Source organism: Mytilus trossulus, chromosome 6, assembly GCF_036588685.1.
Source record: "Mytilus trossulus isolate FHL-02 chromosome 6, PNRI_Mtr1.1.1.hap1, whole genome shotgun sequence".
In the NCBI taxonomy this organism is placed as follows: domain Eukaryota; kingdom Metazoa; phylum Mollusca; class Bivalvia; order Mytilida; family Mytilidae; genus Mytilus; species Mytilus trossulus.
The window spans coordinates 51,901,852-52,046,030 of NC_086378.1; the positions used below are offsets into that span (position 1 = coordinate 51,901,852).

At 32.3% G+C, this 144,179-nt stretch overlaps 3 protein-coding genes across 12 annotated transcripts; 1 reads left to right on the top strand and 2 right to left on the bottom strand.

The window, feature by feature from the left end:
• The first annotated feature begins 3,330 nt into the window (after positions 1 to 3,330).
• On the top strand, positions 3,331 to 31,984 carry LOC134721503 (beta-1,4-galactosyltransferase galt-1-like). 8 transcript variants are annotated; one of them, XM_063584573.1, is made up of 3 exons: positions 3,331 to 3,412; positions 13,093 to 13,446; positions 30,925 to 31,984. In XM_063584573.1, the coding sequence occupies exons 2-3, from the start codon at positions 13,178 to 13,180 to the stop codon at positions 31,868 to 31,870; spliced, it is 1,215 nt and encodes a 404-aa protein (XP_063440643.1). In that variant the 5' UTR covers positions 3,331 to 3,412; positions 13,093 to 13,177; the 3' UTR covers positions 31,871 to 31,984. The 8 variants fall into 8 exon arrangements, with proteins under 8 accessions (XP_063440643.1, XP_063440639.1, XP_063440642.1 ...); XM_063584569.1 differs by having other exon boundaries at positions 3,396 to 3,412; positions 12,762 to 13,446; XM_063584572.1 differs by lacking the exon at positions 3,331 to 3,412 and adding an exon at positions 3,425 to 3,453.
• Positions 31,985 to 38,717: 6,733 nt separating this feature from the next.
• LOC134721504 (formin-J-like) lies at positions 38,718 to 83,783 on the bottom strand. 3 transcript variants are annotated; one of them, XM_063584574.1, is made up of 17 exons: positions 83,574 to 83,783; positions 79,480 to 79,604; positions 55,482 to 56,412; positions 53,797 to 53,964; positions 51,119 to 51,191; positions 49,745 to 49,823; positions 48,885 to 49,012; positions 47,536 to 47,615; positions 47,160 to 47,276; positions 46,368 to 46,416; positions 45,899 to 46,028; positions 44,392 to 44,520; positions 43,850 to 43,918; positions 43,377 to 43,458; positions 42,766 to 42,860; positions 41,816 to 41,944; positions 38,718 to 41,089 (listed from the first exon to the last, which is right to left on the bottom strand). In XM_063584574.1, exons 3-17 carry the CDS (start codon positions 56,410 to 56,412, stop codon positions 38,819 to 38,821), a joined length of 4,530 nt encoding a protein of 1,509 aa, XP_063440644.1. In that variant the 5' UTR covers positions 79,480 to 79,604; positions 83,574 to 83,783; the 3' UTR covers positions 38,718 to 38,818. The 3 variants fall into 3 exon arrangements, with proteins under 3 accessions (XP_063440644.1, XP_063440645.1, XP_063440646.1); XM_063584575.1 differs by having other exon boundaries at positions 79,480 to 79,599; positions 83,574 to 83,764; XM_063584576.1 differs by lacking the exon at positions 83,574 to 83,783 and adding an exon at positions 81,873 to 81,965.
• A 22,781-nt stretch (positions 83,784 to 106,564) lies between these two features.
• On the bottom strand, positions 106,565 to 109,649 carry LOC134722792 (uncharacterized). The gene is made up of 3 exons (XM_063586419.1): positions 109,550 to 109,649; positions 106,674 to 107,489; positions 106,565 to 106,593 (listed from the first exon to the last, which is right to left on the bottom strand). Exons 1-3 carry the CDS (start codon positions 109,608 to 109,610, stop codon positions 106,565 to 106,567), a joined length of 906 nt encoding a protein of 301 aa, XP_063442489.1. The 5' UTR covers positions 109,611 to 109,649.
• Positions 109,650 to 144,179: the final 34,530 nt, after the last annotated feature.

Below are 144,179 nucleotides of genomic sequence, written 5' to 3' on the forward strand. Positions count from 1 at the left end.
GACGCTATATATTAAGTATTCCTTCCGTATCATTTCTGGGAACTGAAATAAATCTTAAAAGGCAATATATGTTCATCAGGCAATCGATAAACATGAAGGAAAACGTTTTAAGTTGTATATGCGACCGAAGCGCTTTTTCTGGATCTACCTTCATCAGGAACGTCAAAAAGGCGAATAATGCTATTTGGTTAACTGCATGCGAGTTGGTCATTTTTCACTGGTACTTCTAAATGTTGGGCACTGGGAACACAAGATAGCTTTGAATTATTTATCTCAAACACTAACCTTATACATGTATAAGAGATTTAAATCAACGTAGTTGATTCCGGATTAAATAGGTTTAATTATATTTTTTTTTGATAGATGCACAACCTTAAAATTTCAGGATACTGTTATCCCATGTGATGTCTAATATGTTTCATAAAAAAAAAACGACTTCTTCTTTTCATTATTTATTTTGTTATTAAGAATGTTTTGATATATTTCATGCTATTTATTTATAACTAAGAATAGTTCTTATCAGAGCCGTGTTTACATCAGTGTTTACAGGTACCCCTCTTGTCGCCCCTTTATATTTTTGATATTTTAAGCAAACATTTAAAAAATCAAACTATCAAAAAGTGAAATTATCAAAATTGCACGTTATGTTTAGTATTTTAAAAGTTTGATCAAGTTTCTTAACTATCAAATTTATAAACGATATTTAGAATTTTGATATTTTAATAATTTGGTTAAAATTTCAAAATTTCAAAACTTTAACACAATTTGAAATTTTGATATTTTAAAACTTGGATCAAAATTCCAAAAATCTAAAATTTCAAAACTTTTTAAAACTTTGATTTGATAAGTGTTACACGGACCGTTATACAATTGTCGAATGCAAACCAGTTTACGAACGCAGCTTTCATTGGTTTAAACAATAAGACAAACGAATGTTTATTAACGCGTATATAATGATTTCATACGCGTATATTAACACAAATAACGCGTATATTAACGCGTATATTAACGCGTATATTTATGCAAATAACGCGTATATTAACGCGTATATGATAAATAAATTGGAATAAAGTATACACGTGTTTATTTTAACAATATACGCGTATAAAACGATAATATACGCGTTGAAAACCACAATATACGCGTTGAAAACCACAATATACGCGTTGAAAACCACAATATACGCGTATATATACGCGTTGAAAATTATATACGCGTATATAATCGCGCAAATGACATGAACGGCCACTCATACTCTCGATCCATCTTGTACTGTTATGGTGAAGTATCATATGTTTTTCTGGGAACAGTATAATATATCTATTATGTATGTTCCTGTATACATGTAGGTGTTTTTGTTTTCCTATTCCATTTAACCATATCATTATCTATAAATAATTTTTAATTGAAGTCAGTCATACACATGTACCATTGACCATATTATACGGTATAGATGGATTAAACATATTTCGCCTGCAGTTCAATTACATGTACCTGTAATATAATAATAAGTCAGTATTTCAAAGATTATCTAAATCAATGAAATATAATTAACGGTTTGTCTAGTTGTAATTGTATTTAATTGATTAAAAGCACGATCAAGTTTAACAATGATAAATTACGTAATAGAAACGGGAAAAAATAAGAATAAACTTGTTCAAAACTCACACGTTTACATTGCACAAACATGATTTTTTTTCGCGAAACAAAACTACAAGACTTAGTACTACATGAACTAGCCGGTGTAATATTAAATCGGATTAAACAGATTTCATCTTATCCATTATAGAGAATGAATTTTTAAGTTAATTTAAGTCGTATAAAACTTCTAATTAAAAAAAAACAACATTGCACATGTTTATATACATTTTACTTGGATGGCTAAGATTTACTCTAAAGTTGAACATGATCTGTTTTAAAAGAAATGATTTCTGTTATCAAAATCTGCATAAATATACCGATATTGATTTATTGACTTGAAGTCTTCCCAGGCACACATTCGCCGATATTTCCCCGTATGCAGTGGCCTTAACAACGAGACCTCTCGTTATAACTTCGACAAACAAACAAACAATAGTACACATGACACAACATAGAAAACTAAAAAATAAACAACACGAACCCCACCAAAAACTAGGGGTGATCTCAGGTGCTCTGGAAGGATAAGCAGAGCCGGCTTCACATGTGGCACCCGTCGTGTTGCACTAATCAGGCAAATAGTCCAACTCGGTAGGTCACATTCACGAAAGGGAAGGTGATTGTAGTCACGACGCAAGGAACACATCCGACATCATCTGCGAAACGGTTATTCCATAACGGTCAGCCAACCCGTGATGGCGTCCGTAAAATTTGCCAAGGAATGATTTCAACTTCACCATTTGGAACTCTTGATTTAATAGCTTCCTTGTGAGCAGCAACCATCTATCAAGAAAATCATGATAGGAAGGTGCAAGTACGGGAATATCGTATCAATTGGGAGGTATATACCCCCGTATGCAGGTGCTGCAGGAATGTTGCTACTTAGAAATGGAAAGTTCACAATTGGAAAGCTGAAATCATCTCTTTTGTCGTAAAGTTTTGTTTTCAACCGACCCCACTGTCAATCTGTAGATGCAAGTCAAGATATGAGGCCGATTTAACTGTATCTGTAGAATCCTTTATCTCTAGTTCGATGGGATAGATGCGTTCCACATAGTCACCAAATTTTGAATTATTTAGTGAAAGAACATCATCTATATAGCGGATAGTAGAGTTAAAGGCTATTGCTAACTTCTTATCTTTATTTCTAAGAAGTTCCTGCATATAAATGCCACGTTCCGGTAAACTAAGAAAAGTTAATTAGCTTGCGATCAACAACCACCAAATGAAATATTATTTGTCAATAATATGTTATAGATGTAAAAAAAATAAATAAAAAAAATAATATAAAAAAAACATGCAAGACTTAGTTTGGTATATTTGCATGCATTGGTTCAATATTTTCATAAACATTATGGTATATTTGCATGCATTGATTGGTTCAATATTTTCATAAACAATATGGTGCATCATAATATGGCCGTATTTTTACCACACAATTTACTCTTGAGCACAGACAAACCTGTGCACCTGGGGAAGATTTAAGGCATGACAGGAACTAGATTATAAAATTACAAATCGATTTTATGGTGAAGAAAATTATAAACTTTTCTGGATTTGCTATTCATATGTTTTCATTCCGAAAAAATGGGCAAAAACTAAGTTTGGAAATTCAAACAGGTTTTAGAAACTCCTCTCCTGTAATAATAAATGTTGTGAGTAGTGTTAATTTCTGAAAACAAGAGACGATTAAACTGGGTAATTGAGTGGACCGTATCAAATAAAACTCATGTATTTGTTTATTTTCCCATCTTCTGGTGACAACAAAATCAGGGTAAGTTTTTAGTTATCTGAAACAAACATGCAACTTTTAAGGTAGGATACTACTTCGTCAAAATCTCCCCATTACGCTAGTTCATTTTCACAATCGTAGAAATGGAAGCCATTGTAGAGATGACGCGCTGCCAATTTTGCTCTTGAAAACCAATAAATTTATCACCATTACATTATAAAATATGTCAGTTGTAATTTAAAAGACAAATATATTTATACTAGCTAATAAGCATCAGTTAATCTTGTCTGCATTGATTCAACTTAAAACTATTGTCTGACCGGTTTTCAGGTGGAATTTTCGAAAATTCTTAAACATTAAAAACAAATCTTATTCAAATATTTCATGGCAGTGCAGACTAAAAATGTTCAGTGGTTTAAGATCATAAACCCTAGTTATCACAAACACATTTTTTTTCTCGAAGATATGCATTTTCGTCATTCAACTTAAGGTTCATGTGGACCCTATGGCTAAAATGGCCGTATTTTCACCTCAAAATTTTCTCGAGTACAGGCAAACCTGTGCATCTGGAAAAGTTTTAATGCATAGCATGCCCTAGATAAATAAAATTCAAATGCATTGTATGATTTAGAAAATTCATAACTTAACTGGATTTTGCCGTACACTATTTTTCGTCTCTGCAGAAGATGATAAAATTAACAAACAGTTCGAGTTTACCTTGATATGGTCCACTCAGGTACACAGTTTAAATAGCCAATTATTGTCAGGTATCTATTGTCCATCTAATGCCCATGTCAATTAAAAATGCTCACTTTAGTTTTTACCTGTGGGGAAGTTCTCAAACCTGTTTCCCAACTTAGTTTATTTTGGCACCTTCCGGAGGAATGAAAAAAAGTGCACGGCAAAATCCTGGTAAGTTTTTATTTTTCTAAAACATACTTAAAATTCATTAATCTAGGGCATGCTATGCCTGATTTTTTTTTTTACAGATACGCAGGTTTGTCAGTTCTCAGAGTATATTTTGAGGTGAAAATACGGCCATTTTAGCCAAAGGGTCCACATGAACCTTAAAAGACAGCCGTCAAGGACTTTAAGTAAAAAAATAATAGCTATTCGAACACACCTGCTCTGTTTTTGTGATTCATTATGATTAGATAGGTATTTCACTTGACCCATATGATTCATCTTTTCGTACTGTGATTTTTTAATGTTATAAAGTCAACCTGCAGCTTTGATATATAAAACTTTTAGAATCTGAAGCGATATGATATATCAAATACTCTTTCTTTGTTCGTTTTAAAGACAAAATATACTAATAAAAAATACCCTAACATAAAAAGGTGCACTCGATTTCTCTTTTCGATACAATTGTTACCCATTTTTAGCTCACCTGGCGTAAAAGGCCAAGTGAGCTTTTCCCATCACTTGGCGTCCGGCGTCCGTCGTCGTCGTCGTCGGCGGCGTCGTCGTCGTCGTCCTGCGTCCGTCGTCGTTAACTTTTACAAAAATCTTCTCCTCTGAAACTACTAAGCCAAATTAAACCAAACTTGGCCACAATTATCATTAATGTATCTAGTTTAAAGTTTGTGTTTAATTACCCAGCCAAGATGGCCGCCATGGCTAAAAATAGAACATGGGGTAAAATGCAGTTTCAGGCTTATAACTCAAAAACCAAAGCATTTAGAGCAAATCTGACATGGAGTAAAATTGTTTATCAGGTCAAGATCTATCTGCCCTGAAATTTTCAGATGAATCAGACAACCTATTGTTGGGTTGCTGCCCCTAAATTGGTAATTTTAAGGAAAGTTTACTGTTTTTGGTTATTATCTTGCATATTATTATAGATGGAGATAAACTGTAAACAGCAATAATGTTCAGCAAAGTAAGATTTACAAATAAGTCAACATGACCAAAATGGTCAGTTGACCCCTTTAGGAGTTATTGCCCTTTATAGTCATTTTTTAAGCATTTTTCGTAAATATCCATGATCTTTTACAAAAATCTTCTCCTCTGATACTACCGGGCCAAATTAATCCAAACTTGTCCACAATCATCATTGATGTATCTAGTTTAAAGTTTGTGTTTAATTAACCGGCCAATCATCCAAGATGGCCGCCATGGCTAAAAATAGAACATATGGATAAAATGCAGTTTTTGGCTTATTACTCAAAAACCAAAGCATTTAGAGCAAATGTGACGTGAGTAAAATTGTTTATCAGGTCAAGATCTATCTGCCCTGAAATTTTCAGATGAACCAGACAACCCATTGTTGGGTTGCTGCCCCTAAATTGGTAATTTTATGGAAATTTTACTGTTTTTGGTTATTATCTTGAATATTATTATAGATGGAGATAAACTGTAAACAGCAATAATGTTCAGCAAAGTAAGATTTACAAATAAGTCAACATGACCAAAATGGTCAATTGACCCCTTTAGGAGTTATTGCCCTTTATAGTCATTTTTTAAGCATTTTTCGTAAATATCCATGATCTTTTACAAAAATCTTCTCCTCTGATACTACCGGGCCAAATTAATCCAAACTTGTCCACAATCATCATTGATGTATCTAGTTTAAAGTTTGTGTTTAATTAACCGGCCAATCATCCACGATGGCCGCCATGGCTAATAATAGAACATATGGATAAAATGCAGTTTTTGGCTTATTACTCAAAAACCAAAGCATTTAGAGCAAATGTGACGTGAGTAAAATTGTTTATCAGGTCAAGATCTATCTGCCATGAAATTTTCAGATGAACCAGACAACCCATTGTTGGGTTGCTGCCCCTAAATTGGTAATTTTATGGAAATTTTACTGTTTTTGGTTATTATCTTGAATATTATTATAGATGGAGATAAACTGTAAACAGCAATAATGTTCAGCAAAGTAAGATTTACAAATAAGTCAACATGACCAAAATGGTCAGTTGACCCCTTTAGGAGTAATTGCCCTTTATAGTAAATTTTTAAGCATTTTTCGTAAATATCCATGATCTTTTACAAAAATCTTCTCCTCTGATACTGCAGGGCCAAATTAATCCAAACTTGTCCACAATCATCATTGATGTATCTAGTTTAAAATTTGTGTTTAATTACCCGGCCAACCATCCAAGATGGCCGCCATGGCTCAAAATAGAACAGAGGGGTAAAATGCAGTTTTTGGCTTATAACTCAAAAACCAAAGCATCTAGAGCAAATCTGTTATGGGTTAAATTGTTTATCAGGTCAAGATCTATCTGCCCTGAAATTTTCAGATGAATGGGACAACTCGTTGTTATGGTGCTGCCCCTAAATTGGTAATTTTAAGGAAATTTTGCTGTTTTGGGTTATTATCTTGAATATTATTATAGATAGAGTTAAACTGTGAACAGCAATAATGTGCAGCAATTTAAGACTCAAAAATAAGTCAAAGTGACCAAAATGGTCAATTGACCCCCTAAGAAGTTATTGTCCTATATAATCAATTTTTAACAATTTTCATAAAATTTGTAAAGGAATAGGTCCTGTAAGACCCCTTTTTTGGCCCCAAAATACAGCAGTTTTACAAAATTGTTAAAATGTAAACGTAAAAATTGGATAGTAGAATGGTTCTGCTGCATAAATATGAACTGTTTTTCACAATAAAATGCACATATATTGGATACTAGCACCATTAAGTCATGCTAAATTACTAAATTCTTCACAATTCCAGCATTTTAGTTAAATTTAAGACACTTTCCGTGTAAAACGAAAGTGGCCGCATTCGTGTTCATCCAAAATATTGAAATGGAAGTTGCATTTAATGATAATACATAACATATGTTAAGATTGAGGATGAACACGGATGCGGCCACTTTTGTTTGTGACAAAAACCATCTGAAAAGTGACATTTTTTCGCATATTTGGTAGTTGTTTCATATTTGAGCTTGAATCGGTTCGATTTTAATGACTAAATAAGTTCAAATCTTTCACATAAATTTATTGAATCATATGCAATAGACACTTTTAAAAGTGTTTAAAAAGTGGTCAAAATATTTCGTCAGATGAAACTGAAATTTGAGGCCAAAATCGGTCCTTACCGGACCTACTCCTTTTTACTAACATTTTCAACTGAAACTACACGGACAAGCTCATTATAGATAGAGATAATTGTAAGCAGCAAGAATGTTCAGTAAAGTAAGATGTGCAAACACATCACAATCACCTAAACACAATTTTGTCATGAACTGTCTGCTTCCTTTGTTTAATTCACATATACCAAGGTGAGCGACACAGGCTCTTTAGAGCCTCTAGTTTTATATTTTTTCCTGAGTCACATAATCGAAGGGCAGACACGGAAATTACTGAATTTTAAAATAGATTTATAATACGTCCGTGGTAAAAAAAAAAAAAATCGGAGGTTATAGTAATACATTGTCTACATCCAACTTGATAGATGCACATGTCGTCGACTTGATATCTAATTGTTCTGCATTACTATGTTATAAATAAATTGAAAATTTATGCAAATGGTGTTTTTAAAATAAAACACTTCGTAATTGAGAAGAAAATTGTCGTTTTATTTGTTTCTAATAACTTTTAAAATGTTTGTTACCATAGTAAACATTACAGTAAGCATTTATCACCTTCTCTAACAAAGAGCTTCGATTCTTTGGCTCTATTTCAACTGGGTGTCCGTCTGTTTTATATATGTTTATTTAGGTCCTGCCATGTCTAAAACTTTTCCAGATGCCTTAATGTATCTGTACTAAAAGTTAAATTTATGGTGTTAACACCGCCATATTTACTAAAAAACCAAGAAACTCTTTTCATAGGACTTAAATGATAATTTTTAAAAGAATTAATTCAATTTTCGATGTCACCACAAAGGTTTATTTTTTTATTTGTTTCATTGGATGAGCAAATCAGGTCAACTTTATGATCCGAATGTCATTGTTGTCATAATTATAATATTAAGTTTATAGAATTTTCAATTTATTGTACTCGAAATTCGAGGATATTTGATGAAGTTTGTTTCAGAGAACTTTAATTTCGCTATGAAACGAGAGGAAAATCTACATCACAAACAAGATTTTTTGTTCATTGTTGAAAAGGTCGTACGGTGACCTATAGTTGTTAATTTCTGTCATTTTGGTCTCTTGTGGAGAGTTGTCTCATTGGCAATCATACCACATCTTCTTTTTTTAAATTCAGGAGACAAACTGACATCCAAAAGAAATAGAAAAACAAAATCTCAATGAAATCGATCTTGTTAACTCTGTCCTTATGTTTGAAATGATTTTATGCTTTGAAAATGATTGGTTCATTCATTTATTAATGCATTGATTCACCGATTCGTGCACTGGTTGATTGATTGGTAGATTCGTATTTTCGTTCGACCATTCGTTTATTGCAGTAGGAAGAATTTTCTTAAAGACATAAAGATATTTACACAATGGGTATCCATTTACAATTTTCGTTATCTTTACAATCTATTTCCTGAAAAAAATAATGTTATCTCTGTTTCCTTGTTGATGTACACATTTAGATGAACCAATGAATCATACATGTAAATATACTAACTAAGACACACATACCAATGTATATATATTTGATACCAAACTTCCCTTTTTTTAACATTTATGTCGTTATGTACACTTTTCCGGCTTACTATACATATATATTTTAATTATTGTGCGCAGAACGTTTCTCATAACGATCCAGCGCCCTTGTATAAGAATGATCTTTGTTAGTGTCTACTTATTTTGTATAAAATATAGATATAAACAAAGAATTGGGATATAAAAAGTTTTTAATATCAAGTAAGTGTCAAACTTCTATCTAGAATTTTCAAAGAGATAAATAATGAAATGGGATGTTGACATGACCTCAAAATAGTTGATATTTTATATTGACATATTTATATTTATTTTTTCAATACAAATTAAAAAAAAAAAACCCTAGTGTATCAAAACCCTTGAAATATTGTTATTGTTTACAAAGTAGGAGGTTCAACTCATTTAGCGAATAGTTTAAATGCTAATACTTACTTTACTTACTTACAACTCCCGTTAGCGTAGCGCCATGTGTCGCATAGGGCGCGAATGCGTTCTTCCATTTCGCGTTTCTGTAATTTTAATTTTTTTTTACAAGGATTAGGATGTTGGCCTATCGCTCAATCCCCAACCTGGAGAACCAGAGAGTTTCTTTCCTATAGATCCATTGCCGACCAAGGCTGACGAGTCAAATCTACCCGGTATTTTATATCAGAGTTTTCTTCTCCTATATGAATTGCCTTTCAAGGCTGACGACTTTTATCTAGCCGGCTATTAACCCAAATGCTAATACCAAGGAACATTAATATATAGAAAAATTGCTAAATAACTATTTTATACAAAAGTACTGCATTTTTTCAATGACTTTTTTGTCTATTTTAATAATTAATCTTAATAAATTATATTCAAATTGAAACTGTAAACAACAATCTTAATAACAAAAATAAAATCCGAAAAGAATCTTGACACACAGTTAAAATGACCTTGATTCTCAATTTTTAATGTGTTTAAATATTATATAATACATAAAATTATATTGGGATAAACGTGCATAAAGGTATTTAATATTAACATACATTTACCAAGTAAAGTCATTACATTTTTTCTTCAGTCTGATCAGATAAGGAGACTTGTCAAACAGGATGTTACTTATTTGAACAACAACATTTAAGGAACGACATAAAAATATCAATGAAGGATAAAAAACTTAATTCAAATAGTTTGGAAGGGGGATGCAAAACTGCTGCAAGGTTTGTTTGATTGATATTGACTTAATATTATCAGATTATCACATTTCGTTTTTCATATCGCATGTATTATCAGCCCTAGGTTCAATATCAGCCCAAGAGCCGCATGGCTCGAGGGCTGATATTGACCGAGGGCTGATAATACATGCGATATGAAAAATGACATGCCATGATCTTTTTATCATATGCTTCAACCATGGAGAAAAATAACTGATTTGTATATTGATCCTTTTACGTGGTTCTGTAATAGAAGTTTAAAGATTGAAAAGTTCACGGACGTCGGACCCCAAATTTAGTACATTCGATATGAAATTTTTCTATCATTTGCCTCAACAGAGAAGCAACGCATTTAAATATGGACGAATCGACAAAAAGAAACAAAAAATAACAATACACATAATGAAGACTGTTAGGCAACTTTTTAAAGTAAGTTAAACTTTCTAAATTATGTTTGAAACTTTTTAAATAAACAATGCATTTATTTAATAATTTTTTTTTTTTTTTTTTTATTATTATTTCACAAAATATACTTTCCAGTATCCAAATGATTGTATTGCACACTACTTTGTAATAGTTTTCACTGAAAACGTAGCATTGAGGTGTATTTTCCGGAATTTGCCGAGTATCATCGGAATGCCATGTGATTACGTTACGGAAAGGCATGTGATAACAATCGAAGTATGTGATAAACTTTTCATATCAGAATCAGAATCAGAATAATTTATTACAGTGTCACATACCAATATAAAACACAATAAATACATATAATTACATAATATGCATATCAGCCCGCTAAGGACCAATTCGAAAAATATGGAAATTACGTTAATCTAATGGTATTATCATACAGTAAAAATCATATGTTATTTAGTCTAAGTATATGATAAATATCCTTATTGGACAATCAATTTTTCCCAAATTAAGTTGAGAAGGTGAAAGGGGTGTCAGTGAAAAAACTATATGAATTATTTTTCTTTGTCCTAGTACATTTACCTTTTGGTGTCGTCATTAAAGGGGTACTAGCTATGTGATATATAATTAAACAAATCTAAAATATGATGTTTTGTTTGTTCAATCATTAATGAAAGTGAAAAAGTCAAATATTGTTCAATTTTGTCAAAATAACCTACGGAACATTAATGATGAATTATTCACTTGTAAGTGAATAATTCGAACTCATTTAATCTGTATTCACGTGAACTTCAATTTTAACCACTTACATGTAACTAGAGATGGATATCGCATGAATTTTCCGTGTTAAGTTATTTAAAGGAAAAGACTGATTCGATCCACAAAAAAACGTTCTTATACAGGTAAAAACGATGATAAATACATATGTTTAATCTATAATATGAAATAAGACAGATCCAGAAAAATCGCATTGCACGAGTTTCTTAATCTATTCATATCTTTACTTATGTTTTTATCGCTTATATGGTCATCGGAGTTGTTCTCACTATAGTTAATTAGATGGGGTTAAGACTAAAACGCACACGAAATAAAGCAACATGCTATCGAGATCATGACCTATCAACTGTTTATTTAAGACTTTCAATAGTTTGGTTAAATGTTTTAAACTGTTACAAATCAAATATCAAAATTTAAGTCAAATCGGTGAACATGGAATTTGGCAGCTAGTGCCCCTTAAAAGTCACATGAAACTTCAAATTTAAAAATAAAGTTGAACATGTTTTATATACTTATATTTCAAAATCTGTGAACGTGATTTTTTTCTATAAGAAAATCTTCTATTTTATCTAAATCTTCATAAATGTACCGATGTTGAATTGTTGACTTCCCAGACACTAATTCGCCGATATTTTCCCCTCATGCAGTGATCTTAAATTAGACTACGAGAACTCTCGTTATAACAGGAAAATAGAAATTACAGAAATAGAAAGAACAAATTCAACACAACAAAACAATTACAAGTGATAATGAATAAAACAAATAAGATTTAACACATGGAAAATATAAAAACCCAAATGGTCTGGCTATTTTAAATCACTTGACTATCACGCTTTCCATGTGATCATTCTAATGTGTAACCCCAGTCAAGCATGTTTGAGATGGTGTCATACTTCGGTTCTCGATTGCAGTTTAACAATTTAAAAACAGTTTTTATGAATACACGTAATACCACTACAATCATGACAATAGAGTTATAAAAATTTGTAAAATAAGGAAATATTTTTATATTTAAACCTGAAACTTGACTGACCTACACATTCACGTTTAACTTAGCAGAACAATCGCAACAGTGTTGATCTACGGGTGTTTAACGACCCGTAACTCGGTCAACAATACTTAAACAATACTATATTAAGAAACGAAATAGGACTTGCATGTCATAGGAATTTAAATGTATAAACAATATACTAACTTGGATTATTGGTATTATGGATTACAACGAACATGGGCGACAACGGTAATACCATTTCATTATTAAAGGTAAATGTTTTTAAACACACCCGACGTAACCAGAGTACATGTACAGGAATACTAATTGGGACAACATACGTTTCAGACCGAAAACTAGGCAATCGAAACTGATTAATTAGATCTATGACAGAGAGCAATTATGACACTATATATTCATGGAATCTAAACATGTTATGTATTTATAATTTATAGGAATTGTGATGGAACTCTAAAATCAATACTAATACAACAATCATTCAATGCATGTTTAGACGAACTTTACCTGGTGTTGTAGTACTATTGCGTGGATTACAACATATATAAATATATCTATATTGAAAACTGGAACTAATTCTTGGAAAAACACTACTGGTAACACTTTGGATTACCTCACTTTGGGACTATCATTGGTACATATTTGTGTTCTAGTTTGTAGTCAGAGACCTTTTTGCACTTGAAGTATGTATTTAGATCGTCGAAAAGATTAAAACATGAAAAAATCAACATGGAGGTTGTTCATCTGTGCCTTTTGTTTCTACTTCAGTTTTACATTTCTTTTATGGTCGACAGAACTTCATCAGACGGATTTCTCTAACAAACCACAAGTTCATAACGAAAAACATGTGATCATGGTTGGAAAACCGAATAATTCTACGACAAATGAGAGCTTAATCGAAGAACCCGAACATTACTGGAGAAACGTTACTACGATTCCACAAAAAGCCTTTTACTATTCAGCATATGCACACGCATCAAATATCATCAGATTGTTCGGGACAATCGAGAAAGGTCTGAAAGATGGATTAGAGTGTTGTTTCTTTACGAACAGAGGAGATAGTGTTGCTGAAAAAAATATTGGAGCTCATTACACTGTGTTACCTGAACATAAAGGACTGAGGTAGGTTTCTTATAGTATTGCTTACAAATTCAGACGTTTCTGTTTTGATAAAGTCCCCTATCCGCAAAGAGTATGTACACTAACTACTTTTAACTTATATGATTTTATTTAATGATAAACTAAGGAAGTATAACAATCTTGTACGTAGCTCTTTGAAAACGGGTGTGCAAATTAACCTTCGTTCTTTAAATTTGAATTTGCACAAATATCCAGTAATACTGAAAAATATATAAGCGTAAGTAATATTGAAACTTTTAATGTGGCGGAGCAGAACATGACTTTATTTTTTATCCTCTTTGATTTATTATTTAGATCTGAACTTATAACACAACACTTCATATAACATATCTTTATTTCCCAACAGACAATATTAAATTGGTATACAGAGATACATACAATAAATATTTCATAATGTATATACGTACAGACAGAGACATATATAATATATGTCTCTGGTACAAACATACAAAAGTTAAACATATATACTAAATAATATGCAAGTACATGAGCTACCCAGGAGAGCCTACATGCATATTGGCAACGTAGTTTTATAAATTTGCACAATAACAGATCAGAAAGATTTTTACTATTCATTAATTCATTAAGTTCTGATAACTGGGAAGTACGAGATGAATTAGTAAGTAAGTAAGTAAATTATTTATTATAGTGACATGTGTAAATTATGTACAGATTATAAACATATAATATATGATAAATATTGATATTTCTGCCCAATGAAACTTAAATAAAATTAAATAATTATATAAGAATTATATCACGTTCTAATCTTTAGTTGACGTAAGTTAATTTCAAAAATATTTAGACATACAAGTATTTGTAAACAAAAAGTTAAGCTTTAAATATTAAAAAAAAAAGTGTTATACAGCAACTGACGTCTTCTATGAAATGCACAAACTATATATTTTGCTAATTTTCTTATATGGAAAGTAATTTAAAAGTTCAATTTTTCAGCATGATTCAAATCTGTGAAGTTTTCAAATTTACCGAAACAGTTAATGGGACATTTAATATACAATGGGCAACCAAACATAAAATAGAACTCGGTTTCAGTTTCTAATTTTTACAGAATATACAGTTTCTTTTTTTCTAGACTTTCGTTGAGTATCTACCAGTTGCACTTAGTGTTACCGCTCAATTTTACTCAAGTTCAAATTAACGTAATTTTTGGTTGCAAAGACTGTATTAAAGTTCCTATACATGTATGTTCGTAATTTTGAAACGTTTTGGACGGAATTTCCTCCAGATATCTGAATACAGACGAGCAATGTTGGTTTCAACCAACGATAAGTCGACATCTGATTTCAGTTCTTAGAAATGTCCTAGTTCAAGCTGGTCTAGTGTGTCCTTTACTTCACTACACCAATTACTTTTACAGCGATCATAGTCAATATTCAATGCTAATTTGGTGATGCGGTTGTTGTCAAATCGAATGAGTCTATTCCAGTATCTCACCATATGGACCCAACGCCGATACTGACTCGGGATCCAGCCGATATCTCCGTGTATAGCAAGTACTGTATGGGTGCAAATCTGTGGACTCCTAAATAATAGCCCTGTTCTGAATATATTGTCTATTGACTGATATTTTCGGTATCCCCATACACCAGACGAGTAATCAAGTATAGGAACAATACAATAGTTGAATAATTTATATACAAAGCCTTTAATATTATGGATTTTAGCAATTATATTCCAAAGTGCTCGTCCGCCACTTTTAGCAAGAAGATCCACATTGATTTCGACAAAAAACTGCCGTTGTAGCTAAATTTTATTCCTAAGTAAGTAAGTAAGTAAGCAGATTATTTATAATAGTGGCTTGTAATTAAGGTTAAGTGTGTCAATTAACATAGTTTAACATAATTTATACATACTCCCGACCCGATGGGTCTATAAGTAACCTAAATTTTAAATATTAAAGTTCAGATCTGATTTGTCGAATTAACTAGCAAACTATTTAAACACACCGATATATTTCGGGGATGGCAAATTTTTTTAAACTTTGAACTCGAGCTCTGTTTCGGTCGACATGCTCACAATTGAAAAATCAAGTGTTAACCACAAACCATGATTGACCTGATTACACAAACTTTCGGTTCTATTTGTTTAAAGTTTTCCGTATGACTATACACTAAATTAAGTAGTGTCACTATTATACATAACACGGAAGATTTGTGCATTCATTAGAAATAAAAGAACTATTATACATACATATTTCAAATTCTATTTTTTTTTTGGAATTGTATGTTATTTCTTTTTACATTTTCAACGAAAGACTACATTTTTTAACTAAATAATTCATGACAGTTTCCCTATTGAAAACCTCTAATGGTATATTAAATCAGTGTTCAGTCAGGCTGAGGGACGCACGGGCGGATGAAGCCAATTTAAAAAGGGGTTCTCAACACAGGATAAAAGGGGGGACCAACTACATGTCCCCATTCAAAAGCATTGATCGGCCAAAAAAAGGGGGATTCCAACCCCTGGACCCCCACCGGATCCACAACATTGTCTAATGACTAAATAACGTGAAAAATATAAGACTATGATCAGCTTGTTGGCAAGCTAACAATGGCTAGTTAATAAATCAAAACACGTAAAATATTAAACACCACAGAATGGTATAATATAACTAGCAAATACAAAATATGAACCCGACTATGTTTGAGCTCTTGTGTTTAAGAAAGTTCGAAATTTAAAACCAGGAGCCAGTTATACATCAAGTAGAAATAGTACGATCAAGAGCAATAAGACCCAGACATTCAACACAGACTTTTAGTGTGATGTCATGTGCTCTGGGAGGGTAAGACGACCTTGAGGGGGTTTTATCGACTGCTTAAATTGTGTTGCTATGGCGACAGGCCCAGGCCCCGACCGTTTCATATACGTAGTAATTTTTATGCATGAAACGTGTGATAAATGTTTCCATAGTCAAAATATTTTTCAGTGTCCTTTAAAAAATGCATCATAATTTAAGTATTTGTCGTTTGCTAAAAAAAGATATGATCCAAAATTGAACCAAAAAGAAAAAGTAAAATCTTCGTGGTATATAGACGAAATTGTTTTAACTGTTAAATAATATAAGATCTTATAGATATCATACACTAACATACAGTACCAGTTTATAGTTTATGTCAAACCGGATTTTGTACACCAGGATGAACCCATTATGGTAACAATACAATTTGTAAATACTTGAGTTGTGCAAAAAATCTTTTTCATTCAATCTACTTATCTGTGTTGTGTATTTTATCAGTTAAAATATAATAATATGATTACAAAGAACATGCAGTAAAAAAATGATTATATAATATACAGTTAACTCTAGATGTCTCGAACTCGGTTAACTCGAAATTACACCAAACACATGATTTGTTCAATGTATTAGAACTTGATTTTTTTTACTAAAATTTCAATAACAGCTTTTATTATATGAACTATTTTGTTGCCATAAAAGACATACAATGTAGCTGTTTGTTTTCTCGTCCGTTTGGTCTTCGTTAGATTTTTAGTTGCCTCGTTTGCAATCATATGAAATCTCCTTATTTATATAGAGATAGAGTTACTGAGTCCTGCATAGCAGCCCATTATCTTCAAATACGTTTTTTTGTAAAGACAATTCACTTTTTCAATGACTCATCTTTTCGGATTTAGTTATTCAATTTCTAAATACAACGGTCCTTTTGTCTTTCAAACAAATTCAACAGTCAAATGTATTATAACTCCGACTTACAAATTTGTTCAGCAATTAAAAGGGACTGTCAACCATTGGTATATATCTACATATTTTTGAAATTTCCAAACAAATTTCTTGTATTTTCTGCAATACTCAAAATTGTCGAACATCATTATATTGAGGTCTTCGATGTGATTATTATTTAGATATCGACGGCAAGACTTTAACCCAAAATATATTATATATTGCATGTCAATTAGCAATCAAGTGGCTAGATTGTAGCAACTTATTTATTTGAAGCAATAAAATTTATATAATCTTGAAAGTTATAACAGTTTTACTACGTTTGTGATTTCAGGGGTCAACTCGAATAAAGGCTCTTATCATACGTCCTCAAGATTTACGTAATTTTAAATTTAAAATTTAAAGTGCAACTACAACCCATCCAGGTATTACACAAGAAAGTCAAGTTTGTTAGAAGTTTTTGGACCCCCCCCCCCTTTTAAGAAAAACCTAAACCCAAACAAACAAACAAAAACAAAAATCAAAAGTAACTTGACCAATGGCATTTGATTTTTAATGTTCAAGGACTTTTGGCATTGTCTAGGTATACACATTTCCATTCACCATTTTATACACACGAGGAAGTAGCGCACACTTTAACAGATTTAATAAAGCACTAGTTATTCCTTCAAAACCCTTGCTATTAGCTTTTTTGTGTATATTTATTTTATTATTTATTATACAGTATTTATAACAGCGCATTATATAATATGTTAATTACCATAAGCGCTTTAAAATATTTCGATATACATATATAAGTATTAACAATGAAATATAAAAGCCCATGATTAAAACTTTTAAAACAAACTATCTCTTTTTAGTGCATCTCAAATCATCTCTTTTTATGCATTTCAAATCAGTCCAACTAAAAGCTTCCCGTAAAAAAGGGAAATGAGAAAAAAGAATTTGAAGAAATTTGCACGCAGTCTTTTTAAGAATCGATACTTGTAAAAAAAATTAACATGCAATGACAGATGTTAATTAATATTCAAGAGGCTTACAAATTATTGAAAACTTGTTTCTTGTCTACCGGAAAGTTTTACGTGTAACTTATTAACAAAATATAGTATATTTAGTAAGAATATATTATGATATATAAAGATGAATTTTGTTTAAAAGTTGACAGTCAAGGCTTTGTAATCCGCATACACTACTAATCCGCGTCCTAATTCATTCCTTAACGTACATATATATAAACAACGTGAATGTAAAATGACGACATGAGGGAGAGAAAGAAGTTTACAGTGCTCTTTATCTCAATTTATTTTGTTGGTTTGTTTAGAATATGGAAAACAATACATAATTTGCATGAAAAGGGTGGTGACACTTTAGGAAATTCTTCCGGATCTCGTGTTCATTTCGATGCAAATAGCCAATATGTACACGTTTCGTCACAAATACATGAAACAAGACTAATTTCACACACGAAATTACAAGATTCACACATTCATTTTAAAACTGACGAAACATCGAGATATGCAGTAGAGACTAATTTGCAATATTGGAGATCGGTTGATAATACTAATGTGAAATTTTATTATTATTCTGCCTATGGCGATGTGACGAATTTAAAAGTACGTATAGTCGGATCTTTAAGTACTTACATTAAGGAACACATAAACTGTTGTATCTACACTTCTAAATCACCAGTATCAAACTTTACTAAAGTAAGGGCAGAATATAATTTAATACCCGAAGGAAAAGGACTAAGGTACGTCAAATATATAATATTGAAAATGTTATACGTATAGTTTTCTTTAAATATAAATGTATGATACTATAGGATACGTATAATAATTAATTGTCTTGCTGTCAATGAGTCAATGGCAATGCATAATTTAGCAACAAGTTTATGGTTTGTCCAGTTTCTATAATAAACAATTGACTTTAACTGTACACCTACATTTTTTTGTACATGGATGTTCTTTTTCATGATATAAAAATAAGAAGATGTGGTATGATTGCCAATGTAAATGAGACACGTCTACACAAGAGACGGTCAAATGGCATAGACATTAACAATATTTAGTTGTTTTTTTGTTAATTATGCCCCATGCACCTACGATAGTAGAGGGGCATAGTGTTTTCTGCTCAGTGCGTCCGTCTGTTCGTCGTACCGTTCGTTCGTCCGTCCGTCTGTTTCGCTTCAGGTTAAAGTTTTTGGTCAAGATAGTTTTTGATAAAGTTGAAGTCCAATCAACTTCAAACTTAGCACACATAATCACTATGATAGGATCTTTCTAATTTTATTGAAAAATTAGATTTTTGACCTCAATTTCACGGTTCACTGAACATAGAAAATGATAGTGCAAGTTTCAGGTTAAAGGTTTTGGTCACGGTAGTGTTTGATGAAGTTGAAGTTCAATCAACTTAAAACTTGTTATAGATCTATGTTCCCTATGATATGATCTTTCTAATTTAAATGCCAAATTAGATTTTTTAGATTTGACATATTTCTTTGTCATTGAAGATTTTCCTAAAGATACAATTGTTATAAACCAGATGTTTTGCTCATATAAAGAAAACTCCTTTGTAGTGATGCTTTTTTATATTTATTGTTGATGCACGTTTTATTTTATTAACTAAAGAAGACCTCAATCCTAACATATGTTGTCCTTCTCTTTTGTGTATTTCGCAACAAATTTTGTCTATTTTGCATCTTGATGGTTTCTGTTGATAGTTGTTGTTACCACAACACTTGCCATGCAGAACATAAAAGTAAGGGGTTCGGGTTGTCGGGATATGAAGGTTGAAAATATAAAAGATAAAGTAAATTATTATGCGTTATAGTTGGGTGTATAGTTTCTTTAAGATGTTTCATTTTCTAACCCATATTATCTTGTACTATGGTATTATCTACTAAATTAAATAACTTGTAAGGTCATTTCCTGGTATACCAGCTTTAGATAGAGGAAATGAATGCGGATCTTTAATGTATTATAGTGTTATTAAATAGGTCTTTTCATTATAATCTTGATTGATGATCAAGGACAAGTTGTATTGGGTCGAGATCATATGCATTGGCTTTGGGGGTAGCTAATGGCCGATATAGCGAATCGAGACCCAATACGACTGTTGGAGGGGGGTAAACAGGATTGATTTTAAAGGCTATAAAATATTCAGCTGTTGGATGTATAAACTTTCTGACTTTTCTTTCTTCCTTCCCGTCTCTCTTCTTTTAAGTGCCAATCATCTGTCTTCGATGCAGCTTTTGAATTCGTTTTACAACCTATTCATGATTATTGTATTGAACATATCTACAAAATAAACAAAGACTGTTGAAAATTAAATAAATCAACATGAAATTCTTTAAATTGAAAAAAGTTAAAGTAAATATTAGGTATTCCGCCATGTAACAATTTATGTTTAATATGTTTGAACAAGCAGTATAGTCAAAACGGAACAACAGTGTATGAAGGAATATTACTTAAATTATTATTTTATTAAAGCGTTTTCTTTGTGTGATATATATAATGTGTTCAGAATATCAGTGTGAAAATAAGATCTTATTACATTTTGTTCTTTTTATGTCGTTATTTGACGTTGTTGTTATATTATGTCACAAACTGTAAAGTTTATATGGCAATAAAACTTTGAATTTGAATTTGAATTTGAATTTGTTATTTGACGTATATAATAGAGACACATCCGTTAGGGCGTTTGCCCTATATGGTGTTTTAATTAACACCCGGATAATGCAAAAGGATGGAGGGGTCTTTCAGCAATATTATTCTATTTTATGGTTAATCAGAGTAGATGACTGCTATCCATTTACATTTATTGACGCCTTGTTGTAAATAGAAATACCAAGTCATGATCATAATTATATTTGACACATTAATCCAGACAATATGTATTATAACCTATATGAAATAGTAAAACATAAAAGCGTATGTAATGTATTGATTTTACAGCCGATAGGATTGATTGTGTAGGTAAAGGTGATATCTTTGGTTAGCCTGCTTGTTAGCTGTAAAGTGATGTCATTACTAGGTGAGGTATACTACCATCCTTTCAAAGTAGTCTTATCCTACAGACAGATAGATCGGTAAGCAAGCAAACTAGTCAAAGATGTTACCTTTAGCTACATGTACATATTCATTGAAATCGGCTGTAAATTATCTAAATAAATATGGGACATGTTTTAAGTGGGTGTTGGTGTTTGACAGTATTCGCACCATATCCATTCGGAACGTTGGCAATATAAACTAATATCATAGCCTGGGACCCATACAACTTTCCACATGTTCCAATTTAATCAATAGTGAAAAGACTCAACCACTTAACCATGTGAAATACAATATTTACCAAACTCTCGATAGTTCCTCAATTTTAAATTTTATATATGCTCGGTAAACCTAGCATTTAGAGTTTTAAAATTTAAGTATCTCTAGTGGATAATCTATATATTATGGAAGAACTCCTCGAGAAACCACTGATAAAAATAGGAGAAATCGATTTGTAGTGTTACTTTTTTTAATCAGCATTCTTTGGTAAACTATTCATGTATCTATTATTTAATATTTATAAATATTTTATACTGACGTTTCAAGTGGATTGATTTATAAAACTTTTGCAAGCATGTTATCATAATTAGACTTGCTAAAAATATAAATGCATGTTCGATATAAAATTGACACGCGGTGATTTTATATTAAGTGAACAAAAAATGTAAAACCCTTAGTTTTTGTGCGTTCAAACTTGAAAGTAAACATGATTGTTCAGAATAAAATATCGCATATTGGTGTACATTGGTAGAAATCTCTTATTTACATTGGAAAATTTGGGCTTTATGATAATGAAGTGAAGACTATTTGGGTTCAACACTGGGCCCTGTCCACATATATAACGAAAAAAATGTCAGAAGATTTAGAACGTTGACCCGACGAAGGACTTTATTATTTTAAAGCACGAATAAATCAATTTTATGCCATTTCAATTTTGTTTACAATGAAAAACATGGGTTTTTTTTAAGAAAAAAAAATAAAACAGGATAGCTGGTCCAACTTTATATTTATATAAAGAGACGTTAAAAGCATCTCATCTTTTAACATACCACTCGTAAGCAGTAAAATCGCCAATATTTATGTAATATTTTATACACGTGTTGCTGTATGACAAAGTTTCTCGATAGTTCTATGAAGCAAAGCTATGTAATTATATAAAATGAAATAATTGGCCAAAAAGGAGTTTGCTCACAAAGAACAAAAATTGACCTGCTGATTTTGCTGTTTTGTAATCTGGCTAAACTGCTACAAATTTTACGATCTAAATTGACTGACTAGGATTGTCAATTGTCCTACCGAAGGTCGATTGTTCGATCTCCGGGGAATCCAGCATAATTCACCAATAAAAAATAGTTATAATCAATCTGGAAGTGCAGTTTTGGCTAAAAAAAACAAATTATTTCATGTACAAATATGTGGGTAAGATCAACTAGCTAGCGCATGGTTCTTGCTAGTTCGAGATTACTCTGACGTCCGACGGCTGTTTTGCCAGACAAGCTGGGGCCGTGGGACGTCAGAGCTCGTCTCGAAACTCTAATATGCAAATATTTATATGTTTTTTACCTTCTTTATAGGAGATCGATGTTTAAAATTTAGAAGCAACCACGTTTTTTCACCTCCTTTACAGGAGATCGGCAGTAAGCATTTAGTTCCGACCACGATTACAGTCGGAAGCTCTCGGACATTTAGGTATCATGCATGGTAAATGAACGAGGTGTTACATTGTGGTCATTTGCACTGTTTTCTCGTGGTCACGTAATAATCTTTGAAAATGAAAGGCAACATGCAGAAACCGATTGGTCTCTGTGAAAACTGTTAAAATATAGAAAAATAAAGGTTGGCAGGACCAGGCAGAAGCTAGCGAACAATAGCTAGCGAACAATAAGCCAGCGAACAATAAGGCGATATATCGAGAAACCAAAAAACAGAATAAGACAACAACGGCCGTTAAATAAAAAAATATTCAAAAAGGCAGAAAATCAGTTAAAATATAGCAATTTTAACTCAATTTTGAAATGGTTTTTATCCAATCTATTGATTTAACAAGTCGCAAAACTTGCTAGGCTAATATTCAGTACCACAATAACTCTGCATCTATCAACGAATTATTTGTAGGCGTAGGGCCACCTATGCACCCTCTTCAATTTAGAACGTATGTAAAAGTAGTCCTACCCTGTAAATTATAGCACCTTTTATGTCATTGTTTAAACTAGAGCTCAAAATTTTTAAAAAATGTCAAAAAATTAGGGGGGTCGGCCTATTCCAGGGCTTCTAGAGAAAAATAATGAGGGGTGTCACGGGGAATGACTATATAGGTCTTGAAGAGGAGAAACAGGCGTTTTTTTGCGCTAGGTATCGAAGGGCGCTATGTTCAAAAATCTGAAACTAGAGCTCAAAATTTGAAAAAAATGTCAAAAAATTAGGGGGGTCGGCTTATTCCTAATTTTTTGACATTTTTTTCAAATTTTGAGCTCTAGTTTCAGATTTTTGAACATAGCGCCCTTTGATACCTAGCGCAAAAGAAGCGCCTGTTTCTCCTCTACGAGACCTATATAGTCATACCCCGTGACACCCATCATAATTTTTCTTTAGAAGTCCTAGAATAAGCCGACCCCCCTAATTTTTTGACATTTTTTTCAAATTTTGAGCTCTAGTTTCAGATTTTTGAACATAGCGCCCTTCGCTACCTAGCGCAAAAGAAGCGCCTGTTTCTCCTCTTCTAGACCTATATAGTCATTCCCCGTGACACCCCTCATTATTTTTCTCTAGAAGCCCTGGAATAGGCCGACCCCCCTAATTTTTTGACATTTTTTTCAAATTTTGAGCTCTAGTTTCAGATTTTTGAACATAGCGCCCTTTGATACCTAGCGCAAAAGAAGCGCCTGTTTCTCCTCTACAAGACCTATATAGTCATACCCCGGGACACCCATCATTATTTTTCTCTAGAAGTCCTAGAATAAGTCGACCCCCCTAATTTTTTGACATTTTTTTCAAATTTTGAGCTCTAGTTTCAGATTTTTGAACATAGCGCCCTTCGATACCTAGCGCAAAAAAAACGCCTGTTTCTCCTCTTCAAGACCTATATAGTCATTCCCCGTGACACCCCTCATTATTTTTCTCTAGAAGCCCTGGAATAGGCCGACCCCCCTAATTTTTTGACATTTTTTAAAAATTTTGAGCTCTAGTTTAAACAATGACATAAAAGGTGCTATAATTTACAGGGTAGGACTACTTTTACATACGTTCTAAATTGAAGAGGGTGCATAGGTGGCCCTACGCCTACAAATAATTCGTTGATAGATGCAGAGTTATTGTGGTACTGAATATTAGCCTAGCAAGTTTTGCGACTTGTTAAATCAATAGATTGGATAAAAACCATTTCAAAATTGAGTTAAAATTGCTATATTTTAACTGATTTTCTGCCTTTTTGAATATTTTTTTATTTAACGGCCGTTGTTGTCTTATTCTGTTTTTTGGTTTCTCGATATATCGCCTTATTGTTCGCTGGCTTATTGTTCGCTAGCTATTGTTCGCTAGCTTCTGCCTGGTGTTGGCAGGTAGGTAAAACTTTCATAAATGAAGAGATAAATGAAAAATGAAGATATTGATGCCTGATTTATATATAACTACAAGGCCCTCAGTCGGCTCCAGAAGCGACCAAGCAGCGCATCTATTTTGGGTGGGCAAATATCCACTTTTCGATATGGGACGAGCTCTGACGTCCCACGGCCCCAGCTTGTCTGGCAAAACAGCCGTCGGACGTCAGAGTAATCTCGGACTTCTTGCAGTTGAGCGCAAGAGATCGAATGAAAAACTAATAATTTATTCTTATTTTCCTTGTCTGACATTTTAATTTTAATTTTAATTTGTTTAATTTCCGAAGAAACAAAGCTATTTTTTTTTTAAAGAACTGTATTATATCACGATCACGACTGTCACAGTTATATATTTTGGGACTTATGAATAAAAATGCCAATTACAAACCAAAGACAAATGATTGAAACTTGAAGCCATTTACAAAGTTGACTGAACATTTTATGTTGACTTTTTGTTACAATTTAACGGGTTATTGTTTTTCATAGGGATAATCTGGGTATTCTTAACATTAAATTTGATATGATCTAACCAATTAAACTGATATCTAATATCACAACTTAATAAATGTATTTAACAAAGTGTTAGCAGTTTAATTTATCAACTGTCTTCGCACACAACTTTTATATAAAAAATGCGAACGACATATTCGTGTATTTTCTGGCATAAAAAGATACTGATAAAATAAGTATCACATAATTCAGTCTACATTCTAATGCATCAAATGTTAAGAACGAAACGTTAACATATAGTTCACAATTATAATGGATAGAATCATTATGTCAAAAGTGAAACGATGCAGCAACGTTCAAATTATTATGATAATGACGTTGTTTGTGTTGTACCTTATGGGCTTTGGATATATCTTTAGTGGTTTTTCCTTTAAGAAATGTTGTTCATTGGACAATTTTTTCAGAAATTCTGGATATGCTGACAGGAGATTCGATAAATGGCGAGAGTTTGTTACGCGTGATACATACATATATTCCGTTCACGTGATAGAAAACCTGGCCCGATTCGTAATATGTGATTTATTAGTGAACCGTAAACCAGTTGCATATTGCTGTTACTTTGATTCTAACGATACTTTATTATTGAGCGATAGTGAATTTCAAGTGCAATATTTCAGAATACCAGAATTCAGATTAAATCAACGGCAAGTATGATATACATGTCTGTCTCAATTACACCCGCCCCCTCCCCTCACTACGATAGTGAAATTTTAGTGCAATATTTCAGAATACCAGAATTCAGGTTAAATCAACGGCAAGTATGATATACATGTCTGTGTCGATAGATAGCCCCCCTTTTGAAAGTTTATGATAGTTGTAAAAAAAAATAACGAGAGGAGAATATTCAACGATGTCACTTTTTTTTTTATTAATTCTTTTTTTTTACTGTGAAGCTATTTTAATTATTTTCGACGTTTTAATGTATTTATGTTTGTTTTCTTTGCACCCCCCCCCCCCCCCCCTCCCCCCGAATGAAGAAACCATAATACATTTTGGGATTTTCTACGAGTTTTGATTGTTTCACACTCAGGATCGTTTAATATATATTGGGTTTAATAATATATAGCTCATAAATAAAACCGTCAATTACCAAAGTCAATGATTGAAATTTAAAACTATTTACAAAGTTGGCTGAACCTTTTCATAATTGATCATAATTGACTACATATGTATCTATTACAATTTAATGGGTTGTTGTTTTTCATAGTGATAAACTGAATATGCGCATTAAATTTGATACCACCTATTCAAGTTAGTCAATTCTAGGTGGCGATTTGGTTAAAGAGTATTTGGATAAATAGTCCGTAAAAGAAATGTTGTCTGTTCTATGGTCGGGTTGTTGTCTCTTTGACACATTCCCCATTTCCATTTTCAATTTTATTACCTTTCGACCAGTAAAGTGTTAAACGTATTTTAATCAAATATACACGTTGACTGTACATGACTGATTGATTATTCAGATACAGATGTAAAATCATTTATACAAATAATTCAAATATATTCCAAATTTCAAATATGATGTGGTGTGGCTTAGCGCTTTATTTAAGAACTGAGTCCCTATGCATTGTCTATAAACAGTTTTAAACTTACTTGTTCAAGCAATCAATAAATATCCTAGATTGCTTGGTGACCATAGCCGCGGTGGCATATATTAATGTTCGTGAGTTCACTATAAAATTGAGAATGGAAATGGGAATTGTGTCAAAGAGACATCAACCCGATAAAAAAGCAGAAAACATCTAAAGCCATAAGTAGGTCTTCAACACAAAAACGCATCCGGAGGTGGGCTTCAGGTGCCTCATACGCAATAATGTATACAAGTTCAGCACAAACGAACGTCACACTTAACTTTGAAATATATAAATGAAAATTTTTTAAAATAAAACATACATGACCAAGAAAGTCCCGAGATTTCTGACTTAGAGAAGGCGCAATACCCTATAACTCTAGCCAACGCGGAATAGATAAACACCGTAAGCAATTAGGAAAGTGATTTACAGCTGATTGCATTGAGTGTGTAAGTGAAGGTAATATATTTAGTTAGCTTGATTGCTATAGCTGAACCGTGAAGTCATAAGGTTAGGTAAACTTACTTCCTTTAAGATAACCAATCTATCTGTATGCAGGACTAGGCTACTTCGAAAGGAGAGTAGTATACCTAACTTATAATGAGTCCACGGTTCAGCAAGCAAGCTTATCAAAGAGATCACCTTTACATACAGCCAATGCAATCGACTGCAACTCAGTTTAAAAGTCAGAGACTGTCGTATCAAATTATGCATAGGAGGCATTTAAACGAAGCGAATTTGACCTTTCACGATTAATATTTAATTGTGCATTTTTTCCTCCTTCTGCCGGAATTTAAATAAGAATGAAAAGGCCAATACAAATACTAATTGCGAAGGACGTTGTTTGAAAATTAAAGTTATACTTTAATAGTACATTTAAATATGAAATTATATCAAAAGAGATGGTACGTATAACAGTTTGCTTAGGTCAGACCTATTTATTTTATAATTTTTTAAATGGTTTTTAATAGCTGTCCGAGATCTTTGATCTCAGTGTATTGTTTGATGAGGTTTTAATTTTTTTGTTTGCTTTTTGTTTTTTGTTTTTGTTGTTGCTTTAGGTACGGTTTGAGTTTTTGATTGGCGATTGAACTTTTTCTTTGTAAATAAGAAGTTGTTAATAAATAAAGGAAAGCATGTTATTATTGTACATGTATTTCATTTCTTATCAAATAAAATATGACCAAAATTATTCAATCGAGTAAAATGCAGAAACCAAAAGACCCCTCCCCAATCTAAGAAAAATAAAAAAAAATAATATCGAAAACAAAACAAACCCCCTAAAAACAAACATACCCTTAAAATGAAAAAAAAAACAATAGCAGAATAACAAATAAAAACCCTGTTTTGCCATTAGTTATCCCATTTTCTTATTTTTACAACTGAGATTTAATTGTAGCCTAGCAATTCGTTGGAATTTCGTATAATACTATTATGTAAATATAAATAATGGTTCATTCATGATGGCCGGTAAAGCAATTTACGCCATTAAATGTATTAATCTAAGTTTTATTACAACTTTTTAAAAAACACAAAGGAATCGTTTTTGTTTGGTAAATCATAAGTTACCTGTAGGTTAGGATCCAAGGTAAAATCATTCTATCCTGATGACGAGATCTGATGACATAGGGTTCAATCTGGGTGTATAAGGGGGAAACTGGATCCCCATTGTTCCTTAAAAAATTGACCCTCGCAAACCCTGGTAAAAATGACTTTTCAAAACAAGTTTTGTTTATTACAAGTCAATAATGAAGAAGGCTTTAATATTTTCGCGAGGATATACCGAGTTTAAACCCAAATTGTTCCCCAAACATTCTTTGAATGTCGTGTTATTTGAAATCCTTTAATAATTGTACACATAAGAAAATAGCCTAAATAAATATAAATATCAATATCTGTTTGTTTTTGGAACCTATATTGACAAATAATACAATAAGTATATATGTAAACTGATCTGGTTAGGGTTGAGAGGATAAAGGTTCTTAACATCACCCATACTACATTGGCTTAAAGTATGCTTCAAGTTAAATTCGGAAATCATATTGATTACGTTTTCCTGATATATTAATGGATGTAAATATTCTGGATCAAAATCTCACAAACCTTATTCAAATTCAAAGGGAATACATTGATGATAAAAGTTATTCTCAGTGATTGATTTTTCACCTGGAATATTTTTTTTCCTGAAATGCTTAAGCATTTAATTTGCAGACGACATCATCTTAAATGGGCAGACGCCGCCTCAGAGCTTTATTTTACGGTCTAATTTTCTGTGGTGTCACTTTTTATTGTTGCTTTCTTGGATTTCTTCTTGTGAAAATACGAGAATTAAAACATAAAAATACTGCAACAAGTTTCGATTTCATTGATAATACAAAAGAAACATGGCGTCATCGTGGTGTTACAAGCAATACTCACGGTAGTAATAATGTTTCAAATAACCCGTATGGATTATTGAATTTATTTACCACTATTTCTCTTAAACCGTTATGGCAGAATGTTAGTTTTTGCGATAAGAGTTATGTATTTTCTGCGTTCTATCACAGGGAAGATCTTATAAGTATAATAGCAACAACTACCCGTAAAAGTCTGCTAAATAGGACCGTGCAGTATCAATGCCGATTCTTCAATGAACTTTCTCCTAATGCTTTAAATACTTGTAATGAAACTATAGTAAAAAGGAAAGCAATGCCGGAAAACCGCGGGAAAAGGTTTGTCATATATTTTGATTAAAATTGAAATTGTAGTTTTCCTTTAGTTTTCCACCAATGAGGTGTATTCATTTAGTTTAAACATATTTATTTATAGTGGATTGGGAAACAAGTTTTGCAACTTATATTAATCCCTTTCCACTTTGCGGGTGCAAAATCTACAAGGGTGTCTTTTACGTGCAAGAGATATGTATAATGGCTCTCTCTTAACACGGGTTAGCCATTTATCGTCCCCTTCCGACGGACTATCATCGTTTCCTCAACACCGTACTCGCATATGGTGTCAAGGGAGAGCCGAAAATTGAGTTCCTGAAATTTTCATCCCAAACGGGAATCGAACCAGGAACCTTTGTGTTAGTAGTCCGATGCACTAACCACTACATATTCGTTGTTATAACATGTTTGCTTAATTAAGCGATTTGACAGTAGTCGTGTTAAGCCCTTACAACGTAGTCGTGTTAAGCCCTTACAACGTAGTCGTGTTAAGCTCTGCTCTTAAATCTTTATGTGTTGCTTTTCACCAAGGCACATGTTACATGTATTTTGGAGAAATAGCTAGGGGATAGACTGTCTGACTTGCAATGAAAATAAAACCACGACTCATCATGTCGATCAGACAAGCTCTAAGTAGGGCTACCATCCAGAATGTATTTATATATTATTATGAGTCTAAGTTATTGTTATTTGTTTATTAGTTATCTTTCCATCCCATTGGGTTGACAAAATCACATGGGTATAAAATATGTAATCAAGATTCATTCTGTCATGCTTTATTTCAATGCAGAGGGGCGGGGCATTTGTTTGGCGATTTAGATGGATAAATGTGTTCTGTCAAGTTTAGATTGATGACTAAGGGTGGCAAATGACAATTTCTCAGAACTTTTAGAACTCGGCAAAAATTGTTTCCGTAAGTAGTCATACAAAAAGTCTGAATTCGAAATTCCATCATTCCAGCATTATTAAACTAAACGTCAATCAATAAATCAATCAATTAATCAATCGATCAATGGATCTTCCTTTGAATTATTGGCCATCAGCATTGCTAGTGTATTAATGTTGATAGCGAAGTGAATGTTGTATTCATGTAATAATAATTTAAAGCGATGATTTTAACATTTAGACTAATCTTGTAGAGAAGATTAGACAATGTACGCTCCACATACATCTTTTTGAATAATGTGCAACGAAATGCACAAAGCATGATGTACATTTATGACATGCACGTAAATTCTACAATTATAAACATGAAACAGTAACATATACAAATTTCTATGTTTATGCACTAAATGATGCAGATGAAGATAACAATGATTTTTTTTCTCATTTCAGATACAGTGCTGCATTTTATACATGCCCTTTACCTAAGTCGACTCGTCCATACGCCGTATCATTGTCAACCGATCATTGTAAATCTCCATCAAACATATTGCCAATAGTTTATCCTCAGCAACAACAAAGAAAGTTTACTGTCTGTGTTTCTCCCTTGAATTACCGCTATAGTAAAGCATACGAATTGGTGGAAATGATAGAATTCAACAGAATATTAGGGGCAGACTACTTTGTGTTTTACAACTATAGCACAGACTCCAATGTGGATAGGGTTCTAGAATATTATAAAGAACAAGGACTAGTGGAAGTTTTAAAATGGAATCTTCCCATGAAGGTTGACACGTGGCCAAAGAAAAAAGAGCCTGTAGAAATTCATTACTTTGCTCAACTTGCAGCTTTAAATGACTGTTTATATCGCAATATGTATGTCAGCAAATACGTTGTCTTTCAAGATTTAGATGAATTCATTATACCAAAGAAACACTTAACTTGGTCCGATATGATGGAAGCTCTTCCAAAAGGTTCCGGTGCTTATATATTTAGGTGTTTTTTCTTTCGAAAAGAATGGCCAGACACAACGAACAACTTTGAAGGTAAAGACAAAGCTCAAAAATATAAAATGAACACTTTATTGAAGCAAAAGCGAGAATCGAAAGTACTCGGGAAAAGCCATCGATCGAAATATATTGTTGATCCGAAACAAATAGACACTGTCGGAATCCACAATATTTGGCGGTACCGGGCGGGTACTAAAGCTCATTTTGTTGATCCAGTATTCGCACGCATGCACCATTATAGGGATTGGTTAAATCCAAACGATGCTAACACAGGTGTTGAGGATAACAGGACTATGGTTTATAGAAATGAATTATTACAGAATACAATACATGCATGGGAAATGTTAAAAGATGTGCCTTTAGGACCAATCAGCCATACTGATTCGTGATCTCATTTTTGCAATTTGTGTCAAAGGTGATTTGACACTCTAATTAATGCCAAAACAGCATTTAGATTATTTGTTTTTATAAAAATGTTGAATATTATAAATATTGAATTTCAATAGATTTCATAGTTCATTTTGCAATTTATAGAATTAACGTTTATGGAAGTTATTTCATGAAAAAAATAGATGTGGTATTATTACCAATGAGAGAACTATCCACCTTAATTATAATGAAGATTAGTAAGCACGGATAAGCCATCGTATTTCCTTCATAAGAAAAATACTAAAAGTACAATGTACGACCTTCAACAATGATAAGAAAACCCGTATGGTCTGCAATAGCATTTTTGCATCTAGTTATCAAAAAAAGTCATGACTTTGGCTGCAGTAGTATTGCTACTGCATTATGGGAGAAATGTAGTGGGATTAGTTCTCAAAACGGAAAAAGAAGTACAAAGAAAAAAACAGAAGATACCAAGGGGATTTCTTAAACTAATAGTTCGAGGGAAACGGACAACGTCATGGCAAAGAAAAAAAAACCCAAAACGATGGACAACGAAAATACAAGTTTACAAAACACTACTTAGCAGCACGAACGCCACGAAAAAAATAGGAGTGAACTGAGATGCTGAAAAATTATACAATAAAAAACACAATTGGGAAAAAGACAACACCATAGCAAAGACAAAACCTTTAAATAACATATGTATACACACGAATTCTAGACGTCAAAACACTACACTAAAAACTAAAGATTTAACAACACGAACCCAACAAAAGCTGGACAAGTTAAGAACTGAGTTGCTGCGGAACGGTTCAACATATAAAACTCTAAAAGTGACATCCGTTGTGTGTACTGTTAAACGAAAGCAAAGTCATAAACCAGCAACAAAATCCAGCCCGAATTGTGGCTAAAACATGTGGTGCAATATATGATCTTTAATGCCGTAACGGTTGATAAGAGCATGATTGCATCCGTAAAACTTTCCAAAAGATTACATCAACTTTACCAAAAGAACCATTGCTTTGATATTTTTTCTTTTAAGTACCAACTAACGTAACACATTTATTAAGTCACATTTTCAAAAAAACAATTATTTTACATTTATTTCAAATCAGTGAACCTTGGTCAAATTATTAGGAAATTCTTTTTGACCTGGAAATCATCTTAAAACAATTGTTTAACATCATCCAAGAGAATCCGAGGAACAGGGAATAAATCATTAACGGGAGGAGATGATGGAAAGAATTACGAACAATTAGCTGGCTGCATAAAGATGTACGATATGCTCGTCTACAAATTGGTGTGGATGGACAATTCAGTGTTTAAGCTATGAATTAAGGACAGCAAAATACAAGTTTAAGATAGAGGGCAATTTAGAACAGTTTTTTGTATGGAAAGGGACACCCTTGATCATGTTTATAGATTAAAAGGAGAAATAATTTCATAAATTAAAGACTTTTTTTTTTACTGGATTTATGGGGTTTCGAAGAAGCTTTTCCGGTATATATAAAATGCATATTTTGAATTAAAAATTATTGATTTCCTTCAGAAAAAAATACTAAAGGACAGAGGGAACAGCTCCTCTCTTTTTATGCCATAAAGGTCAATGCGGTCACTATGTACGTAAATTTTTAAATCATTTCTTTAAATTATCAAATCAGAATGTAAATATTTGAAGCGATTCATCAAAGCGTATATATACTACTTCAGATATAAAATATAGTTTGTGTACAGATTGAACTCCGATAACTATGGAATCACTAAACTAAATATTTTCAAAACTAAATTGGAAACTCACTATTGTTTGATTGAATCAAAATCGATTCATTCAGTGAACGCAAACAAGTAATTTTCATTTTTTTTTCGATATTAATTGAAATAACATCGGGACAGCTAATTTGAAAATCTTCAAAATCAAACTATCCTTTTTGAAATCTATCACATGTATCTAAATGCATAAATTTCATAAGGTATTAAAAAATCATGCATTAGTAGGACAGAACGAAAATTTTCCTGTTTTACAAACAAAGTCCAATAACTCTGAAACGGCTTTTTAAAAAGTCGTCAAAATTGTGCAGACATTAAAATTCACGATTAAAGGCAAACAAATTGATTTATCACCATGCATATGAAAGTTTCCTAGCTTTTGACGATTAAAATCTAATTACTTTGTAAAAGTAACATAATTACTCATTAAGGAATTATACTTTAGTTAATATTCATTTAAGCAAAAATATTCGATTTAATTAGTATTATGGAAATTGCAAATTTGATAATTGATTAATATTATATTGCCCATACTTCCTTAATCTTTATTCAATTCGCAGTGAAATTTTATTAATAATTGTACATGATTGATTTGTCAACAACATATGCTGATACTAACCTTTACTGTGCCTGTAGATGTTTCAAATGAAACTATGTATAATTCTTTGGAGGACAACAATTGCCATGCTCGCCGATTGTGTAGAGTCACATACAGAAGACAAAAGAATGTTTATATTCACAATAAAGAAGAACTAAAAGATATATAGACCAACCTTGATAAAATCGCACGTACAAAAGACAGGTGAAAGATTCTAAAGGGATGTTTAATCTCACAGGACGAAAACAAACCGACAATGCAATGGTAGTACACGAAAATGACCAAAAGACCAGTAGCATTATACCAAAAAGTAAAATAACAAAAATACCGAACTCAGATGAAAATTATCTCCAAAGAATTATCTAAATTCGATGTAATAATGCCTTTTTCTGCTTCTTCGTTACATTTGTTGTTTTTATAGTGATTAAGATGATAACACAATGTTGACTGCTGTACCCCTATTTTGGACATTTTTACTCTTTGAGTATGTTTGTTTTGTTCACGCATCCGTTGACAATGTAATGGAATTTGATGCGACTGTCATACAAGTGAGAGGTTTAGCTAGCTACAAAACCAGGTTCAATCCACCATTTTCTACATTAGAAAATACCTGAACCAAGTCAGGAATATGACAGTTGTTATCCATCCATTGATGTGTTTGGACTTTTCATTTAGCCTTTTGATTTTGGATATTCCTTTTTGAATTTTCGTCGGTGTCCAGTATTTTTGTGTTTTTACTTTTTTTTTATAGCCGGAAAGTTCCTCAGAAAATGGCAACATATTTAAAGCTCAAACACATCAAAAGAAAATGTATAACAAATGGTATATTCGTGCATGACTTTGAACAATCACTTTCTTATGTAGAAAATGGTGGATTAAACATAGTTTTATAGCTAGCTAAACCTCTGACTTGAATGACAGTCGCATAAAATTCAATTTGATTGACAACAATTTTAGGAACAAAACAAACAGAATAAAAGAACTAAAGACTTGAGCAAGAAGAAACCCATAAAAAACCGAGATTGCTATCAGGTGCTACAGAAGGATAAGCATATCCTGCTCAATATGTTGCACCCGATAAGATATCGTATAATGTGCTTACAAGTAAATACTTGATAGAATATAGTGATTTCATTTTACAATGGCTATTCTGTTGAGAAAAGGAAAACTCAATTGTTTGATCAATCATAGCCAGTGATGTTGTTCTTTGAAAGTGGAGTTTTATCAATGACATTCGATATTTACAAGACGCGTATCCGTGAGCAATGATGAACCTTATTTAATACCCAGGCGTTTCGTCCCCGAGGGTATCACCAGCCCAGTAGTCAACACTTCTGTGTTGACATGAATATCAATAATGTGGTCATTTTTTTAAATTTTCCTTTTACAAAACTTTGAATTTTCGAAAAACTAAGGATTTTCTTATCCCAGGTATAGATTACCTTAGCAGTATTTGGCACAACTTTTTGGAATTTTGGATCCTCAATGCTCTTCAACTTTATACTTGTTTGGCTTTATAAATATTTTGATTTGAGCGTCACTGATGAGTCTTATGTAGACGAAACGCGCGTCTGGCGTACTAAATTATAATCCTGGTACCTTTGATAACTATATATCTAAGGTTAAAGGTCAACATAATCTGATGCGTTGGTTCGTAATATTGTTGTCTTCCCTCCTTACAGTAGGAATCGCTCAAGGAATATCATAATGTTTAAATATGTATGATTGCCTTATTACTACAAATCAGGTTATCTCATACAGTCGATCTTTATCAAACTTGGCATTATCGTTTCAGGTCACGACAGATTAAAATGAGTCAAATTATTGTGCAATGGAATGAAAACGTCTTTTGTAATTCCATAGCTTATGTATAATCATTTAAATGGATGTAGAGTTAATTTGTATTCATTGTTGTGTACAACACGGAAGTGTTCATGTATCTGGCAGTTTATAGTTTAATTGGAATGGCGCCAAAACATACGAGGTATATTTATTCTCCTCTTTCCTTTACTTAATTAATTTATACAATAGATATACTTTCACAAACGATGATCAATTTTATTCATTAGTAAATGTAACGATTAACTGCACGATTTGTTAAGTTCAATGTGACATATTCCATTTACACTTCGAAAATAAAAGAATTCCTACATTACAATAGCTGTCTAGAAATTTATACAGTCACACACAGAAACAACAGACACGACGGGCTGAAAATACTGTAGTGGAGAGACCACATTGGCGAGAGGTAAGAAAAAAGATGAAGTTATCTTATTATTTGGCCTTAAAAACCAATGCTGCATTCCTACCAAAATTATGAACGGGCGCTTGTTTTTGAAGGATTTCAATACTGCATGATACTCTTAACATGATCGGTTGGCAGTAATAAATTTATTGGAAGTAATAACTATATAGATAAATCATTAGTATCGCAAACACATGCTTTCTTTCTTTTGTTACTTATTGACATTCATTTTGCAAATGTATAGTAACTACTTACGGTTGATTTTTTTTAAATGACCAATTACTCGCCGTTTAAAGGAGGGTAGTTGGTAGTTCCAATGTACAAGTAGAAGGTATCAATTCTTTATCCCATGAATGTGATAGATATCGTAATAGATGCAATAGTTTCACTGTCTCTAACTCAATATTAATTTGAAAATAGGCATTAAAAACGTTATGCAACAAAGGAAAAATATACATCACCTTAATAAAGAAATGTTATCAGGATAGATTACTTCGGCGTATAATCGAGTAAACTTTGTATTCTATTATAGGATATGCTTGTTGTGTATTGTGTTGACGATATCATGATTTTCCATGTGCATCTTATCGAAACTAACTGCATATATGCTACACGTTGGTCATAATATGTTAATATATATTCTATATGAAAGTCAAACTGACTTTAGTTCGAAAAATTTTGAGATTGTAAGCTAGTCAGGGAGTGTTAAAAACGTATTCCATGTCGGTAATATCAAATGTAAAGGCAACAGCTATACCCTTTCATTTTAAAACAAAAGATGACAAAAATATGACCAATGAAATCGTGCATTCCTTTATATTTTTCGTTCATTGTTTTGTCGTTGGTGTTCTCGACAATTGTATTTTTTCACATTTGTCATGTTTGGAAATTTTAATAACCAATTATACGTTTTTTTTTTGTTAATTGTTGAAGGCCCTGCAGAAACCTATAGCTGCTTACATCCAAGTAAATCCGACTCAGGTGTAAAGCTGTCTCATCAATACAGGCAACAGTAGTATACCGCTGTTCAAAACACATCTCCTTTTTTTCTCTCTTGGTATTTATTGAGTGTTTTGTCGTTAAAGGTACTTGTTGGTTTATTGTTTACATCTTCTTAATTTTGTACTCTGACTTATTTGAGTATATTTCACACAATTTAGTATAATAATGATAATTATAGATTATTTATGGTTTTTTTAAACGAGATGCATTTTCTCATTCTCATCTCATCGAAGGGCGGAGCCCTGAGATGAGATGAGAATGAGAAAAGGCATCGAGTTTAAAAAAACATAAATAATCTATTTATCGCTATTATTTGTATTTTCGAAAATCATTTAATTCAAATTTCAGTAAAAAAAAAAGTATCTTATACGATGATAATGCATTTTCTTTTGTGGTACTTTTTTTTTTGGCGTAGGCTTATTTGATATAAATATGTAGTCGCTCAGGTAGTTCATTCATTGAAAAAAAGATGTCTCATCTGACTACCCGGCGTGTTCAAATATGGCGAGGATCTTTCTCACTGTTGATAAGCTGTAATTTGGTGTTTCAACGTATCAAAATGAAGTCAACAGTTGAATATATGATGTATTTTCAAAGTAGACGAAGAAATATACATGCCGTATGAAGAAATGTACATGCAGACAGACCTACGATGATTTGAAGTAGACTCGTGTAAAAAAGGATATTTTTTATCTGTTTAAAACATGATTTGATTACTTTTATGAACTTCCAATAAATTATTTAACGGCGAAATTCACGGTAAAATATTAAAACGAGAAATCATCTTTGACATTTCATCGCAGTCATCTGATAACATTTTTTTGTATAGTTCCGGCTAATATTTTCTGATTGGCCGACACTCTAGCGCATGAATTAGATTAATACGCTGTTGCTAAGGACCTTAGAAACTAGCGATAATTTCCATTCTCACTCTACACGAGTGATATGAAAATTATCACAAAAAAACATCAAAGGAAAAATACAGATAATAGCGATAATAACTGTTAATGTAAATATTTGGAAGTGGAATATATACATTAACACTTTATTATAAGAAACCATTCGATGTAAGCCAACTATGGAAGTTGCAAGAACTATAATAATTGTTTTGTTTTTCTACAATGTTCAGTGATTTTATTCAAATTCGGTTGAATCTAGGGAATCTATACTGCATTCTGATGTAAAGAGATATATGTTTATATTACGCTCAGCTATAAAGTAAATAAGTAAAAAATAAGTATTATAAAATTTAATATATTATATTATATAAAAATATAAAGTAAACGAAATATATTTCTCTTATGGTTTGAGGTAAGAAAATCTTACTAATGCATTTCATAAATGGATTGAGGATCTATTATCCGAATTTGATGCTTGGTGTGTTGAAATATTTGCAAACCGGCCAAGTCCAGCTTTTCGGCTCTGAGATTGGGGAGTTTGCTGTTGAGGTGTATATGAGAGTAATGAAGGATTTGAAAATGCCGCATCATCATGGCGCCCAAATGGAAGGTTTTGTCTTATTGACGGAGTAACTGCAGCTTGATTGAGGCTGCTTTGATGACTGAATTGAGACTGATTGCTACTTTGTCGACCATACTGCGGAGTCTGTGTTTCACCACCTTGACGTTTCGGAGGAGTACCCTGAGATTTATAACGTTCAAAAACCGCACTAGTTGCCGCTTTACGCAATTTATCCTTATAACCTTCCTCTTGTTCGCTTGTTCCTGTGCTTTCTCGCGTATGAATGGGTTTCAAAGGAGTTCTTTGCAATTTTGCTGTTTCGGAAAACTGTGGTGTAAACTGCTGATGGGAGTTTGTTTCAAACCCTTGTTTATTAGATGACGAATGGAAGTCGTACCGTGGCGGAAGAGGTGGTGGATCATCATCATTTTCGTGCAATGTCATTGGTCGTCGAGGTGTAATGGGTGTTGATGTCGACAACATGATTTGTTTAGTAGGCTGTTCATTAGATTCCTTATTTAAATCATGTTCGTGGTCTTTTTCAAATCGTTTGATCAGTGATGTTATCGGAGCACGGTTAATTGCAGTTCTAGATATATATTTCCTGTTATCATTATTTTGAGGTATTTGATCATTAGACATCCCAAATTGCTGATTAGTTCTCACTTCCCTATGTGCACTTTCCGGATTAATGGACAGATTTTGACTGCCCGGATATCTTTCCAACACTCTTTCCGGTTTTGCAGGTGGATCGCGTGCAATTTCCCAAGGTTTTTTAACGGATGATAAATGATGTGAATTTTCATTGGCACGTGAATCTGAATATGGATAAGTTGATTTAACATTTGTTTCACTATGTTCTAATGTGTTATAACTTCTGCTCGTTGGAGTTTCACTCGGATAATGACCAGAACGAGAAACATGTGATGAGTGAGGATACACTGCAGAATCGTTAGCAAATTTATCCTTCTTTTCTAAATGCAATTTCTTGGCGTCAGTATGTTCTGTATCAGATCTTTTATAAGCGTCTGAAATACTTATGTTACTACCAAGAGCTAGGGGTGCTCGATTTCTCGGATCTCGACCTTGTCCTCGCAACTTAGTATCATTATTGTTAATATCACTTTTCGATGTAGAGTTGAGAATGATGGGAGATGCGTACCCATCCTTATCGATATGGGTCACTGGCGGAGAAGAAAATGGAGGAGTGTGATATAATGATGCGTACTCTGTAGAAATATCTGAACCTTGTCGTGTTTTCACTCCTTTATATGTGAACTTAGAAGCATCGAACTTGCTCCTGCGTTCAGCAGAATTAACCTGCAAATCTGAATCATTTAAATTCCCTTTATCAAATCCATTCGGTCGCAAATCTATTTCTGATGACATCGTACCATACCTACTTTCCCGCCCTAAGCTTGTCTCGTATGGGTCAATGTCATTTACATTTAAGCTCAATGGCACATATGAGGGTGGCGATTGATATGCTTTTTCAGTTGTTGTTACATATATATTTTGGACGGACTGTTGATGGCGCTGCTTTGATGTTGTTGTCGAACTAGTAAATTTTTGAACTACTGAATGTTTGATTTTAGAAAGGGTTGTCTCTCCTGATGTACGTTTACCATTTTCAATTGTTTGTTCTAAACGTTTGTCCTCACCACTAGATTTACTTTCGCCGCTATTATGCCTCTTCCCTGGTTCTCTCTTTAACCAAGATTTAAAAGAAAACTGTGATTTGTCTGTTTTGTCTGAATTACCACTCCTTTCATCACTTTGAATTTCATGTTTTGAACCATACACTACTTTTTCAAAATCATTTTGATTTTCATAGTGCGGAGGAGTAGATCCACTTTTCATTGGTTGAGGTTTATGCACACTAGCTGAATCAGGCGGATCTGAGGTAAGCGGTTTCGGAGACGTACTTCTTTGTGGTGTATATTTCTGCTTATTGTCCATTTGATGTGATGAATATACCGACCCCGACTTTTCCTGTTTAATAGGAACTTCATTTGTGCCCATCCAATTGTTTAAATGTTTGACATGCAATGAACCATCTTTTGGATCGTTGGTATTCCTGAGGGTTGTCAAGTGTCGCAACATATTTGCTCTGTAGTTGTCAAAGCCATGCGAAGCTCCCATAGACTACAACAAAAAGTACATATTATCTTAAAATGTCCTTAAGTGTTTCAAAAGGTAAATGATCTTCTATGTTATTAACAATTTACTTTGTTGTAGCGTTTTACTTTCATTGTAATGTTCGTCTGTTTTTTATGTTGTATCGGTGAAATATATTTTGAAATATTTAACTTATTGTTACTTTTTAGGAATGTCAAGATTATTACACATGCATACAAGGCACTACTTGTGGAAATTTGTCAATGCTCTGCAAATCCGCTTTCGAATTGGATTGTGCAATACTTTTGTATTGATTTGACACATATTATGAAGATAAAATGCGATTGTTTTTATCTTAGTTTCATTACCTATGCATTTCCATCCTCTATATGGAGCAGATGATTTCAAATAAAAAAAAATAATTTGTAAGCCTGGAGTATATCGGATAATAATGCGGAAGTTAATGAGTATTCCGAAACTTGAATCACTAAATAGCTCGAATCTAATTCAGTGGTTCACCAAAAACACTCTAAACTAAAGTCACTTTAACTGATAACTTATATATATCTCAACTTACCATACCATACCACATTAAGAAATAAAAGAACCCACCCCATATTATCTTCAGAAACCGATAACTTTGATGCTTAGGTAACGTAAATAACTTTCAACTTAACTCTGAATATCAAACGAGATAAAATGTTTGTAACGGTAATATTTATTACCTCCCTTTATCCAGATTACTTTACTTACCGTTTGTCCTTTATATTTAAATTCAAGTTCGAATCTTTCTTTAGCGATTCGCCGATGTGCCAGCTTCCAGTAATATTTGCAGTCATGTAGAAATATTGCCCATATTTGAAAAAAGTTCTGTGGTTTATTCTGAAAATATTGTAACACATTTTAAATACACAAACTTTATGGAGCACAAAACAAATGGAAGTCGGTTTCATACGAATAATTTATAAGACGTATGAGATTCACATATGCAAACTACATTTTTTTTTTAAATTTTGAACAAAATTATACCCCATGGTTTAATAAGGCTGCATCCAATTTAACATAATTGCATTGCATGAATATGGAAAACGAGGGGATTGACCTACAGACCATTCAACACACTTTATGATTTAGCAAATTCCATATTGGTTAGTTCGATTTATCATCAATGACGGCTGACGTTCAATCCCAAAGGAAAACGATTTTGAACAGCGTGTTCAAAAGATTCCAGCTATTAATTTTTTAAATTCAAATAAATATTAACTTAAAGGCTTAATAACTCTTGAACAAAGGTTGTTCCCTGACGATTATGACTTATCTTCTTTTGACATTTTTATCACATTTCTCTTGATCCCCATTTTGAGGTTGTATTGAAGTCACAACGATAAATAGAATAAAATATGAAAAGCAACGAAAAACAAGCCCCATAGATACATTATTTAAATTTCATCCCCCTTTTATAAAATTTATATTAAGCTTAAGTTTTAAGAATGGTGTTTTATGGATTTTTGATTTCCAATTTGTCATTGTGATATGTTATTTTTCATCCACGAATTAGGTACTAGTTCCAACCATGAAAATAAAGCAAATTTTAATATTGTTTGTAATAAAAAAAAGCTGCTCTTTGCTTAAATATACCAGTTCAAAAAGTGAAAATAGAAGCTCATTGGAAAAGTTTATTTTGATGTTAAATAGCTACATACCGGCGCTTCACCATAAAGAAAATATGTTGAAGTCTTTTGATAGACATCTTTTGTATCGTGCAATAACCGTTCTTCTTCTGTTAACATCTCAATAGCTGAAGAAACAAAGTGAGGAAATAAGTTTGAGGAATGAGTTTAAGTTATTTCACGAGTTATTCGTGTTCTTTTTAAATGAAGTTTGCAAAATTACATAATGCTGAACTGGGAATATATATATAAATCTAGTAATACTTTTAAATGTACGCAAATTATAGCAGATATATAAAAAAAGGTATACAATGTATTCAGACACATTTGATTTGGTGAATTAAATGTTGCGTCTAACAATTTCAACTTTTGTTTTATTTAACTTTTTGTGCAGTGGATAAATAAATTTACTACCTGGTATTTCAATGAGTTTTTTATTATTAAAACTGAATTTGGCTACTGATTATTTGTAGCATACTAGAAAATATGATTTCATAGAATGATACAATCGACATTCGGTCAATAATTAAAGGTTGAAAAAAAGGGTACATATAACATTTAAATATCGAGAAACAAAAGTATTTAATGCAAATATGGAGAAGCTGAATTCGCAGATTATACAAAGTAATGTATGAGCGTTATACCTGAAGTATGAAAGTTATCAATTGTTGATTTTATTTGGAAAGTATTCTCATTATTTCCGTTCTGTGAGAACTGCTCAGCAACCTTTAAAAAGAACAAAAAAGTTGAAAACATTTTAATGACAAAGGACATAATTGAAGATATCAGAGGAAATAACATATAACACAAAAGCCAGACTTAAAAAAAATCCGACACAATCATGAAATGAAACTGTTGGACAAGACAAGTAAAAAAAAAACTTTGATTCAACATAATCCTATTTTCAATACAATCTGGATACGAAAATCAGAAGATTTACGTAAAAGAAACCAAATCAAAATAAGGCACCAAGGAAGTTGCTTTTTTCAAACACTTATCGTTGCCATATCTTTGATAGTATAGGTCAACGTAACAACTTATTGGTCAAATTTGTAAATGAAAATTAATTGTAGAGTTTTTAAAGTAAGTCATTAGAGTATCATATTTATGTACTTACTTTTTCCTTGTGAATCTTCAATTCACCATGAAGATTTTGTAAAGTTTCTTGAATGCTTTCAAACGAAACCTACAGCCAAAAGAATTAGTTATAGTAAAAAATATATAATAAGTATACAGTAAGAAGGCAAAAATATAAATAACATCAGAAAAGATGTTTGACTACACGACCTCCATTAAAAATATTTAATTTGCTGATAACTGTTGCAGTCATGATTTTCCAACATCAATAGAGATTTTGCAAGGGATGATCTTTCTAAAATAAATTTGCACGTAACATAAAATTGAGAATGGAAATGGGGAAATGTGTCAAAGAGACAACCCGACCATATAAAAAACAACAACAGAAGGTCACCAACATAATTCACTTTGAGGCAGACGAATGCAATGAACAAAATGTATATTTTCTTTTGTTTGACATCGAGCATTACTGCATCGTCAAAATTTCTTACCCGATATAATTCACGTTTATCAACTGACTCTTTCAAACTATCTACCATTACCTTATATGTCAATGTTAGAAATTGAATAATGTTTACTAACCTGAGCAGCATGTCTCATATTGGATGGTTCTGGAAGTCTGAACCTAGTGGGACAACTAACATCAACTTCAGTCTCATAAAGCTGACAATACATTTTCAAAACAAACTCCAGTAAATTACTTTTATTATCCTGTAATCGAAAAAAAACATAATTATAAATACGAAAAAGAAATGAAAATAATGCATAAAAGGCTGATAAAGTGTATCTAAAAAAATGAGCAACAAGTTTCTAATAAAGTAAAACTGCTAGCGAAAATGTTGTCCTCTAAGAACCACAAGCTTAGAAGACATTTATACGATTTATTTTTTTAAAATGAACTGTTCTTTAATGATAAAAGCATTTGTAAAGCTGATGTTTTCTGTCCACAATAAGGACAGCTCAAACAAAATTAGGTGCAGTATTTGGGGATGTTGCAATACATGTGAAACAAACCATTCATTCACATGATCCTAACACCATTTCAAAAGTAATAGTTTCTTTTATTTATATCATATGTATATACATTTTAGCAACAGAAAATAAAGGCAGAAGTCGTAAACAGCTGTTCAATAGTCATATAACGATGATTAACTGAAAACAAATCCGAGGAAACACATCAATTCAAAGTGGACCAAGACGCTGAAATATATGTCTTAATAGCACGATTTGTTAGAATCATATTCAAAACAGTGTGGTCCTGGCCATTGATTGACAACCTAAATTATCCCATTGAATGGGACAGATTAGGTGAACGTTTATCTGTAACGACCATTGCTCACTTCTTACTTATTATAGAATTTAAACTGTGGGGTCACCAAAGGTTCTTAACGCCTTTAATAATAAAATAATTCGAAAACTTATTCAGGAATAACCTTTATGTTTTGATTTATATTATTGATATAAATCAACACATCGTATTATTCCGGATTCGTTTTTCGAATTACTTTATTTAGGTGTTGAGAACCTTTGGTGACCCCACAGATTCAGTGTCTTTAACAAGTACATGGTGAGCAGTGATTGTTACCGACAAACGTTCGCCTTATCTGTCCCAGTCAATGGGATAATTTAGGTCGTCAATCAATGGCCAGGACCACACTGTTTTGAATATGATTCTTATTGAGTGCCCGTGACAGTTCTAATAAGATTCAAGAATAAGATACAATCATTTCATAAAATGACATCCATTTAACTTTTTTTTTTCGAACATAGTTGTCAGTATAATGGAATTTTATATGACTGTTATACAATATGACATTTGTTATCCATTCGTTCGATGGGTTTGAGCCTTAATTTTGCCATTGTGGCCTAGTGATTTTTCGTTTAGAACTTTTCCTCCGAGTTCGGCATGTTTGTGATTTTACTTCTTATATGTATTTTCCTTCTTTTTTTCCCCATATTTCTCTTATTATTTAATGCCATCGTGTTGTCGCATTTTTTAAATACTTGTGATTGTTTTATGGTCCTATTGATGTATCTGCCTCTGCTTTTTTCTAACTGTACACCAACATATATAAGTTTAATAGCTCACTTGATCTTGTATTTCCTTCAGTTTGTTCATCGTTTCTATGGTAAATCCATCTGCCTGTCCTTCCTCTGTACCTCCATTAACGTAATTACCCACTGCTAGTAATGTTTCCATCAAGTTCTTTAAGGCCATGCTGAAAAAAAACCCAATTTGTCGTTAAATAATACATATATAATTTAAATTATAATTTTTTTTGAATTTTCCTCGGAGTTCGGTATTTTTGTGATTTTACTTTTTAATAGAAAACGAATATATGTAAAGTTTATTTTTAGAATACTAGCGTCTCAATGACAACAAAAGTACAAAGATCAATTATATAGAACTATTTTCAGTTTTTACATATAAGTAAAGCTTCAACAGACGGAACATAAACGAACTATAAAGTAAAGTTTGATCTTATTTCCTCATTTTGTTTTACAATTTATCAATTATATATCGCTGAACATAGGTTTTCAAAGAACAACATATTTACCTGTTTGAAATTTCATCACAAGCTGTATGAAGTTCACGTAGTTGTTGATCTGAAATCATACATAAAAAAAATTGTTTCAAACTTCAAGGACATGTTAATCAAATCAACAACAACTAAGTTTGTTATTGGAGACAAGATATTTTTTCAAATATGTTTTAGTAATGTAACATACTTTTCAACTGGTACTCTATTAGGTCTTTAATTTTTTTTTATTCGCTGTCAATGATGAGTATTTTTCAGACAAAGCGCGCACCAGAGAACAAAAAAATTAGCTTGGTACATTTACAATTTTAGTCCTTGCTCTGTACAAAGAAATCAATTTGAGCTCTCCTCCTTGTAAATTTAGTTTGGAGAATGGAGATTACTGAGTACTGGTTATCATTCTGTTTATTAAGATATTGAATATCAATTAGAAGCTGTAACTATTCTTTCGCATACTCTTCGTTACATGAAAGACTGTAGAACAATGAAGGTGAGTGTCATTCAATTTCATGCGAGTTAACCTAGTCGTCAAATCAAATAGTATGGTATCATACATACAAGTGAGAGATTTATCTTGCTACACAACAAAGTGTAATCCAACATTTTCTACATACATAAATGCCTTTACCAAGTAAGGAATATGACAGTTGTTATCCCTTCGTTTGATGTGTACGAGCTTTTGACTTTCCGTTTAGACTTTTCCTCGGAGTACGTTTTTTGTTTGATATTTAACTCGCCAGATTGATAAATTTAAAATATATCCTCATTAAACTAAACAAAAATAATAATTTGAATTTAAATAATGTGTACCTATTTCAAATAAGTGCCACTGAACTTTCTTTTTAAATCTCATGAAATCAAGTCTGTCTTTCAGGTGATCCAATTTTGAAATTTCACTGATGAAAAATTCTGGATGATCAATATTAGCTACAAAACAAAAGGACTTTGGTAAGAAACATTTAAGGTAATACAAAGTTAACTATATAAATCGTTCAAACACCATTTAGGTTATAATAATTTATAAAAAGATTGAATTTTCATATCCTCATGATGATATTTAATACATTTTTCCTAAAAAATAATTCATTGTTCACTTAGATATTTTCAAAAATCATTTACCATTTCCATTGATAATTTATAAAACGATCCGATTCATTGATAAAAAATTTCATATGTGAACTATTACCTGATCCTTTTCTTTTCACGTGGTACATGATTGTGTCTATTTCATTACAGGTAGCAAGAATTTCCACAAGCTCCACGAATCTATAATCATAAATGATCCATATGACAAATATATTAACATAAACAAAAAAGGCATTTTGGTAATTGACATTATCACATTTTTATTAACAGAATGAGAGTTGTTACACTTCAATCACAAATAAATAATAACAGAGGTTTTTGTAATTGAGTAGTTTTTGAACATCTGTCGCGGTTCATAAATTGTAATAAACATCGACCTTGTACATATTTCTGACGTATTGTCTAAATTCATGTAAAGCTAAAACACATTTGTCAAATCAATTACAAATTGAAAGAGCATTGAAAACCAGAATTTCAAGTATTGTGCAAAATCTGGATACATTTTTCTATTCCTGACTGTATATGAACTTTAGTGTTATAATTGATTTTACCATATAATGAATTGTTAATCGACAGTAAAATATCTTTATCAATGATATTTTATACCAGCATAGACGTACTGAACTTGTGATAATATCAATTGCCATACGTTCATCAGCAATGGCATCGACCTAGTGATAATAAATAAAAAGTCACCAAACATACCATGCTTGCAATTAGGTAACCAACATCATGTTTTGTCTACCCTAGACTCATCAATGGCAGTTGATTCAAAACAGTTTCAACCATAATCTAGTATAAAGGTCCAGGGCATTGAAAACTTGAAGTTAAAAAATGTATTGCATAACCTGCTTTATACTTTATATGCCTTGGTGTAAAAACCGTAAGTTAATGTGGGTTCATAATCAAAAGTTATTGTACAAAAAGGATATTGACAACTGGGCTGGTGATACTCTAGAGGAAGAAACGTTCAGCAGCAATAATATCGACTCAGTGGCTGTAAAGGCTCATCATACATACCAGGCTTTTAATTAATCACACCAGACTAATTATATGATAACTCCAAATAAAAGGAGAGAAAGATAAAAGTTCGATATCTTGCAATCTTAATTTATCTACGGTACATATTACAAAACAGTTCAGATACGAATGTTAAGTGCAAAACCAAACCCTTGCAATTGTAGTTTATGTGTTAATACAATGATTTACATTATGATTTTTTAAGTCAACTGTTGCGAATGCGAATGTAGTAACATTGGAGTGGGTTAGAGTCTGGCAAATCGGACAAATCATATACTAAAGAAACAAACTTTGGACAGACTCTTCCTTAAAGATGATGTTCTTGGATGTCAGCATTGTGCGTAGACATAATAAAAATGGTAGTGAGCATCTATAATGTATTGTCAGCGGATCAGAACCACCTTCACATATCTATAAAGCGTAACTAACCTATCTGATTGTACGGCCTGATAATCCATCGCTGTTAGACCATCTACAACAGTCGGTAACTCACACGGCAATACTTTCATGGTACTGACTAGACGCCGTGACTGGTCACCGGTTAGAATGGTCACATACTGAAAATAAAGTATCATGATGAGAGACCTTAAAAAACATTGTTTTGTTTAATTTTCATATGGTCAACTCAAACAAATATTTTGAGCCAGTAAAAAAATGGTAATGAAACATTCCGAAAAAGGTACAATGACAACTTTTTGTTTCATTTTTAGGCTGATCCAATCATAGGGAAAGTATACATGTGCATAAAACAATACAATATACAAAATTCTCGTGATTTAAACTTTAAATTGATATATCGAAAGATCACTGCCTTTGTTACTGTTATTTATAATGTAACTTTATACTTCATTAATGTCAAAGAAAGATGATTTAAATATGCTCATCATTCAAGGCCTAGTACAATAGTATTGAAATTTATAAAGTATGATCATGTATAATCACGTATTTACCAATTTTAACATTCAGCTTAAATTGTATGTGTTGACTTAATGATGTAGGAACTCAAAACAGCAGAAAACAGCTCATAATATAAGCAATTAATTGTTTTTAATTAAAAGAAAGGTTAAGTAATACACTTTTCAATTATTAAGTTCTTTATCATAGATAGAGGCATCTACTTGTGACTCCATTTCTATGACAACAAGTTGCTGGTTTTTTTTTAGAACTGTAAGGACATATAACGACAGAAGCTTGTTCTTGAATCAAATAAAATGTGTGTAGTCAATTCAATTTCTTTTATTCTAGTACACAAAAGTGTTGTAATTATTTGTTAATTTTCTTAAACATACCTGGTGTTTTGACTTCCCTCGACGATTTACAATATCATCGTAGAGACTATTTCCTACTCCACTAAAACATCGGAATAGCCTGAAACAGATAGAAGGTGGGTAGAAAATCATACAACCCTTCAAATCATTCTTTTGCAATGGACTACTAGTATATAACTCTTTAATATATATTATCAACATGGTTTTGATCCATCATTCTTTATGCTGCAGAATAATTAGTATTCATGAAGTTTATAAAGTAGCAAGATTTAAAGATGTCAAAGTGTTTTATACGTTTATGCACACGCGTTTATACAGGGACTACGTTTCTTACAAGTTGAAACTCGGGTTTTCATACATTTAATAAGTCAGACATTTTGATATGCAGGTGTACAATGTAGCTGATTTATTCAATACACTTGTACCAAGAAAGATTTAATTTTGGGATCCATAGTAATTTGACACGCAGAAGAGGAGATATTGTCTCCTATATTTGATTCTATTCAATAATTAAGTTATTAACTTATAAACTACAGGCAAAGTGTTTTCTATCAAAGCTGTTGTGTACATTGTACATATCCAAAATGAAGGCATTCCCTCCATTTAACTAGAGAAAACGTCTAATGTTTTGATTATATACGTTTTGCACTTTTATGATTGAGTTATTTTTTTATTTATCTAATAGGCTTACAACTCTAATAGTTTTGCCTCAAGAAAATATTTGACATATATAGCTCAATCATGTGCACTTTAAAAACATAAAAACAATTGTATTTGTGTCTATGATGGTAGCAACAATTTAAAAACAAAATGGAAATTTAAAATAAATGTAATCACTTCTATTAAATGATTCATTGTGAGCTCTGCTATAATGTCATATTTCGGAAGTTATTCACATTATTTTAATTTGTAGATGTATAGAAGTAGTAAATATTACAAATGAGGAGAAATAAATGTAGTACGACTGTCAATGAGACAGGGTTCAATATTTTAGTTCCTTTGGAATATACGAACATGTTCATATTCAAAACGATTAAAAGTTTCCAGTTATCTTCTGAACAAACATTTAGAAACATTTAGATGAAGATTTCTATTCAACTGATTTATGTTTTCATTATAGTTTTACTTCAAATCGTTGGATGTTTGTATAAGGGCATGTCTTCTTTGTATTATTTTTTATTACACCATTTATCTCCATTATTTCTTCCTCTCACTTTTCTTTTTTTTCTAATTTTAATAACCTTTTGTTCTCCTTTTATTATTTACTCCAATTGCTATCTATTATGTAAACCCAATGCAGACACTTTTGAACTGAAAAGTATTGTGAAACGATGACATTCTTGTATAAGGTGCAATTTTCTAAAAGTAAAGAGACTATAAAGATAACTGTCATACCGTTCAAGCTCGTCTGTGTCAATTTTTGGCTCTGCCATGTTGTGCCATAACGTAGTTAAAGAATTTTGTGATCCTGAAAACCCAACAACAAAATTGAAAACAGTTTATATCACATAATATCTCAGAGAAATTGAGAAAACATCTTAAAACTCATGAATATCCTATGGTCTTAAACAATCCTGTTACAATTATGAAATATTCTACTGGAATGCTAAAACCTCAAATGAGTAACAAAAACTGTGGGCATTAAATCGGTAAGTAAGTCATAAGATAGTTTAATAACAAAAATAGTTCGAGTCACGCAAGCCTTACATTAACAATACATAAAACTTTTTTTGTTTGTATAAAACATAAGCAAATGGATATTTAAAAATTACAATGTCTTTACTGGCATTATACGTGGTATCATCAATAGTTAATAATCGTACACTCCTTTTAATTTTACAGAAAAATACACCTTTCATATGTTTTTGTAACATATTTCTAGCTTTGTGATTTAGTAAATAGTAAGTTTTAAGTTACATCGCTAGTATAAAACCTATACAATTATCTCGTCACTTTGTAAAACATAAGATCAAGGACATTCATAATATTTGGGTTACCACCTCTGTATTAAACCATGTGCTATGATAAAACCTTTGCATTTAAAAAAAAATACATTATACAATATAACAAATAAATTAAGTCTCATTTTTTGTAATTTTTGTAGATAAACAAAGAATATTTGCATACAGTATGTATTTATATGGTAATGTTTAAAATTGAAAGCAATTTATTTGTTTACATGTATGCCTACTGATGAGTCTGATGTAGAGGACTGTCGCGTCTGTCGTATCAATGTATACGTCTGGTATTTTTCATGAGATTTTGCCATATTTATTCTTTTATATTTTTTTTTTATTTTTTATTTTTTTTATGAAATGCACATTTATACCCCTGTTTTATAGCAACTGACTTTTCACTGTGAAACATAATATGTGCAACAATGAAAGAACAGATAAATGAAATGTTAGTTGGCAATTGTTTTATGTATGTTAATAAACTCATCATAGATCCCAGGATCGGAGTTTTGTATTTGCACCAAACGTACTTTTCGCCAACAATAGACTCTGAAATCATTGACGCTTGAATAAAAAATAAGTTAAAAAGGCCAAATAAAGTACGAAACCGAAGAGCATTGAGGACAAACAAATACTAAAAGCTTTGCCAAATACAGCTAAGGTAATCTTTTACTGAGGTAGAAAAGCCTGAAGTATTTCAAAAATTCGAAGTTTTGTAAACAGTCGATTTATAGTTATGACCATATCAATGATTATTCATGTCAACACACAAGTGCTGACTACTGGGCTAGTGATACCCTCGGGGAATAAAAACTCGACCAGCAGTGGCATCGACCCATTGGTTGTAAATAAACTTTCAACCTTGATTTTATGGTGATCATATTCATATCTGCCAAATTAAAATATAACAAAGTTGAAGAAAACAGTTGCCTTATTGAATCAAAATAATGAAACGCTGTATCGTTTTTTATCTTTAAAATCAACCATATAAAGCGAGAAAATATTTTAGCTTTTAATTGTAAAAAAAGTAATAACATAAAGCTGTAAATCACGACAGAATGTAAAAAGCTTACCGGACCGGAACAGATACGACGATAAAACTGTATACCTTTTCTACCAAAATCCATAATTTCATATGGATACTACAAATTCGACGTTTTAAAAAAAGTCTTCCATGTGACATATTTATTGTTATATACACATGATTAATGCTGGATGGCGTGACTTTTCAACCAAGCATTTCTATTCAAGTTATGGTAGGTAGCGCACACATTAACATTCCTCTCTTTTGTAAGGCCTATTTTATATCATTATCCGTAGAACATAATGGTTAAGATTCGAACTGACAATTGGGCATCTTCTATTAACCTTGTTTAAATGGTTAGAAATTATATTCTATATCTTGAACGCAATGCATCGCAATGCTATTGTTGAGTAATTGTTCATTATAAGAATACAACTTATCAAAGTATTTAAATTATCTTTCCTTGATCATGATAATATGAACACAATTTGACCCTGACCAACATTTTATTTTCCAAAGAATTTTAATTTGACATCCCTGATATCAAACTGCACATTTTGTAGTGTTCCTGTCTATTGAAATGAGTTTATCTCCTTATTTTTATCAGTTACATATTGTGAATTGTTTTGTGTATAGTGGGACACTTCCGTTTATTCTAAAACACACAAAGATTATTTATCTTTGATTTAAGTAGAATGCTAACAGGGTTTTATTTTTGTTAAAAGGGCACAACATTCATTTTTATGTAAATGAATAATCAACTAAAACGCTGTTGGCTGAAAAATGAGTTTATCTCCTTATTTGTATCAGGTACATTTTGATGCACGTTGTTTGGGCAACATGTGACACTTCTGTTTATTCTAAAACACACAATAGCAATTCATCCTGACATACGAAGTGGAATACTAACAGTTTTCTTGTTAAAATAGCGCAATATACATTTGTGTAAATGAATGTTTAACTAAAACGCTGTCGGCTGAAAAATCCCATATGGTCCTTCACCTTTACACAAAATGAATAACACTGTTTACAACTTTTTGTAATAATAATTTACAACTTTACAACTGTGCTCTTATCTAATTTACATCACTTACCATCTTTAAGAATAATCCTTGACCAATCTAAATGTTTCATTTTACATTTTGGATGAATAATAGGTTTATTTGGATACACTTTATTGCCTTTGGTTGGTCTTGGCGGTAATGGAGGAGGGATAAATCCACCCGTTGTAGATCCTATGGGTTTCTTGTCCTGTTTATTCCCTACAAGATACGAAATATGTTTCATTTTTATCAGTACAAAAAAAATCTATTATTCATTAAATATTTGAACGACAGGTTTCATATTACTCATTTATTGATATATTTTGCATGTTAACCATCCTTCAAATACACAATTATTACATCCAGTTTTATGAGTAACAAAACCGCTGCCCACAAAACAGTAATACTCAAAGCCAAATATGTGGATTACATGCATAAATATGTTTAAATTGCAATGTGTTTCGGAACAGAGAAGGTTAAGCAGTTGTGTTAAAAATGAAACAAGTATCTACATGCCACAACGTATTTACCTAATTAGAAATATATATTCCACATCAATGACACCTTCAGTTGCATCAATGACACCTTGCATCAATTCCAGTGTGTTAGGTTAATCCTTAGAAACAATTTCGAAGTTTGCTTTTCATGAACACGTAAACGTGTGTCGTCGGCCACTCACAATACAATTTTCAAATAGTTAACTTCAAAATTTGAAATGTAAAATGACCTTTCGGTAAATTTGATTCAATTATCCTTCGCGTGAGGTTAATGTATATTTTCTATACCTTAGCATTTACTATTTGGTATAATGTTAAAATGATCTATGTACATTCTTTATGCATTTGTCGAAAATATATGACCTGTGTACAAACATGTTTTATATCAAAGATTAATGGATACTGTATCTAAATTATTTAATGAATGAAATATTTGTCTGTATCATTTTAGTGTATATCTTTAATTCCACCGAGACAAAACGGCTTTGGAGCAACATATGATGTAATCGAAAAATAATAGGTTCAACAGAGCAAATATTTTACTAATGAGGGTTGCAGATAAGGTATTAAAAAAAATAATTTAATGAATTACAAAGTTGTCTGTATCATTTAATTATATAGCTTTATATCCTCCAATATTGAAGATTTTGAGCAGCATAAAATGATGTAATTGTAAAATAATATGTTCAACAGAGCAAATATTTTACTTTGAAAAGAAAATTTTACAATAAGTTTTATCATTGCGTTATAAAAGAAAAACAATTTCCACTTGATTGAATTACAATTTTGTACATTGCACTGCCAGATGAAAAGGTCGACATTTATAATATTGTTATATTATGTCTGTATATGTATTAAAGTTATCTAACGAAATATGTTTTCTGTCTGGAAATAATCCTCAAGACGGCGATACTTCAAAAATATTTACAACAAATACAAACTCTACACCTTTATTTGTTTTTCAAAAGCAAAAACGTCTAATTAAAACACTAAGATTGAGACAATGTATTGATAATATAAGAAATCGATGTATATATTAACCATTTTTAATTTACCGTACCAAACCATATAACGTGCTTGCTAGGACAGGATGTATACTTAGTAAATGAAATAAGCTAAATCAGACAGCACCACTCACTATAATTGTTTACTTTTTTACACTTGGATTCAAATGATGAATTGTTTTATTGACATTCATGCCACATCTTCTTTTTTCTTAATATAAATACAAAAACTCACCTAAAATATTTATAAGATGTGCTCGACCAGGAAGTAAACCGTAAGGTGAACCTTTGGTACTAGAATTTTCCAACATTTCAGCAATACCTTTAAGTTCATGCATTTTGGCCATAAGTTTACTGATTCTTTCTTCATAAGCTTGTATTGATTCATTATGATCTCGTTTCATTTTCTTCATTTCTTCAATAAGTTGTTTTTCATTGTCTGAATAACAAAATTGTGCTTCTTGCCATCGTCTGCCATTGGATGGATTACCTGCTGATAATTCATACTCTAAAGAAGATCCACCATGAGAACGGTCAAGGACAGGCATATCTTCCTCGGGTATTGAACTATAATTTCGTGTATTAGAACCCATTTGATAATTATGATTATTATTTACTTTACTTCCAGGTTTGTCTTTGAATTTTGAATAGCTATGAGTAATTGTATCAGCAGAACTTTCACTAGACGCAGTACTCAATCTTGGATTAATCCAGTTACGCTCAGATGGCTGTGTCTTCTGTGGCGAGTTAGAATCAAGAAAATCCTTCTGAAGATCCTTGAAGAATTTACTGATTAAAGATGTATCTTGTTTTGCTCCACTTAGAGCGGATTTCACACTCTTGATAATATCGATATCTTCTTGGTCGTTGAAGTTTTTCTTTTTCGGAGTGTATCCTCGGAAATTTGAATGTTCTTCGTGAGACGTCATTTTACGCCATTCGGCGGAGGAGTCATTATTTGGCCACGTATAAAGTTGTCCAGAATCCTCGAAAGATTTTAGATTAGCGACACTGTTTATAATGCCGTCACGAAAAAGGCCTCTGGCAAACTTTACGGCAGCCCAACGACTTTGAAACCGACCTGGATATTTTTTAAGGAGAGTATTCACTAGAACATTTCCTTGAAATTTCTCTGTTGGTGATGAATCATGCCATCCATCTCTCATCTAAAAAGAAAAGAAATTATAGACATCAATCATTTCAATACTTTTTAAACGGATATATAGACGTTTTAATGTAGGAAACACATTTGTATTGCTGTTTTGTATAAATATACGTATCCCTAAAAAAGTATCAATAAATGGGAGGATTTTTACGTTTAAGCGTGAGCTGAACTCTTTTTTGTCAAAGAAATGGATCAGAAAATCAAACCATGCGAAATGAATCGTTTTTTCGTGTGTAAATGTAATTACATGTGAAATCAGAGATCGGAATTAATGGAAGTACAGTACAGGCAGAAATCCCCATTAACAATACAGCAATAAAAATACAAGGAAAAATTTGAGAAAACAGAACATCGAACCGAGACATATCCAAAAGAAGAATTTTGAATATTAATATATTATATTGCTTTTAGTCCTTCTAACAAGGAACCATCCCTAAGAAGCACATACACATCCTGGAAAGGTTATAATTTTTTGAAGCATAAAATACATTTAAGGTTCATTTATATATGACCTGCCATGCCTTAAAAGGGTTAAAGGTGCACAACTTTCCCTCAGATTTATCAGGCTGTATGAGTAATTTTTTTGTGGTGAAAACCCAGGCGTATTTGTCAATTCAACTTCCGCAAGATGCAAATTCTTATTAAAACTAACAACTTAATTTGGTTTTATAAATATTGGTGGCACAGAATATTGTGTGTTGTGTAGGATAAAAACATGTTGAAATTTAACTTAACATCAGTTGTGCATTTCATCAATTAATGTGTTTTTGGTCGTTATGCTATTACATGCTTGGCTCTCAGATATTCGGTGTTGAGCATTTCTGGTGAAGATAAACCAAGAAATGCACATCGGAGTGCATGGTAAAATATTTGAAATCAAAGAATATCGTCAAAGAGAGAGAGAGAGAGAGAGAGAGCAAAAAAAATTAAAAGGTCAAATATGTTGAGACGAACCAGTATAGGGAATCAAAGCAGTACAAAATTATAAAACCACATCCATGTTTAACTATAATAAACATGCTTACAATTGCAAACATGAAAAATAATTCAAGGTAAACAATAGCCTCTAGCAAATTAAACATTGGCATGTATTTTTTTTTAAATATATTTTGAAAAAAGATTGAAGACAAAAGTGAAAATTTGATAATAAAAAAATAAATATTTAAGAAATATTTTTTATTTAGGTTACCCTCATACAAAAACAAATCAGCAATTAACCGAACGGAATATAACAAAACTTTATCCATGACGAAGGAAGAACAGACATGCACCATAGAACTTGAAATAAAAAATCCATTAATTTCGCTTGATAAAACTGGGTAAGTATTTGGTAAGAATTTGGTAAATATCTTTAAAGATTGTAACTTAAAAGTTGCTTACGATTTGATACTTGAGACTGCAAACAATTGAAAAAAAATATTGGAGATTTGAGATATATGTTAATGCATTTGACGGCAACCAAACTACGCATTTTGTGCAACCTGCAGTCTTTAAAATAGACAAGTGTCTATTATAGATTCAATATGCAAAGCTCTAAATCGTCCCTAAGTCTGTAAGAGTTCTGAAGATATGAAACAGAAACAAACTTCTATTAATGAAATCATTAAGATTTGACATAAGAAAACTGCTGACGAGGTTTCCGAGCTTGAATGTCTGTAAAACTTAAATTAATTAGTTTGTATAAAATATCAAGTTAACTAAATGTGTATGCACTTGGAGATATGTATGTGCAAAGTCATCAAATTTTACCAAACAAAGATTGAAAAAGTAAACAAAGCATGACTTTGCCTTTGCAACCAGACAGGAAAATATTTAAATCTCTAGAGACAAGAAAGAAAAGGAATTCAAAAAACCATTAAGGTACAGTAAATCATTTCCTCTGTTAAATGAAAGGTTGGAAGGCAGATAAAGTATTTGAACAATTTAAATATCATAAATAGTCGCATGAATGACTACAGAGGAATACGAAACCGAATGCTTTAACTATAAAGTTAATGCACGCAGTACCAACATTCAATTAAAAAATGCACTTTAATGAAAGAGGGGCGAAAGATACCAGAGAAAAAGTCAATCTCATAAATCGAAAATAAAATGCCAAACGCATGCATGGCCAAAAATGAAAAAAGACAAACAGACAAACAATAGCACGAAAGAAACTACATAGAAAACTAAAGGCTGATTAACACGTACCCCACAAAAAAGGGGGTGATCTCAGGTTCCCTGGAAGATGAACAGATGCGACAACTCCTTGAATAATTAGTAGGTTTCCTGCTCCAAAGCAAAATGTCTGCCCCTGACAAACGTATTCACATCGTCCCGTGAAATTTATTTTGAATTTGTTCCTGATCGAAAAATGGATGAAATATTCGCCGCTGAACTTGAAACAAATAAAAATCAATGAAATGAAAATGTTACCAGTCAAAAAATCATTATAGTATTAAATGACAATCTGCAGAAAGTTTTCAATTTAAAATTTTCAAAACACGGAAACCATTTGAAAGAATTAAGAAGTATGCACTTGCATTTGCAAGACAATCACAATTGATTGCAAGAAACACCTCGCATTGCAAGTTCTTTTAGACATACAAACCTGGTGAGCAAACATAATCCGTCTTTATGTCTGAAAACAATAATGATCATACAATCCAGCAGACGACAACACAAAAGAATTTATTGCTACTACGGAATGTTTGCAGGTGCAGGTTAATGACAGTATGGATCGTAATGTTAGTAGTCCAGTAACAATAAAAACTTGCCTCAATAAGGTTGGCTTTGTCTGATTTAAGAAGAAATCCTTACATAATATTTATTTCAGAAGCCATAAATCGAAAATATAGTCTGCTGTTCATAATAGTGCATCCTGCTTACCAAACATATTTCATCATCTGGCAAATTTTAAAAGCTTCATAAAAGTCACGGCCAGTTGAATAAAAAAGGAAAGAAACATTTATATTATGAATTCAGTCATGAAAGAAACTTTCCCAGATCACTAACTTGGAATCAACACAGTGTATCAAGTGTTCTGGATGTCACAACGTACAATGGAATTGTTAAACTATTGAAAAAAATGAAAATTTCCAGCTGACAAGATGATTATCACAATTTAATGGTAGATCTATGTAATAGACCATTTTACTTGCGAACGTATCGATTCCAGTTGTAAAACAATATCCAGTCTGCTTCACCAATTATATACCCGTCCATCAACCAGTCAAACCGATCTGATAGAAAACTCAAATGAAATTTAACACATAGCTTAAATGTTCGACTACAAACAGTATCCGATCCTATCTTGCCTCACAACAAAACAATGGTGTAGCCACCCTTTATAGATGGTATTCAATTTCATCCACGAAATCTCACCATAACAAATCTGTTATAATTCTAGATGATTGAGCGATTATTTCTGCTCTGCTAGTTTGAACATCAGTCTAATCCACTATAATTGTCCACTGTTAATAATTTAAACTCTTTTGTTATCCATCTCAGGGATACAATTTTCTATATGGATCAAATTTGCTTCGTAGTTGTATAGACTACTGTATTTGTTTTAAAATTCAATACATCTGTCCTCCAATAGAATATATCAATTGGTTCATGTCTCTCCTATACCTGGTTAGGTAACTCAATACAAGACCAAGTTATGTACATTTGTATATTTATAAGGTAATATTTTAGTTTTTTAAACTTTAAAACATGATATATTGATATCATGAAAAATTAAATAACGACGTTTCAAGATAAAATTTGGTCAATAAAATTGTTTATTTAAGAAAATTTTTGCTACACAATAGGAAGGAGTCGGCAATCTAAAATTTAATTTAAAAAACCTTAGTAATATATTTTAACACCTGAATAAACGTGTAGAGATGATTTATGGTTTATAAGTAATGTACATATTATATTTATATTTACCAAACAATTTAAAGACATTTCTTTACATTTGCTTTACTGCTCTACCTCGGAATAAATGTTAATCTTTTGAGCGACAAGTATGTAAATTTACATAAAACTCAAGGTCAAAGAAAGAAAAAACAACGCTACTGTAATATGATAAAGTTCAGTTTACACATCGAATAAATTATTGGACTTGTCTAAAGAAAAATGTTATAGAATATTTAAACATGCAAACTCAAATACTCTATACAAAGAGCAGACATGTACGAGCATGATAAACAGAACTGTTTCAGAGCAAATGCAGATGTAAAGGGTCTTATATCAATGGAATCTTTGCAATACATCAATTTATGAATTTACATGATGTCCTTTTTTGACAAGCTGTATTAAACCGTATAACAACTGCTTAATAAAATTGAGAAAGGAAATGGAAAATGTGTCAAAAAAACAACAACCCGACCATAGAGCAGAAAAATATCGAAGGCCACTAAACATGCTTACTTTTAGCATCGCATCTTGAACATGTACGGTATAGATATCTGAATTTATAGTACAAAGAAAAGCATCAGGATTGCTTAAAATCATTAAAAACTATACATACAGTCAGACAATTACTTATATATTAGAATATCAGTAATGCAAACCTAAACTTCTTTCGTTCTAGGAACCAATGTTTTAAATCAAGTTCCGCGAATGAAAAAAATACAAATCGTCGCGGATATTTCAAACTTAGTTTTTTTTTTTCTACGGATGATATCAATAATTTGAAAGTGTTAAGAAAAATGACAAACACTAATTGTCACAAAGTCAGCAAGAAAAATTCAAACCGGTACTAAAGTATTTGTACGCTTTATATAAGTAATTTAGTAATTTAGTTAATCTTCCAAACGGTAGACCTTTGAATTATATTTTAAAGTACCTCGTTAGGTGACTTACTTATCTGCTCAATCACAGACAGGTGCATTTGAAAAACTTTGTCTACTTTCGCACAATTTGATAAGAAAACTTTTGTCAGATATATTAAATATCTTCAAGTGTTTTAAATTTACATTTTGTATAGGTTAGGACGGATCGGTGATTTTGATAATTTGTTGTATATTTGTATTTAATCTTTCTTATTTTCATTTTATCAAATTTAATTTGTTTTTCGTATTTATTAATTTCATCTCAAGGCAATTTTCAAAAGGAATCTCTTGTCTATTTAAGAGATCAAAAGAAAAGATTTTAATCCCAGACGAGGATTTCTTTACTCCAATATTGTAAGTTTTTAAATAAGCTGCATGATGAAACGTATCTGAAATTTTTCGGTATGGACTCTAGCATGAGCTCAAAATGGCCAGTAAATTTTGATTCTATACAACATAAACCGTGTTAAACGAATGACACAAAAACTGTTTTTTTTTCAAATATTCTTCAATCATTTTGCATTTAAAAAGACTGTTCGGCTTACGTACATGTATCTACAAAATGTATATGATGCGTCTGGGTCTCGTGAAATGTAATATGCGATCTATTATATAATAAGCTTTGTAGCACGTTTGACATCCAGTTCTGGTCTAGCACTTATCAGGGTGCATATTCATATCCTTTTACCATATTTCCGTCCTGCATGAATATGGTTTCAAATAAAGGCAACAGTAGTATATCGCTGTTCAAAACTTATAAATCCATGGACAAAAAACAAAATTGTCAAGATCGTCTGATAGAGGTTAACCACGAACTTTAATTAAAAATTAAAACAAATTCAAAAATGCAAGAATGCATGTATAATAAATAACATGTGTTCTGTTAGAAAAAGTCTATTTTATAAGTTCTGAGGAAATTTATGAACAAATAAATAAATAAATAACAAGCAAAAACTTACCCGAAATACAGAACCCAATTTATGAAATAGTGCTTAGACTTTCACGCGATTTTCCCCAGGACAGAAGATTATCAAATTAGAGGGTACTTAGGCAAAGCTGATATGAAGTGTTCTCCATATATATTCATAATATAAGTGAATTAAAAGTATTATATCGCTTTATGTTTTAATAACTGTACACTTCCACAATACTTGTTCTTAATCTACTCATGACATTTTGTTACTCAAATCTGGTCAAAACATAATATTATGAAACATTACTCAAACAACAAAAGGCGTTTCAAATTATTAGATATATTTTATATTAACATTATTGTGTATTGTTTCCACTTAAATTAGATTAGTTTGAAACCCTCATAACCTAAATCCACAACTGTACATTGAATTGTATCGTTTATAAATAGTTCTAAAAAGTAAAATCACAAAAATACTGAACTTAGAGGAAAATCATTTCGGAAAGTCCATAATCACATGGCAAAATCAAATAACAAAACGCATCAAAAACGGATGGACAAGAACTGTCATATTCCATACATCGTTCTGTCTTGTAAGACAAAGCAGCAGAGTTGACAGTGATTGCAATCTGAACACAACTGGAAATTGCGACAAAGAACAAAAAAACCCGGACACTAGGTAAATTTAAATTTCAGTGAAATGAACCAATTTGAAATTGAATTTCTATCCTCAGCGTCTTCGTAAAAACTCATCAAAGATTCCAGGCTTATAAATGTGTACGCTTTACGCGCGTTTCGTCTTCAAAGGTCTTCAAAGTATCACCGGCATTCGAATCAAACCTATAGCAAAGCCAAATCAAATTATAAAGTTCTAGGACAGTAATGTCATTCGAAACAGAGACATACCAAAAATTCAAAACAAAAACATTTTTGGATAGGTCTTAAAAGACAGGAGCAAGTCAGGAGCCTCTGGCCTTTGTTAGTCTTGTATTATTTTAATTTTAGTTTCTTGTGTATAATTTGGAAATTAGTATGGCGTTCATTATCACTGGACTAGTATATATTTGTTTAGGGGCCAACTGAAGGACGCCTCCGGGTGCGGGAATTTCTCGCTACATTGAAGACCTGTTGGTGACCTATTGCCGTTGTTTTTTTATTTAGTCGGGTTGTTGTCTCTTTGACACATTTCCCATTTCCATTCTCAATTTTATATCAGCCAATAACGTCAACTATTATACACAGTCCATCATTTAACAACAATATACGGATGGCTTTTCAAAACTGTAAAATAAAATCATCCAGATTGTACACCTTTTAAAAATTATTTAAGATGATTGGTGATGGTTCATTAGGTTAGAAATACTCTATTCAACGATTAATTTTCCATATTTGTATAAAGATTAAGTTTGAAACGTCTCCTATTTGATCTTTTAAATCAAAGAATACATCAAAATAATCATGTTGACAGACTTGTTATTGAATCGATGATATTCTTTATGACCATTCAAGCTTGTTGGTCTGAAAGCAACAACACACAGATAAATGGTAAGAAGAACAACTGTCAATGAAAACTGGATTAAAATTGTTTTCTAAAAAAAAAACAAAAAAAAACCATCCACGGAAACACATGATAAGATAGTTAAACTGCTTTATTTTAATAAGAGAAGAAGATGTGGTATGATTGCAGATGAGATAACTATTCATCAGAGGTCAAATGAAGTGGTCTACCGACTCTCCATTACCATGAATAAACGGATATGTGCGGTTGTACATGTCATTGAGACAGCAACTAAGCGAAACAAATTACCTATAGACATCTTGAGATTATCAATTTAAAAAAAAAAAAGCACAAATGCATAGTTATAATATCGGACGCTTTTTATCGTCCATAGCTTAAAAAGTTGACAAAAGAAATTAATAAAAGCTATCTAGGATCAGCAATTACCGTCAAATCCTCAAAAATAACCATAAAACTTTAAATAAAATCAGACATAAGAAACGTCAAGAAAAACTTAAAATTCAGAAACATTTACCATTTAAAACTGTTATCATTGTTAAAATCTAAAGGTATTTTAACACTTGCATTTAAGCAAAATATTATCAGTAAATCAATCTACAATCTTGTACAATGCAATTTCAAATTTGCAATGCAGTGACACTTTTCAATATATAATATAATATGAACAATTAACTATTACATTATGTTGTAGTATTGGCAAGCTGTGTATGCGGGTCAAGATATCAAGTAATGCTTCAAATTATCTAAACCTATTATTCAATAGTATATCATAAAGAAAATGTTTCTTTCTGTGGCCGTAAGCCGACAAAAATAGTTTCTATTTCAAGAAACTGTATTTTCTTCACAAATCAGGACAATTAATTGGATTCAATGACAACGAAGATAAATGAATGTGACAAAAGTTGTTACTTTATTTGCACATCTAGGCCCAATTCAATGTTTTCAAGTACACACGTAAATAAAGGAACAACATATAAATGTGTACTTGAAATGAAACTTTCCTGTTTATGGAAACATTTATTTTACGTTGTCCGGTTTAGAAGTTCGTTTTGCATGTGCATTAAATGTATTACATTGTCATGCAGCAAAATTGCATTTCTAGTATAAAAGATATGCAAAAGCACATCTTTCACGTTAATAAATTGCAAAAAAATCGATTGGCAGCGAATGTGTGATTTATTAGAAGTGAATTTCATTTATGATATAATTAATACTTCGTTCCTATTTTTATAGAGTTAAGATCCCGAGTGGTCTTAAAGCTGGAGGCTTAGTACCTGATCACACTGTCACAGACTATCTATACTTCAGAACTATCAGCCATTACATCGCATGCCTATGCTAAATATATCAATAAGTGATGACAGTTGACACATCTTTTTTATCATCGTACTGCGTTTATATCAATAAGTGATGACAGTTGACACATCTTTTTTATCATTGTACTATGTTTGCTATAAAACTGACCTAGCAGTCATCAAAAACATCTTTCATTGTTATATTCTTTAATTAATTATGTGAGGCATAATGATTAAAAACAGATCAAAGGTTTACATCAGAATAATGATGTTCGGAACGCATCAGTGAACTAATTCGGATGTCTTCATTAAATACTGACTTCGCTAAAAGCTAAACAAGGATAAATTAAATATCATGCTTAAATAGAAAATGAAAGGGAATAAAGAACAAGAATGAAAAATTGCAAAAAGCCATTATAGATGATTGAATTTTGTGTCTTAAATTACAGCTGAAGGGGCAATAACAGGGACAGTACAAGTTTCTATCTAACCGAGGACAGTCACTCGTAGACAAATACGCCACTAATCCGCTACTGAAAGAACATCAAAGTGAACACAGTGAACTGAATTAATATAAAGATTGTGATAATTTCCCATTATTTTCTGTGCTATATATTAAAGCTATGGATATAAGAACTGCGAGACAAAACTGGTAAAAGCATCAGAAACCAAATTAAATGCTCTATTTGTAGTCCGCTGAAACCAAAAGAAATCAAACTATATAAAAAAAAAGACGTTAATGTGGAGCTTGGTGGAACGGATGAAGAGAAAATTAACAGAAATAATGAAACCGCAGTTAGATATTCAATAACGGTTTCAGCCATTACATTAAAGCTGAAATTGCTTTATTGTGTCGTTGGGATGCTGTATCCTTGGTCCCCCCCCGAAATGAATGAGTAGAATAAAAGTGCTCGGGAAATTGTTCATGCAACAAAAGTTTACTCTGCGTAAGGAAAACAATCATGTAGACAACGTCCTGATAATATACACATATACATTTGCTTGGACGAATACACCAAGTTGAAACAATTTGAATTAATGCAGTAAAACAAATTTCAAGAAAAAATGAATGAACTGTAAAAAGCGTAGACAATTAAATGCATGAAAAAGGCACAAATTCATACAATTATTCTCTTATTCATTATATATAGTATCATGGTAGATTATATGCCAACCTCAGTAATATTTGTATTTCGTCATGTACTTCTTTATAGAAATTCTATCCTTGCACTTAACCAACCAAATCTCCATTGAAATAACTAAATAGTGCAGAAAACCACAACAAAGATTTTAGTATTATTTAATTCAAATTTAGAAAGATTTTTAGGTTGAGTAACGACGTAGTTATATAGAGTTCGTCTTACAATGTTAAAAGTTTAGGTATCAGATTTTGTAATTGCGTCCGTTGTTGGATGATAAATGTCGAACGGAAGTCCCAAGTTAAAGTTTTATTAGTAACAACATGAATCATTTTCCTGTGTATCGTGGTTTGGATGTCAGCCTGAGAAATTATAGTACAATTATACAACTTTGCCTAAACTCTAATTTCTCATTTGATTATTTAAGTCAATTTTGTGAAAATGAAAAGAATATATTGTATAACATGCATAAATAAATGCTTGCCACTGACGGATTTTTATTCAAAAGGTGTCCGCCTTCTACGTCTTATCCTGGATCTGCCACTGATTGCTTTGAACGCACACATTATTTTTACCATTACGATTTAGCATGATATAAAATACTGTTTCCAGAAGTATTTTAAAATGTGTCCGATATACATGTATGTATAATAAGTATTCGTTGTAATAGTTTGTTATTTTTAGAAGTTACAGGTGTATTTATTAATTATTAAGGAAGGAAAATGAAATTTACGAAGGAATTTGTTATTATTCTTAGAAAATTAAATTAAAGATAGACTCTTTGGAATGTTTACAAAAAATGTTAAGTGAAAAGCGCAACGGAAAACCCAAAACCACTAGACAGAAACTGATTAAACAAATAATTATTTTGCTTAAAAAATTATCATTAAGACAAACCATTGGCCAGTCGTATTTATGATGATCACAGATTATAATAGGTCAAATTTAAAATTATCTCTCTATTACCCAGTTCAACTTTAGATAATATAGAAATATGAACGAAGGTCAAACATAACAAAGTTACCATACCCAGACAGTTGCACCCGTCTCGTTCACTGGTGATTTTGACAATAGATAACTTAGGTTTCAAATACAAAAGATGAGAATTTAAAAGATCCGGAAAATCTTTTTAGCTGATATGATCGACGAGACATGGAAAGACGGTGTTACCGTATAATTGCTCACCGAAAGTCGAATAACTGACCAACTTTTTAAATGATAAAGAAAGTTGAAGTATCTGTCAGTTTCATAAATAAATGAAATATGACAGAAAATCTTTCCCATGTAATACTTTATTATACTAAATGAAAACAAACCAGCTGTCGGAAGCATAAGGAATACAACAGTTGTAATTCTCTTCACGTATATATTAACAATTACTAAAACAAGGATTACCAAGAAAAGAAATAAACGACAATTTGAGAAAAATCTGGAATTGAAAATGAAAATAAGCACAAACCTTGTTTGAATTATTTTCTGCTTTTTTTGCCTTAGCCCCAAAGCAGATATCTCTCCTCATTTTGCAGTTATTGATGAAGCTGACAATAAACGGTCAGTGTCACTACGTTCCAGCTACTTTAATATCATTTTCTATTGAATTATGACAATAAGCTCGCGTGCATAAAGCAGACGACATCAGTCACATGATCAGTCCCATTTGCAACAGATTGATGAAAACGATTAAACCTCTAAGGCATAAAATCATTTAATAACTTCGTTGATGATATTATCATCCTTGTCCATGATGGTACGTCAAAAGAACCAATCGTTCCAGAGAATTATGGACTTCGGAATATTCCAACCTTGAACGAAATTGAGCGACGCAACTCTTATCTGAAGATAAGTTCCATTTTAAAGGTAATACCGGAAAGACATTGTAAGAGAAACGTGTACTTTATTTACATTTCAAGTACTTTTACCTGAGGTTTTTTTTTTAGAAATCAAATACTTGTGTTACACGGCTAATAGTTTTGTCAATAGTTTACCTCAAAATTCAGGTGAACATATTTTTGATCACGTGCAGATAAAAATATTGAGACAAAATCTTGGTCAATGTTTAATTGCGAATAGAGTATTTTTTTTTTTAAATTTGTTACAAAGATATCAAACAACAGGTTCAAACAACAGGCATGGTGTAATTCAATCAGAAAATTGTTAATGCAATATGTCAGGGTGAGACATAATGGCTTTATACTGGGAGACTTCTGGCAAATAATTTCATATTAAACTTTATAAAAATTGACATAAAAGTTTGAAACACTTAAAAAGAAATTGATACTGTATATGAACTAGACGTTGTGTATACATCCTCTGTGTACTAAGCGGGTAAAGGAAGAAGCAAAAAAACATTTAAAGTCACAGGTAACCCCGTTCTTTTGGTATCGAATCCGTGAACCAATTCTTCTGAGAATCGCCTGGAAGTAAAACCTGTGTATAATACTTATACTTGATAAAGTATCTGTAAAACTGAAAAGTTCACAAGAATTAACCTGTCCAATTATCAAATATAAAAAAATGATCCAGAAAATTAACCTCTTCTACATCAGTTTGTATGAAATAGGAGCTATGGTGCCAACGGTGTATACATGAACATAACATCATTTTGGTGGCAGATCTCTGAGTATTGCAATGACTACTATTCATTCACATTATGACATAGTTATACAATAATGTATACATTTTTATTTGGCGGCATTTGACATCACAAGAAATCACATTAGGCCTGAAATCTAACAAACATCGAAATGAATCTTTTTGACTTAAAATTTGATCAGTACAAATTTTTAAGGTCTCAAGTCAACACTGACACACTCTTTCATTTCAAACCATAAAATATATAAACTGTTACAAAAAAGGTTAAATCATAACCATTGAAATATGAAAGTAATTCGCACTAATTTTACGCGTAAACTCCCGATGGCGTATATATAATGTTCACAATGATTATAATATGGAAACGGTAAAATGATAGCTTTTAAATAATTCACTCATTTCTCCTATTTATTTTTAGGACATAGTATCATAGACAAATGCATGATATTATCCTATTTATTGTCATAAAACATTTACAATGTTTGGGATATCCAAGTACATTAATAACAAATAAAAGAACAGAGTTCCAATGTTCCCAGGCGTTGCATTTATTTCATATTTCCAAGGGGTACAACTCTTGCGAAAAAAGTCAATCTTTCACCATTTTGGAACTTGTCCGAGATATTTGTCTATTAACCTAAAGTATATTTAGTTCATAGTGTAAATGTTCATAAGTATTTTTGATGTCTCTAAGGATAAAAACATTTTTTGTACTTTCAACTTTAAATATTTTAACTTTTAAATTTCAACATAACGTCATGCATCAAAGACACATTCTGCAATTTAGATGACACAACTTTCAAAGCACTATGTTTGTATGTATCTATTTAAAAAATATATGCAGATCATTTAAAACAATATCAAATGTAACTTATCCCTGTCGATCAAGGTCTGCACGACTTAATGACTGCGTATCCCTCTATGGCAGGATTGAAGGGATTTTTTTCTGCAAATTAATCTTTATTTATGCATACCAAGGATGTGATATTGTATAACCTCCTTGTGCATACTTAGTGCAACAAAGCTGATTATAATCTCAGTAAATGTTTTTCGCTTTTATTTAAGACTAAGGCGATTAAAAGCTTTACATTGTATGTATGGCAAAGAGACACCTGTCTAATTTGAAGATTGCATGTCAACCTCAAGTTTGTGTTGTTGGGTTGCTGTGCCATTAAGAGATATCCAACTTATTCTTGCATATATATTAATGCATAAATAAAAATATTTAAAGAAAATATAAACATGTATAGAAAGGCTACGTCATCGAGGCTACGTCGGATTAGTAGATACACTAAATCCGCACTTGACCTTAAATAGATTATAAGAAAAGTATCAAGATCGTTTACAGAAAAACTTGGGAGAATTTTAGAAATCTAATTATAGCACCTGATGACATCCATTATAACTTAATATGTACGGTGTAGACTACTATAGTTGCTACCAGCTGTTGTGTATTGGATTGTGTTGACATTACTATTGACAAATTATAGCTGTCGTAACCATAAATAAAACATCAATTGTACGTATATACGACGTGTCACAATACTCAAATGAATATAAGGTGGGTATTAAGGAGGAAACTTAACATGTTAATTCAAGGACAAGATCGGTGACAACAATAGTGTACAAGTACCATAGTACCAATGGTGTAATAAAGTAGAAATTATTCAACATGTATATATATAACTGTAATTTGTAGAATTACAAAAGGGCTTTCTACGTTTTAAAATGATAAATATAAACATCAATTTGTCCAGCAAAAAATGTAAACATATAAATGCATCCTCATTAACCAGAATTGTTGTAGAATAAAATTTCTATCTATACAATTACCTGCGAAAGAAGGACGAAACTAAGCCTTAATGTCAGAGAAAGTCACTGTCAATAGATCCGTTGCATGAATTTAAAATATAGAAGTCGTTGGAAAAAATCTAACAGGGACAGGTGAAGCGTGGAAATTAAGAACAAAAAAATGCAACGACATTGGAAACAAGTGTAGTGCAGATTTTCTTAAAATCGGAACTGATTTGTAAAATAAGTAATCTGAGATTAGGAAACGTTCAAACAATAAAAAGCCTCGTGGGGATTTGTATTAAATGCTATATGGAGGTACTACGACCCAAATAGTTAGTTGTCCTAAACCACAGTCTTGATAAAACGAATAAATACCATCATAATAAATATTTAAAAAAAAAATGCATCTTAACCGAAAACGATTCATCAGTATTTTGATCCTTGGTAAAATATTTAGCAAGATGCATGGCAAACAAATACTTTTCTTTATATGAGACTTTGTCATGAACGAATACAATGTTTATATCATGCAATACATATGATAAGGTTGTTTATATTTCATTTCCAGAAACGGATACCATTGAAGATAGAAGATGTATATAACCACTAGTCAAATACAACATCTCCTTGAACTTCTAGTCAATGTCGAGAGAGTGTACACAAGAAATTTAATTTCAGTTCAAACAAGTTGAGGCCAATTCATTCCCATCGAAACCGTGTAAATGAAAATAAATAAACTAGCATTTGACCACTTTAGTAAAATAAATTAATGGACAGATGTTGTAAATTACTGAATGTAAAATCAAAATTGAATCACAAATATTTTTAAACTAGACATTACGTATAATGGATCGGAACCACTTGTAATGAAAGCTTTTTTTTCTAAAAGCAAAATTGAATAGAATACTCATTATAGTTCTTTAAAAGTTATTTTGTTAATGAATGAATGTCATAAGAGACAAGGTAAATAAAATGTTTTTGCATATTATGTCAACAGAGATGCCGGATTGCATAAGATCTTAATTCAGATCATCTTTTATTTGACAAATGCATACTTAATTCTGAATTAAATACAACATGTATGGCAGTTCTCCCATTTCAAACTTGGGAGGACCTTGAAATGAGGAAATACAGTTAAGGTGTTTCAAGTCAATACAAGTACATTTATCTACACTGCGCCGTAGACATTGGAAATGATGTCCTTGTGTTTCAGATCGCAGGGATATTAAAGCATATTAGAATTATTTCAACTCGCACGTATACAATCACTTGGAAACGATGAGTAAATGGATACACTGAATACATGACTTGATTGAGTAGTTTTTTTCCTTTGCTATGAAAGTCAGACACACCATAAAGAAGAACCTTTCCGCTCATATTCCCACTATCGATTAGCAAATGTACACGAAACGAGAGCATATTTACAAATTGAAATTATTTCAGCCCACATGAATACGATTACGTACAGAATTAACAAGAAGCTGAAACGATTAGTACGTGAAGGTACTGAATATATGCCTTGATTAAACCCCCCTTTGTCTTTCAAGGGTAAACACACAACAAAGAAGAACCTTATCTCTCATATTCCCACTATCCAATAGCAATTGTACATGTAACTAGACCATATTTACAAATTAGAATTCTTTCAGACACATGTATACAATTACGTACAGAATAAACAAGTAGCCGAAATGATGGAAACTTTGATAGACCTAATACATGCATTGATAATGAAGGATATGTTTTTCATTTGTCTATGAAGGGCATACGAACAATAAAGAACCTTTCCGCTCATATTCCAACTACCCAATATCAATTGTACATGTAACTAGACCATATTTACAAATTGAAATTGTTTCAGCCCAGAGTATACAATGAGGTACAGAATTAAAAAGCAGCTGAAACGATGAGAACATTGATAGAATGAACACATGCTTTGATAATAAAGGATTTCCTCCCTTGTTTATGAAGGCATACTAACAATAAAGAACCTTTCCGCTCATATTCCAACTATCCAATAGCAATTGGACATGTTACTAGACCATACTTACAAACTGGAATTTTGTCAGTCACATGTATACGATTAGGTACAGAATTAAAAACGTAGCTGAAACGATGGAAATTTTGAAAGACTGAATTCGAATATAAGGCCTTGATAATGAATGTGTATTCCCTTTGTCTATGAAGGACATACGAACAGTAAAGAACCTTTCCGCTCATATTCCTACTATCCAATATCAATTGTACATGTACATTTAACTAGACCATAATTACAAATTAGAATCCTTTCAGCCACATGTATACAATTAGGTACAGATTTAAAAAGCAGCTGAAACGATGAGAACATTGATAGAATGAACACATGCTTTGATAATAAAGGATTTCCTCCCTTGTTTATGAAGGGCATACTAACAATATAAAGAACTTTTCCGCTCCTATTACCACTATCCAATACCAATTGTACAAATGAGTGGGCGAAATTTCATACGGACATAAAACATCGTCGACATGAAATAGATTAGCATTAAGTCGTCGTAATTATCAAAATTGTCAAAATGTTCCTCATTCAACTATTTACATTTGAGTGTAACCCCAGGGAAAAAATTCTAATGACACACGGGAACAATCATATCTACTTTACGATTACATTTCAACGTGTTTGCATATGATAACTGATCGGACTCCAAGTTGTTATAAAATTGCTAAGTTGTTTATCAGTTTATAACGCTTGAGGTGTCCAGATTATGTCTGTCAAAGTGAGAGTAATAAATGGTAAGTCCTGAATGACCTTAGTATCGTGGAATGTAAGTCCACTCTAGGATACACAAACATTTAGACAAATTCAAGATCAATCGGGCTCCAACGATATAATATATTTCCTACTAATATTGAAATTGTCGAATGAGATAAAAGCGTACTATAGTATAACTTCTTTTTAAAGATATATTCGTATATTTAGATGTAAATATATACATATTTAAATGAGTTTTCAATCTGAACTATTTTTATTTTTTAATTCATGATCGGTTTACGATAACATCGTTCCTGATTCTCCGTCATGATTTGTCAGCTCAAAAAAAAAAAATGTCAGCATCAAATTAACATTGACTAAACACAGCTTCAACGTTAAGAAATTTAACCAAGCAATTTTTTTCTCTAGTACATATTGGGTACAGACAAAAAATTATCCAATGCATGACTAACGTTTTTCGATATGAACATGATGCTGAAGTCACCTTAATAAAATAACATTGGCGTGCATGTTCCAAATAATTACTTCTTTCTTATTTATAAATACTACTGGCCCCTAACATCGGACAAGCACTCGCACCTGTCGAATCAATTTAAATTAATTTCAGTTGATTTCGTGGAATTTATAAATTAGTCTATTCAGAAAAGTTGATATCAACATTTCCACTGAGCACAACGGAAACCTAAGTGAATCTGGCACATTGCGTGAATGGTCACCTGAAACTTAAGTGAAATTTGCACATGTCGTGCATGGTCAACTGAAACCTAAGTGAAGCTGGCACATGTCGTGCATGGTCAACTGAAACTTAAGTGGAACTAGCACAAGTCGTGCTTGGTCACATGAATAGGTCATCTTTGTTTTAGTAAGCGTTCTACTGAAATCCGGAGTTGAATTGGGAACAGTCAATAAACTGGCAGACGTTACTGTATACATATCCAAATTTTATTTGTATAAAAACTAAAAAAGCTCGAATGGATGTCGAAAAAAGTTTCGTCAGACAGTCGTTTACATTTTGTACTGATGAATTCGTTTTGGCCAAATATATCCTTTGATGAAAAAAAATCGGAAATGTCAAATTTTTAGTAATTATATTCATCGTAGTATAACACCTTTATTTGTAATTACTGTATTTTCATATCTTAGCAGGTTATATTAAAACTTTCATATTTTACATTGCGAGAGAACTAAGTACAGTGATATATGCCGTACTGTTTACTGAGTATAATATGTTTTAAATTATGCTTAAGAGTTATTGAATTAAAAGCTCGGCAACCAAAAATCAATTAAAAAACCAATCGAAAATAATTGATTTTCAACTTAAGGAAGTAAATTTATAAAAGATCAAAGTTATGCAGAATTATATATTATGTAATACTATTTTAATAACTTAGTATCACGTGACGACAGCTCTATTATATACTGAATTGCAATAATATTCCTAATCTTAAAATCCTATTAAGTGAAATGTTGGTAATCACTAAAATCAGAAGATTTACACCTGTTTTAAGATCAAAGATAAATACGTCATAATCTGTCAGCAAATTAGATGATTATTACAGGTACATGATTATATGGACACGTAATGACCATCAGCTATTTTTTTATCTATTGATCGCATGTCCCGGACTATTCTGAGATCATGCCACTAAAATGGGACACGTATCCGCACCTGTTAATTTGATTTAAATTAACTTCAGTTAATTTTGTGGAATTTTGCTAAAAGGCCAAAACATTTTTTATATTGTTAAAAAAATAACTTTATTTTCTAGTTTAATGTTAAATTCGGCGGGCTGTTTAAGGGTGGTGGCCCTGATAACCCTGACATCAACATTGGAAATCATAACGTTTTTATTACATAATATTATTTATAAAGAGAAATATGAAAATGTTACAAAATTTGGGAAAAGATACATGTATATATTATGTTATCATTGTCCAAACACTGACAAAAACAGCGTACATCACTTAAATTAAGAATTTGTGAATAATAAGGGAGCTACCATTTGATTTTTTTTTATCTGTAATCTCTGTCCTGCCTTTTTATTTTTCAGTCTATTCGGTCCCGCCTTTTTTTTTCTTAGCTTATCCTGACTTTTTTACAACAATTGTCATCCTGCCTTTTTTTTTAACTCAAAATCCTGTCCTGCCTTTTTTTTCAAATTTCATCCTAGCCCCCCCCCCCCCCCCCCCCCATAAAAATCAAATGGTAGCTCCCTAAATTAAACATTGGTTGACGTGAACACAAGGTTAATTTTTGTGTTTGGGCGTTACTTACAAAGTGAAACAATAGAAGGAGAGAGTAGTTTTAGCTGTTTTAGCCAACACATTTGTCTTTTTAGTAGTTTAGAACGACTAAAATAAAACTGAACATATGTGGTAATATGATTGCCAATGAGACAACTCTCCAAAAGAGAATAACTGATGATAGAAATTATCAACTATTGGCTAGCTCACAGTACACGGCCGTCGACAATGAGGAAAACCAAATTACAAGCTTATAGACGATTTGGTATCCGAAGATAAAGTCATAGATTTATCTTACAAATCGCTTTTGAAAACTAGATTGAGTAAAGTATTTTCAATAATTTGAAAAATGGCGTTTTATCATACAGGAATCACTATTTGTATGCATTGCTTCTATTTTCTTCTTTCAGGACAATTTCCGTTCAATCAGCACATTTTGATTTGGCATTTAAATGTCCAATTAACTTAAATCAATCTTTGATGAAATTGCAGTTTGAAATGACTGTTTATTACTTTAATACTCATGTTGTACCGCCCATTCACTAAGGTCTGTTATTAAAGATGTTAAAGAAACAACCAAACTGTAACTCAATCTTCCAAATTACCCGAAATCTAGACGAGCACTTGTACGGAAATGGTCTGCTTTTTTCAACAAAAGAAGTAGGCCATTTATTGGGTTTTAGTTTTTAAAAGAGAGAAATGGCTTTTTAAATAGCAGTTACAGCTTAGCACAGCATCAGGCATATTGTTTGTTTTCATATATATTCGAAAGGAGTGCTAACTGGAAGTATATGAAGAAATACAATGTGTGTTGAAGAGTCAAAGAGGCAACAACACGACCACAAACCATTACAATAAAGCCGTTTTGGTGTCAATATAACCATCTTTAGACACAAGAAAAAATACTCCAAGGCTTGTTATGTTTCCTACAGCGCTGCGGTCGAATTAAGATCCTTGAATTATTGTACCGTGATAAAAAAAATAGGTCCTTATTTGTCCAGATTTTAAACTTTTGAGGTTGGCTAAAACTTATGCACGAAGGTAGAATGCATCAATAGATATTCATTAAGAGTTTTTCAAGAGTGCATTCTAAATAAATTTGCATGGTTAATTCTCCACGTTTGAAATGTAATGGCTTCAGCATTGTTGCTTATTTGCTTACACGCAAATTTCCGCAGGAAAACATGTACAATCTAAAGGTGCATTCACACGATACGATTTTCCATTCGATTTTCAAAAAGTAGTACGTATATGTATGACATTACAACACGAAAAGACACTATAGAATATTATTTAAATATATGGCTTAACTCTACCAAAAAGACATGAATTACACAAAAACATGTGCCTATTAAACAATGACGTACGTGTAGTAATAAAATTAAAACCCACGAAGCAACTCGCTTATCTGTTTTAGAGCTCCATTCTTTAATTGTATCGAGTTCTCTTTTTAATCTATATTTTAAATACAAGTTTCATATTTTGAATATTGAAATCGGGTTCAAATTTTCTACTAGCATTAATTACTATACTATATATAAAAATATTAATTTTCGCGAACCATTTAGGTCACGGAAATTCCAAAATATGGCATCAGTAAGGAGAGTTGTGCAAATAATGTGAATACACAGAACCCCCATCCAAATTATCTTTAGTTAAAAGTATTCATCATTTTCTATTTTATATGTACTAACAACATTCCATTTTTCTATAATTTCGATTAAAACATTCCAAAATCTGAGTTAAAATAGATCGAATGCCCCAAATAAACATTGTCTGATTGGTTGAAGTACTGTGGCGTCGATGATCAGCATAATAAGACTCGATGTAAAGCACACGCTTCACAGGAATAAGGAGAGTTTTACAAATAATGTGAATACACAGATCCTCCATCCTATTCATATTTTATTGATGTAAAAATATCCGTTACTTTTTTTCTAGATCTGAGAAGAAATCAACTCTGTTACACTAATATAATCGAAAAATTAAGAGTGTCACATGGTGTCTCTATATGTCGACTCGTCTGAATTACAATGTATGTTATTGTTCTGTAATTTATATATTCGCCATGATCCGCAATAAATTTTTGAATGTTATTTTGGCATGCCATACTTGATAGAAGTGCGGACGTGAAAGAAAGCACTCTTCACCAAAACTTCAAAGTATCCTGACTTTTATACAACATTATACGTGTATCTAAAGAGAGAACTTGTATTAGAATTAAATTTTACACCGATATCAATAAGTTGGGTGTAGAATCTATTTTCAAAACTGTGTTTATTTAGAAAACAGAGATTACATGCCAAAATTTTTTCAAGGTAACCTTATAACTCATACTACACTCTTTATTGTGATAAATATTTCGCCAAGTTTGGGTCTTATTAGTCTTAACGGAAATTACAGGTTTGCGAAGAAACATTTATTACGGCCAGTACGATCCCTATGGCAGTGCAATATGTATTAAAGATAATAATAATAAAGAAATATAAAATATCTGATAAAGTAATAAAAGGTTCAGTTATACATAAAAAAAACTGGCTAGACGAAACAAATGTTTTGGAGAATTTAGGAATAGTCCTTGGAAATTCATTATCAAATCACCATTCAATAAATAACTCAATAATATTTGTTAAAACTTTAATAATACTTGCGTATAAAGATAATTTCGGAAGTTGCTGCGTTTAGAAACATAAAAAACGCACTTGTTCAAATCTGATGAAAATCGAATGGAAAATCGTATCGTGTGAACAGAACGCTGTACGATTTACCTGTGCGACGGTGCCAAGTCGAATGGAAAGTCGAACGGAAAATCGTATCGTGTGAATGCACCTTTAGAGAGGAGGGAAATAAAAAAGTGACCACATTTTTCTAAAGGACATGTCTCTTAATAAAATATATCTCAATTTTAAAGAAGTTTTTGTTGGTAAACATCCCCAAGGACAATAAAAATTCCTAAGTTGAAATTAATTTTGTGTGAATATTTAAATGAAAATGGTGGACCACCCTAAGTTAATGTACTTTGTCTATTGATATATCACCTGTATCTTACATTCCTTTCAATCATAATACAACAAATTAACGCCACAGGTAGACATCTTAAAATACCTGTCAACTTTTAACAAATATTTCACTTGGAATTTGAGTTTGTAAACAAAACATAAATACGAAATATGCATACGGATGCTCATTTTTCTGTTGTTAGATTATATAATTCAATAATATGATATCTTATCTTTTAATGTTCCGTTGTGTTAACCCAGAGATATATAACTATATTAAATGTCTCTGGTTATGCAGATTTTAAATGTAATACATATGGAACTATTCCAGTAAATTTCCCTTCATCCGTCCATGAAACTATGAAATATATCATGACTTGTTTTGTATGTAAAACATAATTGAAAATCACATTTTAAGTATGTGATGCAAATTTATGGCTTGCGATGAGTTTTTGAAGAAATGAACACAATATCCATATGCAGATCTAAAAGTACAACCATACACTAGTATACATTTTGTACTGGCATGCATTTTAATTTTAGTACGATATTTCTAATCAAATTTTGTATCTTTTATTCACCATCATGCCATTTGGCGATAACCTGCGTGCACTAGATAAACTTTAGCATAATGACACCAGATAGCTATGATCAGCTATAATCCCAAATGCAAGTGTTCAGATAACGGAATAAATGTGAACTTTACAAGACATCCAATTTCTCACGAGTTGCTTACGATTTGATTTCAAAAAGGCAGACAATAAGAAAATTTTGCTTTAATAATCATTTGTATGCAATGCCGTACATCGTAGGTCAAGGATAACGTTTGAAAAAAATAAGTAGAAGAAATAAACGGACTTCAAATGTTATCTTACACACGCATCTAATTAGGGCATTTAATTTGTAATGAATGAAAGAATGAATGATTGAATGAATGAATGAACGTATACTTTTCTACATTGCATTGTTTTGGGTAAACATTTTGTTTGAAAAATAAAGGGTGAAATAAATTAACTTACCAAATGTGTATTATCCTTTCTTATTAATTATGTAAGTAAATCCGTTGTTCCAAATATTGTGCAGCATTAACTAAGTTTCTCCCTGTTTATTCCATCATCACAACGTTGTCGATATGTTCACTGATCTGGTCAAAAATACAAAATGAAAAATACTAAAATTAAAAGATTTAAACTAACAGATCTCGTTGAAGCTCGTATGACAAAGCTTTCATTGAACCGTTAAGACCATCGCCGAAGTGATGGTTTTATTTCATTACATCTGATAAGGCAATTATAATTTTTTAGACCTAATGTAGTCAGTCCGGCAGTTTACCCGCGAGGTAAACTTGGTTCATCAGTATTTAAATACGCTTCGTGAAACAAGAAGATGGCTTGTTGACAAGTGTGAAAATATTTTTAAATCGCTCATGTCACGGAGGTTTGAATAATGTGAAGCCTCCTGGAGGCAACAATCCATTGAACAGAGAGAAAAAAAATACCTATAGAAAACATATTTTGTGAAAATGTCATTCGCAATTAAAAGCAATTGTTATTTACTCGTGTTACTAAAGTTACCTGCCAACTCTATCGACCAACGAATTCCCCTTATGAGGTGTTGACCTTACTCTAGAAACCCTCCATTTTATAGCCTAAATACATGTACCTCAAAACAGGAATTATACCGACTCAGAATGATAGTTTAGTATGCATATGTTTTTAATATATACCTATTAGAATCGATTCCATAGAATGTGCGTGTAAATACACATTTTATATAAGAAATGCATTAGGTACTTTTGTACTTAAAATCCAGCTCTGAAACACCAATTTATTGAAAAAAATGTCCTTGCATAAAATGTATACAGTGTAAAACATCAATTTATTAAAGCTTCTGTTTTGTTTATGAAATGAATTTGTAAATCTGACAGGAATATCATGAATTGTCACTTAACTTTATATTCATGCTAACGGTCATATTTTTCACTTTTATGTTTGATAAATGGAGCGGTCAGAATTTATTAGAGAACGGAACATACTTCAGGGAAATGAAGATTGTCATATTTTAGTTTTAATGTGTTTATTTCAACAGTGAATTAATAAGTCTCCTAAATAATGTCTACTTTGTAGGACATACACAACGTTTTAAAAATGATGAACACTGATTTTTATAAAAGACTCATCATTTAAACTGAATAATTCATAAACATATTTTATTTGCAAAAGTAGCTTTAGTATAATTGGACACAAGTTATAACAACCTTAGTGTCGTCCTCTCCATACAGACTCACTGTTCATATAGATGGCTACATGCAGTAAACTCGCACGTATACAGGAGATATCTATTAACAGGGGAAGCAGAATTATTTCGGTGAACTAAAAACTTGTACGGCATATAATGAAAACCTTACATTCAAGCAATTTCCTAAGCAAAGGGATTGTTTCTTGTTTTATATCTAACATTGTTAGATTAAATAAATAGCATGAATTTGTACCATATATAACTCAATAGAAAAACCCATTTATTTCCCCCCTATAGTATAAGAGAAACAGAAGTCTAGTGTTCAGCTTCCTTAGATTCTGGTGCATCGTTTTCCCATGAAACAATTTATCACATTCAGATACCAGGCAAGTGTCCGATTGGTACTAGAATCCCATTATGAGGACATCAAGGGATATAATTCAATCCCTGATAGAAGAGTAATATATGGTAAGTTTTTAATTGCATTTCTTCACAGAGTCTCAGGTCTTTGGTTTTAAAAGCATTCGGTAACCATTACTAAAGATAATTTTGTTCTTGAAGATTTATTTAGAGATCATTGGTGTTTAACGTCACTTTCAGCGCACTTGACTTTTCATAGCGAACAGTAATTATATGCGGAGGAGGCAAAGGTTTCCAGGGACAACTATTGACCATCGACATAGGAACAGTGACAATCATAAACCTTTAAGATCGGATTTGACCACACCTTCACGGCTGAAGCTTCAAAATCACAAGCTAAGGGTTAACATGACTTTATTTAGTATGAACAACTTCACTGCCCTATCCTAACTGGTCATGTATATAATTTTAATAGTGCATGTGTTTGACATGGGTCACAGTTTGAATTTGCATTATACATAATAATTAAGTATCATTCTGCATTTATCATTATTTTTTAACAAAATAGACTTCCACTATCAAGTTCATGTGCTTTTCTGAAAGCCCAATTATATACCATAGCTTAAGCTGTTAATTTTGTTGTTTTTTAGTTATAAGTACGATAAGTTCAAGGCCAAAGCTTGATAGGAGCATATAAACCAAATAGGCTAGACAAAAAATAAATAATCAAACAGTATGTGCATTAATTATCTTTGTATGGCGGCGCTTGTTACAAGTACAAAATACCAAAGATACAACATTCATTATTACTTACATTCATATGTCACATGCAATAAGACGGGACATTCTTTTTCATTCATAAAACAAACTTAATAGCCAAAATTGTAGACAATTACATATTGGTAAACGCTTGGTAAGCGATTTAATACCTAAATACATTCCCACAATTTTCCGATCAATGGGATTAAATCGTCAGTTCGATTACCCAAAAACACGGAGGCGTGATTAATGGGAAAGAAAGGTATAAAGAGGAATTAGGGGATTAGAAAAGATCAAATTTTACAATAGTTTACAGTCGTTTTGTGCCGTTCTCACACAGCGGTGAAATGTTTTGGTTTATCCTTATTTCAATTTACAACTTATTTCAATTATTCATTGAAAACACCGCTAATATGTTTCTTCTTATATTTTGATAGCCTGGGATCCTAGGCTGATATGCATTAATTGAAACTACTTAGGTCAAGATTTGTTCCGAACGCACCTATAATAAATTAGTACTACAATTGGATGTTTTTACTTATATCAGCCCTGGCTTACTGGTAGATAGTAGAGTACTGACGCTTAGAGGAGGTTACGCCAGCATGCCAGGCTACTATTTTAACTGCGATAAATTATTTTATTTTCATATAGCAAGGATTTGTACTATAGTCCAACTATATGCAAATCTTTGCATATATAAAAAAATGACAATTCATAAATCACTGATCATATACGGTATATGTGCCATTTAAAGGAAAATATAATGATTTATGAAGTAAGAAAATACATAAACTTAAAAATTGCATTCAGACACTTAAAATTGGAATTCTATTGCTTCATATGCACAGACATAAATATTAAACGTGCATGCATTTAATTGAATAAATATTATTTAATATGATTTATTTCGCATGAAAGGGGATTTCAATACACCTATACATATATATCATCTGGATTCTTTGAAAAATTTGAATACATAATATACGGATTTTTATTTGTCAATTCTCTTCTGATCAATAAATTAAATCAGTTCTATCATTTGATTTATTAGATAATGCTAAAGTACTATGGTCAGCAGCTACAGAATGACTGAATCTTCATTTTTCACTGCTTAACCTAGCTCAACACAAGAGAGCATCCCCAGTTTTTGTGTGGTTTAATTTCCTTAATCTTTAGTTGTTTGTGCTATATATGTGTAGGACTCGGAACCGCGTTGGTACTCCGAACCGCGACGGTCCACGCTGAAATAGACTGAAACATGTCGTTTCGTTTTTTGTTTTTTCTTAGTTTGTCATCCTCTTGTCGTTTTCCGTTGCACTGCTGGATTTTTCTTCATTTAAAAAAAACCGAAGAATATACCTAACATGAATAATGTACATGTACATAATTATGCCCAATTATGTGAAAGGTCGTAATCAGAGGGGTGCACTCGTGTCCTATGTGGAAAGACAATGGTATATTTTGCATTTTTGTAAGATAAGCTAGAACAGAGCTGTTGTAACTTTTAGTACCTTCTCCCAATGTCAAGATCTGACGATATCCTTTGAAACGAAAACCATGATCTTTTGTTCAAAATTTACCGTTTTTCTTATAAATAGAATTTATCATATCATCATTCATTTAATACACAAAACATTTAACAGTAAAAAATAAAATAAAAAAACCCAAAATGTTCAAGTGTCAACCTTTGCTGTAACAACACTCTTAAATATGATAAATAGCTACATATAATTGAACATACATAACAATTACTTACATATTTTTCGAGCACATGTTTCCTCAATTGATGACAACCTTAGAAAGTTATTTCTCACCTAACAAATAAAATATATGTTTATACATAGGTAAATGGCTACCTGTCTGACACATATATACAATGATACTCATGAATGAACGCGATCATTCGTCCTAAAATGACAGGTCTCTCGCATGGGTCAGGAAATAAAAGATCATTCATAGTAAATAAGACGCCATTAGTTCATAAGAGCCATTGATATTTATTTAGGGATCATATTTATACTTAGTGTATACATACCGACAGAGACATTTTCAATAGTATATAGATATCAATAGATAAATGTTTAGAACTAACACCTCCAAGATATGTACTAATTTGGGATCAATTGAATTACTCAGTTGTATACAAAATGACTGAAAGTTTGTATTTAAATCTAACAATTAAATATTTATTACCATCTGATTTGACACAAATTAACTGAGGTATAGAATGGAAAGAAATTAGTGTTTTTGACTTCATAAGTAATTATTAATAGGTAAAATAAAATCGTATTTTCGCCTGAAACTTTCAAGCTTAGTCCAAACATTCCATTTATTTTTTAAACACACTGTTATTTCATTTTCTACTACATGTATATTATATATATCAAACCTCAAAATTATTCTGTTTCCTTTTTGGTTTCGAGAAAATTTTTTAGAAAAAATATTAGCCAACACATACAATGTATTAAAAGCAAGAGATCTGATCCTAATAATGACAATGATTTGAATAAATATCGTTAGTTTAACTTCCAGCGGCAAATATTTCATTATTCAAGGCTAAACAGCATTAACTAAAAAGAAATATTCATGTACTACATGTATGTACATATACATGAAATGTGATAAAACATTAAAAAATAACACGAAAATTATATTTCAGATAGCAAATGACCATCTTCTGGTATATCAGACGCCTGCTTATCGAAGAGCCCTTATGATTAGTTTATATACAAACTAGCTATAATAATTTTAATCTGTAACCTTACTATTATTTCTATTGCTTGAATTTGATGTATTCTTTTAAAGTCTTTAAAATGTTTAATATACAATTTTCCTGTACGATCGCACTATGTATAGCAGTTAGGACATCCTAGCTAAGATACTCATAAAATAGCGTCGATGTGCATTCTGAGACATGACGAACATGTACGTCTGTCCTATCATTATCTGACCTTTTCCCTAAGATAGGTCTTAGGACAGATCCAAGGACAGATTCGATAGACATATCCCTGGATTATATTCGTTCTATTATTGCAAATTAAGAGCATATATATTAATTTTCATAACAACATAAGCACGTTCAGTAATCTCGAGTCTGACAGATTTTAAACTGAACATGCAGGTAAAATTTTGTATTCTCCTTAGAAGAATAAAGCGATTAAATTTGATTTAAAAACAACGGAATATATGTATAAAAAATGGAATTCAAATTATGCAATACTGCAAAATACATTTTTTTAAAAATTTTGAACATAAATTTCTATACAACTATTATAGCCTTTTTGCAAAAAACGTAAAAACACTTCTCGTGAAACGTCATACTGACAAATTCCTGTCTTTCAAAACAATTTCGATCACCCTCTTGTATGACAGATAAACAATGTAAGGTACTAGGGAATTAAGTCTAAACATCCTGTAACCTAGTATCTAACCACCATATATTGGTATATCGGTTTTGATGCACTCAATATGTGTAGTTAGTACATTTACCGTCACTTTTATTTTATCTGTTGCTGATTTTGAAATTCTTTCAATTTTTGATTACTAGTAATTTGAAATTGTAAAAGAAGCAAAAAACAATGTCACATGTAAAAACATATAAATAACGCGTAAAATTTCTACCGTGTCTGATTGAACAATATCACCACAGGTCATATATTGAGGTTACCGTGTATGAATATATTGGAAACCACAAAAAAACAGAATAAATTAGAATATTTAAAAGTAAGCTTTGCCTTAGGTTGTTTCATCCTTAGAAGTGGTAACGATTATATATTCAACCATTGTTGATGGATCGTCGGGGTTAGTGTTGCTCAGTTTTTGGTTTACTATGTTGTGTGCTTTTTGTACTGTTATTTGTTTGTCTTTTTCTTTTATTATCCATGATGGCGTTGTCAATATATTTTCGAGGTTGAATGTCCTCGTGGTAACTTTCACCTCTCTTGTATAAATATATGTTTTCTTGCTCCGGGTCATTCATTTAAATACCTGCTAGTTGATTGTTAGTTCCGGAGAGTATCACTCGCTCAGAAGTCGATGCTTCAGTACTGGTAGGATTTGTTTAAAGGATTGATATCCCTCGTTAATAAAGGACTAGGTCCAGTAAGACCCCTTTTTGGCCCCAAAATATAGCAGTTTTACAAAATTGTTAAAATGTAAACATTTAGTTATTTATTGGGCAGTAGAATGCTTTTGCTACATAAATATCGGCTGTTTTTGATAATACAATGCACATATATCAGGTATTAGCACCATTAAGTCATGCCAAATTACTGAAATCTTCACAATTCCCGCATTTTAGTTAAATTTTAGACGGTTTTCGTGTTGAACGAAAGTGGCCGCATTCGTGTTCATCCTTTATATTGGAATGTAAGTTGTATTTGATGATAATACATAACATATATAAAGGTTGGGGATGAACACGGACGCAGCCACTTTCATTTTGGACAAAAACCATCTGAAAAGTGACATTTTTCGGCATATTTGATAGATTTTTCATATTTACGCTTGAGTTGGAGCGTGTTTAATGACTTTAAATCAGTTGAAATATTTCACATAAACTAATTGAATCAATTGAAATAGACACTTAAGTGTTTAAAAAGTGTCCAAAATCTTTCGTTAGATGAACCTGAAATTTGAGGCCAAAATCGGCCCTTACCGGACCTACTCCTCTAGAAATATAGAGAAAACTCAGGCATAGATGACTGGAAAGACTTTTGCTGCTCTCTTTAATATAAATAAGAAGATGTGGTATGAGTTCCAATGGGACAACATGGGACAACTCTCCGTCTAAGTTACAATGTATAAAAGGTAAACATATTTATACGTCAAAGTACGTTTTTTTGCACGGAGCAGTAATCTCCTGATTATGAAAAACGTTCCTTTTGGTTGGCAATAAATTCCCGAAGGTTTTTATTTACAAAACTGGTTTTCAAATGTTTAAGCTCCAGCTTTCTCGACGAAGGTAAATAAAAAAAACTGCCTACAGGCGCATGAAATTCAAAGTTTTATTTTTACTAAAAGTAAAACAGACATATTTTGTTCCAACCATGCAAATTACCTAATAACTTGGAATGATCACATAGTAAAGCTGATATACACACAACTTGGTTACAATTACAAATAGTTCTTGAAACATATATTATAAATAAAAAAAAAAGGTTTGATTACAGGACTGACAAATGATAGGGACGAGACGAGGATGTATATTATTAGTGGTCCTTTGCTAACTGAAGGCAACAGTAGTATACTGATGTTCAAAACTCATAAATCGATAGAAAAAACCAAATCCGTGTTACAAACTAAAACTGAGGGAAACCTGCTAAACTGTCGCATGTTTAAGCTGTTTTTCAAAGGCACATAATAATTTGATTATTTCTTCATTATTTTAAGTTTAATTTGTGTGCTTAGTATTTAACTTAAACTTGAAATTCGTTTATTTTTTAAAGTGATAATTTAACATGTTGTATTTTTTATTGTAGAAAGTAGTCCTGACAGTTTGACAATGTGTCGCTGACGTATTCTCTGTTGTTGCATACTTGCTTTTTGGTTGTTTTTGTGGAGGTGTGGCACCTTTTTGTTTGATTTCTTTGAGTTTTACCTCTTGGATTTTTCTTTCAGAATCTTACACTGATATTTACAGCATCACAATTTCAGGTATGTAATTCGAGTGAAGTAATTTGAAATTTCGAAATATTTTTAAAGTCTTTCTAGACATTCCCCGTTTCCATTCCGATTATATTTGACAATTTTTTACATTTTCCCTATGAAAATGAATGAGAATATTCGTTACCAACTTGAAATGTTACCTTTAATGAAGTAATGCTTTGTCTGTTTAATAAAACGAATACATGCTGGTGAACAGTAACCTACATATACACACTAGGTTAATAAAGATGGTAACATACTGCAACCAACTCTAGCGAAAGGGGGGAGACAGATACTAGAGGGACATTCAAACTCGTAGATTGAAAATTAACTGAAAACGCCATTGATAAAGAATAAAAAGACAAACAAATAATAGTACAGAAGACACAACATAGAAAACAAAGAACCAAGCAACAAGAACCCCCACCCCACAAAAAAACTTAAGGTGATCTCAGGTGCTCCTGAAGGGTAAGCAGATCTTGCTCCACCTGTGGAACCCGTTGGAGTTACTTAAGTCATTACGAACCCGGTAAAAAGTCTAAGTTAGTAGGTCACCAAGGGACGTATCCGATCTCATCTGTGAAACGGTTATTCTATAACGGGCAATCAAATTATGTAGTTTAGGTATCCAATACAATGATGGATTATCAATTTCCTCATCATTTGTTGAAATTCCAAAAGGAAATAAACTCATCATAGATACCAGGACTAAATATAGTATACGCCAGACGCGTGTTTCGTCTACAAAAGACTCATCAGTGACGCTCGAAACCAAAAAAGTTTAAAAGGGCAAATAAAGTACGAATATAGAGCAGACCTATGATTATCCATGACTTACAATATCCGGATTGATAGTTGTAAGTTTGTATTGGTTTGAATGAGGGTTTGAAACAGCTGCTTCCAGACATAAATTGAACAGAGAATGACGTTTTGAAAGGGGTAATGAATAAAGTTTCGTGCTAATGTGAAGAATACCTAACGGCATTTGCATGAATGGCAGCAAGTCATTAATAGAGACATCATGCAAAGAAGGAGATGTATTATGACGATGACCATGACAACGTCTACGTCAAGGAGTAGAGATGTAAATATTTATAACATTCACGAAGCTACAAGAAGGACTAAATAGAATACCTAAACCATTAATTTTGTCATTGTAACCATATGGTGTCGCAGTTCCCAATTGTCGAATCCAGTAGTCCCCTATTTGTATACGGAGAGGTTACAAATTGAGGATTATAAGTCTTGTTTTGTATATTTTTCTGATAATACGATTTATCATAGAAACGATAGAATTACCAGGCTCATTAAAATGCTGGTACAGCATATCGTTGCATTGAGGTTGATATCTGATCTATGGCCGCTCATACATTTGTTAGCCATCCTTTCGTTTTAGCGACGTCAACAAATCTACAAAGGTTACACTCTAATCCGTAAACGACATTTATAGATCAACAATTCAGATTATCGTAACTTCTAGCAAAATAAAGAGACTTTTAGTTAAATGGCTAGTTAATTGTGCATCTGTTATTAAAATTTCAGACGACACCGTGTCCATGGTGAAGACTGTTAACAGACCTTTTTATACTGGATGACGTCCGAGCCAGTATCCTGTTAGATCTTCGTAAATTCATGCAATTTTACTACTGAGCAGATGTTGTCCTCGGTGACAAAATGTACACCAGCAGAGACATCGACCCAAAGGTTTTAAAAGGGGGACGAAAGCTGCTAGAGGGACAGTCAAACTTGTAGATTGAAAAAAATGACAACGCCATGGCTAAAAATAAAAAAGACAAACAGACAAATAATAGTACATAACTGTCTTAATCAAACAGTGAAACACATTTAAATGTTGGAAAATATGTGCAATAGATAATTTTTTTTTATGTTTTATTGACATTGTTTAGTATTCAATTCAATAAGCTTTCAAGATGACTTGGAAATAAACAATTTGGTCACTAGATCTTCGTCCCACCGGCAGTAAAATCTCCCCAAAAGAGCGCTATCCGTTTGGATGTTCGATATTTATCAAATTTTTTTTCTTGTCCTAATTATGTAAGAAACATTTGCCAATGGACGTTAGGCAAGTACTTTTCGGGATATTGCTAAACGTTGTTGACTTAGTGAAGGAAGTACTAGCAAGGGAGATGGTCATATCCCTTTTAATTTTTAGTCACTGTAGGAACATGTGGTCAATAACTTCCACAATTTACATATTTTATGAATTGACAAGCATTTGATTTAGTAGCAGTAAACAATGAAAAAAGTCTTTGTTGATACGTTTTTTCCTATACATGCCACAAAAATGTAGTGAAATCAAAGCCAAACATTTATATCATTTTGTCAAAATTGTTTATTTGTTAACTGAACATGGTAAATTATATGTTACTTTTCAAAATCAAGTAAAGTATGTCACTCAAGTATTGTTTTTGTTTGGTTAAAGGAAGACAACTCAAAATCCAATATATATGTAATGTCAATAAAAACAAAATCATTTTGTATATAAAATTTGAGAATTCTTTGTTTTTTATGCTCTGAATTATATTCAAGGTAATTCTATGATTGTACCATGTTATTTCTTGATTTACACATAATGAAATTTATGAGCAATGCATTTATCAACCATTACGGTCATTGAAAATGGTATTCTTAGACCATTCATCATTCATTTATAAAGCCGACGAGTAAAAGCATGTCTACATCTCCACTAACAATTAACGCTAAACTTTCATATGAGTTTCTGGACACAATGCATGCTGAACTGTTATAATGCAACACATGCTTTGATTGGATTGTCTTTAAACTGCTGTTTAAAATGGTGCTTTGGTAGCTGGCACCCTAAATTTCGTGAGGTTAAATTCAAAGATAGGTCAACTTACAAATTTAAACTGGGTATACGCCATTGCTAGCACCGCAAATTTAAGGCATAATTATTAACATACGAATTCTATTACTCGGAAGAAAAGCAATACTTTTCCTTGTGAACTAGAACATTTAATTCCAACTCATCTATACTATTAAACGAGAAGACCTCATTTTTGGTGTCGCTTCTCCTCCTTCCTCAATAGATTGATCATTGTGACTGTATGTCCTATAGGTACCATGCATAGTCGCATTTGTCATCCATTCTTATGATTATCCAGTTTCGGTTATTTTGGGAGAAAAACGGAAAAAAAGAAGTCCGGATATGTGTCCGTCATCACCCCGGCTTTTATTCATAGATAACTTCCTCTTCCGTTTGTTTTTGTAAATTTACATTACAAACCCTATATGATCATTGCCTGAATCGTTATATAAGAATGTTGTCCCAAGTGTAAACATCAACCCAGGCCGTGTGAAAATAAAAAAAAAATCATTTTTGTAATTCACTTATCGTCACGTAATAAACGCATAGCCTATATTATCAGGTTTTATTTAAGATTATATTATGTTTTATTTAAGATTCATGCAAGCCATTTTCACATTGACTGAATCGTTATATGTTGTCCCAAGTGTAAGCAACGACCCAGGCTGTGTGAAAATAAACACAATCATTTTTGTCATTCACTTATCGTCACGTAAATAACGACACAGGCATAGCCTAAATTATGTTTTATTTGTCACGTAAATAACGACACAGGCATAGCCTATATTATCATGTTTTATTTAAGATTCATGCAAGCCATTTTCACATTTCCTGAATGGTTATATGTTGTCCCGAGTGTACGCAACGACCCAGGCCGTGTGAAAATAAACACAATCATTTTTGTCATACACTTATCGTCACGTAAATAACGACAAAGGCATATCCTATATTATCATGTTTATTTAAGATTCATGCAAGCCACGTTCGTAATCCCAACTGTAAGCAATGACCCAGGCCGTGTGAAAATAAACACAATTATTTTGTCATTCACTTATCGTCACATAAATAACGACACAGGCATAGCCTATATTATCATGTTTTGTTTAAGATTTAACGACACAGGCCCTATGAAAAACAAGAATGTGTCTATAGTATACAGATGCCACATCCGATCGGCACTATCATTTGCTATGTTTTGACCGTGAAATGGGGTAAAATCTCTAAGTTGGCATTAACATTAGAAAGATCATATTATCATAGGGAACATATTTACTAAGTTTCGAGTTGGTTGAACTTCAAATTCATCAAAAACTACCTCGACAAAAACTTTAACCTGAAGCGGGACAGACGGACGGAAGAACAAACTAGAAAAAATAATTCCCATAAATGGGGCATGAAAATGTATTGTTGAAAGTGAAAGTAGTGATTTGGCCAAAATGAAAGTAGGGTAGAGATTAGCGGGAGACAAGACTTATTAGGAACGTCGGGATCTGGTGCTTTTAAGCTCAGGATTTCGGAACTGATTTTTACGGGATTCGGGAATATTTTTTTTTTATTTCGGGATGTCGGGATATGAATTTCGTTAAAATACGTACCTCGGGATTTCATGTTTTTAAGCCCGGTATTTCAGAATCAGGCCCCCTCAGACCATCCCTCAAATGAGCGTTAGTCATTTATACGAGATTCAAATCCTACCATTGACATGTTAATAGGGCTTTCAAAAGGAAAAGCACTGATGTATTGTTCTACAAGCACATTTTATTATCTAATAATAATGGTATATAACTTGAGCAGTTTCTTTTGTTTCATGTTTGAAGCGGTGCAAATTTTTAATTTAATTTGACTTTTACCAAAAAATGCATTGTACCAAAGAGGAAGAATAATTGTGGCATAAGGCCAGAAACACAAAAAAATAATCGAATTTAACAGAAAGGAAACACATAACGGAGGGCTTTTTGATACCTTATATGAAATTCTCCAGTCAAAATATCTTTTACAAAAAATCATCCTACAACAGTTTACAAGCTTTATATGCCCGCGATTTCGCGGGTGTGTTCTAGTATTGATTGTGTTAGTACAAAGCAAATAATATTGTTTCAAAATGTTTTCATTCTGAGTATGCATTAATTATGATACATGATGCTCAACATTCAACTATTGTCGTCATCATCGTCTTATCTATTTTGCTTATTACAAAGTAGACTAGAGACATTTACACAGATGTAATAAGTAATAGGAAAGACATACAAACTCATTAGTCGAAAATAAACAAACTAATGTATCCAAGTAAACCCCTTCTTACACGTTCCATAAGTTATAACAGTCATTTTTTTTTCAGCCATGGCTAATTGAAAATGAATAAAAAAAGCAACAGACAAACAATAATAATCAAAACACAACATAGAAAACTAGACCGATCAACACAAACCCACCAAAAAGTGATCTCGGGTGCGCTGGGAACATAGGCAAAACAGATCGAAACCAACAAAAAAGACTAGTCACTTCAAAGATCATTACTGAAAAGTAAAATCACAAAAAACACTAAACTGCGAGGAAAATTCAAAACGGAAACTCCTTAAGGTAGCAGTCTTGTATTACAACGCCAATTTCCGGTGCATGTCAAAACATGGAGGGAAACAAAATAGTGCATTTTTTTCTGAATTTTTTTCTGAACTCATTTTTTTCTGTTTGATTATAAGTTTATGTTGAATTGAAACATATATATAGACTTTAAAAAAATCTTGCATCTTTTGGGGATATCATTCCAGGAAAGTGGAAGGATATCGTGTTTACTGGAAGTGGTGCGGCCTAGTAAAAACAGCAAACAGAAAGTAGAAAACAAATGTTTTGACTTCAGGATTGCGTAATTTTTTATTCTTCGTGGCAAGACCACCTTTTTTTTCGATTAAATCACAATTTCACATTAGTATATACATGATATGGACATGAAATATTTTTTCTATGTAGCATTTTTATTTTTTTATTTTCAAAGATCAGCTGTTTAGCATGTAAGCCTATGGAGCAGTCAATAACAAGACTGCAACCTTAATCAAATTCAAAATTAAAAGCTCATTGACACATTTAATACTTTTATTTAGTGATTTACACTTCAATAGAAGATAAGGTGAAACTATTTCCCCAAAATGTGAATCCAATCAGTTGTAACTTGTGTGGTTGTTGTGGCTGAAAAAGATTAAAATATTGAACTTAAAGAATCAACCCTAAGAGGAGAGAAAAAAAGAACCATTGCCTCATTATCATTGTATTGTTTTGCAGGGTGTTGCCCATTTATTAAAACGCATTAGGCAAACTGTCGCAGGAAATTCTAGGAGTAACAAATATATATTAGAGGCAACAGAAGTTTTCCGATGTTCATATATCACGAATTCATTCTAAATTTTCGAATACAAATATGGGGGATCCGATAAACTAAAAACGGACAAGTGTGTCCTTGTTTGTCTACATCATCATCTCCCATTGCTATTTATTTCTTTATTTGAAAGCCGTGTATACACGTTGGTAAGCAAACATATTACAAATTTCGTATGCGATTTGAAAATTCAAACTTTACATTTTGACGACGATGCTTGACAGAAATGTATCACATCATTAGGTCTTCTTATCTGACCTCTTTTCTGTTGGCTTTCTTCTGATTATTTGTTTCCTTCTGTCGGTACGGTGGTGCTTCTTTGTTTCGCAAGATGTCGCTTAGATTTTTTGTATATGTACAGGTATTGCGCTTTTGAAACTGACCCTGTTTAGCCGAATACTTTTTATTGTAAGAGTTATCACCCAAACACTGCTTTCTTGCTTACACATCTTCTTTGCAACCGTGAAGATTACGATAAAATTATTTCATCAATTTGCATGTTATATCCTTAGGATCTTAAAAATAATTTTTAACCGAAGAGGTCCAGAAACTCCATATGAGAGTTATCCCCCCTTCTGTGTTTGAAATAAATTAAATGTAATTATAATTGGTAAATCATAAGTAAAAGACACCTAGAGTGTTATGATTTGAGGTCCTTGATCCAAATAAATAAATAAAATAGGATCAAGGTCAAAGGTCAAGATATTCTAAATTTGGATTTTACATTATTGGCTTATTGTCACCCTTTTCAAACACCACAAGTGTAATTAAGACCTGGGGGTCGTTTGATTTGAGGTCCGTGAAATTGAGCTCAAGGTCATAGGTTAATTTGACGTTCTAGATTTTGACCTTTCTAATTGCTTTACCTCATATATATGATAAAGCCATGGGAATTTTTGCATTAAGTTGCAAGCCATACGACCTGCGGAAGAGGAACCGGAAGTGACCCTGTGTTATCCGGAACTAGCTATTTTTTTGTACTTTTTTAATGTAAAAATTTAGAATCATTTATTTTGTTAATCAATATCAATTAAACAGTAAAAAATACGGAAGTATCAAATTATCTCCCTTTAAAAAAATGTTGTATAGAAACCATATATATTTAGAATCAGCGTACTATTAGCTATCATTTGATGCTGTTTATGACATTTTAAACCAATTGTTTCCTATTTTCCTATCTAAATACTTTTTTATATGTTTTTGGTTTCTTTTCTCTTTTTAATTCGGATTTGTCGACCACTTTTTCTCTATGTATCATATTTTTTCGGTTTGGTTGTAATTTTGTCAGAAATATATATTTATGTTCGTTTTTCATCTAAATAAAAATCCTTTGTTAGATCTAATAACTTGGGTCAGTTTTAAGTGTGTAATTTGAAATAAAATATGTATAAAAAGTAAAAACACAAAAATACCGAACTCCGAGGAAAATTCAAAAAGGAAAATCAAAAATCAAAAGGCAAAATCAAAAGTCCAAACACATCAAACGAATGGGTAACAACTGTCATATTCCTGACTTGGTACAGGCATTTTCTAATGTAGTAATAAACTATATACATCTATAATAATATATATGAAAAATGTGCCCCAAATAAATTCAATCATATTAAGTTTGCTTTTTTTCATTTCTTTTTTTTTCTCAACGTAAATCATTGCAGAATTGGTTTAATGGAAAGTGCTTGTTATTTTTGTAGATGATTTTTATTCTACTCACCACATACACCACATGTTACAGGACAAAGTAGGCGGAGGGATGAGTTACTGCAGATATGTCTGTCCGTGCATTGTACGTATGTAACATCTTCACAAGGAATACCAGGGATCATGGTTGTTTCTGGAACTTAAATTATATACATGTAAAGACAAGTTATTTTAACAGACAAACACACATCTTTTTATAAAATAAAGCCGAAATGCATGATAAAAAGTGCTATACATTATTTAACTTTCTTTATACGCACATGTAACTTGTCAATACTTTGCATGGTACGATACCAATTTTTCTAATATTTTGAATGATATCTTCTTCCACGGGTCGACTTATACTGAGGATAACCCAGTTTTAAAACTATTTGTAAGGTATCAGTCGATAGAACAAAATAAGTCGGTGTGTCTTGTTTATTCAACTCATAGCATTTGATTGAATTTTATTTTTTCCCGGATATTATTTTTAAAAGTGACAGCGCACCACTTTAGTTAGTTTTTCTTTTTCTTTTTTTCTATTTTAAAGTGGGTTTTCGAAGGAAGCAATCACAATAAATTCTTTGATAGTAATTGTTTGTTGTGAAATTAGTGCTAGTCTCGATAACAAAAAAGTAAAGATATTAATTATATAATTACCGTTAATCATATTTTAAAATATTCAACAATAAAATTGAGAATGGAAATGGGGAATGTGTCAAAGAGACAACAACCCGACCAAATAAAAAAACAACAACAGAAGGTCACCAACAGGTCTTCAATGTAGCGAGAAATTCCCGCACCCGGAGGCGTCCTTCAGCTGGCCCCTAAACAAATATATACTAGTTCAGTGATAACGAACGCCATACTAATTTCCAAATTGTACACAAGAAACTAAAATTAAAATAATACAAGACTAACAAAGGCCAGAGGCTCCTGACTTGGGACAGGCGCAAAAATGCGGCGGGGTTAAACATGTTTGTGAGGTCTCAACAATGTATATTTCAAGATGCATAATGACATTATCATACAATTTTTAACTGCAGATTAGAAGAACTAAAAACACTTGAAAATTGGCATTAGTTTTGTTCCGATGATACACAATTGCAGGATACATTTGAACTTGTATTGTTAGGTTATCTCATTATCTGTTAAATTTAACTCACCACAAAGACCACAAGTTACAGGACAATGTTGTCTAAGAATTGTATTAGTGCAAACACGGCTTCCAATACACTTCACGGATATATCATCTTCACATTTAGTAACAGGAAGGCTAGTTGTTGTCGTGGGAACTTAAATTAATAGGTACTATTTTTTCAATCAATAATTTAAAATGAATACCCAATTGATACGATATTTCGGTGCTTGTTTTTCCTATCATGATTTTCCTGCTAGAGGGTTGCTGCTCACAAGGAAGCTATAAAACTATGAGTTCTAAATGGTGAACCTCTAATCCTCCCTTCGTAAATTTTACGGACGCCATCACGAGTTGGTTGACCGTTATGGAATAACTATTTCACAGGTTCGTGTAATTCTTTAGTTGTATATGTTGTGTCATGTGTACTATTGTTTGTCTGTTTGTCTTTTTCATTTTTTAGCCATTGCATTGTCAGGTTTTTTTTTTCAATTTATGAGTTTGACTGTCGCTCTGGTATCTTTCGTCCTTTTTTTTACTTTACTGAAATCGACTATGTGTTAATTTCTAAAAAGCAAATAAATGCTCATATGTGGTCCTTTTACGTTATTTGGATAGAACATAATCAAATAATCAAAAAAAACACAACTTCTATAAATTGACAACTTCACAATGCAATTATATATATGTATTGCACATAAACGTTATATTTTAAAGAATTAGAGTCAATTTTTCAGTGGGAAATTTATTAAATCTATAGATTTGTTTTCATTTTCACATGGCCTGAGTGTTTATTATATTCGTTAAATTTAACTCTTGTTTCCTTTCGGGATTAAATTGCTATAAAACGACTAAGGCAATGGCAAAGTTTTCTTTCATCATAACTAAGGCTTGCACGCATTACATCTTAAATAAAACATGACTATATACCGATTTCAAGGTCTAGGGTTTAACGAAATCAGAATTTTAGCTCTGCCAGAATCCGAAGGAATGTATGATATCGGTTCCTGTAGGCCAGGCAACAAGAACATTGCATGTAATCAGGTAAGGAATTAAGGATTGTTTGTAAATTTACCAACATCCTGTGTATTTGTAAACAGTCCTAAATGGAAATATTGTCTATGATTTTAAGCCTGTCCGATGACGAAAATAATGTCTAAACGCCTTTATTTTCATTTCCCTACAAATATAACCCAAACGAAAAATCCATGAGCGAGAATAACAAATGCAAATATGCATGGTACCTATAGGACACGAAGAAATGATGATTAATTTATAGTGGAAGGAAAACAAAATGATGTTTTCTCATTTACGAGAATGGATAAGAAAACCGGCTCATTCATGGTTGTAGTATGTTAAAGCTATATACCATATGTATAAAAAAAAAAACTCTTCATATATACTAGTTTTAAAATCTTTTACGCCATAATCATATTTCGTCTACGGACGATTCATCGGTCACAGTTGACACAAAAAAGTTAAAAAGCCCCCCCCCCAAACCCCCCCCCCAAAAAAAAAACCCAAACCAAACAACATACAACGCTAAAGAGCGTTTGGAACCTTAATTTCCATCAGGTTTTTCCATATACAGCGAAGTCAATATAAATGTATTTCTAGGATGAAAAATCCTTGAAATTTTAAATCTTCAAAGTTTTCTTAACAACGACATTTTCATTTAAACATATAAGTGCTGTGACAAAACATAACCAATTAGTTGATAAAGCATATGTCTCTTGATTTCCCGTGTTGCTTCTGTTGATATTGTTTATACGTTGTTAACAAAAAAGAGCAGTTTGATCGAAAACCCAACAATGTCGATATACATTTAAAAAATCTTGACTAACAGTTCGGGTTGAGTGACCTTCACCAAGTTTAAAGTTGTTATGATAATAAATATTTGAGTAAATCATATTTATCTAGATGTAAATTTTGTATATCGCTTCCAAATTTACTCACCACACAGACCATAAGTAACAGGACAATGTTGTTTAAGACTATGATCACTGCATACATGACTATCAGTACAGTGTATGTATGTAGCGTTTTCACATTTAGTAACAGGAAGGCGTGTTTCTGTCGTGGGAACTTAAATGATTGGTACTATTTTTTTCAAATATGAATTTGAAATGAATGCACAGGTTTTATTTAAAAGCATTGAAAAACAGCAATGAAAATGTAAAACTTTTACTACTATATATATACTTTAATTGTAGTCGTGTTGTTATTTGTATTTGCTTTTAAGAAACTACACATTTTTCTCCCGGTTGCATACAATCTTAATACTAGGTTGAATGAATCTCTTACTGAATTTCGAAAATCTCACATTTTAATAAAAAAAAAATGCAAATGTTTGTTTATAACTAAATGGCTAGTTTTCATTATAAAACTTATGTACATGTAACTTTTCCTGAAAAAAATCTTTAATTTGTTGACATATAGAAAAAGTTTACTTTTTTTTTAATTGCTTGCTTCTAGGAAACAATTCGCCGATATATTTACCGTATGCAAGTGACCTTAGCGTGACCCTACTCGTAAACATCCAGTGATCGCATTACGCATGGAACTTTCCTTAAAACAAACTAGTATCTGATGTTACATGTTAAACACGTGCTCAAAATCAATGCTTCTTTGTTGATTGTTTACTATAAGGTGACAATCGACAAACTTCGGCTTCAAATCACGACAATTAAGTAGTTATCATATTTTCACATCAATACACACCCAAAAAGAAAACAAATACGATTATACGATATGTATGCGTAAAAAATGATGAAATCGTGCAAAGAAGACTAAGTTTGTGATATAAACATGCATTGGTTGATAAATTGGATATTAAACATTATTTTTCACCTGTCACTCGTTTCATATGACTTTAAAAAAGATACATCCTAGAATGGAAAGTTGCAGTTTTGATATACATTTCTATTCAGTTTAAAGGTCTTACCAAAAAGAAGTCACACAAATGCAGTAATGTCCATATTCAATTGAATAATCTTGTCTTACATTCTTGTTGACATACATTTGACAAGTTTAACATTGCTACAGTGATAAACTAATCAGGCAACATACATGTACTTATCTAGATAAACATTTTATATTTTGCTATTCAAATTGACTCACCACACAGACCACAAGTTACAGGACAATATTGTCTAAGACTTTGATCACTGCATACATGGCTATCTGTACACTGTATGTATGTAGCGTCTTCACATTTAGTAACAGGTAGGACTGTTGTTGTTGTAGGAACTTAAATGATATGTACTCATTTCTTCAAACCATTTTTATTTGAAAGCAAAAAGCAAGAATATGAAGGACAGGACTAAAACGTCATCGGTTAAATTGAAGAGCAACTTGTAAATAAACTTTATTATTATTGATTTTGTTTAATTGTGTTTGTAATGTAATCTAGTTTTCCTTTAGAGGAAATACACATTATCGTTCAATCTGCCTATACTAACATATGTACTAGGTTTAATTTATTTTTTATATTGTTTCTTATAGAAGAGAAGATATCATTAGACCCCGTTTAGGACCACTAAAAGAAATCTAAGATTATTATATCTGCCACAAACATTCAGAAAGTACAAGGTATATGTCTGTCAAAGATCAGAAATAAAATGAACCGAACCATTCTACTGTTTTTAATCATCTTACTCTTTGCACATTTAGAAGCCAAATAATAGGTTTTAGCGAAGTGCCTCAATTATGGTTGTTATATAGCCCTATACGCCAAATGGTAAATTTAAAACTACCTCTGTATATATACTATTATCAGATTTTTTATACTTCAAACGCACGTTTTTTAAAGTCATATGCAACTTCAAATAAAAAAAAAATGCAAATGTTTGTTTATAACTAAATGGCTAGTTTTCATTATAAAACTTATGTACATGTAACTTTTCCTGAAAAAAATCTTTAATTTGTTGACATATAGAAGAAGTTTACTTTTTTTAATTGCTTGCTTCTAGGAAACAATTCGCCGATATATTTACCGTATGCAAGTGACCTTAGCGTGACCCTACTCGTAAACATCCAGTGATCGCATTACGCATGGAACTTTCCTTAAAACAAACTAGTATCTGATTTTACATGTTAAACACGTGCTCAAAATCTATGCTTCTTTGTTGATTGTTTACTATAAGGTGACAATCGGCAAACTTCGGCTTCAAATCACGACAATTAAGTAGTTACCATATTTTCACATCAATACACACCCAAAAAGAAAACAAATACGATTATACGATATGTATGCGTAAAAAATGATGAAATCGTGCAAAGAAGACTAAGTTTGTGATATAAACATGCATTGGTTGATAAATTGGATATTAAACATTATTTTTCACCTGTCACTCGTTTCATATGACTTTAAAAAAGATACATCCTAGAATGGAAAGTTGCAGTTTTGATATACATTTCTATTCAGTTTAAAGGTCTTACCAAAAAGAAGTCACACAAATGCAATAATGTCCATATTCAATTGAATAATCTTGTCTTACATTCTTGTTGACATACATTTGACAAGTTTAACATTGCTACAGTGATAAACTAATCAGGCAACATACATGTACTTATCTAGATAAACATTTTATATTTTGCTATTCAAATTGACTCACCACACAGACCACAAGTTACAGGACAATATTGTCTAAGACTTTGATCACTGCATACATGGCTATCTGTACACTGTATGTATGTAGCGTCTTCACATTTAGTAACAGGTAGGACTGTTGTTGTTGTAGGAACTTAAATGATATGTACTCATTTCTTCAAACCATTTTTAATTGAAAGCAAAAAGCAAGAATATGAAGGACAGGACTAAAACGTCATCGGTTAAATTGAAGAGCAACTTGTAAATAAACTTTATTATTATTGATTTTGTTTAATTGTGTTTGTAATGTAATCTAGTTTTCCTTTAGAGGAAATACACATTATCGTTCAATCTGCCTATACTAACATATGTACTAGGTTTAATTTATTTTTTATATTGTTTCTTATAAAAGAGAAGATATCATTAGACCCCGTTTAGGACCACTAAAAAAAAAATCTAAGATTATTATATCTGCCACAAACATTCAGAAAGTACAAGGTATATGTCTGTCAAAGATCAGAAATAAATGAACCGAACCATTTTACTGTTTTTAATCATCTTACTCTTTGCACATTTAGAAGCCAAATAATAGGTTTTAGCGAAGTGCCTCAATTATGGTTGTTATATAGCCCTTTCCGCCAAATGGTAAATTTAAAATTACCTCTGTATATATACTATTATCAGATTTTTTATACTTCAAACGCACGTTTTGTCTACAAAACATGCAAAAGTCGCATCAGTAACACTCGAATCAGGAAAATTAGAAAGCCGATCAAAGTACTAGTATGAAGTTGAAAACCACTGAGAACTTCACTTTCTCCGGGCCTTTCAAGTGCTCTACGAAATCCCTTTCGACATATTAACGTAATATTTATCAGTAATCGAAGCTTAGCTTCTTACTTCTTATAAAAACATATTCTTCAAATGTCAAAACTGAATTTGACTTATAATCGGGCTTGTATTATATGAACAACACGGCAGGTGCAACACGTAGAGCAAGATGTCATAACAATCCGGAGAACTTGAGGTTACCCATGGTGTTTAATTGGGTTTGGATTGCTGAGTCTTTGAATTTATGTTTTCTTTTAATATTTCCCGCTGTTTTTTTGGCATTGCATTGTCTATTTATTTCAGACTTTCAAGTTTGACTGTCATGCACTTTGATATCGTTTTTCGCTCTTTTCCCGTACTTACACCTTGTTTAAGATTATTCACAGATCATTTGAAAGAAACAGTGTTGTAGGGTGAATTTAAATAAAGCAAATATTTTAATAGTTGTTGAAGAAAATCAGCAGATTTGAATAGAAATTTGAAACTCATATTTGTTTACTCACAAGGACATTTCAATCTTGTATCACAAGGCCTAATGTCGTATCCGCTACAAGTACAATTTTGTCCATCATACGTTGGAGCTGGATTATCGCATTTTCTGTTTCGAAACTGCACACCCTGGCCACAGGTGACTGAACACAAACCAGACCATGGACCCCATGGACCCCAAAGGCCATCAACTTATAAAAGGAATACGGAAATAACAGATTCACTTCTTTACATCATCGAATAACAGCTAAGCTTCTTTTTCGCCTTTTCAGAATCTTAAGTAATATGGGTAATCTCATTGTTCGTATATCAAAATGAAAATAACGTTACGTCATTGGCTGAATTTCCATTGTTTATCACGTTGTAAACCAATACAACGTTTTGGTGTTCGCTTTTGGATATATAACCCAATATTAAATTCTAAAACGGTGAATGTCTAACGTATAGTAAACACTACAGGAACAATAGACGGAAACATAATTACAACATATCTAAAACTAAACAAAGTATTATCACCAAAAATCTCTCGAGAAGGGCACATATTCCAAAGTGACTTAAATGCCATAATTTGTAACTTAATCCTTAAAAATCATATATTTCGCTAAAAAGAATAGAAAATGCAAATGGTAATTTGTCCGACGGCTTCCATAGTTATAGAAGGACAACGATGTAAATTATCTTTCAGATATAAGATTGTTTAAGCTTTCCAAAAAAAAAGAAACACTGACAAAAAAATCATTCGAAAATATGAAGGTGTATAATGACATCTAGTATTAAAGGTTCCATAAAAATTTCACTTAAATTAAGTTGCTTCAATGAAGTAAAACATACACACAAAGTAACGCAGTATTCGACGAAGCAGGCACACCAATCCGTTTTTAAGAGTGTTCAAATGCTTCGAGTTGGTAAACACTTGCTGCTCCACTGATACTATGTGAGTCAATATTTATACATGTAGGTTTTGACTTTTCAACTTAAAAAATGGTTGTAACTGTTTTTGTTTTAACATGTTTGAAAAAAACGTTTGAGTGGGTTATGAGTTGTCTCAAAAAAGTATACGCACAATTCAATACTACGTGATATTATCTGAATACCTGTAATATGACCAGTACAATCTTCATCAATCAGTCCATCTCCATCATCATCTGTACTGTCAAAATATATTAAGATGAAGATTATAAACTGATATAGACATCAAATAGAGATTCTCGCAATTCTAGACAGAAAATAAGTGAAGCTCTGGCATATACTAAACACATATCCGCATGTTCAGCTTAATGTTGTAATGGTAACTACAAACACTGCGCAAAACCAAGAAGTTATAGACTATCAAAGTAAATGGAAATTAGGCATGTTACAAGAGACAAACACCCGACCAAATAGCAGACTACAGCCATATGCTATACAAGACTAACAAGCTTCAGAGGCTCATGACTTGGGACAGGGTATCAAAAGCGGAGTGTTAAAAATGTTTGCGATGTCTCAATCGTCACTCTATAAAATTGCCATTTGGTGTGACATAAAGAGCCTTTGAATTACTTACCAAACACTTCTTATCAGTTATCTTTTCAATATTGTATAATCATTTACTTTCAAATTTATGGCGAATTTTTAAGAAGCAAATAATTCACACTACGAAGAACTTTGATTTTGTATCTTAAACTGCTTGCCTTGCATTTTGTTATCAGTTGTGCATATTTCTTCATCTATTTTACCGTCGCAGTCATTATCTAAACCATCACCATCGACTGATTTCGTAGGGTAACATGGCTGCAATAAGGTATAATGTCACATGATTGCACATCACCTGTACTTATATAAACAATCGTGTGTCTTTGATTTGAGAATTAAGAGGTTGTTCAACTTTTTTATAAAGTAAACCATAGAAATTATGTAGAGTTCTATTAACAAGCACATCTGTAATAAATATACGTGACAAATCTTTAATTGCAAATTACTGTTTACAAACTTACAATGTATACATTGTATGTACATAACAGAATCTATGCTACGAATTTTGTGCTATAAAAAGTGAAATAACAAAAAGAAGTACTCAGAATAAAATTCAAAACAGAAAGTCTGTAGTCATAAGGCAAAAGCAAAAGCGCAAACATCAAACAAATTGATAAAAACTGTATTATCCTAGCTTGGTACAGGCAGTTTTTATGATGAAAGTGATGGTTTATAGAAGTGTGCTCCTAACGCAGAAACAGCCCCCCCCCCAAAAAAAAAAAAAAAAAATTAGTAGGACTGATTAATAATGAGACCACGTAAGTCTTATGGACACCATCACGAATTGGTTGATTCATACGATGTATCTTTGTCCAAACTAATTATGGACATTTTTATCACGTGTTAGATTGTGGTTTGTCATTACGTCGTCTGATATTTTTTTATTACCGAAAATGACTTATTCCCGAATGTGACTGTTTTGCTGGGTGTGAATTCGTATTGCTTTAAGACGTTGCACGTTACTTATCCATCCCAAATTAATTTGTTGGGTTTGATGTTGTGTTTGTTGTTGTTATCCGATTTTTCAAATGTTTTAACGTTTGTAGTTGTAAATCGTATTTTTTCTGTTGTATTGTTGTGTTGTATTGGGGGATAACTACTTATCAAGTTCATTTGGTAGATTAAATTTTGGATCAACGAAATTTACACTATTTATTTGGTTTGCAGTTTGATCAGAAGAAACAACCGCATAGCTAGATAATACGATCAATTATGTAATTACTACTTCAAATAAATATTAATATTAAGTATTATAATTTTCACTGTTATTAATATAAGTTAGATGAGTCTTACAAATCTAATCTTGAATTTCATCCAAATTCTCTTAATTTTCGGAACACGTTTTATAAATTTATATGTGACGTCACTTTGGGCGTTGCATTGACAGGTTCAACTCACCATTTTGCATAAAATGCCCTGTACCAAGTCAGGAAAATGACCATTGTAACATTATAGTTCGTTTCTGTGTGTGTTATATTTTGGTGTTGTGTCTCTGTTGTGTCGTAGTTCTCTTGTATTTGATACTTTTTCTCAGTTTTAATTTGTAACCTGGGCTTGTTTTTTTCTCTATCGATTTATGAGTTTTGAACAGCGGTATACTGCTGTTGCCTTTATTTACACTTAGTTTTATAGCTAGCTAAACCTCTCCCTTGTGTGGCAGTTGCAGAAAATCTCATTATATTGACAGCGATGTCAACATTGTGTGAATAATACAAACAAAAATAAAATGTCACAAATAATAGGGGTACACCAGTCAGCATTGCTCTGTGTATATACATTTATGTTTTATTTCATTTTGTTTAGTTTCCTTTGTTACCTATATGACATCGGACTCGAACTTCTCTTAAACTGAGTTTTACTTTGCGTATTATTGTGCGTTTTTTTTTTCGAAATTGGCAAAATGTATAAGAGGAGGTTTGAGATCTCAAAAAACATGTTTAACCCCTCCGCATTTTTGCGCCTGTCCCAAGTCAGGAGCCTCTGGCCTTTGTTAGTATTGTACGATTTCAATTTTAGTTTCTTGTGTATAATTTGGAGTTTATCATGACGTCCATTATCACTGAACTAGTAACATATTTGTTTATGGATCAGTTGAAGGACTCCTCCGAGTGCAGGAGTTTTCGCTGCATTGAATACCATTTAGTAGCCTTCGGCTGTACGTTGTCTGCTCTATGGTTAAGTTGTTGTCTGTTTGACACATTCCCCATTTCCATTCTCAATTTTATGAAAATACATATATATTTAACAAACAAGCAGAACCTGTAAATCACGTTTGTTAGAAATCTTACCGCGTTGATCTTTGCTAATCTCATTCCTGTAGGAAGAGCATATGACTCATGGTAGGCATGCCCATACAGATAACTTCCAAATATGGTATACGAATCTTTGTGAACAACAGTATGGAATCCCCTTGGTATGTCCACGTATGCACCAACCATAGATGTTTTCTCTATTGGGTTCCATTCGTTGTCTTAGGTAATGGTTTTTCGTCAAGAAGTAGTCCGTCTTTCTTAGTTGAATCGATCACCAGCATAACTTGATGGTCATATCGAAAATATTCCGGATGTGAGTATTCTGCAGTAGCAAAAGTATATTTGGAATTGAACAATTCATATGGTGGAATAATCATCATTGACGCATCAGTCGGTTCACTTCTGACTATTTGACCTAACACAAACTGTGCTATACAAACAGGCTTTGTTGCATTGATTGACTTATATAGTAAACTAGATGGAAGTGTAATTTGCTTCCAGTCACCCGCCTTTGCAAGAATTAATGATGGTAAACCTGCAATTCTAACTTCGGTGTTGTCTTCACTAGCTACAATACGAAAGTAGTCCCCGACGGTTCTTTTTGGAATTGGAGCTGTCATGAATTTTCTCCTCCATGTATCAACTGGAGTAAGCTGCTCTACCAGATGGTCTCCAAATCTCCCCGTTCCTATGTTTGTTTTAATATTACCACTGTATGCCGAAATAGGATGAGTGCTTTCAATATGAGCACCCGTTAAATCACCAACACTTTGTAGTTGGAAGTTTTCATATTCATCTAAGTTCACAGTAATGACTTCGCCTCCTTGATAAGTCTTTGAATTATATGTGACTGTAATATTTGGAGCATTGGGAAGCGTTACGTTTACCACAGTGTTGTCCTGTGTAGCTGCAACTCCAAGTTGTGTTTTAAGAAACCCTGGTCCGTAGCACAAAGCATAATACTCATTTCCTAATGCATCTATTGGAATGCCATAGAACAAATCATTAGAATAGTGATCTTTGTTTCCCCCATAAACTACTAAATCGTCATCTGACTTGACAAGAAGTACTTTTGAAGATTTCAAACTTCCTCTCATACGAAACTCGTCACTTATAATAACTCTGGCAACTTGTCCAGGTGAGACGGAAATAAATTCTGATACCGCAGGTTGTGTCCATTTTGGTGATGTTATTTTAAAAAGAACCGTATGTTTCTCTGTTGTTGTTACGTACAATTCAAGAGGTATGTCATGTATATTACCAGCATTACCAGTTTCCATAAAAGATACAACAAATTCTCTTCCAATATTGTCAGGAGGACCTATAAGTAAAACCAAACTGTCCACATAAAAAAAGAATTTGTCCCAAGTATACGGACGCCCAATCCGCACTATCAATTTCTTTGTTCAGTAGACCGTGAAAATGGGATAAAAATTCTAGTTTGGCATTAAAATTAGAAAGAACATTTTATAGGGAATATGTTGTCTAAGTGTCAAGTTGATTGGACTTCAACTTCATCAAAAACTACCTCGACCAAAAAAATCAACCTAGAGCGGGACGAACGGACAAAGGGACGGATGAACGAACAGTCGAACGAACTGATGAAAAAAATAGACGAACGAACGAACGGACGGACGCACAAACCAGAAAACATAATGCCAATAAATGGGGCATAAAACATAACGTTACACAAGTATCTGCTTTGAAGGGTTAGAGATCATATCTTGGCGTTGGTTAAGTTTAAAGCAACAGTAGTACATCGCAGTTTAATACATATAGCAAATATTCGGTTAAGAAATACAAAACCCGGTAGCAAACTTAAACCGTGGGAAACCCATCATGAGAGGAAAACAACGGAAAATAGAGAAAACGCCAACATATATTTGAACGACTGTCAAAAGCCGAATTCCTGACTTGTTACAAAATATATACAAGCTTTTAAGAAAAAAATTATGCATATTTTGTCTTTATATTGATTCAGTATAGGGTCTTTGCATTCAAACCAAACACATTTATTTGAAAACCACTTGTTGGCATGACACGAGTTATCTTCTTCTTGTACATTTTATGATAGAATGATACTAAACCCCGCACGGAAGGAATTGATATTGATATGAACCCCATTGTATTTTTGCGCCTGTGCCAAAGTCAGGAGCTCCTGACCTTTGTGAGTCTTATATTTTTGTTAATTTTAGTTTCTTGTGTAGAATTTGCGTTTAGTACGGCGTTCATTATCATTAGTATATATATTTGTTTATGGGTAAGCTTGTTTAGGGACAAGCTGAAGGACGCCTCCGGGTGCGGGAATTTCTCTGATGTTGTCTGTTGTATGGTGAGGTTGTTGTCTCTTTGACATATTCCTCATTTCCATTCTCAATTTTATTGATTAGACCTGGTTTCACAACTAACAAAACCTTCCGTTTATATGGCAATATTAAAAAGCCACTTAAATGACAATACTACATGACAGGACTACATCACATATAAACGCAAGAACACTCGACATATACTCCAGAAATACATTGTAAATAACTAATATAATAGTACATTACAAATTATTATTCACAAAATAACAACTGACACCTTATATAAATTTATATGAGATACTTTTTAGCTATCAACATGCAAACAATTGCAATTTCGTGTCTGTAGTACGAATATTTTTATCAATGCATTCTTCCTATTACGATTTAATATTTGCTTAATAAAGGAAATATTATGGGGTAGTTTTCTGATCCGTTCTCTCTTTCATCGTTTAATTGTGCAATATTGAAATACAACATCCATAATTCTTTCAACTGTTTATTCATGTCACTCTCTATATTAGTACTTGTGTCCGGTGTGTGTTGCAGTTTTAATATAAAAAAAGAAGATGTGGTTTGATTTCCAAAAGACAACTCTCCACAAAAGACAAAATGATACAAAAGTATATACTTATAGCTCACTGTACGACCTTTAAAACGATCAAAACCAATAAAACAAGGCCCCGACATTACAAATGTAAAACAGTTAAAACTAACGGACAAATTTATGTTCAAAATAATGAACGGAAAACAAATAGTTTACATAGCAGCAAACGACAACCGCTGAATTACTGACTTGACACAGGCAAATACAGAATGTGGCAGTGCTAAAGTTATATATCAGTGTGCAGGTATGTATAATCTTCTTCAATCTGAATGGTGAAAACACCTACTATTTAAACGAAATTGTCTTGAAACGAAAATGTTCTTTTTTTTTTAATAAAAATTATTAAAGAAATATCACTGGATAACATGTTTTACAGTTAACAAGACAATATTTTGTGGTTTACGTAGGGGGGAGATAAACTGTAGATAATTAAACATTCCATAACAGTGACAAAAAACACATGATACTTACCTTGCTCGAAAGACAAACTTAATACACAGATAACTCCAAACAGATTTCGCAAATCTATCATTCTGATGTGTAAATGCTTTTGATCAATTTTCGGGTACACGAGTCTGAAAATAATGAATTTAATATGATTTAAACCTGCTTACCTCTAAAGCGTTTACGTTTATTAAATTACTACTAAAGCAATCTTGTGTTTCTTTAAACATGTAGACAAACCCCGGCAGATTCCACTACTTTATCAATAAAGGCAACAGTAGTATACCGCTGTTCGAAAGTCATAAATCAAATGAGTAAAAGAACAAACACATCCGGGTTATAAACAAAAACTGAGGGAATCGCATCAAATAAAAGAGGAGAACCACGACCCCACAGAAACACAACATCAAAGTGTAATACACACAGAAAGGAACTATGATATAACAATGGCCATATCGATATCGATCGAGGATTGCCGCTCGAGAATAAAACATGAACAGTTACAATTCATTTTTTTAAAGTTATCACATGAGTTACATTTATTATCTTTCAAGACAATGACTGAAAAATAATATTGTCCACATTTTCAAGACTCGGTTTGATAAAAGAATTAAAAAATGTTACAACCTCAAAAAGCTTTTATTTCAATATTCAGCTTTAGAAGTTGTTTGAAAAATATATATAAAATTCCCGTTAAAATGTTGTTTGAATTGCAGCCTTACTCTTTATCTGTAGTCATGGTAATTTTGATTAAGAATGAAACATAGTTCATTGCAAATATTATGATGTGTTTTACATGCAAATGTTTAAAGCTATTTCAACAACGAAATACGCCACGAGTGCATCATACGTCCATCGCCGTTCACGGAATAAATAGACAATAACTGTTTAGTGTCTTTAAATATCAGCTGTATTTGTACGAGGCTAGGAAACAAGGTGTATGCGAGCTTTTAGCGAGCTACTACACCTGTTTCGAGCCGAGTACAAATACAGCTGATATTTAAAGACACTAAACAGTTATTGTCTTTATCCTGCAATTAATTCTGAATATTGTTTGTGTTTGAAAGACACAAAAACTAAACATATTTAGCATTTATTTTCGATTTGTAATCCCTAGAGGCCCGCGTAGTAATATCAAAATCACACATTACGCTGAAGACGGGTTCGCAAAAAAAGAATCTCGAGTGGTCAACAATAATACATCGATCAAGGTGAATAATTATCTATGTTAACATAACAACTAATTTCAACAGTAAAAACAAATAACAAAACATTGTCAAATTTGAAACAGAAGTGTACAAGTTGTCCTACGCTTCAGATATGACATCCACTAAACATGCATGCTGAAATTGACATGGTTGATTTTGTAACACAATCATACACATTCAAGTTTTGAAATCGACAATTCTCATCGTCATTGGAATGCAACTGGAATACACATTTTGAGGTCACACAGGTTTAAACAATACTCAGTCCGGTAGTGGGCGGAGCTTTAAAGCGATATCTGTATAGTATATAGATACAGCATAGCGATATCCGTAGGGATGTATCTGTATAGTAGGAGACCTAATTGCAGGATAAAGTTTTATAACTGGTCAATATCATATCAGAAATTCCTAATAAAACGAAAAGGAGCTTATTGTAAAAGATATAGAACAACTACAAAAGTTTCATGAACACTTCTTAAAGCATTTTTGAGTTGTTGTCAGAAAACTGTATAAATAAACAAAGTTTTATGCAAATTGGTTAAAATCTTTAAGAGTCACTGTCCGACATATTGAAAACGGATGGTATCCCATAACATGTATAAGACTTCCCATATACGGGTTCAATTACAAAATCATCAATAAACATCTTTAGATAAAGGCAACAGTAGTATACCGCTGTTCGAAATTCATAAAACGATAGAGACAAAAGCAAATCCTTGTAACATACTTAAACTGAAGGAAATGCATCAAATATAAAAGAACTACGAAACAACAGAAACACAACATTAAAATGTAACACACAAGAAACGAACTATAATATAACAAAGGCCATTTTCCGGACTTGGTACAGGGCATTTAAAGAAATAAATTGTGGGTTGCACCTGATTTTGTGGGATGCCAAAACCCCAGGTTTAAGGGCAATGCTAACTATAGCAGTACATGTTATGACTACATGCAAAAAAAAATGAGAAAAAATATAGGACAGAGAAACACACGAATAATAGCCAACAAAAGGTACCAGGTTAAAAACTTATTACGCCAGATGTGCGTTTCGTCCACACAAAACCAACCAGCGACGTTCATATGAAAAAGTGAGAAAGCCAACACAAGTACAAAGCTGACGAGAACCGAGGATCAAACGTTCCAAAAAGTTGTAACCAATACGACCAGGGTTATCCGCCTGGGACAAGAACATATCGTTTTGTTGTAAGCTAAATAATATTAAATAATAAGCGGGAAAAAACGGTATAAAAAGAAAAAAAAAGTTAATTGAAAGTATGAATCTTTTAAAATTATAGTTAATACGCAATCTGCCGACTGTGTTTCAAAAGTGCAAATAGCAACAACTTATTACTATCACTGGCTATGTAATCAAGCTTTGAAGTTATTTCAAAGTATTCAAAAATTCAAACAACTTCTTACCTTGACAGGATATATACGAAAGTCAAGATATATCAACCGCAATCTTTTTCTTATATATAGTAGTCTGGTCTTGTTTACGACGGAGGACCGATTAAATATTTGTTTTTAATAGAAAAGTGCCACACAACGCTTCGATGAAAAGGCACATTAAGTTATCTGCTTTGGAATAAATTTGTTGTTGACTTTGCAATTACTTATGTAAATACCAAAACTTTTCTACCTGTCTTTGTTGAGCTTTTCCTTAAGATAATTGATAACATTTTGATATAGTGATAACAAAAAGTAGTTAATACTTTAATTTTGTCACTTGCAGTCAGTTTACATACATGTATAGTTTGAATAAAGAGATGTGGTACGGGTTGCAAAAAGACAACTCTCGATCCAAGTAACAATTTAATAAAAAATGAACAATTATTTGTCAATGTTCGGCCTTCAATGCGAAACATTGACTCATAACAATTAGCATGCTAGAAAGGATCCCAAAATGACTAGTGAATAGTGTAAAACAGTTAAAACAGGAAATTAAACGATCTCATATATAAAAACAGAAAAAAGAAAACACCAATGAATTTCACCAATAAACAACAACCACTGAAAAATAGGCTAATGACTTAGGATAAGTGCATGCAAACGCAGCTGAGTTAAACTTACTAGTTAACCTTTACCTAAAAATAGAACAGAATGGAAACATTACAAATAAACTAATCAAAGAAATAAGGATTGCAATTCTGTATTTGCGCAAGACATACGTTTCGTCTACAAAACATACCAGTGACGCTCGATTACAAAATAATTGAACTCAAAATAAAGTACAAAGTTAAAGAGGATTGATGACCAAAATTCCTTAACGTTTTGTCAAATACAGCTTAGGTTATTTATTTCTGAGTAAAAAAAACCTTAGTATGTCAAAAATTAAAAGTTTTGTGAACAGTTAATTTATAGTTATGACCATATCAATAATAATTCCTGTCAACACAGTAGTACTGACTCCTCTGAAAATAAAACTCAATCAGCACTGGCATTGAAAATAAAATCATCAAAGAAACCAGGAATAATTTTGTATTTAGGACAGACGTGCATTTTGTTTACAAGACTTATCAGTGACGCTCGCATAAAAAAAATAATCGCCAAATAAAGTATAAAGTTGAAGAGCATTACGGACTCTTTGGAGTTGGGTCTTTCTTACTTTTATCTTTGTACGACGAAATTAATGATACCCAAAAGCTTTTTCAATGTCTGTAATGCTGGAACCTTGATTTTTGTTACATTAAAAACGGCCATAATAGGATGTAACAAATCCAACAATAGACAGATTTTCAAAGACAACAAACGTCGGAAAATAAAATTTCATTTTTCTCTCTTCAATGCTTTTGCTAACTGTGATTTTTTGTTAAATTTCCAAATTAATCATTAATTCATCATTCGACATGAGGCTTTACATGTGTACGTCAGCCGCGCGTTTAGTGAATTAAAGACTCACATCAAAACCATTTAATTGACGCTTGACCAAAAGAAGTTAAAAAAGTTCAAACAAGCTAGTGCGATATGATATTTGTGACATGATGTTGACATAGTATACGTAATAATCTATCATTAAGCCAGACAACCAAGGCCGAAATAGTTCTAGCCAAAGTTCACAGTAATCGATAAACGTCTGATTTTAAAACATACATATTTTAGTAATACTACTCACAAAGAATTACTTGTTTGGTTACTTTGTTAAAAGCAAATATCCCATCGAACTTGAAATAAAGAGTGTACCAGATATAATTTACAGTTTATTCTGTCTCATATCTAATCAATTATATGGTCATTTTTATAAATTTCCTGTTAACAAAACTTTGAATTTTTCGAAAAACTAAGGATTTTCTTACCCCAGGAGTAGATTTCCTTAGCGGTATTTGGCACAACTTTTTAGAATTTTGGGTCCTCAATGCTCTTCAACTTTGTATTTATTTGGCTTTTTAACTATTTTGATATGAGAGTCACTGATGAGTCTTATGTAGACGAAACGCGCGTCTGGCGTATAAAATTATAATCCTGGTACTTTTGATAACTATTTACACCACTGGGTCGATGCCACTGCTGGTGGACGTTTCGTCCCCGAGGGTATCACCAGCCCAGTAGTCAGCACTTCGGTGTTGGCATGAATATCAATTATATGGTCATTTTTATAAATTTCCTGTTTACAAAACTTTGAATTTTTCGAAAAACTAAGGATTTTCTTACCCCAGGAGTAGATTTCCTTAGCGGTATTTGGCACAACTTTTTGGAATTTTGGGTCCTCAATGCTCTTCAACTTTGTATTTATTTGGCTTTTTAACTATTTTGATATGAGCGTCACTGATGAGTCTTATGTAGACGAAACGCGCGTCTGGCGTATAAAATTATAATCCTGGTACTTTTGATAACTATTAACTTGCATTCAGCAAGTGAATTGACAATGTTATTTGGTTAAGAAGAAACCCTCACGAGAAAAGAGATAACTTAGCTTTCCAATTTTGAACTTTCCATTTTGTTGCAACAAAATGTCAGCAGCACCTGCAAATTCGATAAATTTATTTCATACACTATCACGAGTGGTTTGACCGTTATACAATATCTGTTCACCAATGATAACGGATATGTTCTAACTACTGCTACCACAATTCTAACCACTTTTCCTCGAATTTGACAAACCGAGTTAGATTTATTACAAGGTAGTATATAAATAGTACGTAAATGATTAACACAAACAGCAGAAATGAGTTAACATTGTTATAATTTGCAGCACAATACTTTTATTTATTAATTCGTTTACAAACTGTTTGTGAATGCTATGAACATCTAAATAAATCATATAACATATGAACTCCATCATGTCCATTTAACGTAAAGTTCCTTGTCAATTGGTAAAATCAAATTTCACAAATATAAAAAAATGAAAAAACAACTGGCATATGTATAAGCTTGGTACATACACTTCCTAATGTGGTTGAAACATGGTATGAAAAATATCATATGTTTAAATATAGACATGATAAGTAAAGAAACCAATTATTTTCCCAAAACGTTAATCCATCCAGTTACTGGAACAAGTGAAACTGTCGCTGTTGTTGCTGAAAAGAAAATTAGAAAAGGCACTAAAACAACCATTTTATGATACACATGAAAAAAAGGGAACTTTTTTCTCCCTGGAAAACAAAACTTTTCAAATATAAATATAATTTTTATAAATTGTTAAATTTCATATATATGATTACATTGATATTTTTAGAAAAATTAACAAACTGAAAATATAACAATCATCTACTGGACGATTTTTCCAATTTTGTATTCCAAACTTGTTAAAAACAGCTGCGTACCTTAACTAATAAAGGTTATTATACAAAAGTAATACATATTTTTTTTGGTGCACAGAACATTTATAATTTGTTTGTTAAACTGTTAAATCTGCATGCCTTGTCATGAATTCAACGTAAATATGATTGCAGACAACTTGTTCATATTTATATAAAGTAACCTTACCACAAAGACCACACGTAACAGGACAATGTTCTCTGAGAGCTGAATCACTATGACTATCAGTACACTGGATATATGAAGCATCTTCACAGTGCGTAACAGGAACTTAAATTATACATACAAGTTCTTTATCTTAAGTTTCATACAATCAACATACACAGATTTATCTTAAGAATGATGAAAATAATAATAAATATTGAAAAAGAAAACTACAAATAATCAGAACAAAGTGATTCTTGACGATTTTGATAATGTTTTTCGATTTTAGGTACAGGTATGTGAAATTTGAACAAATGGAAAGCAAAATTAATCAAATACATAAATATATTTTTTATAAATCGTTAAATTTTATATAGATGATAGCATTTATATTTTTTTAGCTATTTTTATTAAAATTACCAAAGCGAAAATATAACAATCATCTAGAAGATTTTTTTTTTTTTTTTTCCATTTTGCATTTCAAACTTGTTATAACCAGCGTACCTAAACTAATGAAGGTTATCATACAAAAGTCATACATATTCCAATATTTGTTTGGTGCTCAGAACTTATATAATTTGTTTGTTAAACTTTTAAAGTCATGTGAAACCTCAAAAAAAAAAATGATGCATAGTATTTTTATAACTTAATGTAAAGTTTTCATTATACAACTTATGAAAACATACTTTTTCTGAAGAAAACTCTTTGATTTGTCCACATTCAGAAGTTTACTTTATTTTAATTGCTTCGCTGACATATTTTCCGTATATACAAGTGACCCTAGCATGACCCGACTCGTAAAAATCCGGCGATTGCAATACGCATGTTTCAGTCAATAAAAAAAACAATAATCTGATTGTATATATTAAACACGAACTCAATATCCATGCTTTTTGTTTATTGTTTACTACATACTGAAATTTGGTAAACTCATGCTTCCAAACATGGCAATTAATAAACTGCCATATTTGTTAAATCATAACAGAGAGACAGAAATAAAATTGACTTTTTTACAATATCTTAACGTAAAAAATGTTAAAATCGTGCACAGAAGACTAAGATTATGATATATATTTGCATCGGAACTAAACACATTTACTTCTAAAAAACAGTTGTTGGCATGACACGGGTTATGTTCTTCTCATATATTTTATGATAGTATGATACTAAACCCCTAACTGGAGGGATTGTACCTGATATTCATATGATGAAGACATAATCTTTCAATCAGTTTAATTGAGGTCTGGAGCTGGCATGTCAGTTAACTGCTAGTAGTCTATTGTTATTTATGTATTATTGTGATTTTATTTATTTTCTTTTGTTACATCTTTTGACATCGGACTCGGACTTCTCTTGAACTGAATTTTAATGTGCGTATTGTTATTCTTTTACTTTTCTACATTGGCTAGAGGTATAGGGGGAGGGTTGAGATCTCATAAACATGTTTAACCCCGCCGCAATTTTGCGCCATTCCCAAGTCAGAAGCCTCTGGCATTTGTTAGTCTTGTATGATTTTAAATTTTAGTTTCTTGTGTATAATTCGGAGTTTAGTATGACGTCCATTATCACTGTACTATTATGCATATTTTAGGGGCCAGCTGAAGGACACCTACGGGTGCGGGAATTCTCGCTACATTGAAGACCCATTGGATGCCTTCGGCTGTTGTTTGCTCTATGGTCGGGTGGTTGTCGCTTTGACATATTCACCATTTCCTTTCTCAATTTTATGCATTGGTACAAGAATTTGATAAACCTTATTTTTCACCAGCCACTCGTTTCACATGACTTTGAATCAGCATCTCTTGTGATGAATTAACGTTAATATGATTGCAAAAAACTTGTTCATATACAATAATTTACCACAAAGACCACATGTAACAGGACAACGTTCTCTGAGAGCTGAATCACTGCAAACATGACTATCAGTACACTGGATATATGTAGCATCTACACAGTGCGTAACAGGAATCCTGGTTGTTGTAAGAACTTAAAAGGTGTACAAGTTCTTTATATTAAATTTTATGCATTCAACAGACACAGCAACATCTTAAGTATGGTGAGAATGATATTGAGAAATTAAACTACAAATATACAGACCACAGTGAATCTTGAGGATTTTGATAATTATAATGTTTTTCGATTTTTTGTTTCATTAGTACTGTGATACTGTTTTGTATATTTGCAAACATTGCTTCTCTTCGATTAAACGAAGAAATTATGAAAATTTAAAATATGTGCAAATGGGAAACAAAATTAATCAAACACAAATATTTTTTTATAAATTGTTAAATTTTATATAGATGATAACATTGATATTTTTAGTAAAATTACCAAACCGAAAATAGAACAATCATCTAGACGACTTTTTTAGTTTTTTTCCACTTTGTATTCCAAACTTGTTATAACCAGCGTACCTAAACTAATGGAGGTTATAATATAAAAGCCATACAATGTATTTTTATTGGTGTGCTCAGAACTTATATAATTTGTTTGTTAAATTTTTAGACAACTTGTTCATATATAGATTTCCACAACTGCAACAAGTTTATTACGATATTTTTCCACTCGAGACAGGGAAATTTTAATATTTAAAGCGCGAGACTAGCCGAGCTTTTTAAATAATTAGAATTAACTGACGAGAGTGGAGAAATATCGTAATTCACGAGTTACAGTGGTGGAATCTGATTTGAGGAAAGTTGCGTATTTTCAATGTGATGTCATCAGGCATATTCGCCTTTTTTTTAATGACGTCACAATAAGAAAATTCAGAAAAAAAAAGAAAATTCAACGTTACAATTACATTTCAACCAATCATTTCCCGAGAACAAATTCCTCACAAGTTAGAAGAAATATTTTTGTCACACCGGTCAGGAAATGTGAAAATAGCACAAAAATTGGAGAAATAAAACAACTTACCACAAAGTATACATGATTGAAGACAACTTGTTCATAAAAATAACTTACCACAAAGACCACACGTAACAGGACAACGTTCTTTGAGAGCTGAATCACTGCAGACATGACTATCAGTACATTGGATATATGTAGTATCTACACAGTGCGTAAAAGGAACCTTGGTTGTTACAGGAACTTAAATTGTACAAGTTCTTATCTTAAGTTTTATACAATCAACAGACACAGATTTATCTTAACAATAATGAAAAAACAATAGATATTGAGAAATAAAACTGCAAATATACTGAACATTGTATATTTTTGATAATTTCTGTTTTTTGATTTTTGGTTTTATAAGTACAAAATGTACTTATACATTTTTATATAAAGATATAAGAAGATGTGGTGTGAGTGCCAATGGAACAACTCTCATTTCAAACAACAATTTAAAAAAGTAAACCATTATAGGTCAATGTACGGTCTTCAACACGGAGCCTTGGCTCACACCGAACAACAAGCTATAAAGAGCCCCAAAATTACAAGTGTAAATGCATTTAAACGGGAAAACCAACAGTCTAATCTATATAAAAAAACGAGAAATATGATACTTTTTTGTATGTTTGCATTTTGCTTCTCTTAAACTTCAATTTGTTGACAAATCATTGATAACTGACTTGTTTAAGTGTATACGTATTCAATTATTCTGACAAAAAAGCTATTTTTTACTATCGCACAAATTAAGCTGGACAACGTTATTTCAATGTACTATCTTTTTTTTTCCTCATTGAACAGAATATTTTTCATCAATTTTAGAATCAGAATATAATTAATGTAAAAAAAGAATCCCCCTTTATGTTTACTGTACTTGGCGTTTGGTGTGAACACGGTTTAATTCTAAACATGTTTTCTGTACTTGGCGTTTGGTGTGAACACGGCTGTCTAATTCTAAACATGTTTACTGAACTTGGCGTTTGGTGTGAACACGCTTAATTTTAAACATTTTTACCGTATATGAATACGGCCTTAGTTTATTCCTACTCATAGGTGCCGCCTACCAATTCATAAGCCTTGTATCTTGATGGTTGAGGTGTACGATGTGATGAAAAGGGAGGTATCAGTTTAAAATTAATTAAGCTAAAACATTCTGACACATGTGCCAAATAAGGAACATTACCTGGTATTGTCTTTTGTCTTTAATTATATCTTAATATATATGATAATTTTAAAATAAGGCGTTTAACATGGCAGACATTTAATTGTCTCTAGAATTGTCACAAATTTCAATTACACCAAATCAATAAATTTGTAATATATTGATGTTATTTTAGATTTTAGTATTGAATAAACATACAAAGTCCTCCCCATTAGACATGCATCTATTTTGGTGGCCGAGATTTGTTTCATTGGCAATCATACCACATCTACTTATCTTAAAAGTTTATAATAAGATTAAAAAATTTACATGAAACATCTTGTATAGCCAAAGATTTCCTTTCTAAAATTTCAAATGTGTTTTTTACCTCCATTGTAATAATACAAAAAGTACTGTACCTCGACATGTGGTTGCATGAATAACGTCTTATATAATGGGAGCATTCAAGGTATTGACATCCGAGACTAGTATAACGTGCTTCTCATCTGTTGCTATCCGTTTTAGCTCTGGTATGGACAAGGAAGTACCAATTCCAATGGCAAAAACAACAAGATTATGTCTATGTAATCTGGCCGCTTCAGCAATCGTTTTTGTTGGATCAGTCGATTTGCCGTCAGTTATGATAATCAAAACATCCAATACATCACCCCTGTTTCCCGCAGCTTTAGTAAAAGCGTTGTCACGTGCCCATCTTAGAGCGTCGCCTGTATTTGTATATCGGGAGGAATAACTTATACGCTGAATAGCGGCTTCTAGGGAAAGTTGACTTGTGTAAGACTTCATGTAAAAAATTTCATAAACAGTTTTTGAAATAGCAGCTACTCCTATCTGCACATTATTTGTCCCAATCGTAAATGTACGCGCAAGTCTTTCAACTAAAGCTTTTCTTCATTTAAAAGATCCCCCCCCCCCTCGCAGATGCATCAAGCAAAATCTGTATGCCTGCTGATGCGCTCTTACAGGCTGAAAAAACCCCAACATGCGTCATTAATTACAACATTGAAAACATTATCATTTACAAGAAGTCAAAAACTGTCTGGGGGTGTAGAAATGTCTATATTCTTTTATTCGGCATTAAACTCTTGTTAAAATGGAACTTTCATTAAGATGTACGGGATGTTTAAATACTCAGCCACGCTTGGTAGAAACCAAATGTGTATAATGAGTGTCGATATAAATTAATTTTTAGACTCATTGTAACAACACATACATCAATTCCGAAAGTGTCTGTACCTTCATAGTTGTCAATTATATTGGTATTTTTTATTCACCTTTTGAATAACTGAATGTTAATGTTTCGTTTTTTTTTTGTTATTTCTAAATTTGAGTCAACATTTCTTTCGACAAGGTCGACACTAGCGGACATAGTTTTTCCCATATTGTCCGAGTTTCTTAAATTTTAAAAGTATATAATATGTTTCACAATAATATTTTCTTTGTGGTAATACTTACAATGGTTCAATTCCACCAAAAGTTTCTGTGTATTTAAAATTAAACTAATCACAATGACACTGGGTTTACACATATTGACTGAGGGGATACAAGGTAGAAACCCCAGTTCTATTGGCATTAGGGATAATCTCAAAATGTGGAATTTTTCAATGATACCGTATTTGGTTATAATAAATTATACATGTAGATTACATGTAGATTCATAGGATAAGCGTTGGTGTGTTAAAAAGATAATACGAACACTAATTTCATCAGACCTTATATGGCTACCATCTCATACTGTAAACCGTCTATCATATATTATCTATAGAATTACCTCCCTTGGACTGAAAGAGCACGGTGAAAATGCTCCGATAAAAAGTTAATTTTCCTGCAAGAAGGGACCGTTGAATTGTAAGCAAAGGATGATATTATGATGCAAAAGTAATTAGATTGATATAAAATTGAATTATTTGACACTAGGGAGAGAAAAATACGCTTAATTTAATAAAACGTAGAAATGGGGAAAACCGGAAGTCCCGCAAGTAAAAAGGTACAACTGAAAACCGACCCCCGGCAGATAACGTTTAATGCAAATAAATCATCAATTGCTATATGGCGAAGAATGTTTCTACTGAGATACTTTATAAAGCTTGGAGAAAGTGAACTCATCACGGTTTCTTGGAGTGATTTTGATATTAAATGTAAACGAATAACCCTTGACGATGAACAGAAGCCATTTAGCTCATCACTACCATCAACCCTATATAAATCTGTTACCCAGATATTTGTGAAGGGTAAAAAACTTATCACAATAACTATATTTTATACAACACTGAACTGCTTAGTACAGGGCAGTGTCACACAGAAATGGGTAGAGACAGAATTTAACTTGCTAAGTGAAACAGTAGCAGATATTTTTGTGCAAAACAAGGAAAATAATCCTGATGAAATAATAAACCAAATGACATTAGTTTTACCCTTACAAAATGAAGCTGAACAAAATGAAAACATTCAAAACTCAGATAAGAAATCCAGAGAATCAGATGAAAATGATCATACCCAAACATCAGAAACTGATAAGGAAGGTGAAAAAAACAATGAAAAACAAGGAACCTTGTGTGATGATGACATATTACATGCCATACACAGTATAGAATCTGATCATATTGATCAATCCATTACACTACAGAGTGATGTTAAATCTATCCAAATAGTGGCAAATGAGATGCTTAAAACACTACAATGTTTATGTACAAAAGTGGAAGCTCTGGAAAAAAAGGTTTATCAAGATTACAATATGAATAATGTGGTTGATCAAAGATTGAAAAAAATAGAAGAGAAAATAAGTACCGAAAATCAAAATCAAACAAAGTCGAATGATGTTAATACACATTTTATTGATACATTGGTTGAACTGACATCACAAGTATCTGGTTTGGAAAATAAAATTGATGAGATGGCAAATATTTCAAAAATAAAGCCAATAAACAAAGAAATTCAAATCGAAGATAGTATGAAAGAACCTATTACACACAGTACAGAAAATGAGGAAAAAGAACTACAAATCAATGTAGAAACATATAATAAATTTGAAATTTTACAAAATTTTAGTGAGGATAATGTAAACACAGAAAGTTCACATAATCTAGATGGACAACAATATGATCAAAACAAATCTAATCCTGCCATAAGACAGGGACAGGACCATCACAAACACATAAACACAGATAAAAATGTGCATGAAGAAAGCAGTCAATTAGATGAGAAAGACACAGGATTTGGACAAGACAGAGAAAAAAATACTGATATGACAGTTAGTAATCAAAAAGATAAATTACTGAAACATGAGGTACCTGTAATTGATTTATGGATCGTAGGCACTTCAATTACAAAAAACATTAATCCTAGGCTAATGTACAACAATAAAGTGGTTCAGGTGTCAACGTTGGGCGACAAAACCATCAGTGGTGCTAAGTCATTTATCGAATCATGTAATGTTAGGGCAAAAGTTATTCTATTACAAATAGGTTCAAATGATATCAATAGAAAAAACACAAATGAAGCATTAAATGAGTTCGAAGATCTATTACATACATGTAAGGACTATATCCCTACAGCAGAGATAGTGATTGGTGAAATTCTACCAAGATTCCAGTCAAATTTGCATTGGAGAAAAACATATGAGGAAAAGAGAAGAGAATTTAACTTGGGTCTTAAACGTATGGTAGAGAAGTATAAGTGTACTCTATCAAGAAGCCCATACATCACTGAACATGATGTTATAGATGGAATACACATAACTCAAGAATCAGGACTACCAAAATTAGTTAAGTCTTATAAAATTGCTATCAATAAATTACTTGGCTTGAAGGAACCAACACAACAACTCAGGGTTGGCTTTCAAAGAAACAAAAATATTGGATCAACAACTCACAACTATGCCAGTAGGATGCCACTAAGAGAAACTCGACAACATAACCATCACTACCCGTACAGTAGAGAAGATAACCGTAACTACCAGTACAGTAGAGAGGTCAACCGTAACAACCCGTACAGTAGAGATGAAAACAATTATCAATATCGTAAAAGTGAAAACTACACTCATGATAATAATACCTATAATGATGAAGATCGGCTCTTACACAGTGAACATGAAAAGATGTATCCAACGCCTTACTTAAATACGGATGAAAACAATATTGATTACAATCATGGCTATACCAGAGAAATAGGGAGGACTGTAAACCAAACAAATGATAATAATAACATGAATAAAGTGGAAGACCAGACACAAGAAAAGCTCAAATTATTTCTTAAAAACTTTATTCAAGAACTGTGTTAAATTGTTAATTATAACCAATTTTAAACATCTGTATTGATTTTTTTCTCAAGATTTTTGTCTCTTGCTATTGGAAGCAAAATAATTTTTGTGTGTACTAATATACAAGTTTGATTTTGACACTTCTGTTTAGTACTTTATACTGATAATGGTATTTATGTCAATTACTAGTGATAATAGTATCGCCATTGATAAACATTTGGTATGTGAGGACCTAACTTAAACAGGAATTTATTATAGAAAATTATTGGCCATGTAAGCTGCATACTCACATAATTAAATTAAGTCATTGTATGCTAATTGTTTTTAATAATGTAAATAAAATAATTTCATGCCATGATAAAGAAAAGACATAAGATTATATTCATTAATTTAATCTTACTGGAACAGGAAATATTAAGTAGATAGATGAATGTTTTGGTTTTGTTTTATTGCTAGTTTGCTGTCTTTTAAATGATAAATACATAAATATAAATTGGAAAACAAATACCACTTAAAAACTACTATATATATACAAACTGAACTTACATTTTACATGACTTAATTGGTTTCTATAAGAATTCAGACATTGTTAATACTGGATATGTTGGTGTGTTTTTTATTATTTTTTTCTTGTTATAACTATTAATCGATACTGTAGAAATATGCAGATATTCATTAATTTAGATGTTTACAAAAGAGTTGACATTTCTCATTATTATTTTTCTAGTAAATACATCTTTTATGGGAAAATAGATTTAAAGCTAAAAATTAACAAAAACTTGCTATATATATAATTAAAACCTATTTTGCAAGTAACTTTTAATATCACATGATAAAGTATATATGGTAAAATATATGATGAAAAGTAATGATAATAAATTAGGTCTTATTTTTATACAGACCAGTTATAAATTTTCTTTCTTTGAATTAGCAACTTTATATATGATTACTAATTAGAACCATAGGACTAAGCTTAAATTTTAGTGTCAACTTCTTGCAGGGAAACAGAGAAATATATAATTAATGAAACATATTCAAATTGATAATATAACTGTATCAAGTTGGAATGTAAATGGACTTGGGCACAAGCACAGAGATGAAACATTTTTAGAAAATATAAAATATGATATAAATTTTTTACTAGAAACATGGAAAGGGGACCTATCTGATATAGATATTACTACTTTTGACTGTTTTTCAAAGTCAAGAGGCAGAAAAAAGAAAGCAAGGAGATATAGTGGAGGTATTATAGTATATATTAAAAAGGAAATAAAAAATGGTGTTATACACATGAAAAATATATCACAGTCTGCAAATAGAATGTGGCTGAAGCTGGATAAAACCTTTTTTGGCTTAGATGAAGATTTATATCTTTGTGGCATATACATACCACCACTTAATTCTCCACATTATAATAATGAGTATCAGAACCTTGAGTCAGAAATAAGTAAATTAGCAGGGAAGGGAAAGATTTTAATTACAGGGGATTTTAACTCCAGAGTATCTACTCATGCTGACTTTGTTCTCCATGATGACAATAATGATAATTTATCACATTTGTTACCAGATAATTATAAGTCAGATTATGACATGACAAGAAGGTCACAAGATAAGATATTGAACTCTCAAGGGAGAGAACTTTTAGATCTCTGTGCTACTGCCCAACTCAGACTATCAAATGGTCGATTTATAGGAGACATTTTGGGTAATATAACATGTTTTAATACAAAAGGTTGTAGTATTGTAGATTATGCAGTTACAAGTATGAGTCTGCTCTCTTCAGTGAAATATTTTAGAGTGCAAGATCCATCACCATTCTCAGATCACTGCCAGTTGGTAACTTATTTAACATGTAATTTTCAGATCAGTAAACTTCAAAGCCAATATATAAAACAAAAGTTTAATTATAAATGGACTAAACTTTCTAAAAAATTATTGGAAATGGAACTGACTAAATCAAATATATATGAAGAAATAGGCAGGTTTCAGACAAACAAATTTGAGAAAACATCAGAAGGAATAAATCTTGCAAGTAATGCAATATGTAATATTTATACTAATCTATCAGAAAAGTGTATGATAAAAAATTGTTTTAAAAAGGTAAAGAAAAAAAATAAAGCACCATGGACAGATAATGAATATCTGGAATTAAGAAAAACTGTACAAAAGATAGGCAAAAAACTAAAATTATCTCCCTTTGACCAAAACTTGAAATTAAAATTTTTTCATTATAGTAAACTTTTGAAAAAAGCATATAAATTTAAAAGAAAGCAGTATAAACAAAACATATTAAATAAACTTAAAAATCTGTCTCCTACAGAGAGTAAGGAATTTTGGAATATCTTCAAAGGAATTAATAAAAGAGAAACAAACTCAAATGATTCACCACTTTTTGATCTTAATGTGCTAGCTAAACACTTTAAAATACAAGGAGAACCAGATAAAATAGATGAAAATTTCAAAAATTTAATATCTAAAGAGGTAGGAAACAGAGAACAAAAATTAAATGAAAAAAAAACAGATGACCCTATTAAAATATCTGAAATAAAAAATGTTATAAAATCACTAAAGAATGGTAAAAGTACTGGCCCAGACTTAATTTGTTATGAAATAATAAAACACAGTAGCCAGGTAATGCTAACTTCATTAGCAAAATGCTTTAATCTAATATTAGATAGTTCAATTTATCCAGATGAGTGGAATAAATCATATATAATACCTATTTTTAAACAGGGAGACTTACTCGATCCAGCTAATTATAGGGGTATTTCCCTAATGAATTGTTTAAGTAAGATATTTAATTCTGTCATAAATAACAGGTTGATAATAATTTTTGAAGATAACATGAATCCATCACAGTTTGGATTCCGAAAGAATAATAGAACTTCAGATAGTCTGTTTATTTTAAAAACAGTTATTAATAAATATATAAATAATAAAAACCAAAAATTATTTGGATGTTTTGTAGATTTGAAGAAGGCATTTGACTCAGTTTGGAGACTAGGCCTTCTATATAAATTGATAAAGACTGATAATATTAGACCTAAATTATATAAAGTGTTAAAAAATATGTATGAATGCACTGAAGCTTCAGTAAAATATAAAGAAAACATATCTGATTCAGTATTTATAGATAGAGGCTTGAAACAGGGTGACAGCCTCAGTCCTAATCTTTTTAATATTTATATAAATGACCTTCCTGAAATTTTTGATAGTGATTGTAAACCAGTAAATCTTAATAACATGTCATTAAGCTGTCTTATGTTTGCCGATGATTTACTTTTATTGTCTGAAAGTGCAGAGGGTTTACAGAAGTCATTAGAGAAATTAAGCAACTATTGTAAAAAATGGCAGTTGTCAATTAACATAAATAAAACTAAAGTGATAGTATTTCAACAAAAAAACATACCGTACACTAAAGCAGAGTTTACTTTGGATGGTTATAAATTAGAAAAAGTATTAAAATATAAATATCTAGGTAATATTATAGAGGCTTCTGGTAAATTCCATACATCACATATGGAACTATCAAAAAAAGGCACAAAAGTTCTATTCAGTTTGTTTAAATATATGAATAATATAGAAAATATACCTATAAATATACATAAAAAACTATTTGAATCTTTAATAAAACCAATTTTAATGTATAACTCAGAAATTTGGTATATGGACTACTATGAAAAAGTACTGAGGTCTCAGAGTAGAGCAGTAAATAATGATAAAGATTTTGATTTACTTACGTCAATTGATAATAGCTTTATTGAAAAGGTGAATTTAAAATTTTGCAAATTAATTCTAGGTTTAAGTAAAAAAGCAGTTAACATTGCATCAAGGGCAGAGTTAGGACAATATCCATTAGATGTATATGTAAAGGTTCAAGCACTAAAATATATGGCAAGAGTATCTAACACAGAAATTAATCCGTTGTTATATGATGCATACTGCACAACTAAACTGTTGGATGAATCAGGAACCTATTCTTGGTATACTTTTGTAAAAAATATAACTCATGAAAATAATTTAAATATATCTGATATACAAAATATTGACTTCATAAAAGAAAAATATAAAATGAATAAACACATGAAAGATATTATGCAAGAAAACTATAAAAAGCTGTTCTTTAAAAAATTAAATTCTTTAACAGAAAATAATAAATTATTTATCTATAGTAAAATCAAAAAGAAATACGAAACTGAGCCTTATTTACTTAAAGAGAATAACTTTGAAATAAGGAAAAAATTTACTAAATTAAGGGTAAGTGACCATATTTTGGAAATTGAAAGGGGTAGATACAAAAATATAAAAAGGGAAGAACGTTTATGTCAACATTGTTGTCTAAATAAAATAGATGATGAAGAACATTTTTTATTTACATGTATTAAAAATAAAGATTTGAGACTTGAATTTTTGCAGAAAGTTAGAAATACCTATTCTGATATAGATAATATGGATAATGTGGATAAATTGGTTTTATGTCTTTCGTGTCCGTCAATTATGCAGTATACGGCTCCATTTGTTAAAAAGTCATGGTCACTGAGGAGAGTGGACTCAACAACTGCATGATAGATACTTATATGTATATAATGTTTGTTCTTTTGTTGTTATTTTTGTATGATGTATTGTGTTCATTTATATATGCCTTCAACCCCATTGGGGTATAAATGTGCATTTATTCAATAAACAGTAACAAAAAAATTTATATAAAGGAGCAGACCATCAGTGTCATCTTTTAAAATGCATCTGAATTACAGTCCATTGTAATTTGAAGGTTTTGTAGTGTTTAAGATTGAAGCCATTAAAATAATAATAGACTAGAAGGAAGTTCGATTCCAAGGCCTTTTAATTCACGGCATACAGGAAGTACACAAAAGTCAAATGTTAGTTTATGAATTAGTTTAGTTAACTTGAAATAGTGAACAGAAATCGGTAAATTGGCCAATGCAAATTTTATGAAGTGGTATATATCAGTATGCTCGGACAATGTCAAAAACTACAGGATTGTGCTACTTTTATACGTTGCATTAAATATTGTTTTCTTCAAACTCCGAAACAGCGGTTACGTCCGACCTCTTTACTACGCTTAGTTTACTTTTAATAGTTAAAACGTCACCAATGTTTCGGAGTCTGGTTTTCTTTCTGTATTGTTTGTTTTCCCTTTTTGGTAGTTTGTATAGATAAGATGTGGTATGGCTTCCAGCGAGACCACTCTTCAACCAAGTTGCTGTGTGTAAACACTCTAGTAAACAGTTATTAATGACAGGTCAAAATACGGCCTTCATTACAGAACATTGGCTCACACGGAAAAACAAGTTAGGCCCCAAAATTACTAGTCTAAAATAATTCAAAACGGACCACCATCTTGATAAAAAAAACATGCATAAAGATACTCACTATCTTGACGCATTCAATAAACTGAAACACATTCTAAACCCCATGCCTAAACTTGTTTGTCATATTGGAGTCTTCATTAAACAGTCTTTAGAACTGAGGGAGTCAGACCCGTGTCAGGCAAGGTTATGATGGTGTTTTTTTACATACATTTATAATTGAACTCTAATGTTCTATTATTCCATATATTGATATAGGAAGATGTGGTGTGAGTGCCAATGAGACAACTCTCCATCCAAATAACAATTTAAAAATTAAACCATTATAGGTTAAAGTACGGCCTTCAACACGGAGCCTTGGCTCACACCGAACAACAAGCTGTATTATTTTGTATTTCATTGTATTACATTGTATTTCATTGTATTACATTGTATTTCATTGTATTACATTGTATTTCATTGTATTACATTGTCATTGTATTTCATTGTATTGCATTGTATAGTATAAAATTATTGTTTCATTGTATTGCTTGACCCTCATGGGTGTAATTTTGCAATAAAGATATATAAAATATCATCTAAAATGGCATAAATCGATCAAATGACATATCTATTAATAAAAGGAGTACGAAAATATTTCATACAAAATAAATAATTTGTTTTTCACAGTACGAGAACAGAAATGAAAACCTATTGCAATACTAAATTCTCATCAAAGAGAGTACAAATAAAAATAGTGAAACGAGATATCACACAAAATAAGCTTACATTGAATAACAAAAAAGCATTACAAATTCTGTCAACAAGTTTTTAAAAGACGAAAGTACGATTTGATTGTATACGCAGTTACCGAAATTTAGAAAAAAAGTCAAAACCAATTATCCCAGATGCTAAGTAAGACCAAACAACAAATTGGCAGTATTTGGCCACAGCCTTTAATATTATTATTCTCATAATTTAAACATGTATATAACTGAAAAATGAGGTTACCCGCATATTGCTGATTATGGCAACCGTACTGTCATATATATATATAAATTACTACCACAGATAATGGTAACTGAAGATAGGATTAAAACAATTTGGAAATCACCGTGTGAACACAGGTGATGGATCGAAACCCTTACATTGTTCATCTAGATCTGTAGTAAATGATCCTATTCATAAAACAAAATGTTTTTTGATGCAGCGAATTATGCAAATCACAGGCCTAATAAATTCAAAGTCTTTGTTGGAAGGTTTGATAACTTCAATAGACTTCTTCTCAGGTCCTGCCTGTCCAATGGCCAAATACATATAGGTGTTCAAACAATTGACAACTGAAACATCACCTGAAGTTATAAATTACAACACAGGCAGTATCTTATTCTAATACATTGTATTTACAATAAATATACATTTTGGGAGGAGGGAGGGATTTTGAATAAAATTTTCCTCTGATAACAACAAGTTATTTTAAAAGCAGCCTCTTCTGTTGGACCCGAATTAAAAAAGGATCGTGACGTCAAATTGTATGGTTCACTAACCACCAATGAAATTTGAGTTTTCTTAAACTCACTAATAACCAACCAATGTAATAGTACAGCGCACCGTGATAACTGAATTTAAGTACAGGACTTAAATTCTATTATCCCAGATGCTAAGTAAGACCAAACAACAAATTGGCAGTATTTGGCCACAGCCTTTAATATTATTATTCTCATAATTTATACATGTTGTATATAACTGAAAAATGAGGTTACCCGCATATTGCTGATTATGGCAACCGTACTGTCATATCTATATATAAATTACTACCACAGATAATGGTAACTGAAGATAGGATTAAAACAATTTGGAAATCACCGTGGGAACACAGGTGATGGATCGAAACCCTTACATTGTTCATCTAGATCTGTAGTAAATGATCCTATTCATAAAACAAAATGTTTTTTGATGCAGCGAATTATGCCAGATTGACAGTGAAACAGAATAATGATTCATTGTCAACCGCCATATAATGGAGGTTCGCTGCCAAGCTGTGAGCCAAATACATCCACAAAAAAATCAAATTAAACTTTCAAGTTACATGTAACTACTAGTAAAGTTGCTCAATAAATCATAAAAAACTGTATATATCTACAGTAAAAATTTACACACAAGATCAAATATACAAAGTTTGTCTTAGGTAACAATATTGTATTTATATCTCTGAGACAAAAACACAAAACAAAACAACATATTTCATACTTATATATCAGTAGAGGGGAAAACATGACCATTGGTTTTATGCATGAAAAACTAAAGACCACCTTGAAAAAAATTGTTATTTCCTATGACAGACAAATGCACCCCATCAGATTTATACATGTTTCAGTCCTAGAAATGTCTGGATAGTATATTAAACAATAACCACCCGATTCCAATATATAGTTAGCTACTGTCTTATGAACCCTGTAATAGGCTGTATCTACACTTTAGAATATCTCCGTTTAAACGAGGCAACATTTGGGACCACACAATTTTAGTGTCAGGCAAGTCCTTTGAAATAAAGGTCATAGTTTGTATCAACTTTTCTCTTAAAGTTTTCAGTTTTAATATTCCCTAAATCATTAGCACCTACATGTACGACTAGAAATTTAGGATTGGAGGATCTTAAAACAACCTTTAAACAACTTAACTGCATAACTGGAGGAACAAATAAACAATAGAATTTTAACTATTGATAGAAGTAATTCTTTGGTAATAGGCAATCTTGAATCCCTAATTTTGGCCTTGACCGGTTAACTCCCTCCATCATTTTTTATAATAAATTTGAGTAAAATCGCCCAAGACATTCAATCTACTGAAAAAACTTATCCCTGCTAAATAACATTAAAGGCCAATACACCTCTTTGATATGTTGTTTAGGTACTTTGGGCAACTGAACTATCTATAAGGGACCCAATTATAGTTTGAAATTTATGTTTAAATCTTCTGGTATCCCTGCTGGGGTCATTCTGGCTGTTGATTTGGTCTTATTTGCGAAGGCAAATTATTTTGCGTGAATTGACAGTTTATAACCGAGTGAAGACCATGACATTGTATACATGCATGACTATATTGACAAAATGAATTGAAACATTTGCCGTTATAATTAAAGGCATAGCACTTGGACGTTTCATTCACATTTCTATTAGCAGAAAATGTATTGTAACCAGAAGAAACTACTTCCAAATTTTGTGTGCCAATACTATCAGCCATATATAATAACCAAAGCCATGGATCTACTATAGCCCATGAACTTGACGGATCCAGTGTTTTGCGCAACCTAAATTGCTCATCATATAACTTCCAACCTTAATTATTAGGATTTCTTTTTGCACCCAAACGTACAACTGACATGTATTTAAGTAAATCTTGTAATCTACCTGAATGCACAGTACAATATACACTAACAAAAATGATAAATGCTGATGTCCATTGGTCAATAGACCCAATTTTGTTTTGCATATTTTCTGTTTGCACAATAAATTCACCCCCTCTAAAAACAAGCTTTTGCGTAGCCTGCTGAGTATTCAGGTATTGTTAATCAACAAAATGCCTAAATCAATAAATTCACTTTTCTGAATTTTTAGTCTAATACTTTGAGAAACATTAAAAGCAATATTAGCATGCATGCTGGGTATCTGAATAGGGTGATTAAAACATGTAAAAGTACTCAATGGCATTGTAAAACTTGAGGCACCATTAGTATTTATTTACCTAAGGAATGTTCTGGAGGATCTTGACTGGTTATAGTGTTGCACACTCTTTGGTCTGGTAGTGGTACTCTTGAGTATAAAAGGGTATTAGCTGTGCTCGTCAAATCGACTGGTCCTGTACTTGCACTGGTATATATGCCTGCCCCTGTCTGTGCAAACAACATTGGGTATGTACCAGTAGAACTAGTAACGGGTATGAATGGTGTACCAGTATCAACTGTAGGCAACTGTGGTGCAGTTACTGACATAGTGTCAGTAACTCTCTGGTTAGCCTTTTTCCTTGCTGATGCAGCAGCCACTATTGGCAAATTTTTCCTTTTCCTGGATGAACGCCTGAGCTGTGCTGACATGACTCCTAAAAGAATAACTAGAATTTAAAAACAAAAAACAGTCTGAATATTCGGTTAATCCAGATTGATTATTGCTTGATTAAATGTCCAGTAGAAAATATCACACATGTGTAATTAATATATATATATACGAAGTAAAATACTGATGTACATGTATCACAAAATAGCTAAATTAAATTAAATAGGCTGTGACCGGTTTATTATTTAAAAGAAGACAGTACTATTAATAAGGTTGTGTGAATTTCATGTAACTCTGTACTCCATTATCCATCAGGAACACCAATATTCGATAATTATTTGACTTGATGTTATTGTTTACATTTTAAAAGTACCAATTGACCTCTTGTACACCGGTGAAACTCGTTCATAGAAGGCGAAACAACGGAGACTAGTGTATTTATTATTAAGTGGATTCTTGTTTCTCGAACAGAAGTTTGCAAATAATATGCATACATGTAATGCACACGTTCCCACATCTGACACCATGTATAAAGTTGGCTTCAGCTTTTAAGTGATAGAACTCAGTTAGTCTCGATAACCCAGACGCATATATATATAGCGTCTGGGGTGATAAACCGGACTGGTCAGATATTTATAGGGGGCGTAACAAATAGTTAAATATAGAACGTATCTATAAATAGCACTTCCGGTATCACCATTCTATTTAAAAACAATGATTACAAACAGTAAACAGTGTAACGTTACATGTATAAAAGTTATGTGATTATCAAAACTGACATTTTGTAGTTGACCCTATTTTTTTCCCAACTTGCAGATGGGCAAACTTAAAAGAACGATCGAAAACTGTAATTAATAGCGGTGGTCTTTTTTCCTGAATTTTGTGACACATCTGAGACTACTATAACACATTATAGTAGTCTCAGGACACATGTAAAAAAAAAAAAAAAAAAAAGAATTAAGACAGAATTTTTTTTCGTGGGAAAAATTTGGTTGATTATTATAAAGAAACAATGTAGCATGACTGTAGAGTGCCCTCATTATAACAAGGTATGGATCAGCCACTGTTTGTGTATAGGGGGTATCACGCTCCGCTATGCGCTAAGACAGCCCAGGGATCCGTATAGGTGGACCGTTGTACATAAAGCCATACAATATATCTTAATTTTCTGGCGAGTTATAGTTTCTCCGACATGTATCCCGAACGGCATATAATCTAGGACCTCATCTTTATATTTCTTGTCATTTTTTCAGTCCTGAACATTTGATACCAATATATTTACCACAAGACGATAACCAAGCAACCCAAAATCAATCTTTTTTGTATATTATAATACACCACGTTTAATTTTCTCTTATCTTCATACTATAACATGTCATTTTTCTATATTTTTGTATTATAGCATACACTAGATGTTCTATGAAATATTTTCCACTTGACGTTATAAGCAACCAACAATCGGTATATTAATCTATATTGTATCCACATTAGTCCGTATTCTTTATTTTCCCCCTTTTTTCTTAGTTTTGTCTCGTTATTCTTATTTCTGTAAATCCTTGTTATAATTTATGCTTTTTTTTTATATAATCTTTCAGATATCTGACGCACTTACCTAACTCGAAAAGCACACATCAAGTTACGTTTATGGAAAGAAAAAAAACAACTCATACAAATACTAAGATTTCAATGTAAAAAATCCTCCATAACAACTTATTACTGGCAGATCAGTGAGATCATACAATGAGCCAACTTTTTTATTTACAAGTTAACTGATCTTAAAATTGCAAACGACAGAATAGTCTGAATGTTTCACAATAATCTATATCGGCTTATCCTTTTGGGAAGAAAACATTTAGGGACCAATCTTCACACAATACCACTTCGCCAGTCTCCGTGTCCATGAAGAAATACACAAGTTAACCAGTCATTCATGAAACCCAATTTAATACTCTTTGAATACATGTTTGAATCAATCACATGGAAAAGATGGAATGGGATTTGTCCCATACTGCATAACTTGTAAAAAAAAACCCTGAAAAGTGTATTCTCCTACTACAAACTATTATGCTGAGTTCACACGTAATACGAATTTGAATTCCAATATCCATCATGTATTAAAGGGCAGCTTCACAAAAATTCTCCTGTACATGTGAACCTTTATATAAAATAAGTATATTGGTATGATTTCTGATGAGGCAACAACCTAGCAAAGTTCAAATGACATGGATGTTCGCAAATATAATCACTGCTGGGCCTTCAATATTAAGAAAACTCCATACCATATAAATAACTGAGAAGGGCCAGACATGTAAATGAGATACAATTCAAACGTGAAAACTGTAAAATTTATATGATTTTTGATTTGTTTAATTTCTCCGACATATCTGACAACAATGTGATTCTTGATTTTTGTTTTATTTACTTAATGAATGTCTGTGTGCCTTTTTTCGCTTTATGGATGCTGTCAGAATAATGTGTATACTGTGATTATAATGATTGCTGGCAGCTTCAGTAATTCAAAACAAATCTTTGAATCTTTTTTTCTTATAAAATTGGAGATGTTTATGATACAATGAAAATTCAAGTATTATACATTTTTTTTAATTCTTCACATTTTACACATAATATCTGTGTCCAGAAATCCTCATTGGTTTGTCTACAAAAGAAAGTAAATGTTAAAATCATATTAATGTTTGGTCACCAGTATAGCATATATGAAAAACAAAATGTTTGGAAAAACATCATTATAAAAATATACATTTTAAAATGTCTTGGTGCAAGCTGAATCCTGCTACGGCATGCAAGATTATCTCGCTGTGTTGATGACACAACCCATTGGTGGCATTGGGTTGTTTCCTGTTCTTTTGTCGGGTGATGTCTCTTTGACACATTCCCTGTCTGTATTCACTATCAAAATCATGCATGAACTTTTATTATTGTTGAAGGCCATACCGTTGCCTATAAGTGCTCACATCCACCTTGTTTGAACTTGGGGTGGATAACTGTTTCATTGGTATTCATACCACATCTTCTTATTTGTATAATGTTGACCTTTTGGTACTTTTATTCTCAACTTTTGTTTAAGTCAACAGTATGTCCTCTTAATTATGTTGATCTCTACTTTTGGTAAGAGATCAGTCACCGGTTGTTGCCTCATTGAGACCTCCTTTCATTGATGCTGGGTCTATTGTTTTGCATAAAATCAAATTTTCAGTGTTTTCCTCATGCCATGGTTTTATTTTAAGGTTTAGAAATCCAATTGGTATATGTTCACCGACAACATTGCATGTATTCTTTTATGATTTTTTTTAGTGTGGAAAAAATGCCTTTTAAAAGTGCAAAAAAATTATTGTCCAGTTGACCAGTCCAGACTTTGTTTACTAACAGTATATTTAAATTACTTTTTATAACAACGTGTCCCACTTCTTAGCCCCCTTCTTAAATGTTTGAATAAGCTAAATGCATTTGTTTAAAAAAAATCGAGCACAAATCATTTACACCGTTTGGTGTATGTTCAAATTGGCATCTTCTAGATATACTTTGTTTGGTTTTCTTCTGCTAATGGTTTTGGATTTCGTTCCGTCTTTTAAATGTGTACAACATTGCGCATCATTCCTCCCCCCTTTTTTTTTTTAAACATATCAAAATGCGAACTCCATCATACAATGCAGACAGATACCACAAACTTATCCTGGACGAAGTTCATATTTCATAGCACTTTCAATAAAGTATTTATAAAGTTAAAGATAATACAAATCAACCACAAATGTATTTATAGCGTACACACGACTGTTCGAGTGGTCCCAGTCAATACAAAAATTGCCATTTATTATTATATTATTAACTTGCTTGCGTAGCACGGACATACATGAAAGAATATAACTACTCGGTGTTTCAGGTTGTATTAAAATTTATGTAACAGTTTGTGTTGTTGTATCATGATTATATCTTACCAAAGTTTGATGTGCTGTTATTTTCCTTTGCGGTGATGGAAGCCATGCTTTCTGGTGTTTTCCACGACTTGTATGTCGTCACAGAAAAAAATATATATAGCTTTAAACAACAATCGGTACACTCGGGCTTTTCAATAGTATTATCGTAATATAATATCTTCCGAAGTCAATAACCAACTTCTTGGTTATTCGTCTTGGACATAATCTTTAAATGCAAGCTAAAAAATCCGATACTATTCCGAATGTCATAAATTACCATTTTTATATCACTTGTCATCCAGACGCTATACTTTGAAAAATAAAGCGGCTGGATGATCGAGACTAGAACTCAGTACGAACTACATAAATAATAACAATACAAAGCATTATGGGTACATTCCATTTAAGTGTGTAAATAAACAATAACTAAATTAAGTATGCGGACCAGGACGCGTCTTATAAATTCAAGTATTGAAACACATTAATGTGGGCGTCACGTTTCATACAGGATTATTCTTAAAAACAAAAACAAAAACCGATTACTCTAGAAAACAATTAGGATTATAAATAGAAATATTTATGGAAAGCCCATAAAAGAAATATAGAGTGAAAAGCTACCTGAGACCGCTTAAATGAGAGTGAGACCACCCTGGTCTATCAATGTCCACAAAATTTTAATAAATCATAGACTCTGTATATATAAAGGTTGTATCAGAAGGATTGCCCAGAATAATGTCATTTTCGATATCTATGGAGGGCTTGTATAGTCACTTTTCAGCTAAAAATTATCAAAATTTTAGGACAAAGGGCACAGGGCAATGGTGAGAGCCCCCTAATTGCTCAATCTTTCTAATATTATGCAGACATTTAGTCAATAGGTAGATACACACGTGACTAAAAGAAATTTGGGTAGACTTCCTGTCTTTTATGTTTACGGAGCGCCCAAAGTGCCAGTTGGATATTCAAAATATATAGTGAAAAGCTACCCGAGACCGCTTAAATGAGGGTGAGACCCCCCTGTTCTTTCACTGCCCACAAAATTTTAATAAATCATAGACTCTGTATATATATAAAGGTTGTATCAGAAGGATTGCCCAGAATAATGTCATAATCGATATCTATGGAGGGTTTGTATTGTCACTTTTCAGCTAAAAATTATCAAAATTTTAGGACAAAGAGCACAGGGCAATGGTGAGAGCCCACTAATTGCTCAATCTTTCTAATATTATGCAGACATTTAGTCAATAGGTATATACACACGTGACTAAAAGGAATTTGGGTAGACTTCCTGTCTTTTATGTTTAAGGAGCGCCCAAAGTGCCAGTTGGATATTCAAAATATATAGTGAAAAGCTACCTGAGACCGCTTAAATGAGGGTGAGACCCCCCTGGTCTTTCAATGTCCACAAAATTTTAGTAAATCATAGACTCTGTATATATAAAGGTTGTATCAGAAGGATTGCCCAGAATAATGTCATAATCGATATCTATGGAGGGCTTGTATTGTCACTTTTCAGCTAAAAATTATCAAAATTTTAGGACAAAGGGCACAGGGCAATAGTGAGAGCCCCCTAATTGCTCAATCTTTCTAATATTATGCAGACATTTAGTCAATAGGTATATACACACGTGACTAAAAGGAATTTGGGTAGACTTCCTGTCTTTTATGTTTACGGAGCGCCAAAAGTGCCAGTTGGATATTCAAAATATATAGTGAAAAGCTACCCGAGACCGCTTAAATGAGGGTGAGACCCCCTGGTCTTTCAATGTCCACAAAATTTAAGTCAATCATAGACTCTGTATATATAAAGGTTGTATCAGAAGGATTGCCCAGAATAATGTCATATTCGATATCTATGGAGGGCTTGTATTGTCACTTTTCAGCTAAATATTATCAAAATTTTAGGACAAAGGGCACAGGGCAATGGTTAGAGCCCCCTAACTGCTCAATCTTTCTAATATTATGCAGACATTTAGTCAATAGGTATATACACACGTGACTAAAAGGAATTTGGGTAGACTTCCTGTCTTTTATGTTTACGGAGCGCCAAAAGTGCCAGTTGGATATTCAAAATATATAGTGAAAAGCTACCCGAGACCGCTTAAATGAGGGTGAGACCCCCTGGTCTTTCAATGTCCACAAATTTTAAGTCAATCATAGACTCTGTATATATAAAGGTTGTATCAGAAGGATTGCCCAGAATAATGTCATATTCGATATCTATGGAGGGCTTGTATTGTCACTTTTCAGCTAAATATTATCAAAATTTTAGGACAAAGGGCACAGGGCAATGGTTAGAGCCCCCTAACTGCTCAATCTTTCTAATATTATGCAGACATTTAGTCAATAGGTAGATACAACCGTGACTAAAAGGAATTTGGGTAGACTTCCTGTCTTTTTTGTTTGCAGAGCGCCCAAAGTGCCAGTTGGATATTCAAAATATATAGTGAAAAGCTACCTGAGACCGCTTAAATGAGGGTGAGACCCCCCTGGTCTTTCAATGTCCACAAAATTTAAGCAAATCCTAGACTCTGTATATATAGAGGTTGAATCAGAAGGATTGCCCAGAATAATGTCATATTCGATATCTATGGAAGGCTTGTATTGTCACTTTTCGGCTAAAAATTATCAAAATTTTAGGACAAAGGGCACAGGGCAATAGTGAGAGCCCCCTAATTGCTCAATCTTTCTAATATTATGCAGACATTTAGTCAATAGGTAGATACACACGTGACTAAAAGAAATTTGGGTAGACTTCCTGTCTTTTATGTTTACGGAGCGCCCAAAGTGCCAGTTGGATATTCGAAATATATAGTGAAAAGCTAACTGAGACCGCTTAAATGAGGGCGAGACCACCCTGGTCTTTCAATGTCCACAAAATTTAAGAAAATCATAGACTCTGCATATATAAAGGTTGGATCAGAAGGATTGCCCAGAATAACGTCATATTCGATATCTATGGAAGGCTTGTATTGTCACTTTTCAGCTAAAAATTATCAAAATTTTAGGACAAAGGGCACAGGGCAATAGTGAGAGCCCCCTAATTGCTCAATCTTTCTAATATTATGCAGACATTTAGTCAATAGGTATATACACACGTGACTAATAGGAAATTGGGTAGACTTCCTGTCTTTTATGTTTACGGAGCGCCCAAAGTGCCAGTTGGATATTCAAAATATATAGTGAAAAGCTACCTGAGACCGCTTAAATGAGGGTGAGACCCCCCTGGTCTTTCAATGTCCACAAAATTTTAGTAAATCATAGACTCTGTATATATAAAGATTGTATCAGAAGGATTGCCCAAAATAATGTCATATTCGATATCTATGGAGGGCTTGTATTGTCACTTTTCAGCTAAAAATTATCAAAATTTTAGGACAAAAGGCACAGGGCAATGGTGAGAGCCCCCTAATTGCTCAATCTTTCTAATATTATGCAGACATTTAGTCAATAGGTATATACACACTTGAGTAAAAGGAATTTGGGTAGCCTTCCTGTCTTTTATGTTAACGGAGCGCCCAAAGTGCCAGTTGGATATTCAAAATATATAGTGAAAAGCTCTTTGAGACAGCTTAAATGAGGGTGAGACCCCCTGGTCTTTCAATGCCCACAAAATTTTAGCAAATCATAGACTCTGTATATATATAAAGGTTGTATCAGAAGGATTGCCCAGAATAATGTCATAATCGATATCTATGATGGGTTTCACTTTTCAGCTAAAAATTATCAAAATTTTAGGACAAAGAGCACAGGGCAATGGTGAGAGCCCACTTATTGCTCAATCTTTCTAATATTATGCAGACATTTAGTCAATAGGTAGATACACACGTGACTAAAAGGAATTTGGGTAGACTTACTGTCTTTTATGTTTACGGAGCGCCCAAAGTGCCAGTTGGATATTCAAAATATATAGTGAAAAGCTAACTGAGACCCCCCTGGCCTTCAATTTCCATTAAATTCAACCAAATCATAGATTTTATATATATAAATGATTCTATCAAAAGTGGAATGTTCTTGAACGGACTGTTTGCTGCAGATCAGATCAGACCAGAACCCTAGGCCTAGTAGAATCGATGACCTAGTTTCAAATACAAACCGTCACTATAGGTTAAAGGGAAAATATACAGACTTTTATCACGCACCTTCACACAGCTCACACAACCACCCCTTTTGATGTAAAATCTAGGTCCAAATGCATTGTTGATCGCTATTTCACACAGACAACTTAGGGCTCCAACACCTCATGCTGACATGAATTGTGTGTAGGAAGGGCTCGCATTGCCTTTTCCGCTAACATGGATAGGAATCCGCTTTCTTTTTGAATGTTTTTCTTCAATTGGTTAGTGCTTTTTTCCACTAGAACCATTTTGTAGGAGCTTGGTAATCTTTTCAATCTGTCGCGGGGTAAGCAACATCTTATGTTCACCTTGCAGGTTTGTGTGGGATAAACGAATGGTGACAGGGAAACCTTTTTTGTCAGCTCTCTGTAATATTTAGATTGACCTTTTATAAAGTTCAAACCGTATTTCGATAGACTATTTATTCATGCCTCGCGAAGATGGAAGCGGATGGTGAGATGTTCTCTGCGGAGATTGTGGAGGATCGCCGTCTGGATCGGTGAGGTATGTCTGCATGCGATTGATGGTTCTCAAGATCACGGGTAAGTACACCATTTTTTTGGGGGGTTTGAATGATCTTTACCCCGGGATCGATTGCGGGGGGGGGGGAGCTTCAGATAGTGGACTGTTGGGTGCCGTGTTTGTAGCTGCTATTGATGATGCCACTGTTCACCAGGATGCTGTTGATGCTTCTGATGCTAACAATGTATTCACCCTCTTTGTAACATTTGTTGCCCGATCAAATGTGTGGAGCTGTCTTTTAAACCCCAATGTGGTGTTCGATTCCTTAAATTATAGTTGGGGGAGGGGGGTTGAACCGAGTAAAAATGCGACTGTCGTTTCCAGAGACAAGGATTGAAAAACCCTTGTTTTTGGTCTGTGTTGTGGACGATTTGCTGCAACAGTGTGGTGTCCATTTATTTATTAAAACACGACGTTCAACTACTGACCGACCGATTCGAACTGGAGGCCTATGTCTCCTACGGAGATTGGAAGTGCAAATGCTTCGGTGTTGGCGGGAACATAACGTTCGAATTCCGATCGAATCTGGATGTCCGCTCGGACTGATGACTTACATCGATGACAAACAGCGGCTATATGTCAATGAAATCAGAGGGGTTGACACCACCGTTACTGAGGAGGGTGTCAATGTTGTAGAATTTCTTTCTGAAGTCTACATTCTCCTTGAACACTATGTCAACCTTGTTTTGTGAAAAAAAACCAGCATTAAAGTCGACGGCTGAGTAGCGTTTAGCTTTGAGGGTGACATGGATATTTTGCAATCGACAGCGATTGAACACGGAAGCATTATGGGTTTGTCATTATCTCTCTCGGTTTGAAAGGCAACGATAATATATCTTGGCTTTTCGCGACCACTATTGGCAGCTAGGCGGCAGTTAAACTGTGAGGCTTGGGGAACGGCTATGAAATCACACTGTCTCATGCGAAATCCACAGAGGATCGTGGATTTTTTCTGGATGGTTTTGTACAGTTACATCTTGTTTTCGTCTGCAGGAGTGACGCTCCAGAGCTGGTAAGTTGGGCGCCGGCTTACGGTTCGAATTCGTGAACCTAGTATTAATATTTTTGAAGACTTTCATCGAAGGTTAAACCTTCTGAGATTGTCAGGATGTCAGACATTATGTATTTATTTATAGCATTGGAGGAAGTTACCGATGCCACGACCAGAGATGAGATTGTTTAACTGGGTTTGGTTGTTGGGCTTTCTGCGTTTAACACTGAGCTGTTGATTGGGCTTGCTGCGTTGGTCAATGGGTTTTAGAGTTCGGGTCACTTTGTCAACGACATGGTTGACGACTACCACCTACCACTCCTATCATGGCTGCATTGGTGGCAGTGCTCATAGGCCTGCGTTTTAATGTCTTGGCAGCAGAGGAGGTGAACATGCGACCAGCGATACTGGCGATATTGTCAAAAAAACTTCTACCACCGTATGCACACTTTCGAGCAAAACCTTTCTTAATTGAGGATATTACGATGGAGTTGCTTATATTCCTTGATGCTGATGTGTTCACCTTTCTTTATGGCATCGAGGATCGCCATAATCGCGTTGCGCACACCATTGTTTCCAGCATGGTATGCAGTGTTGCACAGGTTCAAGCGATAGAGGAGCTGGTCAAAGTCGGAGGGTAGAAACACGCTTTGAAGTCCGCTACAATGCTTATCATGCTTTAGTTGTGAGACACAATCTTCGTCCACTTTAAGATCTTTATCGCCTTAGGGTTCTCGAGAGGGTTAATTGCCTTGATACATGGCACCGGAACTGTTCAGGATCTCTGCATAGTCGACAAGGTCTTAAAAACTTCGGACTCGAAAGATTCTGATTTCTTTTTCACCATGAGTTCCCAGAGGTTAAGGGTTTCTTTGTACCTCACTCCATCCACGAAAATATCATCGCCGTCAGAAGTAACTGGTTAGCTTCCGATGAAGATACCATCGTTTTCAGTTCGAGATCCAAAGGTGTGGTCGGCGAAGGATCGTTACTGATCTGCAAATACTGCTGTGCTCGAAGTCCGAGGATGGTGTCTATTGCTGGTGCAATGGGTAGTGGGTAGTCAAACGTGGGCGGTGGAGGATGGAGGGCTGTCACTGCTGAAGGAAGGTAAACGATCGTTAAGGTGATCGGTGAAGCTGCCTCTCGCTGAGCCACAGGCTTAACACCTTGGAAAGGTCCCGGTTGAGTCCAATCTTCTCGAGGCGATGCTGCATGTTACTGCCATGAATCTTCCGCTTGATCTCTTGCAACTCCCTGGCGAGCGCCTCACACTGTTTAGGGTCTGTAATCTTTATAAACGTTCAATTATTTAAA

What these genes read in the sequence shown, in the direction of transcription:
- LOC134721504 (XM_063584574.1), bottom strand. Translation starts at nt 56,412, where the DNA reads ATGAGAGATGGATGGCATGATTCATCACCAACAGAGAAATTTCAAGGA. An exon ending in GTGGCACTTATTTGAAATAG is followed by an intron (nt 46,417 to 47,159) that starts GTACACATTATT and finishes GTATGATTTCAG; the next exon opens with ATCAACAACTACGTGAACTT. An exon ending in TGAAGGAAATACAAGATCAA is followed by an intron (nt 44,521 to 45,898) that starts GTGAGCTATTAA and finishes TTTCGATTACAG; the next exon opens with GATAATAAAAGTAATTTACT.
- LOC134721503 (XM_063584565.1), top strand. Translation starts at nt 29,111, where the DNA reads ATGGGCAGACGCCGCCTCAGAGCTTTATTTTACGGTCTAATTTTCTGT. An exon ending in CCGGAAAACCGCGGGAAAAG is followed by an intron (nt 29,596 to 30,924) that starts GTTTGTCATATA and finishes TTCTCATTTCAG; the next exon opens with ATACAGTGCTGCATTTTATA.
- LOC134722792 (XM_063586419.1), bottom strand. Translation starts at nt 109,610, where the DNA reads ATGATAGATTTGCGAAATCTGTTTGGAGTTATCTGTGTATTAAGTTTG. An exon ending in AAGTTTGTCTTTCGAGCAAG is followed by an intron (nt 107,490 to 109,549) that starts GTAAGTATCATG and finishes TTTTACTTATAG; the next exon opens with GTCCTCCTGACAATATTGGA. An exon ending in ATTAATTCTTGCAAAGGCGG is followed by an intron (nt 106,594 to 106,673) that starts GTGACTGGAAGC and finishes TGTATAGCACAG; the next exon opens with TTTGTGTTAGGTCAAATAGT.